Here is a 144,179-nt window from a genome sequence, read left to right on the forward strand (position 1 = left end):
GCTTGCTACCACCCCTTCAAACCTAATTTAAAGTCCTGTCAATGAAACCAGACAGCTCCTTGGCCAGAATTCTTTTCCCCATGACTTTGGTGGGCTCCATCATCAGCCATAAGGTGAGGTCCCCCATGGCTAAAAATGCCAAAATTCCTGTGGTGCCACTGGCCTCTCAGCAACATATTTAGCAGATGGGTTTGTGTGGTCCTCTCAGTATCCCTACTGCCATTGAAGAGATAGACAAAAATACCATCTGTACTCCCACTAAGTTATAACATAAATTACATTATAAATAGATACATAAATATATCAACTAAATTACAGTTACAGTGAAATTCTCTTCTTAAGAAGGATTGATGGACACCCGTGCTATGATTCACACAACACTTTTTCATCTGAGATAGGCATCATGTGTCACTTAGAGAAGCTGCGAATGCCTCGTCCTTGGAAATGTTCAAGGTCATGTTGAATGGGCTCAAGAGCAATTTAGTGTAGAGGAAGGTGATACTGCCCATAGCAGAGGAGTTGATGGGGTCTTTAACGTCTCTTGCAACTCAAGCCATTCTATGATTCTGTGATTCCGTCATTTAAATCAGCTGGCCATATAGTCTTCCTATGTTATTCCGTATACAAAGAAACCGTGTGGAAGAAGTCACAGTGGGTTACCAACCCCAGAAATACCCATGCTGTGGGATGTACATTTTTATCAGCACTGTTGGGAAATTCATCTGCCTGCCCTGCTTGACCATCCATGTAGAAGAGAAGCTGAGGTACTGAATGAGCTCTTTGCCTCGGTCTTCACTGCAGCCAGGATTCCAGTATTTCTCATGTCCCTGAGCCCTGCATCCCTAAACCTCTAGGTGGGGACTGGGGCAGTAAATCCCCCCCACTGTAAGGGCAGAGCAAATCCGAGACCGCCTCATGAGACTGAATGTGTACAGGTCTATGGGGCGGGATGGTGTGCATGGCAGGGCTCTGAAGGAGCTGGTTGAGGGGGTTGCCGAGCTGCTCTCCACCATATTTGAGGTGAGGTCCCGGATGACTGGAGGAAGGGTCCCATCACTCTCGTTTACAAGAAAGGGAGCAAGGAGGACCCAGGGAACTACAGGCCGGTGAGTCTCACCTCTGTGCCTGGGAAGATCATGGAACGGATCCTCCTGGACGTCATGCTTGACTGCATGAGGAATGAGCTGTGATCCGAGACAGCCAGCACGGCTTCACCAGGGGAAGCTCATGCTTGACCTATCTGGGGAGTGACGGCACTGATGGACAAGGCAAAGTGACCAATGTCATTTACCTGGACTTGAGCAAGGCCTTTGACACGGTCTCCCACCACATCATTATCTCCAAATTGGAGGAATGTAGATTTGATGGGTGGACGACTTGATGGATAAGAAATTGGTTGAAAGGCCACAGACAAAGGCTGGTGATTAGTGGTTCTATGTCAGGTGGAGGCTGGTAAATGAGCAGCGTCCTGCAGGGGTCTGTCTTGGGACCAGTGCTCTGTAATATCTTTATCAGTGACAACGATGGTGGAATTGAGTGCACCCTCAGCAAGTTTGCTGATGACATCAAGCTGAGTGGTGTGGTTGACACAGTTGAATGAAGGGATGCCATTCAGAGCGGCCTCAGCAGACTAGAAAAGTTGGTCTGGAAGAATCTAATGAGGTTCAACACAGCAAAGTGTGAGGTTTTGCACTTGGGCTGGAGGATTCCCATACAGACTAGGAGGAGTGGCCCTTGAGAGCAGCACTGCAGAGAAAGATCTGGGGGTCCTGATAGATGAAAAACTTACCATGAGCCAGCAGTGTGCTCTTGAAGCTCAGAAAATAAATGGTATCCTGAGCTCCATCAGCAGAGGGGTGGCCAGCAGGGACAGGGAGGTGATTGTCCCCCTCTACTCTGCTCTTGGGAGGCCTTATTTTGAGTACTGTGTCCAGGTCTGGCACCCCCAGTACAAGAAAGACAGAGAGCTGTTGGAGAGGGACCAGTGGAGAGCCACAAAGATGATCAGGGGACTGGAGCATCTCCCCTACAAAGACAGGCTGAGGGAGCTGGGCTTGTTCAGCCTGGAGAAAAGAAGGCTGTGGGGTGACCTCATTGCAGCCTTTCAGTACCTAAAGGGAGCCTACAAACAGGAGGGGAATCAACTCTTTGAAAGGGTAGATAACTGCAGGACAAGGGGAAATGGTTTTAAGTTGAGAGAGGGAAGATTAAGTTGGATGTCAGGGGGAAGTTCTTTACAGAGGGTGGTGAGGTGCTGGAACAGCTGCCCAGAGAGGCTGTGGATGCCCCGTCCCTGGAGGTGTTCAAGGCCAGGTTGGATGGGGCCCTGGGCAGCCTGGTTTAGCAATAAACGTGGAGGTTGGTGGCTCTGCCTGTGGCAGGGGGTTGGAGCTTCATGATCCTTGAGGTGCCTTCCAACCCTGGCCATTCTGTGATTCTGTGATTCTGTAAAATGGTCAGTCAGCCCCTGAGGAAGAAAATACTTGTTTTTCATCTCTTCTGAAACCTTTAACTGTATGAAAGTTTTCTGTCTACACAGCGCAGTTTCTCTCCATCTCCTTCTGCAAGGTCTAAGGATAGCTCTGTATTTTATTTTATTTTTTACTTTCCCCACCAGTTACACTGCATGGAGGAGCAGAGACTGCTGCTGTAGTTGCTTCCAACTTTGTGTGAAACCCAGAAAATGAACCCTAAGACAGTATGATTGCTACTGAGTGGGAAAAATGAGGGTCAAAATTGAATGGACAGGAAAATAAAAAACAGAGAAAAACATTCTCTTAAACTATGTCAGCCGCCCATTTCTTCCTTACAACAGTCATATGGGAAATGGGGCAGGAGAAATAAAAGGGTTAAGAACAAGGACTGAGCCCGTAAAACCAAGCAGGCTTGCTGAAACAAACAAACCCTTTCATACTTAGTTGAATTTGCCTGGTGCAATATTTATACTTGGGCAATAAATACACAAAAAGCCTTATTATTTTGCCAACGAGCTAAAAATACCCTTCAGGCAAAGTCAAAGCCCTTTCTTTCTAATTTGAGACTCCAGTGCAAAGTGGAGTTCTCTCTCATGCAGACATGGTTTGTTTTTGTGAACCTTAAAAATAAGCTTCCAGAAAGCTGTTGCTGAGTAAGTGCTAAGCCACAGACCTTGCACCATCTTAGTCTACCACTCAGCACTTCAGGAAGTGCTGGTAAATTGTGCATTCATAACGATGTGACTCCTAGAATATTCCTCAGCCCACATCTTTTTTCAAGTTTCCCTATCCACCCTTCTTGTCTTCTCTGTGTCAGTTTTGCTTAGCTTAAAGCAATGAACCAACCTGTCACTTATACCCTAGAAAAACAGGTAGAAGTTGAGGATGACTGTCATGCCAGAAAGCTGGGAAGAGTCAATAGAATGTCAGAATGTGTTTTCAATACTCCTGCTACCTCAGCCTTTCACACACACACACACACACACACACACACAAGCAGTGCCTTTTTTTCCGCAATTCACCATTTTCCATCTATCACAAAAAACATTACTTCAACTGGCACACTTCAGAGATGGGTGGTAATAATGCAAACGACAAAGCTACAGTATTCTCAGCTTTTATTTAGAAAAAAAAGAAAAAAACTGACATCACATTTACATTTCAGAGTATTTTTAAATAAGGCCTTTTTGTTAAAGCTTTAGATACTTAAAAAGGGTCTACATGATTCACACCTGAATGGAGCTTTGCAAATCACACAGTAGTCACCAGACAGCTATATTGCACAGAGATCCACACAATATCACACCATTCTTAGCTTAGTCCACATTGTAAAGTGCTGTTTTGTAGGAAGAAAATTGTTTTGGAAAAGTAAGTGTCAGTGTAGGCATGTACTACTGAACTGTATCTCTGACAGGTGGAAAAAATCATTTGCCTCTGACAGTCAGCTTCTATTTAATAAACTGGAGCAAGCACCATATAGCACTGCGATGAAAACCCTTACATCAAGGCATTCTACACCAAAAGCCATACCAATTTTAAAATGATGAATGAGATACTTACAAACTGACATACCAAAAGGCAGGTAAGTGTTTTCAGTAATATCAGCCTGTGCCCAGTAGAATAAGTAATTGCATAGCAGAGCACATCTTCAATGAATGTCAGGCAAAGATATAGTAGGAAAAAAACTGAATTCTTCTTCCTTTACTTCTGTTTTCTTAAATCACTACCCTTTTTTTGCCCCCTTCTTTTAAAAGATAGTCCTTCAGAATGACTTATCTTCACATTTAAGATGCTGTGGCTATTTTATGACAATTTTCATAAAGTAATGAAAAGCTAAAGCCTGGTCATATTGGTCCAGATGCTTCTAAAGATGTAAGTGTGGAACTGTAGAGTGGTAACTGAGACATAAAACCTGTAATTTATAACAACTTCTAAAACAGAAGAATTAAAAATGAGATACTTACCTGTAGAAAGAGATTTGATCTGGGAATAACAGATTAGGAAATTCGACTCTACAATCTGTAGCTTTAAACCAATATTTGGTAGATATGTGGAAGAAGGAAAATTGCACATTGGGATAAGCCATAGCTAAAGAAAAGGGAATCCTGACTTCTGAGTCTGACTGATAACTTGAGTAACAAAGAGCACTTGTCATCTAGTCAACAGAGCATACAGAAATGTAAGGATTTTCAGTGGCAGAATAACAAAAAAACAGATTGAAGGAATGGTACATTTTGTCAGCGGGAATAAAACTGCTCTGTCTCACTATAACTGAAGCTGCTGCAAGAGTAGGTAAAGATTTGTGTTCACTATGCAGGAAGGCCTCAGTACCAAGTGACTAGGTAAGATGGCAGAACAGACTCAATCTTATTAAATGCAAAATAAGACATCAGATGGGGAAGCCTTGTACATGTGCAGCTTGTTCAGAGCTAACCATCAGGATCATGTGGAAAATTCTACGGAAGATTTGTCCTTTGATCAGTTTAATATCTGGTATGGACCAAAAAGATAAGTTTTAAGATTAAAGAAAGAAGCGAATCCCAGATCTTTCATCATCCTTCACAGCTAGAGAGCCAGTCTCATAAGGTAAGAGGACCAAAGAATCGTAACATTTGGAAAAGACCTCTAAGACCAAGACAAGTGGTCAATCCACCACCACTGGTGCCCACTTGCCATTTTCAGGTCATTCATTGCTCTACAGCTATACACAGGTATTTAGTAAACATACTTCACATTCATCAAGATGCAACATTATATCCCCAAATTCATAAAAAATTGAGTGTATTTTAGAAACGTCCTTCACTTCAGAACCTTGTTTTTCAGTAATTAAAATTAACAGTAGAAGTACTCAAACGTTTGATTTCTGCTTGTGTAAATTTCTTCCAAACAGATGCAAGCACTACAACATGTTACAGTGTTTAACATGAGCGGAACAGAAATCTGAACAGAGATGCCTTGTAAGGCAGAAATTGAGTCTCAAAACTGAATCAGTAAATAAGTACTTATTTACTTTTGCCTAAAACCAGGTACTGCTTGCTACTCATACATGCAAAAACTTCAGATATCAGACTTGGAAGTCTGACATTTAGGGTCAAATTGCACTTTATATATTTTATGTCTACACTAAAAGCCTGGAACAGTACAGGAACTTACAATTATACCATCAACTCTACATCAGGCATTAGAACTAGTTTCAGCTTACAGTTACATTACACTTACATGAAATTAAGTTTCTAGTTTAACCTCCTCCTTCCAAACACAGCCTAAATGTTCACCTGCAGTTTTCATTTCTCACTGCTTTTTATTCTATTAGTGCAATTTTGATCCTGCAGATGCATGAAGACAGGTATCTCAAAGAATAATGGCAATCATATGCTGTCAGTTTGGTCTGTTAAACTCAAAACTGACTACATGAGAATCTATGTTACATAAAAGGCAGATTTCTATCCCTGAAAAGTAATTTTGGTTGTTAGTCAAACTTCCTCCCCACCTTCCCTAGGAGGAAAGTTTGTGGAGATCATCATCACACAGATCACAAGAAAGGCAGGGGAGATCCTGGAAGAACATTTCCTTTTGTTGGAAATGTCTGAACTATTCAAACAAACAAACAAAGAAACAAAGAAACAAACAAACAAACAAACAAACAAAGCAACACAGAAGTGTGACCCAAAGTCTCGTATACAGCCCTTAGGTATACTGTATTTGAATCAGGACTGAAAACAAAGGTGAAATGCTTCTGCTCTTATTTTTAATTTCAGAACAGCAACAGGAGAGCACTAACCTACAGGTCATCTTGGTATTCCACGTACTTTGCTGGGATGGCTTCCTTGAGATGAACTGCTGCACCACCCATTAAGGCAAATGTTGGGTACATTATGCCTGAGCATTCCACCTCGCACTCGTACAGGCATTTCATGCGGCTGGCATCGTAAAAGCCCACCTTGCCATTGTCACAGTCAAGGCAGATCCCCAAGCAGGAGGGCAGGGGAAGGATTCTTCTTGCTGCATCCTTGGGGTCAGCAGCTTCCTTCGGGTCAGCAGCTGCCTTGGGGATGAAAAACTTCTTCATGCCCACAGTGACCAGTGTGAAAGGCTGTGACGAATCCAAACAGGCATCTTCACTCCCACTGTCATGACCACTGTCTTGTTCAGATCTAGAACAGAAAAACAACCATTTGCTCTTGTCAGATTCACAAATACTGTCTGCAATGTGAGCTAGAGAAAACATTTCTGTAAGACGGGTAACACTATACAAACAGCAAAAGCTTGTAGGGTAAAAATGCAACAGTGCTGGAAGGAAAGATATGTTTCATAAGTGAACAGCCACTTGGGCTGCTTGAAACAGCTGACAGGAGCTGAATTAACGAAGGTTTTGTTAAGGAGCTGTTAAGTTCCAAGTTTATCTAAACCTACTTATGCTAGGTAATGATTAATGAACCTACCAGGTACAGTAAATTAGGTAACTGGACAGACAGTTCTGCAAATATGATTTATCATTACAGGCAGGATATGCTTAACTTTATTTACATAATATTAAATAACACCAATAAATACATCTAACATTACTCTTGTTCTAAGAGGTTTCCATGCAACTGCCATATTACACTGACTACACTAAGCAACTTAAGATAGGAGCATTTTTTTCAGTTTTATTACATTGCGTAGGAAGAAGCCAGCACACCTGTTAAGATATGAAGCTACAGTCTTCAGACAATAACTTCCCACCCTTCCATTTCTAGATATATCTGAGTTTACTGTAGCTGTAATTGAGAACTGGAAACCTTTGTGCTGGTTTCTTCACAGTATTCTGACTTCTGCTCAGCAGCAATCCAAAAATGATATGCAAGCAACTTGGAATCCATCATGATACAAGCTACTACACAGACAACTCTGTGAACTTTGTACCTTTGAGCAGATGACAATCTGCCACGCTAATGGTCTACCTAATGACAACCAAGAATTGCTTCAGTCTCACAGCTAATGGACTTCTTTCCACCTTCTTGCTTTAACTGATGTATCTCAATATTTGCACAAACCTGACTTCCTTCCAAAAAAGAAAGATGATGGGCTCTCCACTGAAAGCAGGGAACAAGAAAAGGAATAGGACAACCTGCATCTATCATTTGCTTCAAGCTACTTTCCACTGGTTAGGTTCAAGTTTGTTAATTGAGACTACATTTGCTTTTAAATTATTAGAATAAAATAAAACAAAACAAAACAAAATAAAATAAACCCAACCATCTTCTTGTACAAAACACGTTTCATGCACATGCCTGGAATTTACCTTGGGCTTGTCACATCATGTGTATTGTGGAAAAATTTCTGTATCCTGGTGCTAGAAACAACTCCCACTTTTACCAGGTAAGAATAAGCTTCCACATGAAAAGCCCAGAAGTGCTTCCCTTTGGCAATACCAGTGTCACCAATGATGTAATTCAGGGTTGTGTAGCATCCAAACTGCATGCGTTCAGCTCTTAGCAGTAAAGGAAATCCAGCCCTGCTTTCCACAGACGTTCTTTCTGGGTTCAGCAGGAGACGTTCACTGTTGTACCCGCATTTGTCATCAAAAAGAAAGCTAAGAACTGAAAAATAGTATTCCAAGAGTCTGCTGTTAGTTAAGCATTTTTTGGCTTTCTGTGCTTACAAACTGCATCTTAACATACATCGGCATTAGAAATTCTCACTATGAAAAGCTATTAGGGTTGTCATGCAGGCTAATAACCGCAGTATGATAATTAACCTGTTTATTACGGTGCTTCTATGCATATACATACAACCAATAATGGCACAGAAGTCTGGGAACTGTAGGTGGTTTCCAGTGCAGGTGGACATAAGAAAAGCCAGTACCTGGAGCAGGAGGTGTACGCAAAATAACTTCTTTGCTCCACGAGCTACACATGGACCCTTTGTATCCTCGAACTCTAAAGGCGTAGCTACTGTCTTCATCAAGATCAGGTATGACTTTGCTCTTGCTGCAAACTTCAACCTCCTGCCACATCACACTCTCCTCTTCTCTACTAAGCTTGCGATACTGAAGAACGTACATATCAGCAGAGTCTGTCTTCTTGGAGGACTCCCAGCTGATCACAGCTTTGTTATACATTCTGCATTGCTCCTCATTGATTTCTGGTACTTCCAGACCTGGAAGGCCATAGATTGAGGAGAAAAAATCCAGAAGTTTAGATATTTAGATATACATTGTTTTAGAGTGATCTATACCTTCTCCACTCAGGAGCTTAGCAGCATGGAAAATAATTTGTGCACAGTTAAAGGTGACACTGCCTGTGTTCCTGCACACAAATGAATTCTTTAGTTTCTGCTTTTAATTTGGAAGTTGTGCTATTAATTTGTGCAAGCTGCTGGAAAAAAAAAAATGGCATTAAAAATGCCCACTTTTTTTCTGCGCACACAACAAGCTTCCACTAAGATTTAATTGTCATTAACTACAGTATTTTAGAAGCCATTGTAAACTGGTACTGAAGTTGATGACATCCCAGCTTGCCTGTCAGAGCAAATAGGTAACGCTGATAGGTAATGCTGTGTGGATCATGAAGACAGAAGGATCAGTGCAAGTCAGGGCACCTCACTGAGATGTGCAACTGCAGCCCTGCATAAATTCTCACCCTTTCTAGAGAAGCTCTTAAAGCTGTAACTCAACAAAGACTTGATGTTCTCACAACTTACCACTGGAATAGAAGGATAAGTCATCAAGGATCACTTCTTGCTTGGTTGTGTCCACCACAAAACCTTCAAAAGAGCTTTCAGCTGCTGGCCGGAAGCTCTTCAGAGATTCAGTAGCTTTTTGGATTCTAAAAGCACAGGAGTGGAGGGATGGCAGACAAAAGAAAAGGGAATGTATAAATGTACATTTCTGAAAACAAAAATGCTACTTACTGAAGTCTCATTTTCTTTACCAGGCAGAATTTAAATTCAAAGACTAAAATCGTTATGCACATGAAGGTAAGGACAGTGAACAAATAAAAGTTCAAACAGCAGATTATCTTCAAAGTTTTTTGCATTCTGTTCAAAGAACAAAACAGATGTGAAGTGCTAATGGAGACCAACTATTAAATCAGAAGTGTAAAGTCAGAAGAGACCTGTTAGATTAAGTTGCAAATAGCTGATATAATCACAGTGCAAAGGAATGTGTCAGTGAGCTGAACAGACTGCTGTTCCACTGCAGTGCTACTAAGCAGGGCTAGATGCTTTAGAAGGACAGAATCCGTTTGGTGCACTACTTCTGAACACACACTGTACCACAGTAATCTCTTCTGAACTGCAGCTGGACTGGTTATGAGGTTCTGCAATAAAAGGTACTACACCCAGAACTCTGCTAGCAAGTGTTAAGATAACCTACTTGACCAGACGTCATGCAGAAGCAGAACCTGTACCTAACCCAGACAATAACCAAGATACCTGACGTGAAGTTGTTTTGCTGTTTGAACAAAACAGGACTGATCAGTTTCTTTAAGCACTTCTTGAGCATATCCTACAAGGCCATTATTTTCCAGGAGACCTTGATATTCTTCTGCTTGGGTTCGCAATTTGTCCAGCCTTATATTCTTAGACACTTCAATTGCCCTAAGAGCTGCAGACTTCTTCTCCTCCAGGATATTAATTAATTTCTCAAAACTCTGAGATGCCTCTTCTTTAGCTCTTTCCCCATTGCACTAGGAAAGAACAAAATACATTTTAAACCAATCTCATTGCTCTGTGTCTGTGTAAGGAAACACAAAGGTTTTTTTTATGAACTGTAACAGCAATTCAATCATCTGCTTGAAAGATTTACAGCTTTGTTATACTGTTAAAGAATGAAAAGAGAAGCAACATTGCAAGTCAGTATATATTTACTATCTTAACACTGAGAACGAAGAGCAGGAAATTATTTCTCAGATTATGCCCTGAATTATGCAGGACATTTCTCTGCCTAACCAGCTCACGGAAAAGCACTATAGAAGGTGGGTCTGAAGCCTTCATGCCCAAGAGACTTCTCACTGTAAGAGGCTGAGAAGCAAATGGCTTAATGTCCCAAACACTTGGTAGGAGAAAAGGAGATGCTGGAGGAGGAGACCTTAACAAGGCAAGACACTACTTCTCCAGATGGATTTCCTTATCTTCTGAGACTATGAAGACCTGTTCAGCAACATCAGAAGAACTTACTGGGGGGAGGGAGAGATGCTCAACAAGGAGTCTTTTGGGCAGTGGGAAAGTGAGACACCTGAAGACCCTCCAACCCATGGACCAATTTCCAGTGTATTCTAAGCCCCAAACTGCACTTGAGCAGCTGTAGTGTCATATCTCAGTCTGACAACCACTTGAAACCCCAGCTCATTTCTGGCACATTCTGAAGGACTGTACATGCTCAGCAGAACTGCACATATTGTGACTTGAGCTCCGCTTTAGTGGGGGGGACTGTGAGCACATGAAAGTCAAAAGACTGCAAAAGGCACGTGTGCTCAGCAACACAGAAACAATCCTGACTGCTGTGACACTGCTGGATCCAAGGGCTGTAATGCAAGGCCTATCATCATAGCTCACAGCCAATAAGATACAGACATATAAATCTAAGTATCATAGTGAGATCCAAGCAAATATTTAACTGAGTGCTTGGTGTTGTTTCATCTTAATTTACCACAGGGGATCTCAAACCTTGTGACCTCTGTATGTTTCCCAGGGTAGCCCAGTGTCACGTCACAACACCCAACTCCCTCGGAGCAACAGGACCACTCTTGACTGCTACCTCAGATAGATGCACAGATATGATCTGCATCCAGGAAAGGGCAGGGCCAGGAGCTCCTGCAATTTCTGTCAGTTTTGCATTTTGCATGCAAAGAATATCCCCACCTCTGTCTTCTATGCAGAGTTTTTTATCTTAACTCTGACTTCACTGCAACATCCTCAAAACAATGTAAAAACATAAGCAGTGCATTGCCTTTGATACAGAGAGCTTTAAGTCCAACTCATTTATCTTTGACTGGAGTATCAAATAAGCCTTATTTCAAATTTACACTGGAAACCAAAACTTCCCCTTCCTCTGTACACTGCCTAAATTTCCCACACTGTTCGAATGGCTTTAAAGTGAGAAGACTAACACAACTTTTACAGAAATTGTTTCAAATTAACCCTCCAGCCCTCAATATAGCCAGTGAAACACTGCGCTGGAAACAGCTCCAGCCCTTGCTGTGTCCCTTTGAGGACTACCCCTTCAAAACAGCAAATCATTATTACCTCTGTTTCTTTCAGCAGCAGACCCAGCTGTGAGATGTGAGCTTTTACTTGGCTCTCCTTACTGATGAGATACTCTATATCTTTTGAAAGCTTCTCCTATTAAAATAGAATAGCAAACAATCAGATCAAGGACTTCCAAACCAAACACATCAACAGCAGGAATAAGTCACTCAGTAAATATTCAGTTTACCTTGTAGCAAGGCTGGCAGCCTACTATCAGTGAAAGTCATAGAATCAGGGAATCACCAAGGTTAGAAAGACCTTATCTAGTCCAACCATCCACCTACCACCAAAATTTCCCACTAAAGCACGTCCCTCAGTACAGCATCTAAACATTTCTTCAACGTTTCCAGGGATGGTGACTCCATCACCTCCCTAGGCAGCCTAGGTCAGTGTCTGACCTCACTCTTAGAGAACAAGTATTTCCTAACACTCAACCTGAATCCCCCCTGGCACAACTTGAGGCCATTCTCTCTCATCCTATTGCTAGTTATGTGGCAGAAGAGGCCAACCCCCACCTCACCACAACCTCCTTTTAGGTAGTTACGGAAAGCAATAATTTCACCCATGAGCCTCCTCTCATCCAGACTGAACAATCCCAGCTCCCTCAGACACTCCTCGTAAGACTTTTGCTTCAGACCCCTCACCAGCTTCATTGCCCTTCTCTGAACACACTCCTGGGCCTCACTGTCTTTCTTATATGAGAGCCCCAAACCAAACACCATAAAAGGTGCACCCTCAATGCTGACTACAAAGGGATGATCACTTCCATGCTTCTGTTGTCAGCAGTGTTTCTGATATAAGCCAGGATGCCAGTGGTCTTCTTGGCCACCTGGGCACAATACTGGCTCATGTTTACCCAAGCACTGATCAACACCCCTAGGTCTGTTTCTTCTATGCAGTCTTCCAGCCACTCCGCCCCAAGCCTGTACCATTGCCTGGGGCTGTTGTGGCCAAAGGCAGGACCCAGCACTTGGTCTTGTTGAACTTCATCCACTGGCCTCAGCCCAGCGATCCAGCCTGTCCAGATCCTACCCCCAGGCAGAGCAACACTTTCTTGGAACCTGCTGTCACCTGCAAACTTACCAAGCGAGTACTCAATGCCCTCATCGAGGTCATCAGTAAAGATATTGAAGAGGACAGGCCCCAGTACTGACTCCTGGGGACCACCAACTCTTGACTAGTCACCAGCTGGATTTAACACCACCAGTCTCTGCGCCTGGCCATCCAGCCAGTTCTTTACCCAGCAAAGAGTGTATCAGTCCAAGCCATGGGCTGTCAGCTTCCCCAGGGGAATACTGCAGGACACAGTGTCAAAGCCTTTGTAAGTCAACGCTGTAAAGAACTGTTGAGTTTCCCAAAATGACCACACTGACAGATTCTTTTGAGCAAGCAACACAAAGCAACTGAAGAAGGCTCATTCCTTCCCAGAGATGTCATCTTCTCTTCAGCTGAGGAACCAGAAGCTCAAGAACATTGTTACAACTTACAGAAAAGCCCTGCCTGTTATAAATTCATTTCTAGTAAGATTTATTAAAGAAATGAGTGGCTCAAAGCAGAGCTTATGTGTGTCTCTGCACTTCCCTATCTTCAAAAGCTAACATCAGTACAGCTTTGCAAATAAGCAAGGAGGTCAAAAAGCAGAAAGGAAAAATATTTCTCTCTTTTTTTCCTTTTCTCTTTTTTTTTTTCCCCATTCTTTCCCTCTTTCCCCTTTTTTTTTGTGGATAAGAGCTAGAGAAGAAGACAGGGGAAAAGATAGCAGCAGTCATTCTGTAGTAACAAAACAATGTTTGCAAGTCTTCTTTATTGTACCGTACTTAGTCAATTAACAACCATGCAGCTTCAGCAACACGCAAGGTCACACGAGACACTTCAGTTTCAAATTGTTTTGACGTGCTTCTGAAATGTCAGTTCACCCAAGATACAAGGGAACCAGCCTGAAATTACCCAGTGGTACCAGCCAAACTGCCAACTATTAGTGGTTTAAACTTTCTGGAAGGGTCAGTACTGCTGCACAAATGGCTAAATTAAGGGGAAGCACTTTGAAAGGGTCACAGAAAAATTATTTTCTCAGATATGCTAAGTCACATTAATACGTACACTAACAGAGCTTGCACAACAGCATGCCTCTGACCCATGTCCTCCAAGGACATGTGCAGGCTTCCTGCCAGAGAGAGTTTGCCCTTACTACAGAAGCTCAGTGTACTTTCTCTTCTTAAGTTCAGCTCAAACAACGCTTACTGTTACCTTCAGAGTTTTATAGGCAGTGCTCATGGCTGTTATCCTGTGGTTTGCATGAGATCCACCCAGTTTACAGAGATGGCAGACAGGCCTTCTGCAGATTTCACAGTACATGTTCACTTTCTCCATTTCATGTTCTGGACACATCAGAACCTAAAAAAGAGAGCAAAGAATGAAAGACTATTTCCAAAAAGAAACCATTAAAGCAAACAGCCGTCCCAAGGCAGCATCTGATTCCTCTAATGGATTTTTCATATATTCCACTTACAGGCCATATGTTTATGTTTGTCCACAATTTTATGTCTATGTACACACCAAGTAGCCTCCATATTGCAGTTAATCATCTTGCTAATCTCTCAAGTTCTTTGCATGCTGTAAAATACCTGTAGCCAAGTTCAGAACTGTGAATGCAATATATACAACACACTCACCCTCTCAAGTTCTACTGGCTCCAGGTCAACACCTCAATTCTCTCTCAAAAGAGCTACGATTTGTCTCTTAAAGCAAGAGCTGGCATAATACAGGAGCGATTTAAATCTAAACTAGGCTCAGAACAGCTACATAGCTACAGCTCTTGGAGCGAAATACAGCCTCTAACATCACTCACAGTTTAAAGATAAAAAGCTCTGTTTCATTTACTGTTTCCCATCTGATTCCAATTACAATTGTTCACTCAAACATCAGCCTCAATATTCTGAAAAGTCTGGCACTCGCTAACAATCATCTTTCAAAAACTGAACATGTATGATGGAGCAACTGCTAAATGAGGGAGAACAATGTCCAATTCCAAGCTCAAAGAGCAGACATACACACCGAAAAAGGGGGTGGGGAGAAGAACAAAAGAGCCAAAATAAAGACAAAGTTCCAGTAGCATAAATATGGACACACGAAATGAAAACTGCTGGCCATCCTTGAAACCAGCTCTCAAGACCATATTTTATCTTGGCCTATGGTGAGAGGCAAAAGATACTAGTCTGACTAGCACCCTGGTATACAGTATTATCATTAAGTGGAACACAAGATAAGCTACCCAACTGTCACTCTCTGGTTGATTTAATTAAAAAAAAAAAAAAAAAAAAAACAGGAAGAAGAAACTTTCAGCAAAATCAGCTGTGGCAAAAGGCATCTCCAAAGAACTGCAATCATCTCCTATCCTACGGAAGTAATTTTTTCCACAGCACTGTCTGGCCACACTTAACAGAAACCAAATATTTTTATTTACCTCTTGTGTAAATCGTAAGTGTAGCCTGCAAACTACAGACAGAAAAAGCAGATTATCTTGTCTAGCTCTCTAAAAATTCAAGAACAATCAGTCTACTGTGTGCTTCTCACATCCCCACCACACACATTACAAAGTGCTCTGCAGTCTAGTTTCAAATTGATGATACAACCAGGAACATTATTTAGGAGACTCACAAATACTCTTTCATTCAGTTCTGATCTTAACAACGTACTGTAATTAAAAATGCACTTTTCTTTCCTCATACTCAGTCCTCAAAAATATAATGAGAGACTTACTATTGATAAATACACTTAAAGCCTTCCCCACGCTTCTGTACAAGGCACAGAAGCAACACACTAGGCCAACTTTTAATCAAGTTTTCTCCCACACTCTGGCCCCAAATACATGGAGTGATTCACCATGATACCACCTGCATGGGATCAAAACCTAGCAACATCCAAGCACTTCTGGAGTGCTTCATCAAGTGAGCACTGCTGCTACTAGGAAATTCGCAAAAGTCAGCCCACAGCACAATTCTTGTCACCAAACGCATGTAGCTAATGCTGGGACACTAAGACTTACTGTGGGTTTTTGCTAGAGAGAGGGCAGTTGTGACAATTCCTCCTGTTGTGTAACTTGAATTTAATTAGGTACACCCGTGTCCTGCATCACACTTAGCAAGAGAAACAAAAGTGACAGCAGCTTGCAGGCACTGTGTTTTGTCTGAACATAGCAGTAGTTGGCAAAGTAGAACATTTGCAATTGCACTGTCGTCTTTAGCTACAAAGAAGGACTAGAAGGGTGCACCTAAAAGCAGCAGAGGCCTGAGCTCTCACCTCCAGCTATTATTCAGTGCAAGGAGGAATAAGACAAAAAAGATGCTTTGCATAGGATTAAGCTCAGGCTCAAAACATGCAAAGGGAACTATCCTCATGCGTAGGGTTTTGTTTGGTTGTGTTCCATTGGTTTTTCTGTTTGCCATACACAGGCATGCTCCTTGGCATGACATTTAGAATCACTGCCTATTCTGAGTTGAAAGGAACCCGCAAGGATCACCAAGATCAACTCATGCCTCCACACAGGACCACCTAAAATTCAAACCCTGTATCTGATAGATTTGCTCAAACACCCCTTGAACTCCAGCAGCTCGCAGCCATGCCCATTGCCCTGGGGAGCCTGTTCCATGCCACCACCCTCTGGTGAAGAATCTTTTCCTAACATACAGTCTGACCCTGCCCTGATGCAGCTCCTTGCTGTTCCCTAGGCTTCTGTTGCTGTCACCAGAGAGCACAAATCAGCACCTGCTCACATTCAGCCAGCCATCAGCCACCGGATCCCTTTCTCTGGGGCTTCTCTCCAGCCTCTTATCCCTCACTCTGTACACAAACCAGGCTTATCCTGCTCCACATGCAGAATCCAGCACTTGCTCTTGTTAAACTTCATGCAGTTGGTGATTGCCCAGACCTCCAATTTATCAAGATCCCTCTGCAAGGCTCTCGAGGGAATCAACATCTCCTCCTAATTTAGTGTTGTTTACAAACTCCAGTACCTATGGACCATAATGCCTTCTAAAACAGTTTCCCATGAGACTTTGCCAACTAATTCCATGAGATGCCTGAAGTCTATTCTCCCCACATCCAGGGTTGAAGTTTTGGTGGCAGTTTTCCTCCTTGCACCAAAGATTTTTAACTCAATACTTCATGGTCAGTGTGGACAAGACAGCCCCCAGCTGCCAATTCACTCAGAAAACCCTTTCTGTTTACAAGCACCAAATCAACAAGGTTGTGTTTCCTAGAAAACTCTCTTAAGACAATTGTGGGTGCTCAAAATCATTATGTCTTAAGGTAAATGAATAAGTATATAAAAACAATCCATTAACTGAAGTAAAACAAAATGCTTAGAGTCCCCTTCAAACATGTTCAAGCCACTTTGGCATCAACAAACAAAAGCTTATCATTTACTCAAATGACAGCAGAATAAAACAACAGTGGTCCTAAAAATCAACTGCCAGAGCACAAACATGTCTGCAGCTATATATGAACACAGCAATCAAAATCCCCTAAGATCCGGTGTACTTACTTTAAGTCTGGTGTTAGTGGTTGGTCCAACGTACTCATGCTGAGCTTTTACAGTTCCCCAGGGATGGTGCACCTTGAAACATTCATTGCAATAGCTTGCACTGCAGTCCATGCAGCTCTTTGTGGATTCTTGAGGCGGAGGTTTGCAGAAGTCACACATAATAGCTATGGCTGCCCTGGCTGCCTGTCGGTGTCGCTCCACAATTGTTTCCAAAGTGAAATTTCGAAATAAGCCATTGACACCACGTTCTCCAAGATCAATATCATGCAGGCAGCCAGGACAAGGAAACATAGTTGTTCTAGGAGTCAAAGAGTTGTGTTTTCTGCCTGTGTAGACAGCAAATCTGGATTAGTAGGAGCATAAACAGAAGAGTAAAGAGAGAAGCGCAAGAATTTATGAACCAATCACAAATTATCATGGGATGTCACCAAACTAATACAATGCTAATTCATAAACACTCTGCCAAGCCAAAGATTTGCCATGACAAGGTACTATCATGTTTGAGACTAGAGAACATTACAAACTATTCCAAAACTTAATTGTGTCAATATGAAGTTAACTGTTCCAATTCTATCTTCTGCTTCCTGCAGCTGTGCTTTTTGTGTCAACTTTGTCAACAATACTGTTTTTCCTCAGAGCATGTCCTGCACTGCCAGGCATAAATAAAAACAATTTCTCTACTACTCTACTGCTCAGAACTCCTCAGCATCCCTGCATGAAGCACAGGAGGCTGCCTGCCCCAGCTTGTGGCCACCTGCTTCAATGAGACTGAGGGTTCACTCAGGAACAAATGTATACCTTCCTAAGCCTAATAACCTCCTATGTTAGTTACACATCATGGGGAACTTAAAAATGGCACTCCTTTCAAAGATGATGCAGCAGTTTGTAATCTAGTTTGGGATGCATCCAAACGTTGCCTTTTGAAACACTACACGTGTACCTCTCAGGAACCAGCCAGCATCAGGCTAACTGGCTGTCTAAAGAGAGACTAACAGCTTGTAACGCATTCCAGTGAAAGACACTTATTCTCACTGAGAGCAGCTAATCCCAGTTCAGAGCTCCCTGAAGTTTTCTTCAGCTGACTTATCTGGGTTATCCCAAGAGAAGCCATAAAAAGAGGAAAACAAGAACTAGCTATTTCCAGTATGAACTATCAGCCAGAACTGTTAGTCAAAATGTGCAGAGGATGACAAAGCTTTTCTCTAGCTGAACAGCCTTCATAAAGGAATAATGCTTAGAAACCCCAAATATAAAGGCTTTTACTATGATGATCAAGTTTGAGAGCTTCCTCCACTCTGAATCAGGGAGCCACAGATAGTGTGTAACTATCTCTTATGTCTAGCTCATCTTATTTTGAAAGGGGACTGTGGAGAAGCTCCAAATAGCTGCCCACAATTTTCTCCTCCTCTCTAAAAGAAAAAAGACTGAAGGCTCAAATAAAACTGCAAGCTAGAAGAGCCTCTGGAGCATGTGCCAAACACAGCTCAAAAGCTATGAACAGCACAGTGTTCTTAAGGCTAGCAAGCAGGAGTGCATCCCTATCTCACTTTTCAACAAGGAAGAACAATGATCACAAAGTAGTCGTTTATGTACCTCTGCAGCAGGCAGAGCCAGCATGTCAGCCTAATGCATATTCCCTCTACAAAGAAAAAAATCCAACACCCTCTGCAGCTAGACCATGGTTTTAAAATCCCTTAGAGAGGATTTCATTCTGCTGTAGTTAACAAGTTCATAAAGGATGTATAATTTTAAACCTGAATTCTTAGTCCTGAAATAAATGAATTCTCCAGAAAGAGAAGTTTGTTCTTAGGTGTATTTAGTCATTTTCTTCCTTTCAAAGGTACTGATGTATCATTTATTTTTGAGCACTCCTTTTACACCAGCTAAAAACGTTTGGCTTCCACTGCTCTTCTGTGGCTGCTTCACCCAACACCTCACAACTCACCTTCCTACCATGCCTCTTTCAGCCTCTCACCATCTCTCTCAAAGAAGCAACCCAAACAACACTAGCATAGGAAGGTGGTTGTTTTGCAAACCTTTGAAATGTGCCCCATGATAGTCATGTATGACCGTCAGCTAAGAAGCCCAAACCAAAAGGTAAGTAAGTTTGTGCAAGCTGGCAGCCTCAGTTTCTCAGTCTTGGTTAGTCTGAAGCCCTCCTGTACCTACCAACCACGGTACGGCTGACTCAAGTCACCATACACAGCTTTATGGCTAAAGGAAGCAGAGGTTTGGTGTGGATTTTGTGTGTGTGAGATTTGGGTTTTGCTTTTTTGTTTTGTTTTGTTCTGTTTTTTTTCCTTTTGGTTGGTTGGTTTCTTTGTTTTTAACATTTGAAATTTTCCTAGTACTTACTGGAAGCAAATTAATTACCCAAACTGCATGTGCTGTAGTACCTGTAACTTGGCATACACAGCAACACACACATGCAAGGACAGGAGCAGCAGCGAGACACAAACTTTATCTCAAATGTAAGCTCTAAGCTTACAACATTCCACACGGACACCTTTCACACAGATACCTGCAATGGCCTGAAAGAAAAAGGGAATTCTGCATACAGCACCATGCAGTCAGCAGCTACAGAAAGGGACTTGAACTATTTATTAAAACTAAAAGAGCAACAGCACAGCGTTGCATGAATGCCTACAAGCAATTCACTACAGCAGAGAGCAAGCAATGGCAAAACACGGAAGAAGGAAAAAAAAGACAAGACGGTGCAGTGGTCAAGTTTAAAAATACAATTTAAATTCTCGTCCAGGAGCATGCTTTTGAAGTCTGGGCAAAGCAGCTCACAGGTGGGACTGGTAACACAGAGGTGAGCTCTGCTGCAGTCCAATTGAGGCCTTTCATTCTGCCCATCATGGGACAAAATTACTGCCATCACAGGCCATGCTTGGCAGTGACTGGTGACACTGCTGGCAGGAAGCCATCCAGCATCAGGCAAGCCCTGCTTTTCTTAAGATGTCTCTTCCCTTTTCCCTCACTGTACTCTAAGAGCCTGGCCTGATTTTTCCCTGTTTTAAAACCTACAAGAGTACTTAGCAGCACTGCATGCTATGGCACATCAATATTTAGAGGAACTCTCTTTTTGCCTCTTTTAAAACAATGTTAAGATAGCAATACACAACAGGAACTAGCCCGATTTCCTGATTCCTGCTTATGAGGTTTGTATGCTTGCATTCTAAAAAGAAAGCACTCATCAAGTGATAAATTACTTGGAGCACTGTCATTCCTAGCTGTCTTGAAGTTTGCTAAAACTGAAGTGCAAGCATTCCATGCAGCAAAGCAAAAAACAAACAAAAAAACCTACAATGAAACAAAAACCTGCACATTTTGTAGTCACATTAGATGTGTGGCCAAGAGGAACTTCGATCCATTCCACACTGTCTTCTACAGTTTGCCAATCCAGTTTCCAAAGAACAACTATACACTCTCTATATATTCTGTGAAATACTAGGAATCACTACAAGGAACAAATAGGACCACGTGACCTGTAATGAATAACTCTACCAGTAACTAAAGAATAGGCACAGCACGTGCTCATACTCAGTCTCCAAACTCACAAATATCAGAATAGAGACTGATGTAGAATAGAGACTTCAGGAGACTGTGATGACTCAAGGCAAAGAGCAACCTTGGGTAGGTCTTATACAGACACTGTTATATTCCCAAGAAGAGATGCCAGCATTTCAGAAGTAGAAGAGCCCAACCTACAGCTGCGGGTTTGCAAAGGGATAAGATATCTTAAAGATAAAAACTGTTATCCAAGTAAACTATCACCAGCATTCTGTGATTATGGAGACATGAAAATTAAATGTGTGAGTTTAAAAAAAAAAAAGAAAAAAATGAATATTTTAAAAGTCAACTGGATTCTCCTACAAGTTTTTAAAAATGTAAATGTCTGTTGCCAGCTCTGAACTCAGCTTTTGGACGGATGCTTAGGGAGAAAGAAAAAGCTGAGAGATGTGGCTACAGAACAGCACTTTAATCTCAGCCAAATGAAGACTGTTTTCTGCAAAACAGATGAGGACAGGCTTTCTGAGAACTCAGGTGGAGTCCTGAGCTGTTGCTTTCTTTTCTGACACCTTCGGTCTCCACCTGCTGCAGATGAATGCCCACATTCTCCTAACTGCTGTGTTCCTCACGCTGAGTGTGAAATGCAGGTTAATGTTTGCTTCGGCTCATTCCTTCCTTGAAAGGAACATTATCTTTAATGGCTGCTCACGTGCCTATCAATACTACAGCAGTGTTTCACATAATTTTATTCTGACAAAGCATTGCACAAAAATAAAAACAACACATTAAATTGCCAGATCCAGAAACACCTATTCAGTTAAAGGTGTAAATTTCAGTCTGCTTCTTTATCAGGCGTAACTAAGAGGGCTCAGAGAAAATGAAGAACTCTGTTTCTGTTCACAAGTTCTGTGAAAAGGTGACCTATAATTGTTAAAAAGATCAGTGTAATAACTACTCTTCACTTCTAGTAAAAAAGCAGCTTTACTAAAAATGGGGCGTGTAAGCTCCTGAAAATTAAAAAGCCTGAACATAGACTCTTGGGGCTTTTTCTGTTTGTTTTAAGCAGAAGAGTGAATTTACATTATTTGAACCTATCAAGTATGTCCAGCAGTGCACAGACACAAAAAAATAGCTCTCACCTTAAACCCAATCCCAGTCCAGTCGACCTTTAAGTCAGAATGAAAAGCTTTCTTAAGATCTTTGCTGTACCTTTGCTTGCTGCAAAAGCCACTTTGTGGACTTGACCACTGACAAATCTATATGCTAGCCAGCAATACTTGAGATCTGAAGACCTCACTATCTAGAGCCAAAACAAGATGTGAAGCATTTCTACCTCTCCAACCAAAAGACCTCCTCTGTGAGGCTGCAAACAATGAACAGAAAGTTGTTTAGAAATCAAAAAGTGAGATATACCATTGGTTTACAATGGTTCAAATGAAGAGTGTCGGCTGTTGTCTCTCCTGGATCTGCTAAAATACTGCAGGACTGAAACAAAAGAATATTTAATTCCCAGCACATGGTGACACAACCGTAATATTCAAGCAGAAACACAAAGGGAGAAAAAAATATTTTAAATACTCAAGTTCTGCATCATCCAGCAATGCTACACAAATGGTAACACAGCCACACTACATGCTTCCTCCTAATTACACCGACATAATAATTACTCTAATATTACAGAAGATGCATTGGAATAACAAATTGATTTTATTCCCATTCAATATGCAACAATTTATGCAAGCAATGCTTTATAAAATGCAGTTAAGTTTTCTTTGAAAACATTGTGTTGGATTTTAACAAGAACATGCACTCCCACTTCAACTGAAAAGCAAAGAGTTCTACTGGTTCTGGCCTTTTCACATTAAAGCAAATTGTTTTTATAAATGCAAGCTGTGTATGCACAACAAATAGTTCAGACCCATTCTTTCCAGCATCTGAAACATCTAAATACCCAAAAATTTTCTAGCACCCAGCACTCCTTGTGGAGACAGCAAGGATTCAATAAGGACAGTAAGTGAAAAAATAAAGAAAACCTAAAGCACAGCAGAAGGAAGAGGTCATCTATCTAAGTTGCTCCATAAGTAATGCCTCCCATTTACTTCCACAGAAGCAGCAGAGACACAAAGAACACAGTAACACTACTTGATGGAGCACATTCTCTGCTACAAAACACAATTTTCCAACACAGTCATCACCATTAGCTACGCGTTTTCATCAGCACTGAACAGGAGCCTGCACGCTGCACTCACTGAAATCTGCAGCAGCAGAAGCGATTCTCTGCTTCACAGCTGCCATGATGGAGTTGCTGCTAGAAAAACGTTGCCCATGCAGTCAAACTTTCACTGTGCTAGCATCCACTGTTTGGTCTCCATTAACATTCAGCAAGCATCAATGAATGCCAACAGGAGCATTTTCCACGTGGAGGAATTCAATTAGAGAGCTCTGCTTCATATGCATTTCCATGTCAGACTGCCCTGTCCCGCCACCTGTCACAGAGCAACAAAGTGTGACACGTACTGGTGGGAAGGGTCAGCCTCTCCTGCCATACCACCAACCTCTGATGTTGTGGGCCAACAGACAGAATAGGAGGCACTGCTTCTGGAGCAGCCCTCATACATTTTCACACACAGCGGTCTGACAGCTGACGTGCCCTGCACTCAATGACATGAAATACCCGTGTTTCTTTCTTTGATAAGTGAAGCTTTACTTAGGTTGCTGTCTTGTGTCTTTTCGCTCTCACTAAGTTGTTTTATTACAAACCCCACTGAAGGTCACAGAATAAATTAAGTCAGGGGATGTCCTGTACAGTTCATTCAGCTGCAGAACAGTGATGCACACTGAATACTAGCAGCACCAAACTTCTGACAGCCAAAAGCTCACACCTCAGAGAGCAACGTGACCACGGTATCTGTGACATCAGAAGCAAAGAAAGCAAAGACAGCATAACCTGAACATTCAAATGTGTTCTTTAAAGCTCCCATTTCCATATGATTTTCATTTTGCAATTCCAAAATGTCTGGGAAGACAATTTGCCTATGATGTGCCCCTGCCCAAGAGTCATTAGGGAGAATGGAGGGAAAACAACTCTTTCCCAGCCTCAGCACTCTCCAGTTCATGGAAAGGGTACGAAGACATTAGCAAAGCATTTATCTCTTCCGGCTAACAAGTCAGATCAGGAGATAACACATATGATACTCTATCTGCTGGAAGGGTGGCAGACTACTGTGAAGATGACAGCATCTGCAATAAGCTTATGGCATAGATCTCAACAGAGCAGGAACATCACAAATGGGTCTTTCCTGTCCTGCTGTCAGGGGTGTCAACAAAACAGTACATCTAAACCCTGTGAAAAAAAACCAGCCAGCTACTACTGCAGAACTGGGAACTGAACCCTAGAAACGCTGGCTACTGAGTCTCTGAGATCCTCCTTCCCCCCAAAACATTCACGTAAGGGGATGTGAGAGCATTTGGTTTCTTACAGTCATCCAGCGCTAGCTCCTCAGAGGAGCCTCTGCCTCCTTCAGCATGCAGGGTGGATTGTGCCACACATTAAGATGGGCTGCATCACATCAGGTCCTTGTTTCTACTAGTGATGGAGAGCAAGATGAAGGTGGGTTAACAGGACAGAGAGGAAGCGCAGCACAAGAAGGCTGCTCCCCATGCACAGCCTCTTCACACTTCCTATGCTGTCTCTCACAACGAGGTCACCCACGATGCGTTCACTACTTTCCAGGCACCCAGCCTGGGGCTACGATACCCACCTTGTCAAAGATGACAGCTGCAAAGCCATGGAGGCTCTCAGTCCATGCATGCAAAGCAATGCCAGAACACCAGGTTTACTGTGGGGGGGGAAAGTGAGCAGACCTCCACTTGGAATAACACAGTTACCAGTGGGCTCCTGTGAAACTGCAGCTGAGGAAGGCAATTGACTGTGCATAGAGATCAGTCACCTCAAGGCTGTCCACACCACATCCTGGAACAGGGCTGGAATGAAGATAACTAGCAGTTTGATTCCTTCAAGCAACAGTCAGCCAAGCTATGGCAAGCACAGCATTTACTTATCAGACTCATTTCAGGGAACAGCTGAATAAATCAAAGCGTCACATAAGTGAAGGCAGTGGCATCTGGACTTTGAAAACTGGCAAGGGGACAACTGTGAACATGAAATGCAAATAGACTCAGGGTGTGTCTTGCAAATGACCCTTCTGGAGCACTGTGGAATGTGGTTTTATAGTGGGCAATTTTTCCAGCATGAAGTCTAAAAGCAGAGATGAGGTTTCTTTTAAGATGCATGGCATGCATAAAATACTTCCAGTGTATCTGCGTAACATCTGATCACCTCATCCCTGAATTACAGAGGCAGCTGAGTATAGTCAGAGTAAGAATCTGTATAGCATGACACCACAAAGAGTTAGGAGTCCGCAAGCTAAGTGCACCTTAAAGCCTTGAGCAAAACACTGAAAGAGACTGCTAGCACAATCTCCTAATAGCCACATCCTCCAGTTCTTCAATCACCCAATAGTCGCCATCTACGGAAAACAATTTACTGCAAACATCATGGAATGGGCAGGACAACACTGTCGTTTGAGAAGTCCTCAAAGACTTAGAAGGAATTCCAAACTACAGAATTCTGCTGGTTGAAATCTGGGAGGACAACAAAACTGCTGGCATCTATACCTTGGTGCCCAACAGTATTTGAAATAAAGAGGCATTGGCTACAAATACTGACAGGATGCCACAAAGACAAATGTGTTCTGTGTGAAATGCCTTGTCTTTAAAATTAAAACCTTCCCACTGTTCTTATCACAGAATGAATGAGATCTGCTATCCTAAGTCACCTAATTAACCACATCAGAAGAACTGAGATGACATTTTAGCCATGCAGATACCATTCAGCTCAAGTCAACCTAATACATAACATTAGAAAAACATGCAAAGCTGTGACACGTACCTGATCTACTAATTCTGTCAATCTTGTCCATGCTAGGAGAAGAGATTCGGAACCGCGGGCTGCTCTGATTTGAGGATTCAGAACCTGCATCAGCAAATGAGTCTTCAACTGTGAATAGTATATCTTTCACACATTTGTGACACAAGTTGTGTTGACAAGGAAGGATCAGCGGGTGGGTGAACAACTCCTTGCATGCTGGGCAGATGAGTTCTCTTTCAATACTTTTGGTAGCAACCTTTGACAGAAAGAGGAGAAAACCAAGCAGAAAGCACAAGCTGTAAGACACTGCATGTTCACAGTGATAGAATCAGAATGGCCTGAAAGGGACCACAGCGATCACCTAGATTCAACATTCTATGTTGCCAACCATCAGACCAGGCTGCCCAGAGCCACATCCAGCCTGGCCTTGCATGCCTCCAGGGATGGGGCATCCACAACCTCCTTGGGCAACCCGTTCCGGTGCATCACCACCCTCTGTGTGATGTTGTCCCTGCTCATGTCAGCAAACCCCAGCTCTGCAGAATGATGGTTGGTTTTAGCTGTCTTGAGGCAGTGCTCCGCTTAGCACTGCAAACAGATCTTTACTAACATTTATCAGAGCGCTCCTTGCAGCTGAAAAGCATGCGGCTTCTATGCGAACTTGGTTCATCTTTAGGTTATGTCTGCATTGCAGGGAAGGAAAGAAGACATGTAGGATTAATTGCACCTAGGGACGTAGTGGAAAGGAAGCAACCATGCTTCTTAACAATAGCAAGCCACACATTTAAATCGGCTTGCTTGCTTTTCACGAAGGGAAAAATGAACAAACAAGTGTCCAATTGGCCAGACAGCCGGTTTCCTCGCCGTGCAGCTCGCTGGCGGGCAGCGGCGCTGCCGTGGTTTGCCCAGCGCAGCAGCTGGAGCGGAACACGTCCGGGACGTGCGGGCGGCAGCGCAGCCCCGACGCGCGACAGGCGAGCCGATCCCCGCCGCCCATCACCGGCAGCACTGCGCTGCCCGCCGCCGCCCCGCTCTCAGATCTATTCGCAAATAACCTCCGAGCCGTCAAACAGGTAAAGGAAAAAAAAAAAAAAGAAGAAGAAAAAAGACAGCAAAATACAAATATCCCAAGCGCGGCTCAGCCGACGGCCCCCGGACAAAGCCGCTCCCCCGAGCCCCGCGCTCACCTCCGGCTCTGTCCCGTCACCCTCCATGCCGGCCCCTCCTCCTGCCCCGGACTCAGGGACGGGACGGACCGCTGCTCTCCGCGCCGCCGCCCCGGCCGCAGCCGCGGCAGCCCACAATGGCGGGCGGTGGGACGCGGTACCTGGCAACCGCTGCGCGCCGCGGGGGGCGGCCACGCCCAGAGACTGCGGGGCAACGGCCGGCCGGCAGGGGGCGCCGCGGAGTCGGGCTGCTGCGGGGCCGGCAGCGGCGCGCGCCGGCTTTAGAGCGGGACGTTAATTACCGTCTGCTCCGCGTCAAGATGCGACAGGGATGAGAGGCTTTTGGAGCCCTGCAAGGGTCTAAGCTGCCCTCCTGCTTTCATACCTTTTTACCTCGGTCCGCCCTAGCCTCGAACTACTGCAGCCACCGTGCCAAAATCCGTATTAGCTCCAGGTTACCGGGGAAATAGAACAGTTAGGGTTCTCTGCCACGTTAGGGAAGTAACAGCAGGAGCCATGGCCAGAAAGGACTCCTGCTGCCCCTCCTGTTGGCACCTGGAGGGGTTGGTATGAGCAGGGTGGCTGCAGCAAGCTGTTGTCAGCTGTTTCCAGGTGCACAAATGTCCCACCTCTTCTGCTAATCTTTGACATCAGCAAATCCCTGGGAGGAGTCGAGGTGGTTCAGCCATCCTGTGCAGCCCATTCCTGCTTGCATCAGGTCTGGCTGGGAGCAAAGTCACACCAAGTAGCTGTGAAACTAGCAAACCGGCACACCTCTGAGCCTGGAGAGAGCAGGGCCTGTCACCGTTTGCTCTCCTCCCTAGGGTTAGATGGTACTCATTAATTCCAACAGTAATACGGAGCAGTCCCCTAAGTGCTCATCTGTATTAATTACCAGTGCAATCCAAACAAGGATGAGATACTGGGTTTCAATTAGCTGCAAGAATCCTACACTTGTACTTGGTCACTGACGAGGATTCTGCTGTATGAAGCAGCACAGTGCTGCCCTAAATAGCTCAGGACATCCTGGCAGCACCTCCATTGCCTTCTGCATCCACTTTCAAGGCTGCTATCAAGCCCTTGTATCCGAATTTTCCAAGACTGTTTTTCTTTCATGCTTTTCCAACCAGGGTTCCTCTCCTGAGCTGCATGCCGGCTGGCAGCAGAACCAGTGTGTACACAGCAGGAATAGAATAGGGGATGCCTGTGAGGTTTGTTCCTGACCTGTTGGACACAGTAGGCACTGTCCTGGGAACTGAGCCACCAGAGAGACCCTTTTCCTTCTGAGTGATGGAAGTAGGCTATGTTGGGATGGATGCAATGGGGTTGTAGCACACATTCATCTAACTGTAAGTTGTCTGCAGTGGGATCTTCTCAGCCCTGAGGAGCCCAGCCTTGAAGATCACTGTTTTCCCTAGGGTTTTCTCAGTCATGTAAGCTGAATGACACACAGCTCAGCAGTAGGACTGGGTTTGATGCTGCCTTAGAGAAATGTGCCTGCTTTGCTTTGCAAAGGCAAGCTCACCTTTGCCTTCTTGATGATTGTCCTTCAGCTGTATCTCACTGACATGGGTGTATGAAAATGAGAGTAAGGATAGCGTGAGGATTTCTGGCCTTAAATATAAAACTATCAAGCCATGGTACTCTGGCTTGAGTTGTTTATCTGCCCTGCAGAGATATGATACAAGCCCATGATCTTCATGGTTCACTGAATGTTCTATTGAATCCCATAACCTGATCAGCTGGACAGAGCAATTTTGGAAGGTCACATTGCTGCTGCACACAGAGTGCTCAACCAATAAAGACTGTGCTCATCAAACTGCCACAATAGTAAGATAATGCTCAGCCTTGGAAAGTATTCGCCTTTGGTTTGTGTATCTTTGCCTTGTCACCGTGTGCTGTGTGCACTGCATTCTGCTTCATGTCTAGGACACCTGGCAGGCAAAAGCATCAGGCATACAAGGAGCAGCTACAGGCAATAGCCTACAGAGCAGACGCTGCTGTGCCCCTTCATCCTTTGTAATCACTTGCTGAGCAAATGAAAGAAATGCCATGAAAAGGCCTCCCAGAATTGTATGAAATTCAGACCAAATGTCCTACAGTTCTGCGCAGAAGAATATTGTATCTCCTAACAAATATTACTGTTTAGCAGAAATGAAATGTAATAGTTATTTTTAAAGGGTTTGAAATTGAAAAGGTGGATGTGTTTCAGAAGTTCAAATTACAGGAAGTTCATGCATGGACTCATTTTCTGACCCCAGAGGAGACGTGGTGTTAAGATTATGAGCAGTACTGACAAGAAAGATGGCAGGGCTCTCAGAGCTGCTTACAAGGAAGGGGACAGGCAAAGTTGGGCTCCCCGTGGTGACAGTGATGGGACCAGAAAGAAAGGAGGGAAGGCAGCAGGGCAGACCAGCAGCCTTCAGCAGGTTAAGAGTGGAGAACAGGCAGAATTTCAAATGTTCCTAACATTATTTTCAGGAGGTTCTTGTGTCCATGTCATGTGGAGTTTCGGGCTTGTTTCTGGTAGCATCCATTTTTCTAGATGTATTTTTTTTCTGGAGAAATATCATTTAAACTGTTTGTTATAAATCACAAACCACAATGAGAGTAGGAAGAGACAGCAGAGCGGTGTGAATGAATGAGAAAATAGCAAAAGACAGAAAGACAACAAGTTTGTGAAGCAGCGTTCCCCTGGGGAATAGCACTATGCAATGATTTGCCCTGGTTGGGTGCTGACAAGTCAAGTGGAAAAACAGTATGACTGCCAGAAGAGATCATGTTCCCAGCCTCCGGGATCTGACATATGGGGAACCGTAGCCCTGGGACATCACTGCAGAGAGCAGAGTGTGGCTGCAAGGTGCTGCCAGCACATCCTCTTTCTTCAGCAGGAGTACCTTGCATGAAAACCAGCCGTTCAGCAGTTAATGCACAGTGCATTAATCCTGTAAAGTTGTGTTTCAACAGCTTGATTGATGTGAGAGGATGGGAAGGGGAAAACTGGAGCAGCGCGGTCTCTAAGCAATAATACCCTGCCCCCATGCACATATGGTTTACTGTGCAAAAGTGTCCTTTTGCTGGCATGATTTATGTCACCTGAGAAAGAAGCTTCACTGTCCCAGCAGAGTATCTCTGAGCTCTTGGTAACATCAATAAACTACAAAGGATCTGTAATCTAAAACCCCAGTCTGAAGATAGTGACATGCAAAAGGAAATGCAGCAGGTGAGAGGCCTCTGCACAGGGCCTCGCAGAGCCTCACACACAGCACCCGTTGCTATGGAAAGTCTGCTAAGGCCAAGCAGCTGCTGCGACTCCTCTTTCCTTCATGAATGTCAAGAATCTCGGGGGATGAGGCTTGGCAGGGTGATGCTCTGTGTGCAAAGCACCGAGCTGTTTTCAATAAACACACACATTTCACTCTGATGTGCTAACTCGGCTGTCTATCGCAGCATATGTTCTTATGGAGGGAAGCCTGACTCAAGCTGCCAGCACAGGCTGCACAGCTGCAAGAGACAGGGAAGCATGCTACTTCCTCACAGGGAAATCAGGGGAAAAAGGAGTTTCTTGCCTGAAACCCTTTATAATTTTGTGTGCTGTTGCCCTGATATCAGGACAACACTGATAACCGTCACAGTGCCTGGTATGATGCTATGTCTTGGTTTTAGGAAAAAGCTAATGCTGATGGCACACGGAGGTTTTAGTTGCTGCTGAGTAGTGCTGCACAGAGCCAAGGATGTTTCAGCTGCCCACACTGGCCTTCCTCTGAGGGCAATGTGGGGCACAAGGAGTTGGAGGAAACAGAACCAACACAGCTGCCTTTAACTGGCCAAAGCGATATTGCGTACCATATGACACTGAGCAAAGACATTGCTGCCCAGGCAGAGAATACAGTGGTAGAAATACATCACATAGATGCCCATTTATCCCAGAACTGGGCCAGCAAAGAACATCAGAACAACAAGCATGTGAATCAGGCTGCTTGGATTGAAGTGGCTCAGATAGATCTGGACTGGCAACGTAAAGGCTGTCACCCTAAAAAATCCATCCATAAAGTAGATGAGATGGGAGCAAGACCTGGCTGTCCAAACTGGCCCTGGAGCCTCAGGCAGAACTGCTCCCAGCTAAGGAGAAGCAGAGAATTGTGGAGGAAACTCCTCTCTCTGTCACCTAGCTCCAGGGGTGCACACACAATTCTTGGGAGAGGGGCAGGGTGGGCATAAACAATTGCATGCAAAGACATCTTTGGAGGTGATGCAGTCTGCCTCTGGAATGCATCCAGAACAAACAGAATCTTCCCAACACCTTTGTTTATTGCACAAGCTAAAAAATGCAGTGCCCACTTCATATTTTTTAAACCCATCACAGTAGAACCTCTGAATGAGCAGAGAAGTATTTCCTCTTGTTTTTGTTTTTTTTCTTTCTTTTCTCTTTTATTTTTTTACATGCAACAGCAGATACAAGAAGCTGTTTTTTTCTCCCGCCTTTCTGTAAGAAATGCACATGTCAGTTTCCCTCAAAATGTTTTCAAACTCCAAATCATTTCCTGCTGGTGACATTCTCCTCTCCAGCACTGCCTACACCCCAGTTGTGACTGACAGAAAAAGCACCCAGTACCATGCTGACATGGTGTGGTCAGTGGCACTCACTGGTTAGCATGGGGACAAACTGCCAGTGCAGAGGGCTGCTGAAACGCCTGGTGCCAACTCAGCACCATTAGCTCTGCTGGGGTTTAGCTGACAGCCTCACAAGAGTGCTGCGAGGGTTAAGTGAGCCAACAAAATGCAAGTACTCAAAAATAGAATGGAATGGAACAACAGAGGGAACAGGGAAAAGGCTGCAGTGAGAAGGAAACCCCCATGCACCAACCGACCCTCTGCCAGGGAGCCCTGGTCCCTACCTTGCCCCACTCCAACATTTCCACGAGGTACTCGAAGTGGCCGTGTCCAGCCATCCCCAGCATGGCACAGCTCTCACCCGAGAGCAGCGGGGGCCCGGCAGGCATCTCTGGCACCCACAGCCTGGTCTGGGCTGAGGGTGGGCTCGGTGGCTGGCTGGGTGCTGCCATGGCAGCCAAGTGCTGTTGTGCAGGTGGGCTCGGTGCTGCCTGCAGCCCACAGCGTGTGACCAGTGGTGGGCATGCTGCTGGGCAAAGGGACGGCTCAGATGTGCATCCCAGAGCACGGCGCATGGCGAGGTGCACAGCGGTGCGCTTGTCCTGAGGCACCACCTGGTCTGATGAAATTCCAGGTTTTGTTTTGAAAATGCATGTGGGCATACATTTGCACATGAGAACCTCTGCTAATGAAAGGCACGCAGCTGTGTGTGCAGTCTCCCTGGCTGGTGGCGTGTCTGTGGGGCAGTTAGGCAGGAAGAAAACTTCCACTATCTGTTTCTGTGTCTCAGGCTTGGTGCTGCCACTAGAGATGGGATGCACACAGCATGCCTGCATGCTGCTGAGGCAGCTCAGTACCTGCTGCTGGAGGAGAGCAGCCCTCAGGAAGCTGCTGGGAAATACTGGGATGCTCCATCCAGACAGGGTGGGCAAAGACCATGTGGGATGGCTGGTGAACGATGCTGGAGACATGGCAGATGTCACACCCCTGCTCCACACCTCCCTCCACTGCAGCTGCCTGCACGATGCCATTTCAGCGTGCCATGACTTGTTTCTTCCTCTTGCAGTCTTAGGTTGCCGCAGCAGCAGCTGCCTGAGGTCTGGTGGTGAAGGACAGAGCACCCAACCCACTGGTCTCCAAGAGTGAGCGGGTAAGGGGCACGCCGTGCTTCAGTTCTGATATCAGGTGGCCTGTGGAGCACATCACCCCTGCACAGTGAAAACATGTCAAAGGGTGTTTTGTAACAGTATAGCATATCCCTTTGAGGCTGAATTTCCTGAGCTTATGGATATGGTAGTAATGCTACACCAGATTCTCTCTGCAGGTTGCTCACTGAAACAATACACCCTTTCTTTCTCAAGAATTGGACTCATGAATAGCTAGCAGACCTTTCTGCTACTAGATACTGTAGAATTACATATATCAGATGGCTCATTAATCACATAGCTTGTTATTGGCACAGAGGCAGGCTTTCAGCATTTCCCACACTGCTTTTCTGCAAATGGACTAGGAGTAAAGAGTCAGACACACAGGGGACCATCACTTCCTAGCCCATCATTCATAGTTTAACTCCATGCAAGGTATTTTCTTGCTCTAATTCCATCTCAGTAAATGGCACTTGTGCAAGACACTGTAATTTTGGGGGTTATAAGTGTAGCCAGAGGCAGGGAGGCTTGCAGGGCCCACATCAGCTGTGGCCCAGGCAGCTGCTGTACAATGGCAGTACGGCAGTATTGATGTGAACTTCCTGATAATAACCAGAACTTGGCAGCAAATAAACCTGGATTATTCTGATCAATAATGAGAGGCCGTGCAAAAATCTGAGAAATTCACAGACCTTCCTGCTCACCATTGCAGCCTTTCATTCAGTGGCCCTGTGCAATAGAGCCTGTTCGGCCAGAGACAGGGCTGCGGCTTGAGATAAGCAGTGCCAGTACTCCATCAGGCTGCCATGTGCTTCTGTCAGGTCACGAATCGCACCAGCATGGTGAGATTCCTGCTGTGGGTGTCTGCTGCTCACTCAAGGTTTTCTGCCATACCACAGTGGTTTCTGTTTTTCTGCTACACAATGCGGTTGATGGCTAGCCTGGGCTGAACTGCAGGAGCTTTAGAGAGAAGGGGAGATTCCTGTTTTCCCTCCTTCCACCTGCCCATGCCTTGTTCTGACAGACTGGCCAATGCCACAGCCACCACCAAACTGTTCTTAGAGCAGGAGCGTGCTGGAGTCCTGTCCAAGGTCGTTGCAGGGAGATGTAAATGCAACCCTGGTCATGAAGTCAACCAAGGGCAATGAGACCACAGAGAGAGTCAGAGGTAATGGTCTGCCCGCCCGGGATGAAGGAAAGCCTGTGCTCACCTTCCCTCACCCAACAGCATGCTGAGAGGGGAAGGTGCATCTGGAGGTCCAGAGAGAGATGGGCACCTTTGTGTCACAGTTGGCAGCCTGTGGGCCGTGATCCCTTCTGGCTACTGCTGCTGCCTTTCATGCTTTAAACAAACTTTGCAAACTTTGTGAGGTGATGCTGAGGGACAGAAACAGCTGGGAACCTCTCCCCACTTCCACATAAATCACAGATAGGAATGTGCTTTTTATTCTTCTGTCCCTTGGTTTCATCTCTCAGGTTGGTTCTCTTCCATGGAACCTAGATATGTGAAAATTAATTCAAAACTTTGGTAATCAGGAAATTATCAAACATGTTTTGCTGAACTGAAACAGCAGAGAGATTTAATTTCCTTCATTTCTTAGACAGGGAGCATCTCCAAAAAAGCAAGGATCCTGGGCCCTATTATCCACGTAAGTAAATGAATGTGTATAGTTTTATACAACATCACACAGCACAACACTTACCTTGACACACTGATATGGAAAGCAAATTATAAAGGAAATGAATATTTCTTGGCTTGTGAGTTGCATTGGTTCTCCCACGGCAGCAGTGACAGCTCTAGGTTTTCTGGTTGATCTCTTCCATCTAAGTTTGTTCTTCTGAGTTCGTCTGTGCAGCAAAGCCTGATATGTTTTTGTTGTTTTTTCCCCTCCCCTGGGATTATGCAGTATTTTCCGATTTCCATAATACAGATGATCCACTCAAACATGCATCTTCAGTAGCAGTCCTCAGAAGGGCCTTTTTCCACCATACACCTGCGCACTACACCACTTCATTCGTCACCATGCCCTGAGGAAATCTGCCCAACATGGGCACTACCATAGATTGCCATGCAGAAAGAGCTGATAGCAGCAATTCAGTGTTGAGGAGAGAAGGGGCGTTTCTTTTATGGTAGAGCCATAGAACCACCAGGATTGGAAAAAATTGCCAAGATCATCTAGTCCAACCATCCACCTACCACTAGTATTTCCCACTGAACCATGCCACTTAGTACCACATCTAAAAGTGTCTTCTACACCTCCCTGGGCAGACCGTTCCAGTACTTGATGACATTTCTGGAGAGGAAATTTTTCCTAATATCCAACCTGAAGCTCCCCAGGTGCAACTTGAAGCCATTCTCTCTCATTCTATCAGTAGTTACACGGGAGAAGAGCCCGGCCCCACCTGACCACAACTTCCCTTCAGGTAGTTATAGAGAGCCATAAGCTCACCCCTGAGCCTCCTCTTCTCCAGACTGAACAGTCCCAGTTCCCCCAGCTGCTGCCCGTAAGACTTGTGCCCCAAACCCCTCACAGCTTCATAGCCTGTTTCTGGACATGCTCCAGGGCCTCGATGTCTTTCTCATACTGAGTGTCCCAAAATTGAACACAATACACGAGGCGCAGCTTTACCAAAGCTGAGTACAGAGGGATGATCATCTCTATTAGGCCTTGTGTTAACACCTTCCCCCTTCATACCTAGTCTAAAGCCCTTTCAGTGAGCCCTACCAGCTCCTGGGCTAGGATCTATTTCCCTCTTTAAGATAAGTGAAACCCATCCACAGACATCAGGCCGGACACTGAGTTAAGCTGCTCCATCAGCTAACTGTCCCAGTGCCCTGATGTCCCTTTTGATAGTTCTCAGGCTTCTCTTAGCAATTTCATCCTAGGGAGTCTCCTGATAACGTCCCTAAGTAATGAACTCATGGGTGAAATGCAGATGCACTGCCATCTCACAGGGCAGTTTGTGAATTGTATGAAAATAGCTTTCTTTCGTGCAGTGGTAATGATGGGAACTGTCACTAGCAGAAGAAAAACTGCCATGCACGACACCTTCTGATGGTTGGAATGATTTTTGACTGATTTTTGCATTCGTCATTCTGATGGATACTGGCAAAACCAAATAGATAATTAAACACATAACACTGAATACAGCTTACCAACAGCAACAAGCCACACCGCATACTGAGGCATCTCCAAGGCTATGTCTCACGGAAGAGTCAGTCTCACCCTGCAGTGCAAAAGCATCTGGGTTTCTGCGTAAGGTTTATTGATCCCAAGGAAAGGCAAGTTAATGTTCATCAGTTTAACAGAGAGGTGCTCACATTACTGGAGATGGCATGCTGGTAGAGTCTCTGCCAAGCGCTCACTGCCAGTGGCAGCTGGCCAGCAGAGTGCCTCCTTGGTGCTGTGGCCATATACATAACAGAAGGAAGCAATAAAGCATCACCTATCAAGATAAGCAAGATCACTCACGGAGGATAAGGGTACCTGGTTAGAGCTGCAGAGCACTTTCTCACAGATGAGTTTCTTCCAGCTACATGCAGATGTTAGAGGCAGTTTGCTTGTTTTCTCAGGTTAACATGAACCCCTCCTCATGGGTTAGCTGCCTGTGCAGGCTGTGGTCTGTATTTTTGCGTGTGCATCCTTGGCCTTTGCTTCACATTTCCTTTTACTTTTGGCTGCAGGTGCTCTGGTTAAGGCAAATGCAGTAATATTAAAAGGAGAATTTCAAGTTCACAGTATTTTGGAGGAAGACTTTTTGTTCTGTATTCAGCAAAGGGCAGCTCTGACTTGTCTTCAGCCCTTTTGTCATTTTCAAGTATCCGCAGGTATCTATCTATATCTGTATCTAAATAATCTGTAAATATCCCTGTATTTACCTGTATAGATACGTTGATATAGTTATAGAGCTAGAACTGCATCTGTGTTACATGAAAAATTGTCTGGTGCTTTCTTCTCCACTGTCCCACATGACACTGGTACAGCCCCACACGCTCCTAAGCTCTTTAAGGAATATGGGTTAAGTATCCAGGCTACTATAAATATTTAATGTATTGAGTATGCTATTACATATTTATACAGAATCAGCTAAAGTATGTAATGATGCATACTATGAATAAATAATATAATTGGCATTTCTGCTACTACATTTAATCATGTTTGACAACATAATTTCAGGTATCTACGATTTTAACAAAAATTAAAACACTTGAGTACTAATTACTGGTCTTATTGGTTTAGATAATTCATCTAATTAAATCAGAGACAAGGAAATTGGGTGAAGACAAGGGAAAGATGAGCCCTACTGACATCTGTCTCTGTGGTGCAGCAGCCTGGCAGGGGCACGTTTCCCCTCTGATGCAGCTACAGTGCACTGCTCCCACCAAGTCACAGCTGCTTTCCTTTGCTGGGAAGGAAAGTCCAACAAGGCACGTGCATGTTGCTCTGCAGGGGGAGGATGCTTCCAGAGGCTTCCTTGAGACAAACGCTTCTCCCACCTGTTAGAAACGTTGCATTATTTTCTGCCTACTATTTTAATCTAGAGCTGGGATGGATGAAAAAAAACTGTGAAAAAAAAGAGGACATTAATCAGCTCGTGACTAAGGCCTTCTCTTGCCGGCATTTGCAGCACACAGATCTTCAGCAGAGCAGCTGACATCACAGCACATTTTGCAGACAGAAAATAAAAGGCTTCCTTTACTACATCCCTGCTTGCTCCAGATAAGGCTAGTGTCAGGAAGCTCCTCCAGCCAACCACAAGCAGAAGCATGGGAAAGCCCAGTGCCTGTACTGGAAAGCCTTGCAGCTGAACAGCCCCACCAGCAAAACCGTCCTTCACGTGAGCTTACAGACAGAAGGGGAGAAACAAAGAGCGATTAGGTAGAATGAAAGAACTTTCACTGGTAAAAACACTGGCTACAAGGGCTCTGTAGAATCTGCCAAACTGCCCCACGGCAGCATAACCTGCGTGTCTGCACGTTATTCTTGGCTGCTAGTCCAATCCAACATGAAACAACAGCCCTGCTCAAAACCACGTACTTTCCCTGGGCAGGTTTATACAGATGCCTATCAGTGTGATGCTCCTCCATGACGAGGCTGAAGATAAAGGAGGCTTTATGATAATGGTATGGTAAGCAGTACAAAGGCTGGGTTCAAAATTAAAATGTAACTTTGTTGAAGGAGCCTTATTTTGTAACGTATGGTCATAATTCAAAAAAAGTTGCTAAATGAAGACTCATGGAAGTTTAACACCAAATAAATACAGCTCTTTGCTTAGGAAGATCTCCAAATTACCCTAAAGTAGGAAATTTCAACAGCATTTCAGTATATTTAGCTTCCCAGGCAGTATAACTACCATTCCCACTAAGCACTGAGGTAACAAACATAAAAGATGTGCCTTGCCTTCAAGGCATTTTCCTTTCAAGTTGTGCTTTTGTGGATTCCTTGTAAAATGATAAGGATACTCTCTCACAGGGGCAGAGCCTGTGTAACACATGGTGCTGGATGGAAACTCAGCAATGGCTCTTACAGAAATATCTGCACGAAGGCCTCCAGGCTGTCTTATAAGGGTATTTTAACCCTGGCACTGCTAGCTCACTGCTGATCTAACCTGAGAGTAGCCTCCTGGTCCCAACACCCAGACTCTGGTTATCACTGCTGTAAGAGTTCACAAGGAAGCCACCTTCACACACACATGTACACAACCACAACTGACAAAACACAGGACTCTGCATACTGCTCCTTTCTCCTGCATGCGCATTTGAACAGCCAGGTTTAGCAAATGCTCTTTCTTTGCCACAAACCTTTCCCCTCCCATGCTTTTGGAATTCTCAAAAATTGGAGGCTGAAGACTGCTCTTACACAGATTTTCTCTTCCTTGAAAAAATTCCTGCTTATTAAGACACGCCTTTTAATTCCTTGGGATCACACTCATTCTTCAGTTACACACAGTTACCACTTTTTGTCCTCTGATGAACTTTTAAAGGCTGGTCTAGCACTGCAGTTACCAAAGAAGGCATTTCACCACTGCTTCAGAAACCAAGCAGTAGTGTGGGATTTTTGTTGCCTTTGGGGGGTGCAACGGGAGGATTTCATGCTCTGTGCTCTTTGATGCTGTTGCTGTGTTGACAGTTCTTCAGCCAGGACATGTGACAGGCTTGCAAAAAAACCCCAAAACCAAAACACTAATGTTGAGATCTACAGCTCAGTAGAAAAAATAGTTTTCTTGCTTCACAAGGCAGCAGGTCCTTGACATTTAATAAATTCAGAAATGAATTAGACAAATAGAGACCAAGAAGACAAAAACTCAGCAACTATAGCTCATGCCCTGTATCAATACAGCACGCTCTCACTAATATCCCATGAAGACAGAATTTCAAATGAAGACATCTGAGCTAACAATCCATTGCATCCATGCAGCAGGCACTCAGGAGACTTGTAAAACTCATTTAGTAAGGCCACACAACTTTAGAAGTCCAGAATATTGAATAAAATAATTTTATTTGTACTTATTTGATTTTTTTTTAACAAAGTTTATGGAATCTGAAAGTAGACAGTAAAAGGTAACTTTTAACTGAGATTTAATATGGGAGATTCTCTACCCAAAAATATGTAAGACATTAAAATCAAAAAGATCCCCAAGGTTTTGTGCTATACTGTATGATATGTAAACAGATTTTGAAAATACTTTGCTATTATATACTTTGACACAGTATGCACAAGTTTTAAAAAATAAAATAAAAATGAATTTCAATTGCCTCAAGGAATTTCTTAGACATAAAGCCATTTGAAGAGCCATTTACAGTCTGCAGTGACAAACTCCTATGTAATCAGAGTATCTCCTTTTTTCCCACAATGCAGAGTAACCTGCTGAAGGTAATCCCCTATCAAAGCAATGCCAGCAACACAGATCTGATTGCATGACTCCAGCACTTAAAAGAGCACATTGGTTATACATGGCTTTTAACCTTGGGCTACAATTATGCTACCAGAACTAAATTTGAGTCTAAATCAGTCGCGTAGCGATGTGCATGTTGTCTGAACACTGCTTAGAGTCCTTGTTTTCCACACCTGGTGAAGGTGGTGAAGGCGCTCAGAGGTTCTTGTGCTTACATTCAGGGCAGGATGAACTTTACAGATACCAGCTTCTCCAATCAGCGACAAGCCACAGATCCCAAAGTAGGCATGCAAAGCATCTGAAAGCAGGACAGAAAGTGAAATATGAAGTCAGGCGCCTTTTTGGTTGTAGCAGACAAGTGCTCCTGGAATCCAGCACCCTGAATAATCCAACCAGGAAAACGTCTACGTGCTGTGTTCAACGTGTGAGATTTGACATAAACAATTTCTGCTCAAAACCTCCAGCATGAACTCATGCTATACAATCTAGAAGACAGAGATGTTTTATGTTAGAGCAATTTTTGCCCACTACTTAATTTCTTCCTATTGCTCAAACCAAAAAAACAAAAGAATTTGAAGAGCTAGAAATTATTTCCTTCGACAGAGCAAATGTTTTTTCCCCAAACACAGCAGAGCTTTTTGACTGACTATGGAGTGGACTGTTGATTAAAAAAAAATAAATATCAAAGGCAGCAAAAGCTGTCAAACAGCAAGACTCAGAAATATAAAATACAGAATATTTAAATATATGTACCTATAAATATCTTGAATATATATACCATCATTTTACCTGTCTTCTCTTCATGAGCAAATACCCTTAAAACAGAAATTAATGAAGTGGCTTGATAACTGACCATGCAGTTGAATATGTTAGACAGGGAGAACTTGGCTTCAGGAGGTGCAGTATATTAACACCTGCAGACAGCTGCACTTGATGTGCACTAAAAACCATATACAAAGCTAACAGTTGTATATGGCTGTTTGGTGGGTTTAATCAAAAGTTCAATGGATGTGCAAATCCATTACAACTTAATACTTGATAGTCCTACCAAAAACACCTTTAGAAGTCTGCGTACTCATCTGTTTCACAGTATCACAGAATGGCCTGGGTTGGAAGGGAGCTCAAAGATCACGAAGCTCCAACCTCCCTGCCACAGGCAGGGCCACCAACCTCCTCATTCAAACTAGACCAGGCTGTAACTTCTTATCATTTACAGAAAACAAATGACATGCACAAGAGTTGCTGCACAACTGCCCAGGGTCATGCAGCAGTATATGTATTAACAGAAAAGTTTATTAAATCTAGTCATGATTTACACCTAAGTCTGAAATAGTAAAAATAAAATCAAATGTTTTAGGTATGTGTTCTAGCACTTTGATCTGGGTAAGCAGCTAAACACCACACAGCTGCTTTCTCTCTTTTTCTCCTCCACCACCAGTGTGATAGTGGATGAAGTGAGAAAACTACTCAACTGAGATAAAGGTATCAACAGGCAAAGCAAAAGCAGCATGTGCCAGCAGAGCAAAACATGGCCTTCATTTGCTATTTCCCATTGGTAGGCAGATGCCCAGCCAGTCTCCTGAGAGCAGGGGTCATTACACATAAAGGTTACATGGAAGACAAATGGTGCAACTCACAGTTTCCCCTTCCTCTTTTATGTCTGAACATGACACTGTACTGCATGGCACACTATTCCAACACAGGCATGATCAGCCAAGTTCATCAGTAAATAAAGAACTTAATAAAACACTGTTAAGTGCTCAGTTCTGTTTTGAAGAATGAATGACAAAGCCAACACCCATGCCACCTCTACAAAACAGCAATAATACTATGCTACCACTGTGATATTCCAAAGGTTTATCAGACAGAAACCATTCCTACGTTTGACAAATGTAGAGATCATTATAAAGAAAACAGTGGTGTTTTGATTCACATTGCTTTTTTCTGACAACAGAGCTTTGGACAACAGCGATGCTGCACAACACAAATGCTTGTGTTAGTGAAGTCTGAAATCTTGGTTGTGGAAAACATACCAACATTGAAACAGACAGCTTGCTTTTCAGTTACTGGGCTGTAGGAAAATCAGTTGTGTACATGACATTGAAATTACGGATACATAGAAAGAAAGAAATTTTGTAAAGTTGCATTTATACTCATTCTTCAGATTAGAGATGCACTAACATTTCTTTCCTTCTCCCAAAACATGCACACAGACTTCTGATACCATCTGCCTGATGAAGGAATCTCGCAATAAACATGCTTCTTTTCTTCCCTTGGAAAAAATCCTAGAGCTTTTAAATTCAGTAGTACCAAACTGATTTTTATACCACTGATAAATAAGTAACAATTTTTTATAAGGCACACATTGTATAGGTTGTCATGCTACAAAAAAACTGGACCGCCAGCAAAACTTGCGTACATTCAAAGAACAACCTGGTAACTTCCTCGTACCCTAGTTCAGCCCTCCTGTTCCCTTTCTGCTGGGCAGTCAGGACACAAGTTCGAAAGCAGATTACTCTTGTGAGTAAAGGTAAGAGAAGCAAAAGCTTGTTGTATGGGAAACAGCAGGTGTTCAGGCAGGAATGTTACATTAATGAATGACAGAATTATTTTCTCCAAGTGATTCTACTGGTCTACTACAGAGCTTTAAAATTAGCTAGACCTCAGAAACCCAAGGTGGCATTCAAGGAAACAGAGGGCATCTATCCATCCATTTACCCCCTGTAAAGCAGGTTCCCTATGACAGGTCATACTTTGAGTAGATTATTTTATAGATTATTTTAAAATATAGCTGCAGCTTCTGAATGAACTTCAAAAGGATTACCTTATCAAGGAAATAAGCAGTCTGAAATAGTTTGCTTAAACCATTCATGAATTTATCCACTGAATGTTATTTAATTGAACAGTTAAATACACACAGAAAAGCTTGTCCAGCTCTAAGCAGATAGTGACACTCCTTCAGAAACTAGAAAACCACCACCTGCTTTCCCTTTAAACCATGAAAATCTCATTATAATTCTTATTTTCTTTTTTTTTTTTTTTTTCAATATAGTTTTTGAAGTAGAATGGAGAAAAATCTTTCCTTACATCCCTCAGATGTCTGACTGCTGGAATGTACTTTCAGCTTTAAGTATGCTCATAATGATTTTGAAAAGGAATTTTACCTGGATGGCTATCTGGCCACTTGGCAAATCCACCAACGAGGCGATCTTGAGTTGAGAGGATGTAGTTTCTGTTTTTCTCAAAATTTGTGTATTGGAATAAGTTCAAGAGCTGAAAAGAAGTTAGACAGTAAGATACAAATTTTAGTGTATTATTAACATTAAAATACAGTACCTATGTAAGGAGATATGTAGGGCAATTTAGCATTAACTTGGTAAGACTGTTTGCAAGATGAAAGACCTTTACAGATCTATGCACATTTCTGTACTCACGCCAAAGATAAAACTCCTCCTTGCAAAGAAAAAATATCATGTTTAAGGACAAGGAACTGGAGATGCTTGTCAACAGCTAGTGGAACATGAGCCAGCAGTGTGCCTAAGTGGCCAAGAAGCCAACAGCAGCACAGAGCCATCACAGAATTGTTTGAGTTGGAAGGGACCTTTAAAGACCATCTACTCCAACTCCCCTCCAATGAACAAGGACATCTACAGGAAGACCAGGTTGCTCCATACAACCTGACTGTCTTCAAGGATGGGGCATCCAGCACATCTTTGTGCAACCTGTTCCAATCCTTCATTACCATTACTGTAAAATTCGTTTTTTCTTATATCCAATCTTTTATCTCCTTCATTTAGCTTGAAATCATTTCTCCTTGTCTTATGACAACAGATTCTGCTAAAGAGTTTGTCCCCTTATTTCTTACAGCCTCCCCTTTAGATACTGAAAGGCCACTCTCATGTCACCTCAGGGCCTTCTCTTCCCTCTGCACAGTCCCAGCTCTCTCAGCCTGTCTTCAGAGGGGAGGTATTCCATCCCTTGGATCATTTTTATGACCCTTCTTCTGGACATGCTCTAATAGGTTCATGTCTCTACTACACTGAGGATTCCATATCTGGATGCAGAGTACATAGCCAGGATCACCTCATTTGTCCTGCTGGCTATACAGCCCAGGATACAGCTGGCTTTCTGGGCTGCGAGTGCACATCGCTGACTCATGTCCAGCTTCCCATCCACAGTATCCCCAGGTCCTTTTTGGCAGGTCTGTACTCTATCCTTTAGTCTCCCACCTTGTATTGATAGTAGGAATTGCATAAAACCAGGTGCAAGATGTTGAATTTGGCTATATTAAGCCCCATATGTTCTCCTGGGCTCACTGCTTAACCCTATCTAGCTGTCTCTCTGGATGGCTTCCTTTCCTTCATGGGGATGAACAGGCACTAGCACCTTTCTTCCAGTTACCATGTACTTCTCCTGACTACTGTGACTTTTCAAATATCATTAAGAGTGGCTTGATGACTGTATCAGCCAATTCTCTCAGGATTCTGAGATGCATCTTGCTGGGATACCCAAACTCTTCAATGTTCAGGTTCCTCAGGTGGTCATGAACCTGACTTTTGCTTTCAATGGGAGGGACGTTGCTCCCCAGTGCTCCCCTTCCAACCCATGTGCTCAAGGGGTATATGAAGAGTAGCTGCCAAAAAAGCTGTTGAAATCATTAGCCTTCTCCTTGTCTATTGTTGCCAGCCTGCCTATCGCTCCCTGCTGGTGAAATGCCTTCTTGGACTTTTCTTTTCTGCTTGCCTACAGAAACTTCTCATTTCCATTCTGTTCTTCATTGCACTCCTTGTTAAGTCCAGTTCTAGCTGGGCCTTGGCCTTCCTGACCACATCCCTACACAGTCTAGCAGAAAGAAGGAGTATTGGAACAAGCTGCTCAGGGAAAGAGTGGCATTACCATTCCTTGAGGTGCCATGTAGATGTGGCATTTATGGACATATTTTAGTGGGCATGGAGGTTTTGGGTTGATATTTGGACTTCATGATCTCAGAATCATTAAGGTTGGAAAAGACTTCTATGAAATGAAAACAATTTCATAATGGTCCTTTATTTGTTTTGTACACTACCTTCAATGTTGCTCCCACCCAAAAGGAATAGCAAGTGTCTACAGGTTTGTTGGGTCGTCCATGGTAGCCATTTTGTTGTCTCATTACACACCACCTTCCTATTCTGCTTAGTTCTTTTTCTGAAAAAACTTCCTCCAGTTTACCCATCAAGCACAGCGATGCAATACCACAAAATGTAGACCCACCTGTGAAGAAACAGATGTTGCAATGTTTAGATGTACAGATTTTCACAGAAGCCTGTATAATCTCAAGCAGAATGAAGCAGTGTTTAGTAGAACTTGTAGAACTACAATCAGTAGTAAAAATTAAATCAATGGATTCTAGAAGTATGAATGTCTAAAAGAGCATGAAAGTCTAAAACCTAACAAATAAATGCACTTTCCTTCATCATACTTACCGAAGGAAAAAGAAACACCAGAGGAAAAAAATACTGCTCACATAAGCCTGAATCAATTTTCTTAAAGCCGGAGGGACTCTCAGTGCTGTGCAATTTGGATTACACAGCAGTTCAAGAACAAATAAATGGTAATGCAATAGAAAACATTTTTTTAATATTAAACTTACAGAAGAAAAGCTATTGGGAAGTTAGCAATCAGACTGAAGCAGAGACGTCAAAAGCAGTGTCAGAATACAATCCCTAAGAGAAGAAAAACAGAACTGCCTGATGAAGAGCAGAAAGCCCCATGTATATATTGAAAAAAGAAAAAAGAAATTGGAAAAAAGAAAGCACTGTTAGTACACTATTAGTACAGTTGGTAGCAACCAATGCAAGTTATGTTTCTAAGTAAGAAATTAGAAAAGAAACTCATGTTGTTTGTGTATCACTGTCCTCTGAGTCTGTTATCTGTAATGACAAAATTACAGCCTGGGAAGTAACACACAAACTGCTGATGTAAGATTTGGGGGCCAATGTTGCTCACACTGCTTTGGTGTCAGAAAATTCCATTCACTCTACAGTTCCTTTCATTCTGATGCTGAAACACCGTAACTGAAGCAATGCTATCACTAAATTCTACTGAAATTCAGTTCAACAACTAGGGGAATAACTTCAGTTTTTCAACTTTATCCTCTCTGAATGAAGAATACAGTTTGAATACTACAAAAGTTCAGTTCCAAGGATAAATCTAGAAAACACTGGATAGACTTAATGTCACATAAAAATAAAAAGCTTCTTTATCAGGAAGAGATAACTATTTCACCACACACACAGCTACTTTACTTAGAAACATCTTGGAAATTCCTATCTTCACAGCTACCATCTGTGTACAAAACTTAAATGTCACTTCAAGATTTGGGGCCACAGTCTGTCAAAGGAAATGTTTCTGGGTCTTACTAATAGCTGCTGAAATTGGAGATTATCAGATGCAATGCATAAAATCTCTTGCTGATAAATCCACAGGAGTCACAACAGTACACGCAGAAAAGGTTTGTTCTGTCAGCAAGACAGAGAACACAGGCAACATCTTTCAAGGTTCTTCAAGTGAAAAATAATGGAGCTGATATAGGAAGAGTCCATCTGCTCTGATACTAAGCAGAAACTAAGGGAAGAAGGACAGTATTCTGAGGCATGTTTTTTATTTGCTCCTCTTCATCCCACTTCTTCAAAAGCAGAAAAGAAATAAAGGCATAACCTGAATTTCTTACAGCATTTCTCAATTATAGTTTTAAAAAGAGGTGCAGAACATTCTGACATTCTTACCATGAGATTCGAGTCCTGCTCCTTGTGCCAGGCCATTATCATAAGACTGAAGAAAAAATTGTAATGAACCAGTTACTTCAGAGACAAATTACTTTTAAGGACATTGCAATTTCTCAGTTTAACAGCAAAATCATCATCAGACTACAACTACCATTTAAAATTAGCTAAATTCTGAGCCTACGCCTCAAAACGCTCCCAGCACAAGACAGTTAACAAATGTTTCAGTTCAGTGAAGACAGATTTAAGACTGTAATTGAGTTCATTTTAGTTACAATATATGGTAAAGGTCTGAAATGAACAAACATTTCTTTGTCAAAAGAGGTAGAGCATGTCATTAAATAAAAAACAAACAAGCAAATATCTTTTTGTCTTTATATAAAGGGAGAATTGGGAGGTATTTCCAATCAAAATGGAATGCATAAATGAAATCTTGTCTTTAACTGAAAAGCTTTTAAAGCCTTTTTATTTAAGAAGTGTTCATACAATATTTAATAACCAATAAACTGTCACTGGACAAATACCAAACTTTTTAGAGGAAACACAAATTATTGAACGTTTTATGTTTAACTTTCAAAGTTAAATTAGAGTGCTCCTACTGGCCAACTAATGATTGGTTCATGTTCTCATTAAACAGATAGTCTTTTTTTCTTTTTTTTTGCCAAGTTCCAACTATAAATTTCTCATGCTTTCTTCACAATGTTTAGCAGAGGCTACGAGATACAGAGCATCTCGACAGAGCACTGCTGACTCCTATAGTCATAGCTGAAGAACATTTAGCACTCTTTAGGTTTAACCTAAAATTATTTTACAGATCTGTTGTCAAAGATCCCTTTGGGGAGGAAAGAAGAAACAGAAGTAGATGCAGAAGCTGCACACATTTAAACACATTTCTTAGTTTTTGAGTAGCTGTTGTCAGTTTAATGAGCTAGAAAGACTAAAACATAACAGACAACCTCTAACTGCAACCTCACCTTGCAGAGTATGAACTAGTCAATTTTAAATAATAACCACCAACATCTGAATGTTAAAATACAGCATAAAGTTACTTCAAACTCTTTGCAGTGCCTGTTGCAATGGCAATCCAAATATGCTTTCTTACCCCAGTGGCTCACTACTTGCTGAACAAAGGCAACCTCAACAGCAAAACTGTACTGCTAAAGCTAACTAATACTACAAACAGTGACTGTAAGAGGAGGCCATTTGCTTAATGCATACCAAAGTAAATAGCTCTGGAGAAAAAAAACAAGACAGTGGCTGTAGGTTACTGTAGCATGAAACCTGCATAATAAAACATATATATATATAATATATATTATATATATATATGTTTTAATAATATAATATATATATACACATATAATATATATATATATATAATATATATATATATATAAAATATATATATAATTATGTATATATATATATAATAATAAAAATACTGCCCTCAGAAAGTGCATAAGCCCAGTTAAGAACAGTTCTTACTCCACACTCTAAACTTTCACTCTAACAGCTACACAAATAGCTATTAAATCATAATTAAATTATATCTACAGATTTATACACATGCATTTTCAGATGACACTATTATGTAAGAAAAGAAAGACCAAATGTTACACATAAAAATTCTTTCAATATCTCTACCAAATTTGTTAAAATGGTAAAACAAGAAACTTTAAGAACTGGAGCATTTTAAGAGTCCATTTTTGCTGAAGTCATTCAAAATTTCAGCATCTGAATATCCATTCTTTTTGAACTGGTGATAAATCTGACTTTTGAATATTAAAGCCAAAACTGAAGCAAACTAATAGAGATTATGTGAATAAAGCCTGACAATTCCAATGACAATAAAAATGGATTTTTCTTTTTCTCTCCTCCGTTATCAGAACTGCATTAACATGGAAGATCTTAAACAAGACTGGGCCCAGTACTGACCCCTGGAGAACTCCACTAGCTACAGGTCTCCAACCAGACTGCGCTGTTGATCACAATCCTCTGAAATTGCTGTGACCTTCAGCTGTACTGAACTGCATCTCAGAGTTTTGACACTGTACCACTAAAGAGAATAAGTTAGCGAAAAAAATAATCTAAGGAATTAAAAAACTTTGTATGAAGATTACCTTGTCTGAACAGCCATGTTATTCTTCATCCAAATAAGCATATGTGTGAATTGGAAAAAGTCTGTGAACTATGCTTGCTCCATCTATTTGCCAGTGATGACATATGGCAGTAAAACAAAACCACACATCTAGCAGCTTATTGAAACAGAGCTAGTAACTTCCAAATTGTGTACGAAAGAACACTTCTGAGAATACTCACCATGCTTCTTCTAATATAGTCTATAGCTTTTTTCATATCCATGCCTGACCAGTTATCAAGCATGTAGCAGATGCAGGAAGCACAGTACACAAACCTCATATCATTCTCACTTCCTTCTAGCACTGCACAGAAACTGTAAAGAAAGATTTTTCTTATTAGTGCTGTGTAGGTTTTTATATCAGAGATTACAGAAAGCATTTTGGAATTGAATAGTTTTTCCTTTCAAACATTATTACCTACACCTGCTTACAGCATACAAACAACTATAATACAAAAATACACCTGATTTTCTTTCCAGAAGATGAATTTTTAGCTAAGCTGAACAAAAGGAAGAGAACATTTAGAACATTAACATTCAGAGGCTTGCACAACTCTACTTCTAGCAGTGACACTGCTCTTTATTTAATCAGAGACGTCAACACTTAACATTCTTCCACTTATTACACACATACTGATGCGTAAGTTTCTATCCTAACACTTACTGTCCTTGGCAGAATTCTTTGCGTTCCTTGAAATCTTCATAGCCTACATGACTGTTCTGACCTTAATTTCAGCATCAGATATCCTTGCATGTGTAAAAGTAACTCCATCACCATTTCTAGCAGAAGTACTTAGAGCTACATGCAATACCCCTTTCAATTTCTTGTGGCTACGTTCCATCTCTGAGAAAAGTTTTGTTTCATATAACACTGCCCTGCGCAATTTACTGCATAATCTCTGCTTCCTGAGATTCTTATAAAGAAGACAGGTGCTGTGATTTGCTACCTGCCAACACTCTGTTTTGCTCAAAGAACCAGTTATTTTAACCAGTATTTCAGATATTTTAAAAGTTAAACCGCAGCAAGAAGCCAGCACAACAAATCTATATTTTAATAAGTCCACTGTCTGATCTATTAAAATATTAATAAAGGTACTTCCGACCCTGGAGACAGTCTTTCAAGGACCACTAGGACACTCTTCCTTTGGCCCCAGGATTCAATTCTGTAGTCTATCATCCTGTTGCATACAGAAACTTCCAATATATTAGGATATACATTTTCCTCTACTAACAGCTCAAATCGGGATGAATGCTGTTGCTTTTTGGATATGGCAAAGATTTGGGGAACTAGGACACTTCTGAAGATGTGCAAGTGTTGTGGCATAACTTCATCCTGTACTTTGGTAACAAAGGCACTGAAGGTTATCCAAATACTTCAAATCACTTTCAGCAAAAGCCCATTCTTTTCTTAGTAAGATAAACTAAACCTGGCCCTAGAATACTTACAATGGACTAACGTCCAGAAATTTTTTTTCCTTCATTCAGCTTATTTGATATTTCTATCTGGGCAACATAACCAGTGCCTTTGCACATCCTTTCTCTTTGGTACTTTAAAAGTGTTTTTCATAGATATCAAAGTGTGCATGATGCTAGAAGTTGACGCCTACCCAACACTTCTACGCCAGAAATAGCAAAGAACTCTTGATTCTTCTGGGGTCAAGTTGGCCTTCTTTAGCAAGGAGAATGAAAAATGGCATCAAATGTAAGAGTTATCAGTCTGCACATTAAAACTATATGTGTTACAAATACGTAGGAGTTAATTGCATGCAGCTTATTACTGTAGTCAGGCAAGATTACAAGCAATTGCTTCAGGACACCAGTGTGCTAGGAGCACCTCATCCATTACTCTGTCTTTTGGACATACTTCAACAGCAACAGTGATCCAATATCTGTAACAGGAATGTTCAGAGCAATGGAACAGGCACCTCCAGGTGTTTGAAGAAACTGCTGGCCAAGACAGACCAAAATAAATGTGTATACATATAAAGCTGTATAGCTATATCTGTAAATAAACGAGAGCTGCTCTGGAAGTAGTGGTTTCATTGTGAAGTAAAACAGTTCCATGGCAAACAACATTTCCACAATTCCACACTTCTAAATATTCTTTCAAAAATGATATTGAGTAAAATTTCTCAACAGGAACAGACGTCTCCAAGAAGTTTTCATCTACTTTAGTCTGCATTTACACCTGCTACTGTTTAAAATAAAAAAGGAACCAGATGTAGATTAAGCAGTATATCTGGTCTATTAAAAAAATGCATGTAAAAAGGATGTATCTCAAATTAAAATTTAGTAATATTATACTCACATTTATAATTAAAGTTTAGGCTAATTCATCCTATATATTGTTATACTGAATCTCTCAAAACTGAATCAAGTTTACTGCTTCAGAAAGCAGAGCAAACATCATCTTAACACTGCTCCATGTTATTGCAAAAAAAAAACTCAACCAGAGAATATGAATACTGAAAACCTCACCTACATGAAAGATACAGCACAAAATACCCTATTCCTAAGATCAATTAACTTTTCAGTAATAAATATGCATGGTTGTAAGCAAGCCTCACAACGTTAAGAATGAAAAGCAAAGACACAAAATATTGTTTGGTCTTGTACCCTATAGGTGTTCTTACTGACCTCCACCAAAATGCCTACTAACGGAGAGAAAATACTGTAATTTTCCAAGAATCATGTTTTTCATGCCTCACTCTACACCAAGGTTTTATATTCACCTTACAAAGAATTATAAGATATGTCTTTTACCTTCCATCCTCTAGCTGGAGAGCTCTCAGTCCTGCCAGTAAGGCATCTTTATTTACTCGGCTTAAATCATCTCCAAGAATAAGCAGACACGACAGACCTGTGTAAGTCATTGCTATGTGCCCACTATCATAAGGATGAGATACATCTGAGCCCTAGAAGAAAAAAAAAAAAAGCAAGAAATAAAAGACTGAAACATTGCCACATCTTTTGTCAGGCATCCAACTGGAAAAGGAAAAAAAAGGAAAAAAGAGGTAAACAGTTAACTTCTCTTCACTGATTAGGCTTAAACTGAAGACATTCCATTCAACTCTTCTGAGTTAAATCAAGTACTTCACAGTTCTACCACCTTTATCAGTAGGTCAGTATGAAAGTTCAGAAAAGATCTTTTGTGAAGCCTGATATCTATGCAACAGTTAAGCATATAAACTAGATGAAAGTTTATCTTGGGACATCACTGGACATTGGCTTCCTTGCAGTAGGATAAGCTGACTATTAAAGAGCATGGAGATCCTCCCCACAGGTTTTAGAATCTAATCTACAAGAAGAAAGCAGTGCAGGGCACTATTATCAGTCTCTGTCATTTGAAGCAATAAAAGATTACCATGTCACTTATTTTCATTTCTACTTTAAAACAATAATCAGAGCTTAAGCAAAGTATTTAAAGAGCAAATAAAATCAACTGAGAAGCTTAAATGAAAGTTAAATAATGACAGCATAAATCACAAAATGAGGGACAGAAGACAATAACACACCTGGGTTTTTATTTTTGCCTGCGATGTACGCAATCCAGGATTGCACCACTGGATGACAACACAAACCACAAATAACAAGATGGTTTGGGGTACTTAGGCTTGTTCATTCTGCAATATTTGTTTTTAAACATGATAAAAGCTATTGCTATACTGAGCAGCCACAACAAGCAAATTTTCAAATTACAATTTGTCTCAACAGAGCCCATTTCTGCCCCTGAGGTACCAGTGCTCCCATCACTCTCTAATGACGCTCACATCCACAGTCACAAAAACACAGCACGACTGATGTTTGCAGGGACTTCAGTACGTATCTGATCCAAGCACTGCTCAAGCAAGGACACCTAAAACAGGGTGTCCAGGAACATGTCTAGCTGGCTTTTGGAGATCTCCAAGGAAGAGGCTGCACAGCCTCTCTGAGCAAACTGTGCCAGGGCTCTGTCACTGCACAGCAATGAAGTGCTTCCTGCTGGTCAGAAAGAACCTCCTCTTTCAGTTTGTCACCACTGCCTTTTATCGTGGCACTGGACACCACTGAAAAGAATCTGGCTCTGCCCTCTTTTGTACCCAGGAGGAACAAGTTGGCCAACCATACCAATACAGGCATTCTAACAGTACCCAAAATCTTCTTTTCAAAAAATCTCCCCCGTAAGTTGTGCACTGTTAGGGTCCCAATACTTGTGACGCATTAGCTTATTCCAACTACAATAAGTCCTGCTGCAAAAATCCAGATGTACAGGATAATACAAACTTGCTTTGACACAAAACAAGTTTTCAGTTTAAAGCAGCTGATAAATTTACTTCTAAGCAAAGGAGGTGTCTAATCCAAAAACCCACACCTGGACCAGTTCTGAAACAGAAAGAATTCTCAATATTCCAGTTCTGTAATTAAAACTGCTCAAATTTTGACAAATAAAATATGAGATACGCAGCAGCAGCAGAGAGATATTCTGAAAGGTTCTCTGCCATTAGGACTGACTGCAGGTCCAGTTAGTAACTACGAAGAAAACTAAGCTTTCAAATGTGCCTATAATTGAAGTCAAATTGTAATGAGAAGAACAATTAATTTTGCCTTACTCAGAATAACATGGAGTAGGGGATGTGCAGAAGATCCATCTGTTCATTTCACACAATGTAGGGTACAGAGCCTGCAAATCAATGTTAACTGTGCAGCACTGCTCTGCTGACACGTTTGTAAAGCCGTTTGTAAAGCTAGTCCATCTCGACAGCAGTGCTGACATCAGGAGCAATTGAACAGATATTGTGAAACACTTCAACTTTACTTTAAAAAATATCATTTTCACAGGAAGACTGTATTTACTAAGCAAGCTAGCTTTACTCTGAAGATATTCTAACTTGACTTTTTACAACAACACTTGTGAAAATTCTATCAAAAACTTCTAATACAAATGTCCTGGGATATGTGGGAAATTTTTTAAGGCATCTGTAGTTTCCAATATTCTCCTAGTAACAATTTTTCACATAACATCTACATAAAATAACTTAAAATTCTTTGTTCACCAAATTTTTTTTTATTGTACATTTCTATATCCGCATCAGTTCCACAGAAGCTGTAGAGCTTTGGTGGCCTACAGACACTTAAATAATTGGGTCCTTTGTTTCACTCACTGCAGTAAAAACGGGCTGCTGAAAAAATGTTATAAGCATATACATAAGATACACAGTACGATCTTGAAACTGAACTGTACCATTCTCTCCTCCGAACTGGATCAATCACTTTAGCACCTGCACAAAGTGCAAATTCCACATCCACATACTTTTCCATACAAACATTTCAACATGTAGTAGTAGCACAATGTTTTTCCAAGCAGAGTATTAGCAAAAATCTGCAAGTGAGGTAGTTTTAATAAGGAGCACAATACGTACTTGTGTGATGCACATAAAGCAAACAGTAGTATCATTTGGCTATACTTCATGAAATTTATACCTAAATTAGTACTGCCACCTTTCTCTATCCTCAAGCATCCACATAAACACTCAGGTATGGGTAAGGCAGAAAAGATTGTTGAAGTGCATAATTTCCAAGTGTCATAATATATGGAATCAGGGAGGTGCTCTCAAGAACAGATGCTTTTAGGTTACACAGCTACCTATACAACTCATAGTCCTCCTTCAGAACAGGATTATTTTCTGGCAAGTAATTCAATTCTTTACACAATAAATTGCAATACTGGTAGACATTTTGATACATAATTAATAAACGTCAATGGAAATGACAGAGTCTGAAAGAATACATTTGCCTTTCAGCCAAAAATCCCAATAATTGCATTTAATATTACAATAAATTTGAATTAAAAAACAGATGACTCAGAATCATGAACAGAATTACTAAAAGGCATACTGGCAAAAGCCAAGAAAGAGTTTCATATGTATAATTATGGTAGGATCTTAGGAGCTCTTGATAGTCTAACAGGTGACTGTTCTCAATATATGATTATTGCAAAATATACAACAAATATAGATATTCACCAGAAAATGAATGCAACCTGTTCCTTAATCACAATTACTCAATTTTTAAATGTATTGAAATTCACTTTACCTTCTAGAATCCATGTAATTATTTCAAGTTCACTGTGATACTACTTATCACATTTGGTTTTGTACCTATACATACCAATGCATGCTTTACACACTAATGAGACAGACACAACTGAGTAAGAATAAAAGATGCCTTTGATAGGACATCAATCAGAAGAACTGGAAATTATAGGAGGAGAAAGAAGTAAAACCAACCAACCAAACAACTCCCTTCTTTCCAATAAAACTGTATTTTTTTTTTCCAGTTAAAGAGGAAGTTGAGAATTCATAGGAGTTGAAGGAACCAGACCTGAGACAACTTGCTATCACAAAGTAGGACTGCAGTGGCTCCTCTAAAGAAAGGCTACAGCGTGTCTCAAAGGTTTTATGAGATGACTGCTAGTAACTCTAAAATTTCCATGGATGGGAGGAAGTGCTAGTCTACTGTCTTTGCTATGAAGAATAAAGTCAGCCAGACCTTTTGTAAAAGCCTGGCCTATGTTTAAGAAAGATGCTGTAGTCAAAGCAATTGATATTTAATGGGTTCCTTGAGATCTGATGAGAAGTTCTTCTTAAGATCTACAAATGAAACTAGAAATGGAACTATTTTGGCTTTGTAGACATTATATGTCAATGCAATAGGAGCAGCAGCAGCTAAGCAAGCTACCATTCTCAGCACAAAAGGAACACTGCTGTCATCACTGGAAACTGTGAGCTTCATAGGCCAAGGACAAAGACAAACAAAATGAAATTGTTTTAAGAATGATAACCGTTACTGCTCAAAAAACAGCACCAGCAAAAACACAAGTAGCCCACTAAGGCTATAGCTACATTACAGAACAATGCAGGTCAGTACAGCCAATGTTGCTATCCCAGCGCCCACATCACATGTGCTGCAGAATTGAGGCCAGCTGTAGTATGGCTCCTTGGAGTACAAAGTGCATTTGGGATGTGTTTGCAAGTCAACTTTCATTCTAAGGAGCTCAGTTAGTGTGTATTACTCCTGTGGAGCAAGCACACTGAAACGTAGTTATGAAGTTCTCTGCTGATCTGAATTAAAATGTCGTGTACACTGTGAGAAGACCACCACAGGAATACAACCTAGTTATCTATGCAACTCAGGTTTTGTGATAACTGCAGTTTTCAGGTCACACTGGAAACATTAACTCGGTTCTTATGCAGAGAAAAACAGTCCTACTCTATGTGATTTACCATCATGGTCTCCACAATATGAGGTCTCCCTTAAAATTAACACTTAAAGATGCAAAGTGATGCAAAGCTTTCAAAGATTCAGGTCTTGTTCACTGCCATGATAAAATTCCACAGCACATTAGCCAGAACAGCTGTAAGCTTAACTCATGGTAACCAGCAGTTTTTAAGACTCACTTTCTGCTTTGAAAACACAGGCAAGATCTTTCTGAAAATCTAAGAAGTGCTACACAACATTCCTACAGAGGCAGTCTGACTTTTCGAGATTTTTTCTCTCTTGGCATTGGTGTTACAAATATGGATCATTTCGGCCTAGGGAAAACGCAAGCTTGTGTCAAGAAGGCAAAACAGATCTTGTTTGTTTTTCTCCAAGTGAAAGCATATGCTATTTACCTCAATGTTATAAATAGTTCCAGGTACTGGCTTTCAATCTGGCTCCTAAAACACATTTTAACAGTTTGAAAATATCTAGACCCATCTGAAACTGTAAGGAGATTGTTAGCCCCGATTTTCAAAAGAATGTCTTTCTTAAAAAGTGGCTTTCTGAATTAAGATTTTCAAGGATTTTTAAGGCTGTGCTGTGACTTGGTCAAGTTTTTATTTTATTTTTTCTTACTAATGCAAAGAGTTGCAGAGAGACCACCATCAAACACTAAAAGAATAACAGCTGAAAACAGAAAGTAAAAAACAAACAAACAACAACAACCAAAAGAGCTACCCTGAAAACATCAAGCAAAGTTGAGGGAATCCAATGTATGTCTTGATTCTTCTGTATTATCTTGTAAGGTTCATAGTTTCAAGAGAGATTTGGCTACCTCCAGTATGGCAGCTTCCCAGAGCTCAAAAATGAAACCACTATAGGGGTATGCAATAAATAAACAACTGCCAATGCAAGTCCAAAATGCTTACCAGCATTTAAAATAATGAATAAAGAAAAATGACAAGGCCTTAAACATTACTGAAAGTCACTCAACTTGTTTAATCTCTAAGTCATTTCAGAACATTTTCAGCCAATAGTACTGAAAATCCTTCAAACCTTTGTATGCCTACACGTCAACCAAATGTGCTTCCTTTAATGTAGAAGCAATAACAAGGTATTATGAATAGAAATCCCAATGCTTTAATAAAAAAGCACAATTATCTGGAAATGCTTTTCTGGAGATAATGAATGGACAAACTTGTAAATGATTTCCACAGGTTACATGATTCCATTCCTTTGTTCCTTCTGTGGACTGGTTGACACATTATGAGGTAAGGATGGCCTGCAATACATTTCCTGAAAGGATAATATTTAAGTCTGAGACATGCACGTTCTATCACGTTCTATTACTGAGCATTAAATTAAAATACTAAAAAAATACCAGCCACATAATGGGCTAATGATAATGTCATTTGCCATTTCTGTGTTTTTGTCTTAAGAAAGCTATACAAGATGTCAGAATTATATGCAGAACTCACCCATTCAGCTTTATTCAGCAAGCAATAGGGAGGACTTGAAAAAGGTTACAAAATACATGTTCAAGAACTACACTGCATGACGCTGACTCAAACCTTTGGCAAAATGTGACTGAGCATTTTTATGACCTCGGTCTGGTCTGAATAAAGCTATGTCTTTATTCAGTTTGCTATGCCACTATACCACAGTAAAAGCACAACATAAAACAATATGATGGACAAAATGTCTATCATACAGATAGACAAATTCATAAAGTGATAGGCTTACAACTGGCTGGCAGATCAGGCACAGAGGGGCTATGTTGGGGGTAAATGTGCTATCAGGCTGGCAGCTAGTCACCAGTGTAGTTCCACAGGGCTCCATTCTAGTGCCAATTCTTTTAAGTATTTTCACCAATGACTTGGGATACAGGACTTGAACATCTACTAAATCAGTTTATGGATGACACTAAACTGGGAGGAGCTGTTGATTCTCTGAGGGCCTTGCAGAGGACTTGCAGAGATTTGCAAGAGAGATTTGCCTTGCAGACAAACTAGAGAGCTGGGCAATCACCAGCCATGAGCAGTTTAACAAGAGCTAGTGTGGACTCTGCACCTGGGACAGGACAACTTGGCTATATGTAGACTGGAAAGCAGCCTTGCAGAAAGGAATCTGGGTGTTCTGGTTGACAGCAAGCTGAGTCTGAGACAGAAGTGTGTCCTGGGAGCCAAAATATCCAACTACACCCTGGGGTGCATCAGGCCTTGCACTGCCAGTGGGCAAGAGAAAAGACTGTTCCATTCCGCTCTCTGCTGATGCAGTGGCCTCATGTTGAGCACTACATGCAGATTTGGGCACCACAGTATAAAAAGATAAAACTATTTATCTATTTAACTATATATAAGAGTGTTTGTAGAAGGCTATCAGGATGGAGAAGAGTCTAAAGGGGAAGATGTATGAGGAGGGACTGAAGTTCTTTGATTTGTTCAGCACAGAGCAGAGAAGCTGAGGGGAGGTTTCGTGGTGGCTGCGGCTTTCACAGGGAGTGAAGGGGCAGTGCTGAGCTCTGCTCTCCAGTGGCAGCAACAAGGCCCAAGGAAATGGCATGGAGCTGCCTCAGGGGAGGTTCATGATGGGTGTGAGAAAAAGGTTCTTCACTGGAGATTGGTCTGGCACTGAAACAGCGTCCTCAAGGTAATGGCCATGGCCCCAAGCTGATGGAGTTCAAGAAGCATCCAGACAATACTCTAAGATATAGGGTTTGAGCTGTGGGTGAAGGCAGCAGCTGTAGCAGTAGTAGCAGCAGCAGTAGTAGCAGCAGTGATCCTTCTGAGGATCAATACCCTGACTTGGGATATTCTGTGACTGTGTGGATTTATTTAGGTGAATGATTAACTGGTTCTGTTCTGACTAAATCAGTCATTTTTAAATATACAAATATACTGACATGACTGTCTACTATTTTCTCTTTAAACTTCAATTATCAGTAGAAATCCTACAATATCTAGGCTGTAAGCAGTTTTGCTTTCTTCCCTTCAACTGATCGCTACTGAGATTAATTCCAATTAAAACAGAGGATTAATTGATTTTACTATAGAGCTCACTGCAGACACCATCTGTAGTGTAAAAACAAATAAATATCAAAGCAAATCAAGGGACAGAAGACCTTGCCTAACGCATGCTGCTGTATTAGCTGGTGTTGAGATGTAAAAACTCTCTTCATAATTTTTTTTCCTTGTTAGAAAGCATAACTTACAAAAATTGCTGCTGTATGTATCTGATGGACTTACAATGCAAAATAAGAGTTATAAGCAACTGGTGGACCAGAATAGATGAATGACTGATTCAGTCCTACAGGCTACTCAGAAACATAAAGTTATGCTGCTAACAGTGAGTAAAAATGAGGTCAGAACACACCTCACACTTAAGTCAATTCAAGCATTTTTTACACAACAATAGTCATATGAATGCATCTGCCTTTGCTCTCAATTTCATGCTGCAGGATAAATTCAGCGGGATTTTAAATGTGGCAATCTTAAATAGCAGTACAACAAAATATTTATAATTTAGTGTCTTTCAGGCTTTTCTTTAGAGAAGTTTGATTCTTCATCTTCAAGCACACTAAAAAAACAGCCCATTTCTTTCAAGCCTTTCCTGCACAATGGCACATACATCCTCTTCCAGCCAGATCAGATCTTTTTGTATTACTGTTAGCAGCCTCTGCTTACCTCTTTTCTTCCTCACAGCAAAGGCACTTTCATTTCATATACAAATTTCAGTGCACTTCAAGCATTTAAACAGTTGAATTTCACTTCCATGGGCAGCAAAGGATCCTTCCCTTAGAGTCACTGACAAGCTGTCATGAGCAGAGGCTTCCTTAAGTTTGTGTGGATCCCAGGGGCATTTAAGTATCCATGCATAATGACAGGAAAAAAACTGAAGAACAGCACATCCTGCACCATTTAATGTTGACTTTTTCTGCCCTTCTCTTCCTGATAGCTAATATTTAGAGAAGTTTTCCTATGCATTACAGGTCAGAAAAGCAGAAAATGCAAAAAAGCATTCTCTGCTCTTCTGACCAAACCACAACTTCTACTTTAGTTTCTCCACTGCCTCTGAAATAAAAGCACCACCATTTCAGAAGTGCTGCATGATTCTTAAAAGCGCTGCAAACGTTTCAATGTGTTAACAGCAGTTAAACCCCTACTTTCAAGATAATGCACAATTCTTCAGATATTGTTATAAAAAAGACACCAGATAACTTACAGCCTAATTGATAAAGCACCTCTCCAAACACAAATAACTGACCTTGGAGGGATTGAACGGCATCCCTAAATATGAAGAGCCTCTGAATCCACAGCGATTCAAGTTTGATTCTGGAAAAGACAAAAAATAAAGATTCAACCAGTTTGCTTTGCTGAAACATTCACTGTTAACCATAATTCTCTATTCAAAATCAAGATCTGTTAGTGCAACATCATTCACAGTACTATCAGAATTTACACGTGTGCTACGGTATGTTCCCAACTTCAGTCTATTATCATTCTGATTAGTACAAACAATAACAAACACAAAACAACATACCAACCAAACATAAAAAAACCCAAAAGTTAAATCAATTCTTCTGGCATAACAAAACAACAGATTTTTCTTTTTCTTTCCCCACTTGGTGGAGACAGCTGTTCACATTAGCAGAGAAGTTTCCACCAGCCTCCCACAAGTCAAAGAAAAACAAAAAGATTACTTCCCTGTATGAGAGCCCCAAGTTAATAGAATATTTTCTTCTCTGATTTCCTGACTGTCAATACCCTCTGTTCCCACACAGAATTGTTTTATGATACTTAGCAACACATACAAAAAAACAAATACACTATCTGCTGCTTCAAGCTAGCACTGACTTTACTGTTTGAGAGATAAAGTTAAATCAAGGTGAACAGCAATTTTTAAATTTGAGCCATTCCTCCCCCTCATTCAAAACACAGGTGAAGAATATTCTCACTACCAAACACCCCTACTAGTGATTCTGTTAAGATGTTTTAAACATGTCAGAATACCTAGGCATGTATTACAGAAGTGCATTAGGCATGCAGAAGTGCATTAGGCATGCAGAAGTGCATGAGAAATACTTTTTAGAGCCAATCATTGTACAGCTTCTGCAGCAAATACTCTTATTTCTTTACTCCTCAGAATCTGAAAGTAAAGTCTAGTAACTACTGTAGTTCCACAGTGCTCAGGTGTTCTTAAGTTATCTCTCCATGGTTGCTTTTTTTTCCTTCAGTCTTAGATCCAAAAACCTTCATTGAGATTAGGGAAATTTGCACTCTGCTACAATGGCTGCTCCAAAAGTAATACCTTCTATTTCTGTTGGCTCACAGCTTCAGAAGTGGATATTGGTGGTTGAACTTTCCCACCAATACTGTTACGGTCTGTTGCTGTGACAGGCAGCAGTGCAGGAATGGCGTTACCAAATGCCATCTGACATGGAAGCACATATAAAGGTATCTAAACAAGCTCCTTCTTGGGAAAAAGCGTCATGCACTGACTCTCACAGGCACTTGCTGAATGTTTGTGGAGACCAAACAGTGTTTGTCAGATGGTAAAGTAGTAAGTGGTGCACTTCAGCAGCGCGGATGGCAACAGTGGGTCAACTCTGCTGGCGCACATTTTTGCAAGTGTGGCATGCAGGCTCTTGTCCATCAGTGGTGAAAATGCATAGCTAATGGTGGTGACTATGTTGAAAAGTAGTGTTTAGTAGTTGAGATTTTGCTCTATCACTCAGTGTTCTTTTCACCTGTTGTATTTTCCATGGAAATAAACAGGAAGCATTACTTTCAGAGTGACCTACATAACTGGACAACAACAGACATAATGCGGTCTACCAATTACGTGCAGTTTATCACACACAGAGGAACAATCAGTTCCCCCGTCCTCTGCCACCCCAATGTCAATGCAGCCCAAGATACTGTTGGCCTTCTGGGCTACAAGCACACACTGCTGGCTCACGCCCAGCTTTCCGCCCACCAGAAACCAAAGCCCTGCTCTGCAGGGCTGTTCTCAATGAGTTCTTTTCCCAGTCTGTACACAGATATGGAATTGACTCAGCCCTAGTACAACAACTTGCACTTGGCCTTACTGAATTTCCTTAGGTTCCCATGGACTCACTTTTCAAGCCTACCCAGCTCCTTCTGTATGCTTTTCCCTCCTTCTATTGTATCAGGTTGGTGTCATCAGCAAACTTGCTGAGGGTGCCCTCAATCTGTTCCATGTTGCAAAAGATTCTGAAGCACACAATAAATAGTAATCTGAAGGAGTAATTTAAGGTCCCAAAGCCTGGTTCTCAAAAATCATCGCAGTTCGGAAAATAATACAACATGAAAAACTCTGGAAGGGGACAACTAGAATTCCTATTTCTTAACTAAGAGACTTCCTAGGCAAGAGTGGAAGAAATTGTTATTCACATGTCCCCTTTTCAGTAAAATATAACCCAGGTCAAATATGCTTAAGTAAACTATAAAATATACTTTCAATTAGCACAAATACAGAAAACCTTAATCCAGAAGGCAGTTTTTACCCTGCTGACATGTAACTAGTCTGGGCTGCTGCAAAGAAAGTGGTACTACAATTCGGACAGCTTTGCAGTCAAATAGAACTCAGATTTTAATTCTAGTTGAAAGAACTCAGCCTGGAAAAGCTGATCCTTATAATGAATGATATTACATTATGAACATAGAATGGCAATATGAAATCCAGGCACAGTTGCTGTTGGTGAGTTACCTTGACTGGCTTTTTACATGACAGTCAGAGACAGTTACAAGGCATAATCAAAAATGAACTACTTGAAGGAAATCAGAAGCCATTATTCCCTTTGGCTGTTCAGCTTCTCTGCAGTGTTTTAAAACTTATATTGCACCACCAAACTGCTAACAACTGGAAACCACTAGGGGTAATACTCAAATGCTGTCAGTGATCTAAAATTTTGTTTGAACAGTTGCTTTTGGTTTCCAATGCCAGGCTTTACACATTGGCTCCTAGAAACACAGTGGTTTGACTTTTCAGCACCCTCTCTACTATGTAATCTCAAAAGTGAAATTTTATCTCCTCTTCAAAAAAAAAAAATTAATTAAAAAAAAAAATTGTCATGAATGTGGTCACAACAGATTATTCTCAGAGCTTCAAGACTACAAATGAATGCTTAATTTACAGTTGCAACTCTTGAACTAAAAAAAATACAGTGCTGAGCTAATAAAAGGAACTGTTAAACAGAAAGTGAAAACAGATAATTTTTAACAAGATAACTGCCACACTGACCTCATGTGTCAAGTTTTTTAGCTTCCTGTTGCACACACAAGTTCTGAACCAAGTGGGAATCAAAGGAAAATTATGGAAAAAAAACACTGTCTTTCAGTTTAAGCACATCTCACTTTCTGCAAAGCTGGTTTTACAACTTTAGTAAAAGCTATCTGCATTTCTGATCTTATGAAATAGATTAGAGTTTGACTAGCATTACTTTCTTGAGCTGCAAATAGCCAGTCAGTAACAGAATTATAAAAAAAACCATACTCTAATTAATAAAAATGAATCATAATTTATGTGCCTTGTAAAAAATTGCTGGATCCATCAGTTCAAGCCCCCAGCCATCAGGTGAAGTACTGAGTCTAACTTCCATTAAGAATTGGTACCACCTGATGTTCACTTTCAGAGTTAAGCATACTTCAATACTTCCTGAAATAGCCAAAGATAAACAGCTTAATAAACTTTACATCAGTCAATGCACATGTTACAAGCTAAGCAAAAAAAAAAAAACCACACGGAAGAAGGCTTCATATGTGACAACACAAATAAATTTAATCATTTCTCAAACCAAAAGACTCCACATTTACATAAGGAGCTGAGATTTTACCTTGAGGAAAACCACATCATTTAAGTATTTTCAGGCCAGAAAGTCCTTATGACATCAGAACTCCAAGTGATAACCAGGGGTGACTTATTCTAAGAGCTAGGAGTTTTCTTTTTACAGAAAGGACACTTTTGTTATTTATCTTCTATGATCAGCCTTAGATGGAAAGAATGGCACATTTTACTATTAGTTCTTCCCATTCACATCACCCATCTTAGAAACCTTTAAAATCTTAAAATGCAAACCAAGAAATTACAGCTTTAGATAGTCAAAGACAGTCAGCATACCCAGCTAAAGCAGTTTACAACTTCTCATGTTGAGAAGTTCAAAATTTGAAATTCTGCTCAGATCCTGCTTTAAGAGAAAAAAAATAAGCTCTGACAGAACAAAAATCTGATGAATCCTTTGGAAATTTCACTAGAACTTCCAAGAAGTATGTCTTAGTCCAAATACATAATTTCTGATAAGGCTTGTAAGAGACCTTTCCCCATCCACCTTGAAAAGGAAAACAAGAAAGAGAAAAAAGCATTTTCAAGATTTCAACTTCTCTCTAAAAGAAAACAGTGAAGTCTTAAAGAGAATGCATTGAACACACAAACGAAACAAACACCATGGATTAGCCATGCACCTAAGCAGAACATTTGCTACATGTGCAGGAAAAGTAAAATCACCAGAATCTACAGAGACAACATCTCTACATATATATTGATAGTTACAGAAGACAGCAATAAGTTCAAGCAATCATCTAGTAACAGTAGATTTCTGTGTGAGGATCAGTTACGATGTGTGACACACCACTCTCTTCTCCTAACTGGTACTGGGACAGTTTCTAAAACACGAGCTGAAATCAGTTACAGTACTTGAAGGTCACCACTTGGATGCATCTCTTGTTTCACAAGAGCCTCAGGAACCGTTTCTCAAGTAAAGCCACGGAAGAACATAGCTTACCCAGACAGATCTTTAGCTTTGTGTAGTACATTTCAGTTAGGTTCACAAGGAATACATTTGCTTTCTTAGTCAGCAAGATCCAGATCTTACCATTTTGCATTAATGAGCTTTACTCTCATGTAAAGATTTTAAAAGCTAAGAACTGAAGCTTTCCTTAGCCATCAGGCAAATCACATACCAGTAAATAAAAACACACTAAAAAATATCACAGTACGTGGTGAGATTTTAACTAAGTCTTCTTATAAACCAAATTCTGAATTTTCTAGCAAGTTCTGCAATATTCCTAAATATGCACTCAGCCACTCACTTACGTACTCATTTTGCACAAGAGGACAGGCAGACTGAGGCAGAGACAATTAATAAGGTGAAGAAAAAGCTGTGTGTATTAAGGAAAGCACAGAAGGAATTTATTCACTATTTCCCACTAGCAGGCAGATATTTTGCCAATAATCTTAAGATTACTGGAGTTTGTAACTCCATAAATGACATGATTAAACAATGTTATAATTAAAACGTTTAAAAATCAAACTTTCTCAGAAAAAGGGATATAACAGCATGCATGTCAAAGAAACTGCAAGAGTATCTCTTTAAAAGCAGATATATATATATTTTTTTGATACTTGGAAAGATTCTGATGCAGCAAGCTAGCTGTCATTAAGTGGAGATGGACAAAAACTTTTAAAAGAAGCTCTGGTGCTGCAGCCTACTGAAATTTAGCTTCCCCCCCCCCCCCCCAGAGAGGCCAAAAGAAGGAATCGGGGTTCTATTGCTGGAAGGATGCCCAATAACAAATACTAAAACCAATACATGTTATTGAAGGCACATGTTACAAGAATGTTCCCATTCTGAACATTTGGTCATCCAGTATCCATTTTGTTGTTGTTAATGTTACTTACGTTTTACATAATGTATTTATCCATCAGGTAACACAGAAATGGAATAATGTGGAAACTTTAGTGATGAACTGACCACACAGAGCACTGTAATCAGCAAAAGCAAGATAGCCTGATATTAGATTTCTCATAAACTGATGGATGGAGGACTGGAGGGAAGTTTGGTCTTTTGCAGAAAAAAAGAGACTTATTTAAAAGCACAGAATGCTGCACCAGTGGCATCTTCCCCAAAGCTACTGCCCTGTAATATTGTATTTTGTTAAATGCTAAGCAAAAGAAAAAAAAGACATCTTTCCTGGATTGTTAGACTCTGTGTTTGTCTCTGGGAGTTATACTGACCTACTGACCTTCCTAGAAGATTTCTGACTATGGGAGTACCCCAGATACTGGCTAGGTAGAAAAAAAACAAAACACCTCAAACTCTATCAAAGACGAATTAAAAATAATTAATCTCTTTTCCTGAAGCTTCACTGTTCTGTTAGAATAGAGTCCTGAAGACTGGGACACAACAGAAAGTGTTCAACTCCTACAAATAAGGTATGTTCACCTTGGAAAAAAAATTACAGCACTACGGGACAGGAGCCTTCTCTTGTGGGAACAATTTTCTGTAATTTGTCTCAGTATAACAGAAGAAAAGAATCTATTAATGTCCAAAGTGGATCTCGTAGTTTCTAAGTTGCCACAACAAGAAAGAGAATCTATGACTGTAAATATCTGTAAGCAACCTTGACTTTCACATGCTCACTTCATAAAAGTCCTTTTCTTTCATAGAAGAGCACCTGAAATTATTTCTGCTCTAAGACCAGCCTGGAGCGTTCCCCAGTTTAGTGCTGAACATGCAGTACCTGTCATCATAAAATAGCAGTGTCTCACTCGCAGCTCCCTCCATTCCATCTCCTCCACTGCTATTAGCCACTCACCTGCACCACCACTGAAAAATGCCAGAAATATCCTCTCTCTCAAATTCTTTCAAGTCACCTGTAGAGGACCACTTCCCGTGAGCTCCCTCCCCAGCTTGGAGCTGTTGTGCACCTTCCAGTTTGGGAACATCTGGGACACACCAGCAGCATTACTACCCAAAACGTGAGCTAAATTAAAATCACAATGCTAGAGAACAGATTTTTCATTTCAAAACTGGAACTGTATTTATCCTTTCTGCTTCTTAATCTCCCTTTTTCCAACAGTTGTTCCAAATAACCATACCTGTGCTCACTGCTTCTGGCATGGCTACAACTGGGGCAAGTCAATATAACCACTTCAAGATCCATACAGCTTATTCAGAATTCATTTCTTTAAGGAAAAGGTGAAACATTTCTCTGAGATGCTTAACGGTGCAGCTTCATTATTATTATTTTATACTGTCTTACCTTGAAATTCATTTCATAGCTTCACTTTAAATACATAAAGAAGTTAAAACTAAACACTTCTACTTTTACTTCATAAGAGGATGTTACTTGTTTCTAAGAATTGCTAGATATTGCTATTTGAAATTATGAAGGTCAAGTTGAGGTTTTTTGTTGCTTTTTTTTCTTTTAAAGTCATGCCACTATTTATGCAGGTGAAAAGCAAAAGTAAAATTATTATCAATAAATAAAAACTAAAAACTCACTCACTGTCTTCTGTGGGAAGGACCTGAAGGGAATAAATCCATTCTATTATATCATCTTTGTTCACCACATCTAAGGAATCCAACATATCCAGACCAGAGAGCGCGAAAAATGCAATTGTCAACCTAAAAGAAAAAGATAAGGCTTACACTTCCCACCATAAATATAATGGGGAGATTAACAAATGGTAGCAGAAATAGAATTATCTACAATTCTCAGCCTCTGAGAGTGGTGCAACACATACAGCCTAACTCAGCATGAAATTTATCTGCTGAACAAAATAATGCTCTTTGTATTGTAACAGTTCCATTGTCTCAGCAAGACTTTTCATGTAAGCTACCCCTCTTGCTATAAGGATACAACATAACGATGACGATTCAGACGTTAACCGAAAAAGGTCGTTAACAATCGACAGACAGTTCTCTTCAACGAACTATCCTACAAGTATGCAGTAAATAGAAGATAAGCTGGAAAGGATATAAGTTGCCTCTTAACATCTTCCAAACCCAACTTCAGATGCTCAGAAGCTAGCTATTAAACAGCAACAGTTGTTTTGTAACCAATCACTACATAAATAGGTGCACAGAATAATTACCTTCTGTAGGTATTTAGTTCTTGCCTTTTGGTACAAAAGAGCTTAGATGACTGATTAAATTCAGCATCTAAAATTGAGAAAGTTAAATGCAAATATCCAATACAGCAGTGAACTCCACAGTAGCTAGCATGCTGCAGTTCCTTCTTGCCCAAAACTCATTTCCATAGATGTGTGCTGCCATAGATCTTAATAATGCTACATTTTCAAGCATCACCTTACTGGGGGTTTCAGTTTCAGTGACTTTGCACCATCCCTCAAAATGGCTGCATGAGTGGCACTGACTGAGCACCATGGGAGCAGCACTGGGGAATGGAACTGAGATAGCTTATATCTTAAGACAGAGAAAATATTAATGTAATAGTACCGTGAACATTCTATCTCGGATTAAAATTAGCTGGATACCTATTTTGTCATTCACAGTATCATCTGCATCTTCTAGAAATTCTTGCTCTTCTTTTAACAGATACAATGATGGACTGTGAAGCAGCTGCTAAACAGGCAAAAAATATTGCTCAGCATGATCACGAAAACAGACAAGTTAACGCCAGCTTTCTTTAGGAGACCGAGTGATAATTTGCAGTTACTTCCCAGGCTGCTGATCCACCTTGGCCACTAGAAGTTGGCATCTCTGAGGACAGATGTGGACAGAAGTCTCTAAAGCTATTCAACCTGTGCCTGTGGTTCTGCATCAGAACCACAGAGCAAGGCAAAAAAAATAATACATGGTGAAGTGAGTCAGCCCAAGACACAGCTCAAAAAGAACCCTTATAATTAAAACAGTATATAATTAAAGCAGCCAACAATGATGCTGTAGACATTCCTTTCAACACCGTGGCACAACCTCAATGACTGATTTTCCTGCTTGTGGACTCACCTGCTGCTACAGTCACACTGTCATTCAGAAGTATTTTTTTAAGCAAATTAGTTCTCCTTTAGAACTGGCATCACTTAGAAATACATTTCACAAGCCTTAGAACAGAAATTATCTGAAAAACAGTGACTGGTTAGCTAATGCTACATCATTCTACACTATATTTTAGTTTGACTCTGAGCTTACCTATTGCCTTTCATACCAGCCTTACACAAAAAGGCTTTATTTAACCTGTCATTTGCTTGCTACTAAGCACTAACATCTCCCATTCAAAAAAATTCCCTCATGCACCTCCAAGTCTTAGTAAAAAATATCAAACACAGAACAGCATACAGATCCATTACTGAACAATACTACTGCAAGTATCCTTTTCAGAAAGAAAGTATAAGCCTGCTTTGCAATCTCTGGGTTCTAAAACATGTCTCTTTCCTAGTGTAACTACTAATAATGTTTTTGATTACACAAAGCATAAAAACTGTAGTCTTTGCACACCAAGATACTTCAGTCTGGAACAGAATTATTACTCCAGTCATCTGATTGCTACCAAATCTTTCAAAGTGCAAGATTAAAACTTTAAGAATTATATAAACTTTTGCCATTAATCAGATCTGTGTAAGCCAAATTCTGATTCTGGACAACAACCTGTTACTTCAATCAAAGCCACTATTTAAACACCAACTCTAAAGATAAATGTTTGGGCATAGTACTGTTTTTTTCTTTTCTTTTCTTTTTTTTTTTTTTTTAGAGAACCCTATATATGATATTTTCTGATTTTCATAGATGTTAAGTTCAATAATTTTTTACTACAAACATTTAATGGCCTTTTCACTCTCTGTTGCCTAACTGAGGTAAGCTAAGCTACTTCTAGAGAAGCGCAAACATGTCAGCTCCAAGGCTAAGCAACTGCTTTAAATACAGGCTCAAGTACAGAAGGGCTCTAGATGCAGAAGATATGACATTAAGCCCAATTTGGACTAAAAAAAGGAATACATTGGATAAATGAATGTAAAAAGTTAAGTCTGACATTATCGAGGTGGACTGTGTTAACAGTACCAGTATTGCTAAGGAGTGGTCTATACAGTGCGCCAGAATCCACACAACATGGGCAAGAACATCCTGCACCACTGAGCACAGAGTGCTCCCAATACAACCATCTGGATACCATACCTTACTCTGTGTGCTGTCCCACCTCACAGAGAATTAACAGACACATGCTCCAGAGCTAAGAGACAACTGCTAGCACACCTCACCTGACATGCAGTGTGAAGTCTAAAAGCTTTATATACGCCAGTTTATGCAGTGCAGTGAACCAAAGCCAATCTCACAATGCTTTTCACAATCTTTACTTTAGCTGTATTTCACAAACTCACTTGCCATGGAACCACACAAATGCAGAAATGAAAGAGATAAAAACAGAAAAGTAACACTCTTCTTCCAGCTGCAGCACTAGTTCAGCAAGTCTACTGAACTCAGTGACACTGCGCCTGTCAAAAAGGTGTATCTGTGACCCTCAAGGTCAAATCTGGGATGACACATTCATGGTTCAAACACTCACCTAAAGTTCCGTCACAGATGCACACATTTCTCCAGAATATTAATATAAGTTAGCATCTAAAAACTGAAAAATTTCTGGCTGAGATTATGAGTTAAAAAAAAAAACAAAAAAAAAACAAGATGAGATTATTCTGATTTCTGTTCTCATTAAAGGATTGAACTTGACTGTGCTCATCAGTCGAAAATGATGGTGCTCTGAAAGAGTTTCAAACTGACAACCCCAATTTTCAGAAAACAGGGTTTTTTCAGAACTGTATGCTTTCTATATACAATACACTGACACCAGGTATTTAGTGGCTACACGCTGAAATTCAGTCAAATTGTTAATTCCTACAGAGTTCTCACAATCATTATTTGTTACAACTGGGGAAGATGTAACGTAATCTAGAGCCTGTTTCAACTATGTGGCAAACAGCATCATCTTGGCAGAGTAAATTGTGGAACAGAAATGCTTAGGCTGGCAAGGACGTCTGGAGATCACTTGTCTCACCTTCTGCTGAAAGCAGGGGCTTACATTAGATTACCCAGGGCCTCAATGGGCCAAGTCCTTAAGAGAGATCCCACCACTTTCCCCAAGCAACCTATTCATAATTAACTACTCTAAGTGGGCAGAATGTTTTTCTTACATCCACGGCTTGGGGTAGAAGGGACTGTAAAGATTCAGTTTCAACATGCCTGTCTGATTCAGGCAACTTACCATTCAGCTTGGCCCTAAATGACACCAGGGATGGGACATCCACAATTTCCCTGGACAACTTGTGTGTCACCACACTCTCAGTGAAGTACTTCCTCCTAACATCTAAGATAATGTACCCACTTTTAATTTAAAACCATTCCCCTTTCTCCTGTCGCTACCAGACTGTGTAAAAAGTCAGCTTCCATCTTTTATCTAAGCTCCATTTAAATACTGAAAGGCTATGTGAAGTCTCCCAAGTGTGTTCTCCTCTGCAGGCAGGATTGTCCCTGAAGCAGCTTAGTCTCATAGCCCCTTGTCAAGTCACCGTGCTCCCTTTTGAAGGCTGCACCTCCACCTTTCTCTGAAACTATTTTCTAGATAATGGAAGGCAGTGATCCTTCTTGAGCTCCCTCTTTTCTAGCCTGAAATTTCATATCTTCAGCATTTCTATGCATGCTAATGTGGTTAATGGTAGCCCTTCATGCTATGATTCCAACAAACATTACACAATGGCTTTCACGCCTAGATAGAGCTTTAGAAAAAAATCACTCAGGCTTCTTGCTGCTATTTAAATTAAATGACAAAGTACACAGAAACATAAGCTGACACTCAACATATTAGAGCACTGCTTCTCTGAGATCAAAATTCATAATGCTTTTCTTGAATATAAAGTTCCATGTTATTATGCACAACAGCCCACAGTAGTTCTCTCACAGTTGAAAAAGTATGTTTGTGTGAAGTGCACTCTGAATTGAAGGAAGGCTTGATTTAACAGGAAGGCTTGGCCAAAGTCCTTTGACTCCTCACAGAACGACTTCTAGAGATTATGAAGTGTGAAGCGTTTGATTTCGTTGGTCAAATAAGATGCCAGATCCTTTACATGTAAAGTTTTTGTTTTTTTTTTTTCACAAGTTCTGACTGTGAAATTATTTATCTCCCTCTGCCTCAGAAATAACATACTACTTTATGCAAAGAGCTCAATTTGAAACGAACGCATTCAGAGGCCGTGAACGGGTGAATGCTTGGCACTGACATATTTCATTTCTGTTTGAATGCTTTACTCTAGCGAGTGAACACTTAAACGACTTTTGTCACGCTAACGAGCCTCCGCGCTGACAAAAGCCTGGAGTGATTTATCCTTAAATCCGCTTTCAGGGCGGATGAGAAGAACGAGGCACATGCCTGGAAACAGATTACAAAGGATCAACAAGTCTTCCCTCACGGACGCCGGGGCGCTCAGCCCAGCACCGGCCGAACCTGTCCGCTTCGCGGGCTCAGCGTGCCGCGCAAGCCTTCCTCACCTCACCCCACCCCACCGCGCCCGCCCCGCCGTCCCGCGCAGGGTGCGGAGCCGCAGCCGGCTCCTCCAGCCCCGCACCTCGCGGGGACCGCCGCCCGGCCGCGGAGGCGGGCAGCCCCGTCCGTGCCCCCGCGCGCAAGCAGGACTACCTGCTGGTCTCCAGAGACGAGTACCGCTCGGGCAGCACCTGCAGGCAGCGCTGGAAGAAGCGCACGTGCCGCTCCTTCAGGAACTCCAGCCTCTCCGCCTCCGCCCAGCTCGGCGCCGCCATCTTGCCGACACGCACTGCCGGCGCGCTGCGGCTGCGTCACGCGCGGCCCCGGAGTGACGTCACGGCGGGGGTGGGAGAGGAGCTGACAGGAGCCGGCTGCGATTCCGGCTGGCGGCTTACAGCAAGCGGTGCTGGAGGGTAAAGCCTGCTGCTTCTTGTTTTTGAACACGGAACGGGTGTGTCTGCAGGGTTAATGTTTTCTGCTAAGAGTCGTGGCTTAACATTTCAGATTTTTTTCCTTCGTCAACCCGTTAGAAAGGCTAAAAATTGCTTTTTAGAGCAAAAAAGAGTAAGTTGTTCAAGTGACCAAGTTGACATGTGTCTCAGGTTAAAACACAGAAAGATGGTGTGTCACCTTCTCTCTTAATTTGGCCAATCTCCTTTTTTTCCTTGCTTCTCTACTCCTTTACCTTGCTTTTACACAGTTTGTAGCTTAAGTTTTCGTAGATACTGAAACAGACAGAAGAGGATAAGCTAATTCCCTTACACGTATTTGGAGTGAAAATAAATGGTACCAAAACATGTACGTATGCAGCAATTTGTCAGCTTTTGCCTTGACCTTCTTTTGCCCTGGTGCAGAATAAATTGACATTAAACAGTACTGAAAAATCACAAAGACTGTCTGTGAATGAAATTTAGTGTGAATATGGACAGCAATACCAGTTCTCAAGTAACAAATTCACACTGAGACGGGACATAACTAGATATTACAGCTACTGAAAGCAGCAGGATCGACAAACATTTATTTTTATTACTATATATAACAATTGGGTCTCTCACTCTCCATGAAAAAAAAAAAAAGTCGACATCAACTCAGCCATTTTTTCCCAAACAGACTGAATTAAACAAAATCATCTCTATATTTAGAAACACAGACTTCAATAATCCTACAGCCAGAACTCAAATATTGAGGAAAAGAATATCTTTGTCCAGAAGAAATTTTTTACACTGGATGTTGACAGACATTGTTACTCCTACCAAATTAAAAACAGATTTAAGTGAGTAGAACTAGAGTGTCAGGGATTTAAAAAGAATCAAAAGTATGAAAATATTTAGCAGATTGAATCATACAAGGAAATTGGCAAATTTAACATAATTGTACGCGTGAATGGAGAGCTAATTACGAATTCACTCTTGAAATTCAGTAATTTCTTCTGCAGCAGTTCTCCTCCTTTTCAGCTTTCTCTCTTTTTTCCTTCTCAAGCTTCTCTTTGTTCTGCAAAGTATTCCTTTCCACCAGTAACTTCATGTGGCATTGGTGCTGGCATTCTTTTAGTTTCTTTTTCTCTTTCTCTTGCTCTAGTTTTACTTGTGATGCTTATTCCATCGCAGATGTTATTGCTTTCTGTTTTTTCCATGCTGAAATTGCTCCCTGTTGTTGTCTTCTTTCTTCTGCTTTTTGCATCTGATCTTCATACTGAAGCCTTTGAATAATTTCTGATTTCTCTTTCTTCTTCAGTTTTTCTTCTTTTTCTCTCTGCTGCTTTTCTTTCCATTTCTTAATTAACTGCAGTAGAACAGCAGGAAATAAAAAAGATCTTCATTAAAAAAAAAATCTTACACATTCCTGTTGATTGGGTCTGATAAAAATATGTCCTACAAGAATACAAACTGAAGATAGCATAACAAATCTATTTAAGGTAAAAAGACAAAAGAACAGAACCTATTTCTGCCTTCTTACATTCATTTTTTTTTTTTTATTTTATGCACCACACAGGGAGGCTCAAGACTGGCCAGCTGAAATAAGTTATGGAATTCATATTATCTTGGGATAATTATGACTACTGTTGTCTTTTTCCTCAATGCAAATTTATGTTTTTGTTTTGTTTTTTTCTTTCTTCAGAATAGCAATTCTACTTTTTTCTTTTTAATGTATGTCTGTATATTTTTTGTTTTCCAAATAAATATAGTTCTTGAAGGAATTGTAGTTTTCTGCATCAGAATTTGACTGGTGTACTGCTTACATAATGGGACAGACATTCTAAAGGACATGTAACAAGAACTGCAGCTTCAAATGGCATAGCTTACTGCTCTGAGACTGGCATCTAACATGCTGGACAATTTCCATTTAAGTATTTATAATACACTCTTGCAATACTCAGTCCATATCAGTATGCTGTCAGGTCTACATTTGTTTGTAATTCTTTAAGACAAAGATTTTGTTAAGTTGAGGATACTAAAGAAGATTTCAGTTGCTTATCACCAACTGCAACAGAAATCCACTGAGCACTACCCCTAAACAAGCAAATACAAAAATAACAAGTGCATGTATTTTAAAAATATGTATATTTTCCTTAAAGCTACAAAGCCCCCAGAATAGTCATTTTACCTCTTTTTTTTTGTCTTGTAAAATGAGAAATTCTTGATACCACATGCCATGTTGTTCAACATCTTCTTTTGTTCTTCCACAGAGATACTCGAGGGCTTCATCCACGTAGGACAGCTTCCCTTTGTGTTTAGTCCATACTTTAAGAAAATTCTGATGATCACCATCATCCCAACCTCCTTGCCTCCCCCCTGTTTGCTGCAGAAACCTTTCAAACTCTACAACTTCTGCAGGTAGATTTCCCAGTGTTTTATTAACCGAGATCCTAGCTGACGGCAACTTCAAAACTTCTTCTGTTGTTGAGCTGCTCGTTGCCCACAGTTCCACTTTTTTCTCAAAGATGCTGAGCTCATTAACTGCAGTTTTTTCATCCTTCAAAAGCTGTTCATATCTAAGAAGAGAAAGAACACTGGAGTGTAAGAATCCAACAGTCAATGCTCACCGAAAATGAACTTTGGAACTGCTCAATGCCACAGAAAAATTATTCTTGAAAGATTAAGAACTGACATGGTAACACAGATGAGAACTAGTTGTAACGATTCCAAATGAAGCGCAATACAATTTGAATTAAGTTACCCTTTTAGTGGAAGTGTACACATATGGGAGGCAAACAATTCACTCAATCCTCTCCTGACACCACAGGAAAGAAAGGAGAAAAAAAAGTTCACTTAAAAAAAACCAAACAATCTAAAACAATCTAATCTGTTCTGCAGCTTTTCTCTGAATAGCCTTTTTATAAGCAAATGGTTGTTATGTTAAACCATGCAACAACTATATTAACAGCCTGTTTGGAATGTTAATGTGTTAATTGTTTGAGTTTTGATTGACATACTACAGCAAAAGAGAAAAATAAAAAGAATAGGTTGTTTGATTGATGCAAAGCTTTCATTGTGTGTCAGGAAAGCATTTTTGTAACTGAAGCAGACATAAACGTACATTTGTCTCTGTTCATCTTTAAAAGTATTGATTGCAATTTCAATTTCTTCCAACATTTCCTTGAGCTCGTCAACAACTAAAAAGGAAAATAAGAACATATCACCTGAAGTTTAAAACATTTTAATAATAATTCTCCATTATCCATAATTGTAGAGAATATAAAGGATTCTGAAATGCCATTATTTCAGAGTACAAAAAAAGCCACAATTCCACTTGTTTTACAAGACCCTCATTTATTCAAAAGGCATGATTTCACAGTGACTTAGTCAACTAAATACAAATCCTGATATAAATGTTTACTTCAGTTGAACAAAAATCTTATTCTAGGTAATCTTCGATTCAGAAAATGAGACAGCCTTATCCTAAAGAGTTTCCACTTTTGTCTTTTGTAACAATGCAGTTAGTGACTTTGAAAGCACATTCTAATCTTTTTTCCCACACTAGACTGTACCAAGTATATTTAACCTACAGCTCACTGCTTTATTCAAAGCTGGGCTTACAAAGTGACTTCAGAAAGTAAGACTTGTATTCTGTACTGTCAGCATGCTGTAAACCTCATCTGCAGAGGGTGGGTAAGCCTGCTGTTTAGAGAAGACCTCTTGTGCAATGGTAGACAAATGTTTTGGAATGTGTGCGTTTTAAACCTGCAGAACAACCCTACAGATGCAATGAATACAGTTTAACTTGGACCTAACTGACACCATTATATCATCTGTAACTTTTAGTTCCACGTACATCTTGATCTGGCATCTTTGCTAATGATTTAAGGAAGAAGATGCTTTTTTTTTTATAGTATAGACACTCAATAAATGAAATGACATGCATTTCATCTAGCATCCTCAGCTGCTACAAGAGCTTCAGCTTGAGTTCAATTACACTGCAGTAGATTTAGAAAAGAATTTTTCTTTTAGTGCTTGTTTCCCAAGAGGTTCGAATCAAACTGAACAAGTTGCCTCAGCATTTCATGCAGAATATTTCTATTTGCGCTTCAAGCTAGATGGTCTGTGGATGGCTTGAAATTAGTTCCATGAAGATACTCTGTGACCTTCTATCAGATGATAAACTGCACTACAAAACTACTGTACATAAAAAAAGCATATAGAAAATACTTGACTTCCAGCATTCTGAAAAAACAAACCCATGTAACTTCTGGGACAACATGTATTTCTCAGTTTCTGCTGAGAACTGCAAGAGGTTTTACCATTTCTGACATTTCTCCTTCCTTATCTCTCCCTTCCCAGATTCCTGGAAGAGCAAACAAACCACAGAAGCATCCGAAGACTGTAAGAGAATCATAAGCAATATTCAAAGGAACCTGTCTATGAAGGAAAATGTTTTAAAATCTGTTTGCATAACTTACATTCTGATGTATGTTTCACATCTTCCAGTTGTTGCTGAAGTCTCTTCACGTTATTACGTATTTTTGTTAGCTGCTGCAGGATTTTAGTTTCTGTTAAACAAAATAAAGTGCTGGTAGTCCTAATGGTTTCTTTGTCTAATAAATTCCATGCAAGATTAAAAGCAACAAAGCATCCAAAATAAACCAGTAATTTCATTCAAGCAGTAAGTTCTGTTTAATCACATGAAACTGCTGTTCATACCACCCATTTTAACATAACTGCAACTACATGTAGCTGAGTGCGTGTACTATACATCTCCTCATCAGGTTTTAAAATTAGTAGCTTCTTTCTAACGGTGTCAACAGTGTAGTCACATACAGATTAATGCAGTTTTCTCTAATGTTTTTATCATGTAACTGGATTAGGAGAACAATACTGCCTGTAAAGAAAGCAACTCCACCTCCGTTATGAGTCAGACTCTCTCCTATACCTCAGAACAAACTTGGAATCATAATGAAGAAAACAACTTACATAAATCTAGTTAGAAATCATATGGTATTTGCTGTGTTAACTGAAGTAGAATTAGTGTTTGCAGGAACTTCAAGCATGCATGTGCTTATTTACTTTGTTACCATTTAGGAGTTTATGAGTTTGTAGGCACTATTAATTAGCATGAAGCTCTGGGCCATTTTAAGGTACTACAGAGTCCTCTATCCTAAAAGGATTGGTTTATAGGAAGAAATAAGTAATAGAGTCCAAAATCTAATGAAACATAGCTAATACGTGATCCTACTAATTCACAGTAAAACTACAGAACAAGTAGAAACACATAGGTTGTGTTAATGAAGTCGCACAGTAAATGAGAAGCCTGGGAGATATATATATGCACCCAGAAGATCCTACCCTAACGCTTTCACATCTCACATCTAGTACCTTAAAACTCTTTTTTATATTTTTATCTTGCAACACTATATATACCCATACTTTCATACTTCTCCTTACACCTGAAACATTTTCTGATCTTTTTAGCTTAGTCATTCCTTGGAAACATTCACATTTCTTAAGGATTGTAAGATATAAAAAATAGGACAAGATCTGTCAGTTAAGATATCCATATTGAAATACATACAGATTTGTGAGGAAAGTGTATTTCCAATTGTTTCCTTGAAATCTTCCCCTTATTCAACTTACATAGTTTTGATATTCTGTATCAAAAGACATAGCTTGATTTGATTACTTTCAAAAAATTTAGGTACTTCATCCAGGTTGTCACTTTCTGTCTTTCACCATTTAATTAGTATGGCAAGTGGAAAAGATGATACAGGACACACTGTGTTTATCATCTCACAGAACTATTTGCACTACGAATATTTATTATCCAAGAAAGAGAAAAATGCAGCCACAGAACTGAAGAGTTCAAAAGCCTGTTTGTAGGCAGGGTAAGAAAACCTTCTTTTATGTATCTTAGCAAGATTATAATAGATTTTGCAGAAATCTGTTATAATCCTACAGAGTGATTGAGATAAGACTGAGGAATGATTGACATAGGAAATCTAAATTAAGCATACAAAACTGCTTCTAAGTTTCTAAAACAGTAAGATTTCACCTAAATTTTTGATAGTGGTATCTGCTGCATTTAAGTCTAAAAGAAAACAATAATAGAGAAGGCTCAAGATGTTTATGCTACTGAATTTTGAAAGTGAATCAAGAAATTGTTCTTTACAACCATCAGTAAAATAGTTCAATCATCAGTAAGACACTTCAATCAGAATCTACCTCTCAACCACACTAATCTTTCTAACACTGCTAATTAAAAAATTAAGCAAAGAGCTGTAAAAGTCAGCAAGCAAACAGAAGAAAAAAACATATGAAAACAACACCCCCAAAAAGGTATCTTACTTTCAGTTTTCCTATCGACAGACATTTTACACTCCAGTTCTTCCAGAATGCTGTATTCTGCTCTGGAATCACTCTTCCTATTGTAAAGACATCCATTTTTGTCCTTCTGTATATTTGCAAGCCTGAAAAAATAATATTGCCACATTAAGCAAGCAACACTTTGTAAAGCAGCAAGATTTTCCAACATTAGTATACAGGTGATACTGGTCAGCGGAAGCATCTTATATTTTGTACAATTTACTGGTTTACTCCTACTACCATTCTCAAGGGAAACTCTTCCAGTTATAAGCCTATGCAACGAAGTAACCCAAGAATGTGGACAAGCAAGTTAAAGAGAAATTATCTAATGGACAAGCAGTGCTTCACACAGTAAAACAGTGAGAAGCTTTATCTGCATGATGAATGCTTACTAGGGAGCCTTATGAGAAGAAAGCACTGATGGGACACAGGCTGTATTACTGCAGTTGCACACATAGATGGAGCCCCAGCAAAGACAAAACAAGTGTATTCCCTCAGGGTTATTTACACTGGCAGTGGTACTACTGCAACTGAATATTCAAATTCAAGTTCATTAAAATCGGAATAACTCAAAATATTAAAGCTGCTACCGTTTGTCACATACAGATTCAGTCCTGTATATTTGTTTCCTTACCAGGGTAAGAAACTTTCAAATACAACTCAAACTATGTTCTGCTTTTTTCTACTACAACTAGGCACTTTGCTAAAATTTGACCCAGAGAAGCACAGATGCAAAACCACCACAGAAACTGAAGTCCATAGCATATCTGTGTAATTTGGTGCTACCATTAAGAGATCAGAGCAGTACCCACTGATGCCATGCTGAACAGAGATGCAGCAGTTAGCAATGTCAAGCAGAACTACTGACAACCCAAAAAACCCTGTCTCTCAGAATGAGGTTGTTTCTACAGTAGGCTATAGATGCTGTGTAGTTGAATCCTCTACACAGCACAGAGATGCCTTCATACTTTAAATGCTTTGCTGCCCACTGGAGTTCACGGACCAGACGAGAGTGATAAAATCTACCGCAGTGTACAGGAAGCCTTAAGAGCACAACTACAGAAGGACTGAAGTGTGCCATAGTTAATGGCATCCAAAGCTGCTTGAGAATCCCTACATAACTCAGCAGTCAACTTCTGAGCCATTATCCAGACTCCAGGATAATTAGAGGAGCTGATCTAATCAGATGGCAATGTGTCTCCATGAGACTACATAGCTCATTCAAGATTTCTAACTAGAAACTTCTGCCACCTGGAATTGGCTGGCTAAGCCAGATACAGCCCTTATTCAAGACATAGGGAAGCACATTTAAATTACTACTGTGCTTGAGCTGTCCTGAATTCCCATTTTCAAAAGCACCAATATTCTAGAAGTGCTCTCAATTTCGTATGAGGAAGCTCCTTTAATGCTGCCACTATTTCTGCTTTGTTGAGATGTTTTAAAGGCTTTAATTCCCTAGGAAGGCTAGCACAGCTAAGTAGGAAAACTAAGATCTCAATAATGCTGCATGCACACCCAAGTTGAAAAACAGGGAACCAAGTAATGCCACAGGCACTTCCATTTTTGTGAATCAACTGAGCATTAGCAAACTGAAGGAGACAACTGATCAAAGTCCAGGTGGTAATTAAAACAAGGGGCAACTTCAGAGCTCAGAAGCTTATCCTAAATTACTATAACCATCATAATAATCTACCTGGGATTCTGCAAATGAAATTGTAGCCTCAATACTTAATTACCATGAATTATTACCTTGAAGCATAATTTATATTATAGAGTCACAGAATTACAGAGATTGGAAGGAACTTCTGGATATTATAGAGTTCAACACCCCCACAAAAGCAGGTTCCCTACACTAGGTTGCACAGGAAAGTGTACAGGTCTCAAATCCAGAGGAGATTGCACCACCTCTTTGGGCAGCCTATTCCAGTGCTCTGTTACTCTCAGGATAAATAAGCTCCTCGTGTTTGTATGGAACTTCCTATGTTCCCAGCCCATCACCCCTTTTTCACAGAGTCCACTCCCAACAACCTGGCTCTCATATTTAAGATATTTGTAAAGAGTGGTGAGATTCCCTCTCAACCTTCTCTTCTCCACACCCAAGAGCCCCAGGTCTCAGGCTTTCCTCATTCTGGAGATAATACCTTCAGAACAGCATGAAATTACACTCAAGTTTGGTTTTTTGTTTGCTTGTTTTGGTTTTTTTTTTTTTTTTTTTTTTTTTTTTTGCTTACTGAGTTCTTAAATTTTCTGCTATTCTTACAAATTCTGTTTCCTTAGCTTGTTCAGCTTTCATCTTGCAGTTCTGAATTTGTCGAGCAGCACCTGCAGCACTGAAAAAACTGTCATTCTGTAAAATAAGACAAAACATTCAAAAACAGTATTTTGTTTTTAAATACTGGTTGTTTTCAAGCAGACGATGCTGAGATCATGAACAACACGACTTCAGTTTTACACTGCTGTACTTCAAAGAACTTTAAGTCACGCCGGTACAAAAGCGATGGGATCGCAAACCTAGGTGTGAATATAAAAAGGCATCCTTCAGCTGAGAAATGGAACGAACAGCAGCTCACTTTAGCAGAGACAGCTGATCTCACTGACCCTGCAGCCTTGCCTTCATGGCTGCTTTTACCCGAAGATTCAGAGGTAACTCAGCACTTGGTGGTAAGCACACAACCAGCGCTAGGCAGACCGTGCCGTCTCGTCCAAGGAAAGCACGCCGGCCTGACTTCTGAAAGCCTCTTAATATTCCTCGCATACTGTTAACTCTTAATTCACAGCAACTTCGCAGCTCTCCCGCCACGCCCCGGCCCTTCCCGCCTCTCTGGACGAGCCGCCCGCGCCCTCGCTGCGCGCTCTGCTCTCCGTGGGCAGCCGGCGAGGCGGGCTTTGCGGTCGGGCCTTTACCTGCTGCTCCTGCCCCAAGGCCGCCGCACAAACCGTTGCCAACGCAGCCATGTTGGCCGCCGGCAGCCGCCGCCGTCCCGCCCCGCGCCGGGCGTGGCCGTGGGTCCGTCCGACGGGTGCTGCTGAGCGAGGGCTGCTCGCCGCCCTGTGGGACTGCGGTGTAACGCTGCGGAGCGTTTAGTGCTTCAGACGGGGCGCTGACATTGTAGGGAGTGGCATTCGCTCTGGTGCTCTGAAGGGAAAACCTGATCTGGGGAAAGAGGTCCTGAATTCCTGGGCTGGGGATAGTGTGCAGGACCTTCAGCAGCGTGGCACGGGCGGGAGGTGACTGCCCTGGGCCTGGTTCTGGCAAGAAATAGAGATTTGTGTTATTCAGTACAGTCAAGCTATCATCACGGAATTACAGAATGGCCTGGGTTGGAAAGGACCGCAGTGGTCGTCGAGTTTCACCCCCCTGCTATGTGCAGGATCACCATCCACCAGACCAGGCTGCCCAGAGCCACATCCAGCCTGGCCTTGAATGTGTATCAAAATCTCATTTTTCACTCACACGTATTCACAAAACTTCCAAGGAGTTGCCATTCAGGTTTTCTATTTTTATGCTGTTGCATATGGAAACAACTACACTATACATTTCACCTGTGAGAGAGAAGCAGAAATATATTTACTCATTTAGTACAGATGTAATGCAGTGATCTAACGTGTCAACAGGATTCGAGATGGCTAGAGACACTGGATTATTAACCGCATGGAGGGCAGGGTTAAACACAACACACATAGGGATCCTGGGTTCAGCTGAGGCAGTGTAAAAAGCACATAGATGTTTTCATTATTAGTGAGTGATAGATGCCACAGTGGAGAAGAGCTGCTGCCAGGATGGCACAGCAGCAGGGGATGGGACGGAGCCAGGACAGCCAGCCTGAATCAGGCATGAGGTTATTCAATACCATGTGACATTGTGTGGAAGGCTGGAAAGCTGTGGGGAGTTGGCTAAGGGCATGCTGCTCTTGAGGTATGCCGGGTGTCAGTCAGCAAGTGGTGAATAATTGTGGATATAGTACACGTGTGCATAGTTCCCATTTCATTTCTGTTTTCCTTTTCTGTCTTATTAAACAGCTCTTATCTCAACAAATGAGTTCTGTTTTATTTTCAGTTCTCTCCCTGGTACATCTGAGAGTGAGTGAGGAAATGGTTGTTATGTGCACAGTTGCCTGCTGGATTAAACCACTCCTTTCAGCACCCAACATGAGGCTCGAAGGGTTGACATAACAGCACATCTGACCAGTTGGTGTGTGGCTGCTCCCATCTCACCCAGGGCTGTGAGTGCAAAGGAAGGGCATTGCACAGCCAGAGCGCTGGGACTGCAGCATAGTCAGAGGAGATGCAGCTAGGATGGTCTCTGCAGCTTTCTCACACCCAAAAAACCAAGGGCCAGCTTCTCATCACCTTCAAGTTAAAGCAGGATAGAAGGAGAAACAAGCCAGAAACAGGCTGGAAAGTTGGACAGCGGAAACTAGTGAGGCTGGATAAGGGCAAGAGCAGAGAGCTACATCTGCGGAGGAATAATTGCACACATCAGTAAAGGTTAGGGGCTGACTTGCTGACTTGCTGGGCAGGAACTCTGCAGAGAAGGACTTAGGTATCCTGATGGATAACAGATTGGCCATGAGCCAGCAGTGTGCCCTTGTGGCCAGGAAGACCAAGGGTACCCTGGGATTGCATTCAAAGAGTGTGGCTAGCAGGGCAAGGAAGTTTATCTTCCACCACTATTCTGCCCTGGGGAGGCACATCTTGAATACCGTGTCCAGCTGTGAGCTCCTCAGTACAAGAAAGACAGAGAACTGTTGGAGAGAATCTAGTGAAAGGCTACAAGGATGATCAATGCCACAGGCATCTCCCTCATGAGATTTGAGACTGCAGCCAAGAGAAGAGGAGCAGGAGGTGATCGTAACAATGCTTATAAATATCAGGTTTGAAGTCAAGTGGATGGGGCTAGGTTCTTTTTAGTGGTGCCCAGCAACAGGACAAGGGATAACAGACACAAACTGGAACACAGTACAAAAAAGTTCCATAGAAACATGAGAAAGAACTCAACTACCAATTGAGCTGGCCTTGCTTAGTCAAAGCTCTTACATATTGTAGAAGGAGACAGAGCCCCTGCTGTACTGAAAAACATGCTGGATAAGACACCAGTGTTATGAGTGCCTTGGGCAAAGGCAAGACTATCAGAGGAATAGCTTTTGAACCTTGGTGAGTGATGCAGGAGAATGGTGAAGTCTGATGTGTACCTTAAGGAGTTTTGATGTTGGTGAGAAGAGCCAATAATTTGAGTTATATAATACTGCATGTAATCACTGCTATGGTTGCTATATGCCTTATAAACAGTAGTACTGTAAGAGTCACCCATATTAATGAATTTTGACCTTTTTTTTTTCAAACCAGAACTGGCTCCAGCATGCAACAATCCAGCATCATGCATTATCTCTCCTGCCCTGAAGGGCTGTTGTGATAGTTGGAGCACAAGTCAGACTAAATGAATTCCATGGACATTTTACAGGGTTAGCCCAAAGACTATGGAAATGATATCTGTGTAATAAATCAGGATGTCTGGGAAAGCGTGGGACCTGAGCATGATATAAATTATATGGAAAAAGGGTTGGATATTGTCCTGGTTTCAGCTGAGTCATTGTTAACAGCACACCAGTGTTTGGTTACTGCTGAATGATGGGGTCTGCGCTGGGCTCAGCTCCTCAGTAGGGAAGAGTTGCTGTTTTTGTGGCACTGTGGGAGGGTGTGAGGCAGAGTCAGGGCAGATGGCCTTGATTTGGCAGGGGACAATTCTGTACCACATGGCATCATACTGAAGGCCATAACTCTGTGGGAAGTTAGATGCTGCTCATGGTCTGGCTGGACATTGGTTGGTGGTGGTAAGACATTGTGTTGCTAGTGAGGTATGAGCTGGCAAACAGTTGCCGTGTTAGCTGAGTGTTGGTCAATGGGTTGTGAGTAATTGCACTGAGAATATATATATTTATATAGTTATAATCACATATTTCTTTCCATTTTCTTTTTTTTTTTTTACTTAGAATTTTTTTTAACTTATGAATTCTATTTTGTCTCCAGTTCTCCTCCTTGTCCCTCTGAACAAATGGCTATATGGTGTTCTGCTGTCTGCCAGGTTAAACCACAATAACAGGAGCTCCTCCCATTGAGTCAAGAGGTTCAGAGAGGACCTTAAACTCCTTGAACCACAGAGGTAAGGAATCTAGATGTGGCTAGATCCACTGTTAGTTCCAAGTCTGTGGTCAGTGGTTTATGTCTAAGGGATCCTATGTGCACAAGCAATTAAATTGTAATCTTAGTGAAGGTAAGAAAGCTTACCATCAATCTGAGGTATAATCTCAGTGAAACTATTGAAGCTTAGTACAGTTAGTCACTTACTAAAGATCTGCATCGGCAGCATGTCTTGACGCCAAAGCATAAGGGATCTCTGTGCAGTCAAAACCACAGGATGCATCCCTTCTCAAGGGAAGATCCTGCTGTGCAGCCTGCTGCCCTGCAGAAGAGCTTAAGGGGCTTTTGTGCTGCTCATTATTTACAGAGTAAGATGATTGACTCATGATCATATGTTTTTTCTTTAAGCACGTACTCAACTGGCATTCAGTGTCTGAACCAGATGTCTGTTACCAGTTCTTTCAGTCCCCCAGTTAGTCATTAACTGCTGTATTGAGAGTGTTTCCTGCACTCTTGCTGAAGCTGTACATGCTCAATGCTTTCAAAGAACTTTTGGCTGGCCAACTTGCATCAGAGAAGTCAGCTCTGGGCATGGCAGTGGTTGGGTTTGGGGAATCCAAAGCAAACTGTGCACTGTCTCTATTTCTTCCAAACTGTGGCTGTGCCCAGGTCAACCAGATGGTGAATTCTTGTGGAGAGGTCATAAGAAGGGTGAGGAACTACTTAGAATAGGGAGCTGGTTAATGCACAAATCTAGTAAAAATGAATAGAAAATAAAGCTAGCTAATCCTCATCATAAATACATAGGAGCTAAGCAATACTGAAAACTGTATTTTCTATCAAATGATGCATTATGTCCAACCTACAAAAATTCTCAGGAAATTACAATCTGCTGTGGTTAATCTGTACAGTGTAGAGTTTCTGACACTGCTGACACTGTTGTAAGATTGAACTGGGAGTATGGAGAGGGATACCAGTGTTGTATTGTGGTTTCTCTCGGTGTACTCAGAGTTGTAGCACTTTGCGTCTCAGAATAGGCCACATGCTGAAATTTCTTCACGGTCTCTCTTTGAAAAGAGAGATTGAAAATCTGATTGGAAACCACATAAGTATTTCAGAATTTATACGTATATAGTGACATGTTTACTGAAAATGTTTGCAGTGCTATGACAGTTGAGGATAGCAGTGACAGTCCTCAGTCTTGTGTAAAGAAAAGCCTGCAGGAAGAACCTGTGTTGTGACACTATTGTAAGCACAAGGCATCTGAACTGAGATTAGGATTTCAGATAATTGGGTTCATTACCACTTATTTCCTCTGTGAGCTTGTCAGGCATGCTTGTTCTGAGAAGAGAAGGTGCTAACAGCATTTGCCTTCTTGACAGGAGAAGGTTGAAAAAATAACCACTTAAAAAGATAGAGGTATTCTGGCTTGGATTTGATCTGAGAAAGGCTGCAATCTGCTCTACCGGTCCCCACTTCACCTGCAGTTCACCTGCAGTTATGGTGACAGCTGTGATATCTCTGGCTACAAAAGCTCTTTGATGTCATGAGATCTGAGAGCATCTGAGGGGACTTTTGACTTTGCTATCTCAAGCTCCAAGAGCAGCCATTAGGTGTGGTGAGGCAGGACATGGATATACACAGAAGAAGTAAAACCAGTAAGATCTGTGGAAACTGTCTACATGTAGAACCAACCCCCCATTCTTCTTCCCCTCCCCCCCCCCCCCCCCCCCCCCCAAAAAAAAACCACCAAAAAAACAGCAAGCAAACAAACAAAAAAACCTTACAAATAATTGCAAAAAAAAAAGCACCCTGTCATCTTGGAAGATGCAATGCCAGCAATCGGAGTATTTGTCACAGCCACATTGCTTTATGGAAGAGGCTTCATCTCTCACAGTATTCATTTGATTTCTTCCACTTTACTGGAATCCTTCAAGTCAAATGAAGAAAAATGAAGCATTATATTCTCATCCATGAGATCCTGAAAGGAATGGCCTGCCCTACCAGGAGGCATCCACATCCTCCCAGTGGAGATGAACTCCGGGAATAAAAGACTTTCCAGAATAAGTGTTTCTTTCCAGGTAAACTCAAGAACACTAAGAACAATTGTAAAATATCAAGTAAAAAGGACAGACTTTTCTAGAGAAACAAACTGTAAGTAATTGAAAAAAGGAGTATATTAGTGATCAGAAGAGACTGAAGTCTGTTAGTACAAATATCTACACATAAAAGAATTCCTAAAATTGTCTGGGTATCCTGAGGTATGAAAGCACACACTTCCTGGTTACAGTATGAGCTTTCCTTGTATTTTGATTTCTGAGAACAGTGTTTCCATTCAAGCCTAATCTGATAGTGTAGCTTCCAACTCATGTCAGAAATAACCCAAGAATAAACTAATGATAGAATATGAAAGAGGATGTAAATGTTTTTTAAAAAAAGAGAGAGAAAATGTTCTGTTGCAGATACATTGAACATACATACCTGTGTGCTTATTCTGAGATACTGGGATAGTGAAGACGTCATTCTTTTGTAATTCTTTCATTGTTTGTCTCCCTCACCTGTTATAAAAGGCAGAAAAAAATATTTCCCACAACTCAGTGTGAAAGAAAATAAACAAAAATTGATAGCAGGTATGCTAGTAAGATACAAACTTTTCTTAATCTGTTTCTTATGCCTCAAAGTTTTCTTAAAATCATTCAGAATATGAAGGTGATACATAGCTGAAAGTTCAACTACATCTTCCATCTTAGATCTGGGAAGGAGAGGATAGAAACATGCCAAATTACAAACACCTTTAGGCTTTACCAGACCTCAATACAGTAGTAGATAGGGTGCTCTCCTGGTAAGCATTTTTGTATTCGGTCAACAACCTTAGCAGCTGCTTGCATTTGAAACTGGCACACTGCATAGGTCGCAGTACTGATAGCATCAGTCACTGGGGCTTCAAGACCTTACTCAGCAGCTGTCTATGACAATTCTTTCGCATAGTAGGCTTTTAATTTATCAGCTTCTGTGTTACTTTTCTGTAACTGCTTACTATTGCAGCCAAGTGTCATGCATTTTCTTATGTACTCCCTTTCACTGGCCTTTTCTCTATCTGCTTCCCACTTTGGGCTGTCTGGAACTTTTATTCCATCTGTCCCATTTCAGGCCATTCATCCACTAACTCAAGTCATTTTCAGCTGCATTCCAAAAACTTCAAATAACATAAAAGCAGATAACTGAGAATGTGATAACATCATAATCAAGGTTCTCTGGGGAAGTTTCCTGAATGCATAAGGAAAATGGCTGGCTAGCAGAGCTGAGCTGTGCAAGGAGCGAACAAAATGAACAAAAGCAGAAAGGTTTTTCATCAATAGAGAGAATAACTCAGTCAGTCATGACGTAGCAACAACAAAGTTACTTCATCTTGCTTAGGTTTTGGGCAGGTTTTCGGGCCTTTAACACTGCCTCCATGTTTTAAGACTACTTGTGATTAGGTATGAATCACAAATGCTGCAGAAGCAACATTTGCAAGTAGTGTGAGAAGAGAGATTTCATTTACAGTATTGTCTTCAGTTTTACTTTTCCTGAATTTTAAAACAATACCTAGACCCAGAAGAGCTTCAGTGGGAAAACTTTACAAGCAGAAGCAGGTAAGACATAGGAGAAGGAAATAACTGTTGGAAATACCCAGATAATTTATCAGGACGGTATCTCTGGTAAAGCAGATTTTATTGCAGTGGCAGGCCTCCTGCAAGCAGGAGAGCATCCAGAAAACAGTGTTATGTCTTCTATGCCCTATTACTGGACACTTAGCTCTTTCTCCCCTGTTTCCTCATTGGCTGAGTACTTTAGGTTCACAATCTTCTCGACACTTTACTAAACATACGGATACTGGCTAAACATCAGTTGTCGCTAGCTAAGCATATATCGCTAATTAGTTAACTTCTCACACTTGCTCATTCAACACTTGTTTCTGGACATCTGCTCGTCCTTGCATAGAGATAAGCTTGGAAGGAGGATAGAGGGGAGTATCTTGATGTCTGCCTGTTGCATCCCAACCTACCCACAGGGCGAGGCAATTCAGCCTTGTGTAGAGGCCCTGGCTTCTTTGATGTTTGTTAAGTCTGTTTTTCTTTTGCTGAGGGTCCCTTATCCAAGCAGAATAGCGCTACAATATGCTTTCTAGTCCATAATACTATACCTGTACTGTTTGGAACATTCAAAAACTATTGCAGTTTTGCAAGCAAGAATTAATCACATAATTCAGCAACTATATTTCTAAAATATGTTACTAACATATATGGTATTTCTACTTTATCACATCAGTTATTTCTGGGGGCAAGTTACAAAATACAAATACATTATGCTCTACTTCAGATAAATTCCTCCTTTTCCATATCTAATGCAGAAATAACATTCAATTCCTACGCTACCTTTTATGTACTGAGGGCCTGATCTCATAGCCTGCTTCATTAGCATTCCCACAAAGCTTTTCCTGAAGCTGGACCTTTTGGCCTCCATGACATCAGACTTGCTGATTCCCAGCACCTCAGGGGAAGCTGAGGCTGTGATGGGAACCTTAAAAACACTTTGTTTGTGTAGATGGTCTGCAGACTTTGGTTTGAAGAAACTGAATACTACTTGTGTAGCTGGTCAGTACAGAGCATAGAGTGCCATGGGTGGTTGGTTTTTTCTCTTGATTACTACTATTAAATAACGGCCTTAGAAGGACGAACCTAGATAGTATCAATTTTCTATATGCAGTAGGTAGAAAGTAGAAAAGATTTGAAATAAGCCATAAAGTGAAACTGAATCCAAGGAACATTAGTAGTACTCCTCTGTTGGAAACCTTTGTTCTGAGGCAAATGTGCTAATATGATCAGAAAATACTGTATCAGCAAGTATCCCAGGTTCAAACTGGATTTAGTAATTAGATGGCATTCTAATATATTTTTCTGTGTGTTTATTTGTCTTTTGTTTATTTGTTTGCTTTTCTTAGATATCAGAGTCTTGTCCCTTTCAAAGTAGGAAATGCAGAGCACTTTTGAAAAGTCCCTGCATGTTGGAGAGCAGCAAAATTTTCAGTGAAAAGAATGGGCTATCAAGATGTATGAAATGTAGTCTTTTACATGTAAGTGCTGAATGTTTGACATGCATAATGTGATATCAAATATGCAAGGCATTGGAGGAAGTTATAGTGGAAAAGCTTATGGTGGAGGCATAGCAAGGGAGCAGATGTGAGGCTGCAACAGGGATTCAGAAGGTGCCTACCACCAGCACAGCCACTGATTTGCTAGGAACCATGAGGCAAGGCTCAAAGGCATCAACTTTCCCTGCCCTGCAGACAGACATTCCTATGCACAGTGCTGTGAGGGCTTGGTTGGTAGCACTGTGTCATTGCTGAGCACTATGGGAGAAACAGCATTGAGAATTTCTTACCAGCATTCTGTTAACAATTCACTTTGCTATATGTGAAATTAAATAAGTAGACACATCTGAGTTTGTACTTGAGCTGCTGTTAACCACACCTGCAGAGAATGTGATTTAGAAAAAAAAACAGATGTAGAATCTCAAAATAATATCCTATCCTTACTAGTTAACAAAGACTACAGGCCTGAAGGTCACAGCAGTCCTTAGATAGATAATTAGCAGGAACATGCTTGGCTGAGAAACAAACAAACATTGTGGAGCAAAACAGAGAAAGTGAGGTATTCTTTGCTTCACGACCTCTTGTCCCAGGCTGAGCCATAGTTCAGGCAGCTAATAAGGAAATGAAGAAAGCCATAAAATATGCTTTTTTTCCCATAGTGAAATATGCACATAAAGGTAGCTCTGTTGATACCTGTGACAGGAAATCCCTGCCATATGTACTTTTGGAAAATGAGAGGCATGAGGAAGGAGAGGAACCTGTTAGAGAACTCTCTGGCATGTTGGGGGAAAAATATGCAGAGCAGTAAGCTGTATAGTTTCAGAATAGTAAAACCAGGTATATTTGTTATGAGGGGAGTTTACAGGGACATTTCTTTAGGAAGCAGCCCAGGATTATTAGATGTTTTTAGCGATGTTTGAGTAAGCACCAAAATCTAAAGGCCAAGGCCAGATTACAAGTGGTTTAAATGTGGCGAGAGTAATATGCTTACAAAGCCAGACAGCTGCCAAACAGATATATGACAGTGAAGAGTGGATGTTTTTGTTTGTTTGTTTGTTGCAGCATCCACTTCTCACATATTAACAGGGCATTTCCAAACACCATTCGTATCAGTAATCCTCAGAGCTGAGGGCATATCAAAGATTGCTTAAAGCCACTTTTTCCCCTGCTACTCTCCTTGCTTCTCAGCCTTTCGGTTCAGTATTCACTGGTAGAGAACCCACAACAAGCCGTAGGATGTTAGGGCTTTGCTCGTGGCAAAAGGCATGTGTCTGTAAGGCAATGGACATAACTGTATGTGTTCTACAAACAAATAAACAAATGGTAGAAATAAACACATAACAGATTGGCACCCTTTACAGATGTTTAGATGACTGTGATAGAGGGGTGTTGAACCACAGAGTGTATAGAAGTCTGTTTGGTAACTTGTTCTCAGTTGGCAAAGAGTAAGTCTGGAAAACATCCCTGAAGCTCACCATTTTTCTTGGAAACAATTTTATTGCGCAACCACACCATTAAATATGCCATCAAATGCCCTGAAGAGCTTCCTGGGCAATCTTCTCCATTCCCAAGCTAAGTTGTTCCCCTTACCCTTTACTCCACCCCCAGTGTCATTGTATTGTTTTATCGGAGAATTCCAGCAGGACTGATATGCTCTCCCTTCTCCATCATTTCCCTTCTGATGTCTGTGAAGAGCTCTTTCTGTTAATTCTATATTTTTTTAGGAAGAGAAGATATGGATTCTGACCATTCTGCAAATCAGAGCAATGATAAGATTTATTAGGGTGTGCTGCCCTTCTGAGACTCTTTAGTAACCTGACTGTAATCTGAAGCGTTGATGATAATTAAGGTTTATGATAGAGCATAGAACTAGAATTTTCTAATACTTCTGGGGTTTGTTTTTTTTTAGGTTAGATCTTCTCTATAAACTTTCTTTTTTTTTTTTTTTTTAATATTTACTTTTTTGCTTGGAGTTTTTTTTCTGTGACAGTGATACAATGAGAGCTGAAATGAGTGACCGCTTCTTAGGATCCAGAGGTAGCTCATATGACCAATGAGCATGTGATTAGATATATGGCCTCCCTGGCAATGCTATTGTAAGATAATTCTTTTCATATTCTTTTCAATTATTTTCCCCCTCATGAAGAACTCTACTGCAGAGGGATGCATGTCTTCTCCATGATGCTTATATTGCTTGGGTATATACAGAGTGGGAGAGGAACTCCCATTGTTTTATGCTTGTGACTGATTGGCTGAATTTATGTTGGAGGCAACAGATCTTGCTATGCAAAAAGGTCACCTTGTTTCCTCTCAAAGCCTGCTAAAATGACTCCAAAGCAGTTTCCCAGCTGCCAGAGAGCTGTGAGCTCACAAAACATGTCTATTCATAAAATGTGTATGGGAATCCCTGCACCTGGGAAAAGCTGAGATTGATAGGAATGATGCGTTCAATGAGTTACCCCCTTGGGGGGCTTGGTTTACCTACAGCTCAGCATCTTTTGTTTTCCATTTTGCCCTCAGTCTCTGTTTGGCTGCAGTGAATGCGATGTGTCAAAACAGTTGATTACTTCTTATGTTACAAATGCTTTTATCGTATTTGCTCTAGTGCAGGTCCCTGCAAAAGTAAAGGGGCAGGCACAGTGGTGGGAATTTGAAAGGAAATGCTCAGGCTTTCAAATCTGTTTCTACGCATCATCCCAGAAATTAGTCTCAGGAAGATCCAAATGAGAAAAGAGCAAAATGTATTTTAATCCTTTAATTTTATACAGCTTTTACAAAGCTTTGCTTTTACTGGATGAGATTCTACTTAGGTAAACGAGAAGCAGGTGCTAATGATGCCCCACCACTGCTGCTGGGCCATTGGTGTGAAAGCAGAGATGCTTCATGGTAATGGAGATGGCTGTTCAGACTGAGCCTGTTCCTGTCGTCATGTATCAGCTGTGTCGTGTCACATGTAGTTTCTCTCAAAGGTAAATTCAAGTCCAAGTGCCAAAACCCATAACCAAGTGCATGCATAAATAATAAATGGTTCAGTAGGTTCCCCCATAAAACAAATATTTGTAGGCTCGGATTCCAATATATTAAGTAGCATCTTATAGAGTCCCCATCCCAGGGATGACAACTAGTCTTAAGATATATCCTTGCGAGAGCCTACTGATGCTTATAGCTGGGTCGCTTTGAAAGTTATGCCTCCTCAAAGGCATTAGAAAGTACAAAGAACGCAATAATACTATTTGATGGAGCAAATTCTCAGCTACAAAACATTATTTTTCAACATAGTTGCTATAATTGGCCGTTTTCACAAGTGATGAACAGGAGCCACAAGGGCACAAGTTGGTTGATGAACACCACACTCATAAGATCTGCCTCGCTGTTCAGAAGGCAGCATGTATTTCATGTTGCTGTCACCATTGCTGAAACACACCACCCGCTGTGCTCACATCCGCTGTTTGGTCTCCATGTCCAACAAACATCAATAGATGTCACTTGGTATCATTTTTTCCATACGGAGGTATTCAGTTACACACCTCTGCGTTAATACACACTTCCATTTCAGATGGTATCTTGTCAGACTTCCCTCCTGCTGCTGTCTGTCGCACTGCAACAGAATGTAATGGAATATTGGTGAGAATGTTCCACCTCTACCGTCTTACCATCACCATACACCACTGACACTGTGGGCCTACATAATAAAACAGGAAGTATTACTTTCAGAGCAGCCCTTGTATATGTTCTCATGGCAATCCCTCCTGAAAATAAGCTTAGCTATTATACCTTATCTAACAGCTTTGTCTTATCTCCCTATATTGTGCAATATCAAGTTGTTTTCTTGTATTGCTACATCTAGCATGCAAGAGTAACTGCAGGAATGTCATGGCCTCTTTCCTTTCTTTTCATGCATTTAATCTGCCACTAGATTTTGCGAGTCCAGTCAGAACGAACAGTTTCACTTGAAAATCTATTTCTAAACAGGAACTATTTCAGTTGTGTTTTTGTATTTCAGGAATATGAATTAGAAGTTCAGATATGCATTTTGTCATCTTACAAACATAGATACACCTTTCCTGAGGAAGGCAGGCTTTCTATAAGCAATGCTCTCTGTAAAGATTCCAAAGGAACAAGGTAAAAAAAAAAGAGGCCATCTGCTTGGGTCACAGTCAATTAGAATCTGCACACATGTATCCCATATGTTGAGAACTATCTGGCAGTATGTGAGATGAGGCACTTGCTGGCAGGGCAAATGTAAGACCATAGCTCTCCCATATCCAGGATGCAGACCTGCCCAGAGCTACCTACATGCTGGTTGAAACCCACACTTCCTGGGCCAGTTAGCTCCCAAAGAGTCTGGGTCTTGGAAAATGACAGTCTCCATTTCACAGCAGTTCTTGAACCTCCCCTGCAGCCAGTGTGGTTCAGGCTGCGGCTGTCCTGTCTGTGCTCTGCAACCAGTCCTGCCACGCTGCTGGTCTTGTAGGAGGCACAAGCACTCTGCATGCAGATCTCCAACACTGTTCTGGCTTGAGTAGATCTCACACACAACTTAGAAGGTGACATGGCACCAGGGTGCCAAGCCATGAATGTTCTGAGTACTCAACTGTACTTCCCACACTGGATTGAAAAAGTAGACATGAAGCACCAAAAATGTACGGAATTTTAAATTGGCCTTTTGTGGCTTGTGTTTGCACCAAACTCTCAGTATTTACTTGCAGGTTTAAAAATGCCCTTCCTCAGAATACCTATGCTTGCAGCTACGCAATGGAAGTAGCATCTTTAACTACAAATCCACTATAAAATGCATTTTATAGCCAGTGCATTTCAGCACACAAATCTGTGCTGTGGAGGGTACAGCCAACACGGTCTTTTTTGCCCCAAATGCAGTCATTTTCTGCTTATATACACAATAATTTTTATTTCCTTACATCTGCGTCTGTTGAAAAGTTGATTTAAAGCAGTTAGTGTGGTATTTTCATTTGAAATGACTGAGTAAAAGCCAGTTGTCTACAATCCAGGGACATATCAATATTACAGATTTTATGCATTGCTTGCAGAACTGCTCTAGAACACTGTGTACTCCAAAAATATTAATGACATAGCCATATTCCAGGTACTCTAAATAAACCAGACCACAGATACTCCTAGTGCACACTGAATGAAGCAGCTTAACAGTTTAATTGCTGTTGTATTCATAACTGCCTATATTATCAGCAGACTAGAGCATAACGTTACTTATAAAATTAAAGATGCAGTGCACTAAATGTCTTTCAGAAATTTTTGCTGCAGATAAGTATTAACATACTGAATTTTTTTCCATTATATCTAAACAAAACCAAGGCTGAGCAACAATGTTGAAATAAGTAGAATAACCTTTGCTTTCTGGCTTTTATTTGTTTTTACTTTTGCAGCTTAAAAATACGCTACAATAAATCTAAAAAAGCACTAATACATTTTATGGCTTAAATTAGTCAAAGACAGAAGTTATTGTCCCAGCAAGACAATAATATTTATGTCATGTCGGGCATTGTATGGGAGATGAGTTTTGCCCTCTCCCTGTGTGGCAGATCCCTTAGTAGTAATGAGTGACCTTCTGAGGGGGAAAACAAAGAGGGAAATAGGGAAGGGAAAGACTGGAGTGACAGAACAATCAGAGCTCACACGAAAATGCCCACCATACACCAGAGAACCTGCCAGAGAACTCCTGAAAACTCACAAACCCAGAAATCTGTCCCTGCAATGTTGAAACTTGTGCCTGGCACAATGAACGCCTAGAGATGTGGCTGCTCCAACACAGGGTCCAAAATAGCTGCTGAAGCTGAGAAATGGACTGCAAACATGCTGGTTTGTGCCAGAAATGTGCACTTGCCAGGTATCTCCTGACATGCCTATGCAGCTGATCAGATGTTAGCAGAAAAAGGCTCCACTGTTGTCTTCTCCATCCTGTACCTTCAGCCGTGAATGGTGTTTGTTAATTTAGCTCATTGATTTCTTTAACATGTAAAGCATTTAGCTTTGGTCTTGTAGAATAGCAAACATTTATACTATGCAGTTTCCCAAGAGGGACAAAGTGCAGGTACTGGTCGAGTGAAGGCACGTTTCAGTCTTCAGAACTTAGATCAAACATGAAATAACCTAAATATTGATATAGGCTGGTTTAGCAATAGGGATAAATGTGTATTAGTTTAAGGACCAATATATTAGTTCAGCAAAAGGAACTGATGTATGCTAGTTCAGTGAAACCTTCCAGTTAACTTTGCTTGGAATGCAAAGGCTTAGCAGTCTTGTTTTCTCCAAGCAAATCACTGACGCCACAACAGAGCACTGCTTATGTACATAGTATACATTGGGAGTTTTGTATCCACCAGCAGCAAGGGCTCTTTTCAGGTTTCATATAAATTGTTTGAGTCATAGTGTACCAAGACAAAAAGTTGCTCATTATGGCATAACAAGCAATGGAAATTTGCCAGAGAGGGAAAAATAGCTGGAAGTCATCTGATTATCTCTGTGAAGTAACTCAAGACAAAATGGGGATGAAGTAAGGGGCTGTACAACCACCAAAGGGCTGCATCATGCATGCTTAAAGCACATTAGCATACATAAATGAGTTCTTGGAAAAAGAATGACTATTTAAGCTGTTTTGGGGAAATGTATTGCTTACCTATGTCTTAACTGTCAATATGTAGAACCTGAGATCTGCGAGTGAATGCTTGGCTAGCCAAGTCACCTGGTGCATATTGTAAATTAAAAGAATGCTTGCTTTCTAACACGACATTGGAGTTAGAGTTTTCTTCCTGGACTTTCTGATGACTATTAGGACTGAAATCAGAACAAGCATCTGGCCAAGGCCTCTGAAGAAACACTAGGGAAAGCCTGGTAGATATTCAGGCAGCTATCATTGACTTCAGGGAAGGCACCTATGTCCTGCAGCACTGTCTGGAGTCCTGTATGTGATGAAAGGCAGCCTTACAGACTCCATTCCATATATTCTAATATCTGTAGTAAATCCATTTAGTCTGAAGAGGGTTGAATTGAGCTTGTAGATAAAGTATGCTGGTCCTTTACCAATGGGTTGGTTAATCTGCAAAAGTTCTCCGTGCTCTGAGACTTCAAAAAGAGCAGAGTTTCCCAGAATGAGCCCTCAGAAGAATCTTTCTCTTGCCAGTGCTTCTGTGGAAAATAATTGAAAAATAAAAAAAAAGATATCATGTTGACTCCAGTCCAAATGGCAAATAATTTTTTGTTCTTACTTTCCAGAGGGCTTAAGGAACTGCCTAAAAAGTGACTTGTTGCACCACCACAGCAGTAAAAATGTCTGCTGCCTTTCAAATTATTGTAATGCAGACAACAAGAATTCATACTCCTCTTGTTCCTGTGCAACTTCAGTAATTTCCAAAAGAGCACTGAAAGCCTGAATTTGTCTCTAAGATTTTCAAGTAGTTAGAACAAAAAGAAAAGAGAGGGCAATTATCCTGCCTTGTTTCTCTGACTAGGAAAAGAATTTAAATGAAGAAACAAATCAATTTCTAAAGAGCAAAGGCAAGGAAAATGGATTTCTGTATCAAGGGAAATTTCTACATAGAGGTTCTGTTTACTGTCACAGGGAATAACTCTAGCCATATATAAGCTCAGAGCCTGAATGTCAGCAGAGAAAAATTTGGAGGCCAAACCTAGATTTACTTAGTAAAAAAAAAATTTACTCAGGACAAATACCTTAGCATGGATTATTTTATTTCCTCAGAATTGAGTGCAATTCATGGCACACGTATAATGATTTACACTTGCTTCAGAAGGTACAGATTTGCTGAGTGTCTTTCTCTAGCTTGACCAAAGAGTGAACATCAGAGTTTTAACTTTTGATTATGTAGGACACTTCTCAATCCTCACAGCATGAGTTTCCTGGGCACATAGCATACTTAGTCCAATTTAGTCAACACCTTCTTTTAGCTAGTGTGATCTTTCTGAAATCCACAGCTAGTCTGGTGATCTCTAGCAAACGCTAGCACTAAGCCATTGGGTACCAACAGCAGTGCAGATCCAGTAGGATGTATCTGACAAGTACAGATCTGCCAGAAATCCTACTTACTAAAGCCTGAGGTGTCACATTAACTAATTTCCCTCTGGTCATTTACAGCTAAGTCTATTCCAGTGCTGCCTTAAATGTTAAGGAAATGTGTGAATGTATCAGGAGATCCTGGTCCAACTCTCTGGATTCAGCAATGCTCTTGTCATGGCTTTACTGCAACAGCTTCAGTCACAAGTCGTGTCTGAAAAGTCTTTGAGAAACATTCCTTCGACAAATAATAATAAGCTCTGCATATTCACTGCAGACTTCTCCTTAAGCAGTTTTGAAATCAGTACCAAGTAAAAATACGTGTGATTTTGAATCTCCTATGAAAATAAATTCAAGAGAGCTTGCTCGAATTATGTGTACGAGATCTAGACTTGCTTATTTAAAGACTAATCCTGAGCAAAAGCCAGTAGTTATAAAGCAGTTCAAAGATAGTTGCAAATGCCAAAGCATATTGTTATGGCAATGACCTTCCTGAGTTTTCATTTGACTTCTCATTAGAGAATTCCATTGCTTCTCAGATACCCTATTGTTTAGATAAAGGAAGACAATATGAAAATAAATGAAGTATTCCTCCCTATACCTAGACCTAAATGCAAACCAACGTACTTGGTTCCATCCTTCTATTCCTTGTGGGAAGACACTTAAAAATGAATATGAGTACACTTGTCAGTAAATCTGCAAGTGCTAAGAGTATCACTGCACTGGGACTTAAGTCTTACAACATTTCTAAGGGCTGAATGTTGGCATCTCTAGCAAGGTATTTTCATGGTATGCCTTTCAAATTACATACAGCCAAGCCTATAATGCTACAGACACAATTTCACCTGTTACAGCTGCCTATGCAGCTGCAGACTGGGGGGAAAAGTCTCTTTGATAAAGCAGACTTACGGCCTTTAAAAGATCTACAAATTATGATTCCTTCATACCTTCGATCAGTATTCCAATGTAAACTCTCTAATACTCTGTAAAAACTCATAAAAGTCTGTAATAGTTTTATGTCCTTCCGGTACCATGATTCCCAAACCTGCACACAGTGCTCAAGGTGAGGCCACGCCAGCACAGAGCAGAGCAGGACAGTCCTTGCCCTCGCTCACTGGCAGTGCCAGCCATGGTGCACCCCAAGGCACAGTTGGCTGTTTTGGCTGCCAGGGTGCACTGCTGACTCACATTCAGTTTGTTTTAACCAGAACTCCCAGATCCCTGTCTGTGGGGCTGCTCTCCAGCCTCTTGTCCTCCAGTCTGTACGTGCAGCCAGAATTTAACGTCATCTTTGTACGAGTGGGAATTGATGACTTGTGAAGATTGTTCTGGAACTTATTCATGAGAGTCTGGAGAATACATCACAGTAGCAGTTCCAGAAAGGGCAAAAGGAGGTATCCTGAATAAATATACTAACTGGTAAACAGCCTGTCATGGGGGCTTAACTTGTCTCTGCATGCATGTATCTCACTGCCTGCCTCTGAAACAACCTTATTTATGTAAAAAACTGCTTGTGAAAATGAAAATGTCATTGTTCCAAAGGACACATGCCAAGTCATCAAAAATGTATTGAGCTTGTGTCTGGCATAAAACCAAGGCCTCAGTGCTTTGCCCGAAGTGTCTCTGTCTCATAGGTACCACCAGTATGACAGAAGGCAGTAGCAGAATATGATGTCAAAAAGCTTTTGCATGGTTTATATATAAGAAATACCATATATGCCAAGAAATATATATGCTAAAGTAAGAACTCTCTCTAACCACAGGCCTTTGTTCTTCTAAAGAGATGGGGGCCATCATCCTTGCAAAGACTTCTGTGAAAGAAATGGCAAAAATCAGCTATGCAAGTCTAGATATGAAGTTATTTCTAGAGCATTTTCCAGGACATTACTACTCCATGAACCATTCCCAGGCATGATGCCTTTTGGTAAAAACAGTCCTGTCCTAGCACCTGTGGCGGTCCTGCTACAATCTGGAGGCTGACCACCAAGGTCTCTCCTTCTCCATGAGCAAGAACACCATTGATAATCCAGCAAGGAAGATTGGTTAGAGTCTTTCTCTACAGCGTCTTGTTTCATGTTGGCTTTTGCTTCATTTAGGCAGGTTTTGACATTGTAAAGCTGCTGCAAATCTGGGTTGTGTTCCAGTGAGGATCTTCCAGCCTGAGGGAAATCCTTGTGTGTTTTAAGGGACATGGGCAAACTGCTGGTGAAGAGAAGCTGAGGCAGAATATCAATGAAAGCATTTAACACTAAGCACCAGCAATCACTGATGTGAAAAAGATGGTAAAATATAACTTACCAACTTTTAAATGAAACCTTGTGTCACCTGTAATGATATTTCATCTTTAGTATTCAGTAACCAGGGCAGAGCTTCAGCATCCTTGGCTCCAGCATCTTCCCTTCTCTCTGAAGGAAACTGGAAATGCAAAGAGATGAAGAGAGATCTTTGTGAGCTTGAACTTGCAATTGGAAAAGGGAATACATTGCATGTATCTGTAAGAGAGAATACATGCATATATATATATATCTTTGCCAAGATTTGATCATAAATAATGACAGTTTGCAAGATTCTGCTTAAAACTCTCTTTGCAGTATCTGGCAAAGTTCAAAGATCTAATCAATAATGTTACTTCAGAGACTGAGTGGAGTGGTTAAATGAGAATCATAGAATGATAGAATCACATAATCACCAAGGTTGGAGAAGACCCACAGGATCAGCCAGTGCAACCATCCACCTATCACCAATAGCTCTCACCATGTCCCTCAACACAACATCCAAATGTTCCTTGAACATGTCCAGGGTTGGTGACTCCACCACCTCCCTGGGCAGCCCATTCCAGTGCCTAAGGAACCTGAGGAGCTATCCCTCAGGAACTATGTCTCCTCTTTTCGGAGACAGGAAAAGGAAAGGCCTCGTAGAGAGTGAGGCACATCCTGAAGAAATATCAGCTTGGCTCTCAGCAACGGTCAGAAAAGCAAAGGTAGAACTTAACTATTCATACAAAAATAGAGAACTAAACAGAGGATGTCATTATGCTACTGTATGTGTATCTGTGATACATCTGCATGTTTAACAGTACATCTGGTTGGAACATCTCAAAAATATGTTAAAGAATTGAAAAGTTAGGAGAAGTCTGATAAGGCTTTTGAAGCTAGAGTGCAACTTTTCAACAATAGAAATTCAAACAACTTGCCTGGCAAGGAACAGATACAAGGGACTGTAAAATCTTGAGTGACTTGAGAGAAGTAACCATCATCATGGTCTCTTCTGACAAAAGCTTAGAGACATCAACCAAAATAAACCAAAAACAGAAGAAAATTGTGCTGGTGTGATCTTTAGTCCAAACTATCCATGTGCTATTATTCATTATATTTTGATCTGTCACTCAAATGGATGCCAAGAAGAAAGAAATCTGCAGTGACTGAACAGTGAAGGAAAGAGGATATTCCTATGCAATACATCTCTGCTTAGAAAATAAAGAGAAAGCACAAGTGAGAAATGTATGCAGCTTTGAACTTCCTGCTTTTCCTGTTCACCCATACCCGATCCCCTGTAGGAGTCTTCTGATTGATGTTTCACCTGGAGTGTTGTTCATGTGTAAGAATTTCAGAGGAATTCTTACAAAGGAACGCTGATTTGTAATGGAAGAGAAAATGTAAGTGTGGTTGAGCTGTGATTTGAAATCTCTGGTATCCAGGGAAACAGAGAGCACACACAGGCAACTCATCTTCTAAAAAGCTAAGCCCAATTTGCTCCTCCAAGGGACTTATTATCTCAGATAAGCCAAAGTAAGAATATGAAAAATGTCACAATGGAACCCATGCTTCAAAATGTAGATCCTGGTGTCAAGTACCTTATTTCTGAACGGGATTTTCATCTGCAGCTGTAATTTTGGCCAATTAAAATCTCAACAATGAATCACAGACTGATTCTTTGTCTCCAAAAAGCTGTATTATTTCTTAAGATGAGATATTGATTGCAAACAGCTTGAGACTGGGCATATTTTTGTGAAAGTTTCTAGTTCAAGGCTGCCAGTAATAAGAAGCAAATTGTAATTGGGTTGGTAATTAGGTTGGTTGAGAAGTACAGAGCTGAAAATACTTAAACGTCATCCAGCAAATTTAAAAGAACCACAGAAGGACAATTTTTCCTCACATTTTCGCTGAAGTTTACCTGCTGTTAGAAATGAGAACTGCCAAAATGGTAGAAAGAATGTTTAAGTCAAGAGCTTTCCTTTGCAGCGGGATGCTTGTGTTATGTGTAAAAATGGGGAGAAACTTTTAGTCAAAAGATGCAGGCAACTTACCAATCTGTTTTCTTTTGTGTAGGCAAACAAGGCCTGGCAATGTTTTTGTTTGTTTGTTTGTTTCCTTGCTGGTTTTATAGATAAAGATAACATCATTATCTGGAGTTAACATTTCAGTAGATATCTAAGAACAGGGAGATTCTTAGGAAAGGAGACACAACGTGGCCCCGAAGCTGCTACTCACCATGGCTTATTTTTGTAGGAAAATAATAATAAATTTAACATCTTAATGCTAATCAATTTAAGAAATAGGTGTCCACTTTGCTTTAAATTACTATGCTTTAGTGTTTTCCCGTAGCATGCATTTGCACATGAAGTACTGCAGGTACACAAATTCAACATCTGTGGGATGCTTGAAAGCACAGAGTCATATAATCACAGAATAACTTGGGTTGGAAGAGACTTTAAAGGCGACTGAGTTCCATCCCCTCCTGTGGGAGGTTCTGAGCAGTTGCCCAGGGCCGCTTGCAAGGATGGGGCTTCCACAGCTTCTCTGTGCAACCAGTTTCAGTGCCTCATCACTCTCTGAGTAAAGAATTTACTCCAAACATCTGATCCCAGAATTACACAGTTGTAAGGGCTGGATGGGACCTCTGGAAATGATCCAGTCAAACCGTCCTTCTAAATCAGGTTCCCAAGAGTAAAACTACACAGGAAAGCATCCAGGTGGGTCTTGAGTGTCTTCAGAAGAGGACTCTCCCCAGCCTTTTGGGGTTGCTTGTTATGATGCTCAATCACTCTCAAAGCAATGAAGCTTTTTCTAATGTCACATGGAACTTCCTGGGTCCCTTTGTCCCCTGGTTTGTACCCATTGCCTCTTATCTTGTTGCTTGGCACAACTGAAAAGAGCCTGGTCCCATCCACTTGACTTGTAGATATTTGTAAGCACTGATAAGATCACCTTTCATTCTTCTCTTCTCAAGGCTGAACAGTTCCAGGTCTGTGAAGCTGATAGAATAGGATTTTGTGCAAATGTAGAATAGGATTTTGTGCAAATGTTCTGAGCTGTGCAGTTACTCAATGATCTTCTCCACCAGAGCTTCACTACCATTAAGGGATGCTCAGTTAGAAAGTGTAGTGAGGCAGATGTATTCTCACACTAGGAGGACTGTATTTGCTTATGAGTGCATCATCCTTCATCTGTGCAATACATTTAAAGCAGCATTGGTTAGAGCTGCCAAAAATAAACCTGCCATATATTCCCCAGTATGATGTTATCTATCACCAAGCTCGAGGGCCAGACAGATACAAATTCAAGTGCAAGACAAATAGTACGATTAGGGAAATCCTATAAGATTTTACTAAAATCTATTTTCTTATAAACTTTTGAATCAGTCTGTGGAATTTGGACCATTCTCAGCAGCACAGGGCAGCAGAGGCAGTTCTGACATGACATACTGCTCCTTGGGACACAACTGTTGGCTTTACTGACATTGAAAATTTGCATTACTGAATCTGCCAGAGATGTTTCTGGACACAAGAAAAATGTGTGTGGCCTTTGTCTGCCTGACAGCACACTGTGCTGAAAGCTCTAGTGTAGTGCAGCAAATGGGAAATGGTTTGTATAGGTTAGCCCCAGGTGGCTCATTTTTTCCTTATGCCAAGTGAAAATACATCCTATTACTTTGCATGGGAATGTGGGAAAATTAAGGGTAACAATTGAACAGATACGCATTGATCCTCCAATACATACTTCAGATGTTCAAAAATGTCATCCTCTTTGGAAAAACAAGTAGCCAAAGATGCAGTGGCATCAAAGATGCAGTGCTGATCACCTTGCTGAACAGGGTGCATTTTGCTCAGGCAAATAAACTGTATTGGGGCCAGCATGACTTCTCATGGGAACAAACTTTCACCTCATACAAGAGAAGGCTGATGGATAAGGTTGAATGCAAGGTAACATTTGCTACCTTCTACTCTATGAAATATTTTTCATACATTAAAAAGAGTGGAAGATTAGAAGTAGTACTGAGCAGTCATGAAATATACAAAACAGATTCCTGCTCATTATACTAAATTGCAGTAATTCACTATCCTGAATGCCTTTGACAAAAAACTGAAAAAAAATCCACAAATCTTATGGCTTAAAACCAACTCAAACCTTCTTACAGCTTCTGATACCATTAAGGGGTGATTCAGCCAGCAGCAATGTTTGGTTGTTTTTTTGCAGGAGGAAGAGGGGGGTAACTTTAACCTGCAGTTACTAATGAATATCAAGAAGGAAGAAGAAAAAAAAAGCCCTTATTCATTTATCACTCTGCCACAGCATGTGAATAACTCTGCTGCATAAAACCAGCAGACTCCATGGGGAAGTGTTCATGTCCACTGTAGAAAGGAGCATAAATTGTTACTGAGTGATAAGTGGGTTTAAGTCATTAATAACGAGCACTGCACACCAAGGAAATAACTGCCTGTGTTTGCATGGGTTACGTTTTTCGTTTTTATACCATGAAGGATATGAAAATTACATTTTAGGCAGAGCTTTAATGAGCATGAGGCAATCCTGAAGCACCCCCAGAATAAGAGGAGAACTAAAAGAAAGCGGGAGAAAAGGGAGGGAGTTGGTTATTTTCAGATCTGCTGCAGTTTTCTGGTAATGTTCTCTTCTTCAGTCCACAATTATGCACAGTAGTACAATTTTGTCACCCACTGCTTTCTTATTCCCCAGTATGTACAGCATACCAATCACCTGCTATGGTGACAGCCATAATAAATTCACTGTCACTTACAAAAATAAGTTGAGAGAAGAAGACTGTCAGTAACAATCAGTGAAAAAGTCAAGGGAAATTGAAGTCTGGCATTTTTTTTGTGAAGTTTCCTTTGATTTTTTTTTTCCTTGACATCACTTTCTAGACAATGAGGAATGCGCTTATTTAAAATTATGCACATCTTTTAATCACACTTTTTTTTCTACTTGTTATCAGACATCTCAGCAACTCTGTTAATGATGTTGGCACTACCAAGCAGAGTAGGTTAAGGCAGAGAGAGAGATAGTCTGCTGTGTAAACTGTGTAAGTAGTCCTTCTGAAATCAAGGGAGCCATCTCAGTTTGCATCTGCAGTACCTTTGCTCCTTCTAGAATTGTCTCTCTACATCAACCATCTCAAAGCCCCTTCTGAATTCAGTTGATGAAAGCAGACCAGGTGTTTTCTGGCCTGTCCTGGCAGGTTTGAAAGCAGAGAAATGTGGGAGAGGCTGCTCCTGTGTTAATCACTCACTGCCATGGGCATCATGTTTGGAGTGCTGATGCTGGTGTCCATGCCAGCTAGTGATGTATCCTCACGCTGGAAGGCCCTGGAGCTGTGGGTCCCCAGGGGCTGTTGCAGCTTAATGATTTCACGTTTGTGTTTTGGCAGCAGGACCAAACCTTAAGCCAGGAGAGTTCAGCCCCTGCGGCACTGCACGAACACAGACAGAGAGATAAGCTGCAGAATACCTTCTCTTTCATACCCACTGCTCTGCAAAGATTACCCAGTCTTCTCTGACAAGTGATCCTCTTAGTTGCCAAACTCTGCCTCATGTGTTCGGTACTCGAAAATTAAAATCTTAAATAAAAGGGCTATTTTAGGAAGATAAAAGCTTTCTAGAGATGAGGAAAGCTATTTTTATGTATCTAATTATTGGTATGTATTGTATATATTATGTATACATTGTATTGTAATATGTAATTAGTCACACTTGATAGTGGCAGTAGCATTACTTGGGTTATGCTGTTATTAACATTATTAAAAAAAAATCAAACAGATATCAGTTGTGAGAGTCTTTTTTTTACCACTAGACCAGAATTCCACTAGACAACAGTGTAACACTTAATTATTTTTTTACAGGTTAATTTTACCTTTGTTATGTAAAGGCATAAGAGTCCCTTTATTAGAGGAGAGTGAATCCTGGGAAGTATTGAGGTGTGAGGTGAGGACCTTCGCTACCACCAGAACAGTGACCATAGTGGATGGAGTTTTCTCAAATGTGTTTAATTTGCACAGCCAAGAATCATTGTTCAGCACTGACTGTCAAATAAAAGCAGCACATGCAACAAGCAGTTGTTTCAAGATATTTCCCCTGATCCTCCAACCTTGACAACCCACCTTCAAAATGCCAGATCGTATTGGTCATACCACGTGTGCCAGGCAATCTGAGAAGCTTTCTACAAACCTACTAAAAGTGTGTTTCAGTCTTCGTCATGTTTAGTTTAACAATTAGCCCTTTGTTCAGAAAAAAAAAAAAAAAATTCTCTTTTCTTGGAAACAGTATTCGTACAATATTTATTAAACAGATATTCATGCATTTGACCAAATATTTGATTTGTATTTTTATCTTCCTGTTGTTTTTATTTTAAAGGAACCTGAGAATCTTCCGAAAGTTTAGAGATTTCTAAATGTTGGAGAAAGTCACAGGAGAAGTAACATATTCAGCAGCAATACCAGCTGCTCGAAAGGCAAATGGGATCCTGGGCTCCATCAGGAGAGGGGTGGCCAGCAGGGACAGGGAGGTGATTGTCCCTCTCTACTCGGCTCTTGTGAGGCCCCATCTGGAGTACTGTGTCCAGGTGTGGAGCCCTCAGTACAAGAAAGACATTGAGATTTTGGAAAGGGTCCAGAGGAGGGCGACTAAGATGATCAGGGGGCTGGAGCACCTCCCCTATGAGGACAGGCTGAGGGAGTTGGGCTTGTTCAGCCTGGAGAAGAGAAGGCTGCGGGGTGACCTCATTGCAGCCTATCAATACCTGAAGGGAACCTACACCCAGGAGGGGAGTAAACTCTTCAAAAGGGCTGACAACAGCAGGACTAGGGGAAATGGTTTTAAGTTGAAGGAGGGAAGATTTAGGTTGGATGTTAGGGGGAAGTTCTTTACTAGGAGAGTGGTTAGGCCCTGGAACGGGCTGCCCAGGGAGGTTGTGGATGCCCCGTCCTTGGACGTGTTCAAGGCCAGGTTGGACGGGGTCCTGGGCAACCTGATCTGAATGTGTATGTTTGGTGGCCCTGCTAGGCAGGGGGGTTGGAACTACATGATCCTTGGGGTCCCTTCCAACCCGGGTGATTCTGTGATTCTGTGATTCTGTAATACCGTGGAATTGGGAGCAAACTTAAATGGAAGAATATTTACAGAGAAATTGTGTAATACTCACCAAAGACATACTAGGTAAAAAATAACCTGTCTCTTCATGTGCATACATTTTATCACAGCTGGAACTTTCCATTAACTCCAGCTGTGCTGTCTTAATGTCCTCATCCGCCTACATTAGATGAGTGTGGTTAGCATCACTCTACAGATCTTGTAGAGTGGGAGATGACAGCTCCCTCCTTTTTGTTTTATTCTTGACTATTTGGAACCTTTTAAAATGTTTTATTCCATGTGTGATCTGAAGACATATTTGAGAAAATATCTACTGGGTATTGGATGGGAACTGTTAGATCACGGCCCGAATCAGTGATGGTGCACCTGGTAAAGTGGCATAACCAGCCCTGTGTGCACACGTTCAAGCAATTCACCTACCTTACCTGGGTCCATTTCTCCATAACCTCTTTTAAGAACTGGCTGCCAAGAGGGAAACTTCTCTACTTGGAGACTGCTTCCCTCTCGGAGTTTTACAGCAAGCCCTTATCTTCAAAACAGGGTAAGCTTACTCCTTTGTTATCACTGGCTTGAGACTAATGCCTTTATTAGGTCATCTGGAAACTGGTCAGAGGCAACTAGCATAGCCTCTATGCTGTTCCAATACCATATATGGAAGAAAGATAACATAATAGCCTATTTACCTTGACTTTATTTGCAGCATCAGTGAAAGATTGAGAGTAGCAGAGATTTCTGAAGGTTATTGGGTTCTTTTTGTGCTTGACTTTGGTCCACGTCCTGTTCATCTATGTGGTATGTTTGGTATGTTTGGTATGTGATATGCCCTGATATGTTTGCCTAAAGTTCAGTTCATTGGGGTAGACTGTTCTTGAGAGTGAAAGCGTTGGACCCCTCTTTTCCTCAGGGCCTTATCCCATGGGACACTTCCATGGAAATCCCTGAAGAACACAAAATATGCTTTCCTTTAAGTCCTGATTTTCCATCCCAGAATCCTGAGTGCATCTTATGGTCTCCCCACAGCCAAAGCTGCTTTTGATCTTCACATGCCCAGGGATCCCACTTTGCTACTGAATCCAGAAGAGCACTACACTTGCTGCTCAGTCACTTGAGTCAGGGTGTTATCATTGATGCTCCTCAGGAACCACTTGGATGGCTGGAGCAGACATCGGGTTGGCTGAAATCTCCTGTGAGGATCAGGATTTTTGAATATGAGGCTGTTCCTGGATTCTTCTATAGGCCTCCAGTTGTCCTTCCTGGTCAGGTGGCCTATGGCATCCCCCATTACAATGTCATCTATAATCGTCTGCTCTTTAGTCCTTGCTCCTAAATTCTCTCTTGGCTCTGCACTTCCAGGCAGAGCTCCAAGCACTCCAACTGCTTGCTTCCATAACACTAAACATCCCCTCCTCATTTTCCCCTTCTGTCCTTCCTAAGCAGCCAGATCCTTTCATTGCACTCTCCAGTCACAGTACGTGTCCCACAGTGTTTCCATGATCCCACTGAGGTCACAACCTTGAAGCTGCACACTTATCCCTTAATTCATGATGTTTATTCTTCATACTGTATTATTTAGTACATGCACTTCATAGGGGCATCATACTATGCTGGTTTTTCAGAAATGGTCATGGATTTTTTTGTTTGTTTGTTTTATCATTAAAATAATGACGCCTTGTAAACACTTCTTTGCAAATACAACTCCGGTTAAGCCTTGTTTTGATGATTTTGTGATCCCTTCTTGTCACTTTTCTCCAGGTCTTCTGCTTGTTGACTTTCACTGCCTCACCAGAATGCTGGTGACTCCCTCCCCCATCATTCTTTGTTAAAAGCCCTCCTTACCAGTTGGCCATCCCCCTGGCAAAGATGTCTTTGCCTAATTTCATGAGGAGGATTCCATCTTCCCCAAGCAGATGTTGAAATCAGACAAGTTCTCTTGTTCACAGAAACCAAATCATAGAATTATAGAATAGCCTGGGTTGAAAAGGACCACAATGATCATCTAGCTTCAACCCCCTGCTATGTGCAGGGTCACCAACCACCAGACCAAGCTGCTACATCCAGCCTGGCCCTGAATGCCTCCAAGGATGTGGCATCCACAACTGCCTTGGGCAACCTGTTCCAGTGTGCACCATTCTCTGAGTGAAAAACTTCCTCCTAGTATCTAACCTAAACCTCCCCATTCTCCCTTGTCCTATCAATATCCACCCTTGTAAACAGTCATTCCCACTCCTGTTTATATGCTCCCTTCAAGAATTGAGAGGCCACAATGAGGTCTCCCAGAGCCTTCTCTTCTCCAAGCTGAACAATCCCAGTTCCCTCAACCTTTCCTCACAGGAGAGGTGCTCCAGCCCTCTGATCATCTCACTGCCCTCCTCTGGGCCCACTCCAAGAGCTCCACATCCTTCCTGTGCTGGGGGCCCCAGGCCTGGATGCAGCACTGCAGATGGGGCCTTACAAGAGCCGAGTAGAGGGGGACAATCACCTCCCTCTCCCTGCTGGCCACCTCTATTTTAATGCAGCCCAGAACATAGTTGGCCTTCCAGGCTGCAGGCTGACACTAGCTCTGCAAGCAGTTGTTAGCAGGTGGTAATAGACCCCTGCTCTTTACTAGCTCCTTCAGGGCTTGGTAGCCACTTTCGATACTATTCATGTTGCCCTTGGCAGAATCACTTCCAACCCAAGCCATTCTATTTAGAGGGTTGGACAAGCCTCAGCACTCTTTCTACTACAACCCAAACCTGTTTGGGACCCAGCAAGGAGCAGACTTCTGCAGACAGTAGGTCAGGATGGCAGGTGTCTGTCCCTGGAAGGAGGGAGTAGCACACTGCTATCACTTGCTTCTTTCTGCTGCACTCCTAATGGTCTGCTGGCTGTGATGCTTGGCTTGAGAGCAAACCTGGCTCCTCTTCAACACATTTGATAGCTGTCAGCCTCTGGCTGGAACACGAACCTTCTTTCCAAAAGTCATCAGTGTCCATTCTTCACATTTCCCAGGTGCTACATTTACCATTTGGGAGATGCTCTCTGCATCTCTGCTGAAGCTGCAATGTAAGGTTTTTGAAGCTGTTGCATGTCTGAGAAGATCCTACTCTCTTTCAGTAAGTGAGATAGATTTGCATTTTTATTTTCTTAATATGCATGAGATGTTCTTGTCTTCTGCTATGATTTCTTTATTATGAAGAGAGTTACAAGGCAATTACCTTGGATTCCTACATGGAAGGAGAGCTTGAAGAAGCAGAAGTTCCTTATTCAATATCATCTGCCATGAACCTGACCAAAACACATTGGAAGTATGTTAGAATAAAGTTGTCTTTCTCTAGGTAGCATACAATTTAAGAGGAAAATTTATTTATATAAAGGGAAAAGGTCACATCACCATGAGGGCCACAGAGATGGTCAAAAGGTTGAAGTGCCACTTCTATGAAGAGCTGATCTCCTGTGAAGAAAGGTTGAGGGAATTGGGCTTGTTTAGTCTGGAGGAGGCTCTGGGGAGACCTCATTGTGGCCTTGCAGTACTTGAAAGGAGCTTATACACAAGAAGGGGAGCAACTTTTTCCGCAGTCTGATAAGTAATGTGTCAAGGGGGGATGGCTTCAAACTAAGAGAGGTGAAATTTAGGTTAGATGTTAAGAAATTCTTTCCTCTGGGTGTGGTGAGGCCCTAGAACAGGTTGCTCAGAGAAGCTGCCTCCACCCCTGGAGGCCAGGTTGGATGGTGCCCTGGGCAGCCTCATCTGATGGCTGGCAACCCTACCCGTGGCAGGGAGGTTGGGACTTGATGATCTTTAATTTAGCCTTCCAACCTGAGTCATTCAGTGCCTCGTTCAGGCACTGTCTGTTCAGAAATACTTTATGATCCTATGTTCAGTGAGCAATGTAGCTGGGCAGCTTCAGATAGCCCTGCAGAACATCCCAGCCCACAGTGGAAAAGAACTCAACCCCTCTTAAAGCACACAGAGTCTTTATTCTCTCAGGCTGTGCCCAGATGTATACTGAGATTCTGTATGTTATGTGGCTGCAGCTGCAAAAGGTTCCAGCATGGCCTCACTCCTGTGTAGTACAGGGGAGAATGACACCTGTGCATGCGGTATCTCCAGCTTTATTCCGAGTTAATTGTGAGTGATGTCTGAATGACCTGATGTATTACGTTCCAATACTAGCCCACAAAAAGTGGACATGGAAAATTTGAACAATTCTGATCCACTAGAAGGAAAAAGAGACCTTGTGTTACTTCACCACAGCCTACACAGCACCTTTACTTTTCCTCTTGGTTCTAGTCACAAAACTCACAGGAATATAATTTGCCATAGAATCATGATACCTCAGCGACAGCTTTACCTGGAATTCAAGCAGGGATAGATTACAAAATAAACGTTTATTAATATGAGGTGCCAAAGGAGTCTAACAGAATTGGCCAGGACAACTCAACTTCTCTCTCTACCTCAGAAAGGCTTATAGCAGTTCCTTAGCATGAATTTTGTGTATCTGAAGTTGCCAAACCATTGAGAACTCATATATACTTATGAGGACACAATGCTATTCCAAAAAAAAAAAAGAGCAGATCCATTCATTTAAAAAAAAAAGACAACAACAAACCTCCTGAGCTCTGCAGTGTCTCAGAACTCATTCACAGTGCATGAGCAGACAAGCTTTCCTTCAAAGATGGGAAGTGCCAAGCCCCATAAGCGTACATGGACAACATTGTTCTGTCTCTTTCAAGCTCGCCACAGGTTGTAGGAAAAGAACAGTTTTATTTTTATTAACTAGAGAATAAAAAAATAATTACAATATTAAGCTTGTAATCCTCTCACCCTTGGAACTACTGTATTACATTTCCTCATGTTGATCTTCCACTACCAACCTTCAAACATATTGCCACTTATCACCTGATTACTACATCAGTTCAGTGCAGAACTGTCATAAAGTGTTCAGTGCTGCTATTCAGACACCCTGAAGGCTTAATTTACTGTCCGTCTGATTGGCACAGCAAGCACCCACTGCCATCCCTCTGATAGGCACAGCCACCTGAGATTTTATCACACTAGGGACAAAGAACTGCTCATCTCAAGCAGTCAGCTTACAGCAAGCTGCTTTGCCTACTGCTGCAAGAGCAACTTGCCTTGCAAGGCAAGAGCATGTCAGGCTGGTGCAAACACACACCTGTTGCAGTGTTATCTCTTGCTCCTTTTCATCTATCAGTCACTGCCACTTCTGGCTTGGTGATAGCTGGAAATTCGATCTGTTACTTTTAATACAGGTTCTGTTGCTCTTCTACTAGAGGATCAAACAAGGTATGTCTCAAATAAAGGGCATGGGATCAACTTGTCTTCTAAGAAACAGGTGTCAACACTGGCTAACAGCTTAGAAATGAAACATTTCCTTTCACCTACAGTAATGTGCATGACCACATTTTTGTCCCCAGCAGTTACGTCACTGTCCCAGACTGACCTGGGCTGTCTGCCAGGTACCTACCCAGTTGCTTTCTCCTCACAGGCCCCAGAAAATAAGATGAAATGACCATGAGTTGAGCTCAGAACAGGCAGATTGCTTGCTCATTGCCATCGCAGGCAAAACAGACTCAGCTTAGGGTAGATTAATTTATTGTAAAGTAAAAGCAAAGCAGAGAAACAAAACTAAAAGCTCCTTCCTCCTGTTCCTTTCTCAGCTTTGCTCCCAGCTCCTCCCCCTGTCTGGTACATGGGGAAAGGTAATGTTGTCTGTGCTCAGTCCACTCAGCTCCTCTCTGCTATTCCTTCCTCCTCATGCACTTTCCCTGCTTGAGCAGGGAATATCTCCCATGTGGTACCATTGTTCAGGATTGCTCTGAGGCAGGTCCTTTCTGTGGGATACTGTTGTGGTTTAACGTGGCAGGTAGCTCAATATTGCACAGTCATTCTCTCACTGTCCCCCTTGCAAGTGAGATGAAAGAGAATAAAAGAACAAGTAGAGCTTGTGGGTTGAAATAAAATTATTTGCTAGGATTTGCTAGGATAGAAAAAAAAACGAAAAGCAAAATAGTTTTGACTACCTCTCTCTGCATATAAATGTATTTAACAAGTGATGTACAATAACTGCTCGCCACCCTCCCGACCAATGACCAGCTAGCCCCTGACCAGTAGAAGAGAGTGAGATGCACTCCCACCCCCTTCAAAACTCCTTCTGCAAGATGTCATATGGCATAAAATATCCCTTTGACCAGTGTAAGTCAGTTGTCCCAATTCTGTTCCCTCCCAGCCCTTCACAGAGAATAGCCTTGGCTCTGTACAATGCTGCTTAGGAGCAACTATAAACATTTGTGTGCTATCAATGTTGTTTTTCTCCTAGAACCAAAACACAGCATCAGACCAGGTGCTCTGAAGAAAACAATTCCATCCCAGCTGGAATTAAGACGGTTATAGATCTTGCCTCACAGATTCCATTCCTGCAGTCCCTGCCACTAACAAAGCCTTGCCACATAGACCCAATATACTTACCTAATATACAATGTGAAGCATAATTGAATTAATTTTATTTTGCTTGATAGTAGCTGTCTTTTGTTAAAATTACAGGACATATGCTCTGCTCCTCCTCATTTGAAGTAAAATGATGTATAAATTTATTTTATTTTTCTACTGACTAAATATTTAGTAATCCTTACCACTTCATCGAGATTATGCCTGCATTAGAAACGGGTAAGTGGTGTTGGCAGTTCTTTTACAGTGTGTGCTTGCATCTTCAAAGCACAGTAATACACTGATGCCAAGGACAAACTGCTGGTAAAATCAAGATTTTGTTACCTAATTGCTGGAGGTTTTGATTTTCAGTAGGATACTGAGGTTTTTCATAACTTGTTCACAGATTGATTTAAGTACCTGCATTTGGAAAAAAAGCACACAATACTGTATTAATAATGGCTAGAATCACTGTGGCAATTTTCTAGAGGGCTTTCAGGTTTGTGAAACTTTAAATAGATTCACAGTGTAGTATCAGCACACAATTCATACTTGGCACCTTGTACATCATGCTGCATGGCTTTAAGGTGATGTGGCTTCTTGTGAGATTGCCTGGCTCTTAGCATGGTTCTGAATTAACCACAATCACAGTGATTGCTTTCCCCATTATGCAACCAAGAGTGTGCTTTTTGAAACCTGGAGAAAAGCAAAGTCTTCTAGAGGGGATCTGTGAGAGTATTTTTTAATTAGATTTTTGTTAATGGAGCTTTCTGTTGGTGTGATGCAAGTAGATGGCTACAGATCACTTCTTGGCCTTTTGGCTAAGATCAGGTGCTCGCATCAGTTTAATATCTCATACATCCTCAATAAGAGGACTATATATTAAATTAATTTTTGGGGTTAACAGTTGGACCCAGAGCTTGTTCCCACCTCTCTCATGCATCGTTCCAGTAAGCAAATACTTCCAGGCATGGTGCACACTTGTTATTTTGCCTGCCCCAAAATGTGGTGGTTCAGGTCTTTGGCTTCAGGGAGTTCCTAGGCTGTTGCTGCCAGTGAAGGGCAGCAAGAATATGATTTGTGTGAGGTGTGACCAGGTGGATGATCTGCCCAAGGAGGAGGTGGAGAGGTTAAGGATACCAGAAAATGTAAGCAGGCAATAGACTGGTGAAATAACTCCCTTCAATACTGATGTGAAACCCCATAAATAGTAGTGAACCTTCTGCACTGCCACTATTGGGCAGAGGGTGGGAATTTAGGAGAGGAGGAGGAATAGAAGCAGTTCTCAGTTCAGTGTCAGAGGCACACCTATCTCGATTCTCCAGGTGTCCCTAGGTGATATGTTTGAGGCTCTGAAACTCAAGGGAGAGATGAGTGAGAATGCGGTGGAAGGCCCACCCATGTGGTTGTCTAGGGCAAAGCAATTGACTCCATGCCTCAAAACCTCCTCAGCCAAGAAGGAAAGAAGAGTAAAGGCATCTGAGAAGGATGGAGGGCTTCACACATTGGTCAGACCTTACACGTAGGGAAGCATTCTGCCTCCCTGGAGTCTGGGTCAGGGACATTAGTAGGAGACTCTCTAGTCTGGCTCACCTTTATGGTTATTATCCGTTACTGGTAGCTCAGACTGAGTCAGTCACTGAGGGAAGACTGAGGACTATCACAAGGGACATCAAGGCAATGAATCAAATATTCAGCTCTGATAAAAATCTGATCATGTCTCTTTACCAGGCTTTTGTAATCCCTGTCTTAACAGGGAGAAGTATATCCTTCACTTCACAATGGTGCCTCATTTGCATCACTGTGTTTTGGCAGCACACACATTTGTGACCAGCTGTCAAGGATGAAGCACACAGAGAATAAAATTTTGTCAAAAACCTCAGATGAACACCTCGAGACCTCACGAAGAGCTGCAGCCACTGCCATTGAGATATCCCACTACTTTTATCTTTTTGTTCCCCTCTTTTTTTAATGTTTTGTGAAAAATATTAAAAATTAAAATGGTTTGTTATTTATTAATGATAATTTGAGAATTTGCTCTATCAAATAGTGTTGTTGCGCCCTTTGTCTCTGTTGTAGTTTCCACGGAAATAAATAGAAGGCATTACTTTTGGAGTATCTTATGTAGAGCAAGACAATTCCTCTTCACTCAGTGTGGCCCAGAAAAGCCAAAAGGTTGGCCGTCCCTGATCTAAAACATCAGAAGAACAATGACTAGCTTTTTGTGTCCTAAATAATTTTATTCTCACACATTTATTTTTTGGTATTGTTCAGTGGAAGCTTACAGTGGCACTTTTGTGCAGAAGGAGAGGAGGTAGAGCCTGTTTATTGTTTTAAGAGCACAGACCTCCTGTAATTCAAAGGAAAAGTACTCCCCAATCACCAACGTCTGTTCATTGTATGACAATACTCAGTGGCACTGGTAGGACACCAGACTCTTCCAAGACGACTACCAGTTAGCTCCTTTGTGTGCAGAACTGACACCTTGCCATGTGACTAGTTATTTTCCTAATTAATAGCTGTCAAACTATTATTATCATTATTATTTATTACCATTACTATTATTTATTTAAATATTATTTTCAATTAAATGATCAAACCAGACTTCTTCTAAAACAAGCAGCCATTCATCATCAACAAAGAAGTTAGATGCCAATATATGGAGATGAACCCTGGCTAACTTAAAAGGTGCAAGTGCCTCCACACTGGCATGACCGTGGTGTAAACATACGTACCCAGTACATATGTTATATACACATACCCACTTCTGACATGCTGGAGCACTGAGTTGAAGAAGCATGCTTCCAGCAAGCTCACCATCCCCGTGTGTGGGAGGAGCATTTCTTCCTCTTCAAGTTGGTGTTCACCCTACCCAATGCATTTCATGAGATAGGAGCAGCTCATTAATTGTAATGGCTCTGATGTTAGTACCAGGCAGAAACTCACTGGAGGGAGAATGGACAGTTGTTTGCTGCTGCCTTTAGCACGGATCCCAGTGCTGAAGTGCGTACAGCCAGCCACATAACAGGCAGTTGTTTTGTTTCTGTGTTCACCTCAGGGCTATGGTCCACATTTTTTAAACAATGCACCGTTTTAGAACTTTCTTCTTTCTCATACCAGAAAATATTCAGATTTTCAGTGGGCCAGAGAAGCAAGAATATTTTTTAAATTTCTTTTTAAGCTGATGTCCCAAATCTTCCAGCCTACCGCAATTTTCAACCTGTGTTAAGTTTTGCATCAATGAAACAATATCGTTCTGAGCCTATTTACTGTAATCAAAATCAGAATGCACATTGGCATTCGGGTGGTATATTAATCTGTTTTTCTCCTTATATAATGACACACATCCCTAGCCAGTTAGGTGACTCATCATATTCTTCATCAGCAGCTTGCTCTGAAAAACAGCAAAATGCATTCCTAGCAATTAACTACTTCTTTAAAAACTCATAATCAATTGAGACTGATAGAAAGAAACAAGGTTAAGCCCCATTTGTGTCATTTAAAATGATAGCGTGGTCTATTTCTGTGCAGCATTAATTTTAAAATGGCAGCATGGTGTGTGATTCATACCCATACCCACCTGTCACATAATCACACGTTTAATTCCATTTAACCACCTACGTTCATCAACTTGCTTTTCACCTTTATTCCTTGCTCTTTCATGTTTCACCCAGGCTAATGTGCTCCCAGAGCTCTTCTAAAGCAGCAACAAGACATGTTTGATATATTTTTCTGTTTTCTAAATTGCACTTTAAAGCTTTCAATTGTTATTCAGCCCCAGTCAGTGGGCTAACCTGCTGCTAGAAAAATCCAACTCTGCTAAAAGCACAGCAGACATGACTAAGAGGAGGAGCATGTTTCACAGATGGTACGCAGCAGGCACTGCAGAGGATCTCTGGATCTCTCACTGACCAGTCTTTGCCTGGTGCATGAGGCCCTGCAGCCAGGCAGGGGACATCCCAAGCCTCACAGCCTTGTGGATTAATGCCAGACAGTGCAATTAGTTTGACTTTCCCATGCAATTGGGATTCAGAAAGTGTTTTAAGCGAACGATCTGAATGAAGCTGTTTCTTGAGAGCAGTTTGGTGTCTGTGGAGGTATGAACCAAGCAACATCTGCAAAGAGTCCAGACGTGAGGATTTTGTCCACAGAATGAAAAATATTGCAGAGCCAAGATTAGTTCAATAGGTGGTACTCAAATATTAAGATTCTTACTTCAATATCATACTTATTTTTAGGAGTCAGTGAAGAAAAAATACTAAAAAAATTCAGGGGATAAATAATGTTAGTGCAGAAAAGGATGCCAAAATGTCAGTAAGTATCAAAACTGCAGGTCTCGGAGCAGCTGAGAACTGATTCCAGCAAGACAATCTGTGGCAAGCTCTATCACAAAAATAACGCTGGAGATTTCTCTGCCTGTGCCCACTCAAAAGCTGTATCCTATTTGAGTGCCTTCCTTGTTTATGCCTAATGAATTGAGATGTTATTTAGACTGAAGGTTAAGGAATTAATTATAATTTTATCTGGGATCTTTCATTAAGGCTGATTTAACCCATGAGTTTAATGTAGGCTAGTTTAGTGTTGATTTAGCGTTGATTTAATGTAGGCTGATTTAGCAGTAGGAATCAGGATATTAATTTAAGGACCAGTATATGAGCTTAGCAAAAGGATCAATTAGTGCTGGTACTAAAACTTTCCAGTTTAGATTTGTGTGGAGCAAAACTTCACAGAAGCACTGAGGTCACAATAAACCACTTTTCTCTTTGCACCCACCAGGCACAAGGATTTTTCCCTTGGATTTCACATACATTGGTTTGGGCTATAGTGCACCAACTTAGAAAGCTGCTCTTTATGGCATGACAAGAAATAGGAACTTCCCAAATTGAGGAAATACAGCTAAAGGTAGGCTGAATGTCATTATGATGAAGATGATGTTAGAAAAATGAGGAGGAAGTAAGTGGTCAAAGACCACCAGAGGTCTTTGCTAATGTCCCAGATGGACATTAGCATATATTAAGGAGTTACAAGAAACTCCTTATATATGTTAAGGAAAAAAATGAATATGTAAGCCAATGTATTGCATATGTGTGCCTTGGACATGCTTGATTTGTTAAGTCACCTGGTACATATAACAAAGAATAAAATAACACTGCTTTCCAACACCATGTTGGAGTTGGAGAGTTTTCTTCCTGAGTTTGAGAGGACCAGCTGCTCCTGAGTAGTGCCTTTGGTGCAGCGTGGTCCATTTTTCACAGTGCTGTTCCTCCAAGGCTAGCTGCATCTTGTGCTCCTGGACTGGCTGCTTGAAACCCACGTGGTGGGGTGGAACAGAAAGTCATTGGGGCAGCTATGCCAGTTGAGCCTATAATGTGAACTTTAGAGATGTTTTTTACTTTGTAGCTTGAGCACAGACTGTGTGGCAGTGGAACGCTGTGGAGGGAAGGGCGCAATGCAGTGCTAGCTCCACCTCTCAGAATCGCCTGGGTTGGAAGGGACCGCAAGGATCATGAAGCTCCAACCCCCTGCCACAGTCAGGGCCACCAACTTCACATTTAATACCGGACCAGGCTGCCCAGGGCCCCATCCAGTGTGGCCTTGAACACCTCCAGGGATCTGGGCAGCCTGTTCCAGCACCTCACCACTCCCTTAATAAAGAACTTCCCCCTGACATCCAGCCTAAATCTTCCCTCTCTCAACTTCAGACCATTTCCCCTTGTCCTGCTATTATCTACCCTTCCAAAGAGTCCTTCCTGTTTATAGGCTCCTTCTCATGCTGCCACACACTCAGCTTAATCAAAACCCATCTGTGTTACACCTGGCATGCCTTCCCCTTGATGAGTAACACAGTGATTACTGACAATAATATTTTAACCTACTACACTTTATAGAGGCGTGTGCTTGTCATTAAGCAGACATAAGTTTCCTTGTTTAATTATTAAACTTGGGCTGGTGTTATTTCATAAAATAGTTTAGTAAGTTAACACGCTCACTGTGGAAGAAATATGCAGAATGCTTATGTGGTGCTGACAGATTATGAAATATTCAGCATCTCAAAAGGCTCACAACATGACTTTGATTGGTTTTGTGACAGTTCACAGATCTGGCATTTTTGATGGATTTGGATTACATCAGTAAAACATGCATGTTCAAGGTGGAAAACAACCTCTCTGTGTTATGTTTCAAGACACACCAGTATTCAAAATTAAACTTAAATTACAGCCAGTTCAAGTTATGGCAAATACTTTTATACATTTCTATATGTTGGCTAAACGCAGTCCTGTGAACAGTGACAAACATGCAGCTGTGCTTTCCATTTGATAAAGGAATCCAATCAGTGGGAATTTTAGCGGTTTATCTGCCTTTCAGGTATGCCTGGGCCTCCTTTTCTCTGTGACTAAAAGGAAATCTTGGAGTGGATCAAAGAAGACCTGTGGAAATCTTCAGGGGGAATCTGTTCTGATCCTACCTCATGTGTGGTAAATGCCCAACTGATCTGGTTTCAAGGTGCCAAGCTGTCATTCTGAACATGCCTATGAGCCATGCACCAGGTGACAGAATAAGACAGAGCACACGCAGGTTTTTTTTCTCTCCTTTGAGTCCAGTTTCACACTGCAATTGCTGCAGCTATTTTTCAGCTCCTGCTGTAGAGGGAAGACTGTAAAAAACAATTACAGACCTTCTCTGAGCTGTGCTTCGGGAGCACGGATGTCACAATACAGCAACCCCTTTTCTATTCCATTATCTAAAGAAACACTGTATTTTTGCATAATTTCTGTCATGTCCATCCTGTATTTTTCTGCTGTTTGTGTTATCATTGCTGAGTGTGTGGTGACCCAGTATTTACCTCTGCAAGTAGCTCTGAGTCAGTGATTCCTACCGCTTCCCTGCAGAAATGCAGTAGATGACAACAGGCTGTTTGAACTCCAGTGGATTCCTGTTGCATCAGAGACCCATTGAGTTCCTGCCTTGCCCTCACAACCACTAATTTGGCTAACAACAAATGCTCAGTCACAGGATAGCCTGAGAATGGCATTGTGCATTTGCAAAACTAGGGGCTTGATGTGTTGTTTTGTGTGAGATAACTTAGCAGTTTTCATACTGACTTTAATAAGCTCTGTCTGTGCCCCTTTGAAAAGAAAATGTGCACTCCTGAAAATCAGCACACCTTTTGTGACAACGTGTCCCTGTGTGGCTGTCAGCTAAGCAGCATGTGGCAGCCTTGTCCTCAGCTCTGCCCCAGGTTCACCACAGCTATTGGTGTTAGGTGTGTGCTCTGCAGACCAGAAATGCTGAAATGGCACAAGGGCAGAAGGTTGGAGCTCCTGGTTACCTAGGGATTGTGGGACCACTGCAAAGGTGTTCTGGTTTATAGCTGCAAGGTGCCTGTGAGCAGGGCAAAAAAACATGACCAGTGTTTCCAGACTGGATTGTACAACCATGTCAGTGGTGTACTGCAAATCAGAACCTTGTCAGCCCTTGTCCTTGTCAGCCGAGCTAAGCTTATGTGCCTTGTCTGGTCTACAGAGAGAAAAAATCAGTTAGTATGTTAGCGTGTTGGAATGATGAGTTAGTCCTTTTAGCAAATTTGGAACCACAGTATTTTGGAAGAATATGGTAGCAGGCTTGCTGGCTGTCCAGGGCACAGGTTTCCTGGTTGCTTTGCCTGGGCTCATGAGGCAGACACAGGTCAACATGCTGGCACACAGCACACCTCCAGGCAGGCATGGGACCTGGCACCCGTACGCTTCCATCCCTGCAAGGACCAGGCCTCTTTCCCAGAGGAAAACGTAGGTAAAGGAAGTAGCTGCTTGGCAGTTAGGATATAATATGCAATTACATGGCAGCTTTAGAGCTCTGTTGGATGACTTTTCAATATCAAAACAATGTTCACAATGTACTTTTGCTGCTCTTTTGCTCGTCTCAAAGAGCAGCGGTGGTGCCTGATTTCAGAGCTTCTGTGGGTGAGAGCACTGCTGGGGCAAAGCTATCAGCAGGTTTCTGCCAGCACCCACATCCACAAATGTGGGCTGCAGCAGACTATGGGAACACAAACATGTTAGCCTCACTGATATGACTGTGTGCAAAGGGAATTGCAAGCAATGACCTTTTGATATAGAAGTTTTTATGTGACATTAATGACTTTTATTCTGCCTCCATTTTAACCAGAACTCAAATTACAAGTGATAATTGCTTCTGAAGTGCATTTAAGCTGTGTAATTGTTATGCTTAAAATCAATGCAGTAATAAAATGCTTCTTCTGGTACTCTGTTAATTGCCTTCTGAATTAAGGGAGAGTTCTGTGCCCAGTACAGATGTATTTAGTAACTGGTTCCCATGGAGCTGTGGTCATTTTCTGTTTTGATCTTCCTGTTTTTCTACCAGTTAAATTTTCTCTGAAAAGTATGGGTACTTCACATCCAAGCTGCACCAAAGGATAAAGATAACCCTGCTTGGGTTAATAAGAGTGAAAATGCATGGGATTTTCTGTTGACCTGGGAGATTTTCTTTGTCATGTTTCTATAGCCAAAAAGAATCTCCCTTTGATCGTGATTCATACTGCAGGCACCAAGAAGTGGTTTCTGGTCAGTAGTGTCCAGGAAGAGATAAGACTGCACCATTCATGCTGTTGTGGAACAGCTCAGAAAAAGTGTTCCTCATTTCTCAAAACACTGCAAAAAATTCATTAGAACCTAGCTGGGCCCTCATTTGTACTTGTGCCTTGGATCTAGCAGTGCATAGAAATAAATGGCACTTGGACTGGGAAAGGAAAACAGCAACTTGTGCAACCTCTGATGAAAGCTACCATGGCACAACTGGTCAGCATTTATGGACATCACTAAGAGGTGCATTTTAAAAAGAACTCAGAAATGCTATAGAAGATATGGGGAGTAGGAAACATGCTGCACAGCTGGTAAGAACAAGAACACGCTCATACCAAAACTGCACCGACTCTTTCATATTTACTGAGCCAGAAGTAAAGCAGCTGTTATTTTAATGGCTTTTTGGCACTTTTCAGTACTGAATAAATATGTGTTTCTAAAGGCTGTCCTGTAACTATAAAACCAGGATGTCCAATGAGGAATGACTTCAGTGTGCAGGCACAGCCCCTTCCACCTTTTCTTTGCCCACGCCTACTCAGCACCATCCCCAGTCCTGTGACCCACCCACTCCTTATGCCAAATCACAGCATCTCAATCAGGCACCATAACGAACCTGGCCAGATCATGGGTTTTTTGGGACAGGCTGAAGATCAGCCCCAGCGTTTGTATGGTCCCTAACATCGATTTGGCTCTTGCAGTCCTGCACAGTTAATTGAATGTTTTTACCTCTGGACATACCCATAAGTGATCCACATTCCCCAGTGCCTGCCCCACTGCAGCATCCTTGCCAGTCTTCCAATGTCAGCTATGTTGGAGTTCATAGGTGGCTTACCGTGCTGCTGTTCGTTGGCCAGAGCTGTAATGATTTCAATCCCAGCTGACCCAAAAGCTTCACTGGAAATGACTCTACTCCTTTCCACAACTCAGTGGAAAGGATGCACAGCAGTCTTCTCTAAGGTTGGAATTACATTTGAGCAACGAAAGTGAAGTTCCAACAGAAACCACAGGTACTTGTGACAGACTGCAAAGCATACTTGGTGAGGAAACCACTGCTAAATATAAGAGATTGCTGATTAATGAGTAAGATTTCATGCAGCAGAAAGGATTTCTCCACCAGCTTCACTAGCATAAAGAATCAAGGTGTAGGAAACCTGGTAATGCAGGGGTGGGGCTGGGGGTAGTTTACTATTGAGTAGATTCTGCAGTATTTTCAGAAACGGAACAAAATCATGTTTTCATAAAAGAACAGGAAAATACCCAAGCCTGAGATAATCCTTTCAATGTGACAAACAGAGTGGAATAAAATATGTTAATTACAAATAATCACTAAAGGAAATAAATGCATTTCCATCTTAATACAGTGCTATCGCAAATCATCCGTATGGGAATGGATATGTACAGAAACTGCTTATGAATGACACAATTTACTGTAGGAAACTTGTATTTGGCAAGTAAATTCTGAAGGTGTTGAAGATGTAGTTGAAGTACTAGTGCTGCTACTTGTGATGTAGTTGGCTAACTGGCCGGGAAATCTCAGTTCCTACAGCTTTGCTTCTGTTCCTTTGTGTGCCGATTTTAAGTACGTCTACAATCAAACTGCTAATGAGATGTAGAGGTTGTATGAAAATATAAATGTTTTATCAGTTGTTCAAAGACCTGGAAGGGACAGGGTTTATTGTATCCTTTGGTGGAGATGTCTGTGCAGGAGGGGTGATGTTATGTGCTTTTGCATCTGTGCAACACCCAGTGTACTTGCAGCTTGCCTTCAGTAAGCATGCAGTGCAAATTGGCAACACTTGTTCCTCATGTGTGCTTGCAGGCAAAAATAATAGCCTGAGCAGGCTGAAAGACAAGCCTGAAAAACAGGAAATCTAATTGCCGGGACACTGTAATAACTATAATATTGTGATTGAGAATATAACTGGTAAGCAAGTGGATAATGAACTGATGAGAAGGATGCCTGGATTCCATTGAACTGAGGCAGCCACAAGGCAACTGTGATAGTGTCCAGAGGCAGCACACAAATTGGTATGGGCTGAATACATGGTGCTTGAATATGTGCTCAGCATAAGGAAAAACTGCCCCATTAGAGATGTGTGCTGGGTGCATGCTGGGTGCTAGCAGTCAACAAGCCTAATGTAAAACAGAGGAGGCTGCCTGAGCTCAGGTCCTGGCAGGCAGTGGTACAGATGTTCTCAGAGGAAGATCAGGAGGATGCAAGGCAGTGTGGCTGGATGAGCTCCATCCTGCATGAGGAGCACAGGCAGAGCAGAGGGGATCACTGCCCAGCAGTGTTTTGCTGGCATTGTAAGCCTCACATTGGCAGGCTACAGTTTATCTGTGGGGCTGTCAAAAACTCCTTGCAGCATTTGCAGCAACAGGTCATCTGCTGATAGAAAAATGGCTATGTATAAAACTAAGTAGATGAATAACATAAATAGCTCGGTTGAGCCCAAAGCCATCCAGGTGAAGAGGCCTGCCATGGTGCTTAGCAGACAGACCAGCACTCTGGCTTTCTCTCCTGGAGACGTAAGGTAACTCGGTAACCACTGGACAGGCAGAGGAACTCTTAGGCTGGGCCTGATGGCTAAGGGCATTCACTTGAGGCACAGGAGACAAAGCCAGGCCTGGGTGCTGCTGACACAATGCAATGTAATGCTCCAGTGCTCCAGGGCCAAGCACAGAGCTTGGGTCCATTGCCTGGCAGCTGGGCAGAGGAGGACCAGTCACATGGGCCCTCTCCCACTTTCCTGCCTTCTTTCTGCAGAGTGCAGTGGTTTGCATGCTGTGGAAAGATGGAAGAAGGACACAGAATGGGAGTAGCGAGTATTTCAAGCATGGAAAAACCCACGTGAGGAACAAAAGTTTGTGTTTCGTGATAGGGAGCTGGTCACTAAAAGTTCCTCAGAATCATTAAAACGAAATAAGAAAGAACGAGGTTAATTTTAAAACACTGTCCATTATAGTCTGTGAGCATTTTTCACACTGAAGTATTAAAAAACCTTTTATGAGAGGAAGGAGTTTAACATAATTTATACCAGAAATTTTGATCATTGCAGTAAAGAAATCAGGCTTACATTGTGGCACTGACATTTTATGGCTCTTAAGCCTTTGGGACCCTGCTGAAGATCTGTAAAGGATGTTATAATCCATGCTTCAGCAAATCAGCATAATTGGCATGTTGGCAGGGCAGGGGTAGAAAGGGAACTGAGCAGGAAAGTAGGAACAACCACTTTATATCACACACCTCTTTCCAGCTCTAGGGCACTTATCACTGAGCTCCAGCCACTGGGGTTACACCAGAGATGAGTTTAGCCTGTTATCTGCAGAACTTTTCAGTTGCATTGTTGTTGCTATCCCCATGTTGCTACTTGAAGCATTCGTGGCATATGGGATGTAGTGAAACACAAAAATCCTTCAATTACTGACCAAATGCTGTGAAGCTTGTAGGTGGCTCAGTATTCAAGCATTTTCAGTACCAGATTATTAGCAGGATGCTGTGTACAAGCCCACAGCACGCTTGAAAATTTTGTTTTTTGTTTAAACTTCTTTTTTGTTGTTTAAAATTTGAAGATTATTAATGTGGGCAGGGAGAGCTGAAACATTTCAGATTGTTTTATAGGTCTATTACCTAAAGTGCATCAGGATCTGAGTGATCAGCTAGTTTGGAGTGTGTCTATAATGCCTGATTTGCAGCTCTTTGAGGCAGAGCCCAACTCTCAGCATGTGCTTTCCTAGCTCCCAACCAAAGCAAGCTCTAGATGTGCATCAGCTCACAAAATTCCAGCTATTTTAATGGAGATAAACCAGTGCATAGAACACAAGCCTGCCTTGTCATAGGAGGCTTTGAACAGCTGTATTAAACTCCAAGTAAATAGTTTATTAATTATTACCACAAATGTTTTAAGAAGAACATTTCAAGATGATGAATTGTCTTTGGTAGGATTTACAAAGAGGAATACAGCGTAGGATAGAGCCTATGTCAAAGAATTATACAGCAAGAGATCATATGAGCAACTGAGGAAGTGTTACAGGAAAGCAAGAGAGCATCCTGCAATATAGGTTATGACAGCTGGGACTGAGTATATTATTTCAGATATACGTATCAAGATAACTTTGCCTCAAAATGAACTAGAAAAATAAATTGGGAAGGAGCTGATTCCCTGACACTGAGGAGGATGGGAAAAGCCAGGTGGCTTGGGATGTGCAGAAGGTATTTTGGGAGTTATGGATTAAAAGAAGATAGAATTCTTGCTAATGTGCCATATTGCAGGGACAGTTGCCATAGCACCATTTGCTGCTAAGAATAGATTTCTATAGCCCAGCAGGAGGTCACAATATTATAAGAGGATGTTTTTCATGGGATTCAAATGAATTCAGACAAAACACAGGGCCCTCTACACTGAGAAGTAGGAAATGTAGGCAAGGCTGAGGTGGGGTGATTTGACTTGGGATTTGGTATCTGATGTGAGATTCCATGACAGCAAAGCAGCCTGTGATACACAGTCTGTCACACCTGCACCTTGTTTTGGGAGGCAATGTGTCAGAGCTTGGATTACGAGTCATATTTTAGATTAGAAGATTTTCTGAAATTATGGAAGGATTGAGGCAAAACAATAATCAAAGACAGTACTTCCCCTCACCCACCAGTTTTTCCTGTGTAGGAAATCTGGCAGCAAGTCTGATATAAAAGAGTTCAGTGTCCTAAACAACAAAGTTTCCTTTCCGCAGCTGCCTTCATAACTTGGCTGGCATTGCAGCTGCCAGTGTGAAAGCAGCATGGCAACCACCAGAAGCATACCAGAGGCACTGTGACAACACTGCCTATGCCAGCTGCAGAAATACCTTGCCCCAGAGCAGCTAGAAGTGGTCTGACTGGCTGAACTTGTGCTGTGCACTGCGGTTCCATGGAACTGCTATTGCTTCCTCCGCAGTTAGCAGGCAGAGTCACGGAGAGGTTGATCAGCACAAAACTGCTCCCAGTACTGCAGGGAGAAGCTGCTAATGTTCCACTCTCTGACGTACCTTTGCTGCCTCGCCTAGGCTAGGCTGCACACTCAGTGTGTGATGGATAATTTTGCACAAGTGTTTGTTTTGAATTGGTGCAGGGCTGAAAAGGAGAATTCAGAGTAGCCTTTGGGAAGAAAAGCAAAAGATAATGGCAGACTCCATGAAAACGAGCTCTTTTTGTCACTTAGGACATTTCTGACAAAGACAGTGCTCATTTATGGGACATGCAGTGCTATCCCTCATTGCAGATCTGGTGAAATCCAAGAGGCTTGCTGCAGACTGGCAAGCTATGGCAGAGGTTGCTGACTCCTTTTTAGGAATTGTGGGGGATTGTTGTGTTCCAATGAAATGTCAAAGAATGGGAGAATAGGGTAAGGAAGAACAGAAGGGTAACAACAAGAGTCTGTCATCTTCAGAGGATGTCAATTAGGTATGCTGACTCCATGAAAAAACACTGATTCATGTTCTGCATCTTCACACTCCTACAGAAAAATAGCTTGTTCTGTGCTGTATCTGCAAATTCCCAGTCTATGCTCTCAGCACAAGGAAACTTAGGTACATAGACAAGAGATTTACACTGACATTACAAAAGTCAGTTCTTAAGAGTCAGCAGAATACTAATATCTTCCCTGCATTCTTTTTCTTACTTGCCTGAACTACACACAGACCATAATGAAATCTTCCTTACTTTTTCACTGTGACATTCACAAGGAGATGTCCACTGGCTGTATACATTTATTCCATGAACATCTGCATGATGCTGTCTCTTTCCCTTTCTGTTTCACCTATATCTCTGTGAACCAGTTCATCTTTGATAGGATTAAGCCTTGACATTTTAGAGATGCCTATGTGCTGGGCTGCAGTACAAGCCTTTGATGCACACAAAGCACTCCCCATGAAGATGTATAAGAAGTGAGAGATGAAAAGGCCCTTAAGCATTTGTGAGTCAGTGCAGGGCATAGTGGAGAGAATAGTTACTGATTTATTTAACGAGGCTTTCTGGAGGAAGCTAGAGTGTGCCAGTGGAAAAAGAGCTGTATGCCTCTCCTTGCCACAGCCTAACTTAACAGTTCAGAACAAAGCATGAGTGCCTATGCTGACCTATAAACGGGATGATTCTGATGGTACGGCTCAGAAATAGGAGTCAGTTGACAGTCAACATAGGGACTATCAACACGTGGACTTCTCATTAATTGTAATGTCCCATAACAGGCTCATCTTTGTAGTTACGTAGGAGAAACGTGAAGAAACGTGGATGCTCTAAGCAAAGAAAGCTCTTTGCAACTGTGCTCTGGGCATGAAAGTTTGATTAAGCTAGGAACAAGCACACAGGAAATGGCTGTGCATGGGAAAAAAAAGAAAAAAGTGAGTAGAAGTGGGATGAACAGAACCAGGTCATTTCTCTCACTGTGTTTTATTTAGGCCAAAATCACTGCATTATGTAGAGGACACGCTTACAGGAGTGAAGTCCACAGGCAGCAAGGAGACACCTGCTCACTGGAATCCAGCACACAGTTTGTAAGAGGAAAATCTGCCTCAGCTCTGTGTGAGACAGGGTCAGGCACCTGCAGAGCACACTAAGCTGTTTGTGGTAGTGCCCACATACAGCTGTGCTGGGTGTTACAGCATGTGACATACAACTGTGAGGCTGTAATGAGAAGCAGGAGGCATATCAGTACAGAGCTGGCAAAGTTTAGCCCTCTGCAAATTGGGGTTACTGACTGATCCCCAACCTGCAGCCATCCTGCCCACGCAGATCTCTTGGGTGGTGGTTCTGCCGTTCTAAGGGACGGTGGCTTGCTTCATCTCATGCCTTGCCAGGAGATGGAGGGAGACGTCTGCCCCAGGGCTGCAGTGGGGGGAAGCCCAGCCCAGTCTTTCTGTTGAGGATACCCCAGCAAGGGTGAAGGGCTTCTACAGCAGCCTCTTGGGTTTTTTGCTTACCAGCTGGTAGCTCTGCTACAGTGAAAAGGCACCGAAATGACTAAGGTACTATTAAATGTAATAGTTGTGTTGTGGAACATGTAGTAATAAGGCTATGAATTGTCAATATACACATATTCTGAGTCACTGCCTTTAGAGAAAGGAAAGAATTTGGGTCATAGTAAGGCAGAAAAATATATATATATTTTTTTTCCTGTGATGTCTGAAACTAGTTGAATGCACACACATGCAAAAAGAACTCTTCTCAATTAACAACCAACTCAACTCACTTTTCCACATCACTAAGAAATGAAGACCTTCACCCTTACTGGGTGTCATACTCCCTGTGTCTTCCCTCTTAGCTCTTGATTCCTTGCTCTTGCTGTCTCTTGTTTTCTTTCCTAGCTTTCCTCCCCCCTCAAGCTTTCTCCATTGCTCAGAGATGCAGGCAGCAAACACTTCCATCCTTACCAGGTATGGCTGCTGCTTTTCCCATTCACCTGTCCCAGTTTCATCTCATGCTGAGCTACTGGCAAGAAGAGACATCAATCTTGGAGACAGAAACAGTGCAAGGAATTGAATTGGCAGCCCTTCCCTGAAGCAACCAGACCTGTGTGATGTATCTTCTCAATACATGTTGCTGATGGCTATAGAGGAGAGAAAAACACCTATTGTTTCCCTTTCTTGCTCTCTACTTTCCCAGTGATATTTACTTACTGTGGCTTTTATCCACCTTCAGAAACAGTTCACAGGGAGGGCTCTTCATATAGGAGTCTGGGAAGAACTGTTTAAACATATCAGCTGCAGGCTTGAATGTGTTACATACCAGAAAAAGTCAGCTAGGCATTATTTTTCCACACTGAAGCAATCAGTAATTCCTGGCAGATACTTCTCTTGCATGGTGCATATAAAACAATCTCAGACGTTATTACTATGAAACAGCAACATGTGCCTTTCCTTTTCAAAAAGCTCTTCACACTCCTTGTCTGTCTTCTCAAAATCTGAAACTGACAACCAAATCTTGGAAGTGTGAAAACAAAGGTCCAGGATAATAAAAGTTGAATGGGCATAAGCAATACCCCCGACCCTGGGGGTGTTCAAGGAGAGACTGGATGTTGTGTTGAGGGACATGGTTTAGTGGGAGCTATTGGGAATGGTGAATGGTTGGACTGGATGATCTTTTAGGTCTTTTCCAACCTTGGTGATTCTATGATTCTATGAATACCAAAGGTGTCACTCATCAGCTTTGGATAGGAGTACATTTGGACCCAATTGACTACAGTTTACTAAAACTCTGTAGTAGATTCTCAGCAAAAAGAGATTGAGAAATACAAGCAACACACACATCATAGAATCATAGAATGTTTTGGGTTGGAGGAGACTGTTAAGATCACCTAGTTCCAATCCCCTGCTGTAGGCAGGGATACCTCCCTCTAGACCAGGTTGCTCACAGCCCCTTACAGCCTGGTCTTGAGTGCTTCCTTGAAGGGGGCATCCACAACCCCTCTGGACGATCTGTTCCAGTGTCTCACCACCCTCACAGTAACGATTTTCTTCCTAATATCTAGTCTAAATCTACCCTCTTCCAGTTTAAAACCATTTCTCCTTATTCTGTCACTAAATACCCTTACAAAAAGTCCCTCCCCAGCTTTCCTGCAGGGTCCCTTCATGTACTGGAAGGCTGCTATGACGTCCCCTGGAGCCTTCTCTTCTGCAGGCTGAGATATCTGTGATACTACTTAATAAAAATGTCAGAACAGGCACTTTTTAAGTGGAGAACATTCATTTTTCAATGCTGTCATTCTATGTTTTTTATTCGGACGGAGTTTTGGCATCTTTCCTGGGTTCTACTGATGCAGCAAATGTCTGCTGTAGAGAAGAACTGTTTTTTTTTGGCCACCAGGGTCCTAGCTGTGGGCTGCTTTGGTGCAGATGGCAGCAATGATAGCAAGGCCTATCTGTGAGATAGGACGCAGCAGTTGCAGAGGTGCAGACACTGAAGCTGCAGATGACCTCACTTAAGGGTTCGCAGAAAGGCAGGCAGCCCTAATCCCCCCTGGGAACACCGGGCTGAGAATAGCAGCATGGGCACTGAACCCAAGCACTGCCTGGGGTGCTCAGCTCCTCCCAGCTGCCTGTTTTTCAGAATCTTGTAAGGTATATTTGATTCCAAAGCATTAATCAGCTACAAGAGGTGCCATTTTGTGGCTAACATGCGCTGGTTGGGATACACCAGGCTACTTGCAGGGCAAACTGCACTGCGTTGGGTGCAGGGTCTACTGCTGGCATTGTCCTTCGATTTGGTTAGCTAGATTTTTAACACTGCATCAGCCAGTCAATGAGTAAAGAGAAGAAATGCACTTGATGTTAGGTTAACAACATCAGTCCATTTTCTCCTTCCTCCAATTAACCCATTATTTTTATCTCCCTGACGCATGCATAGTTCTCTTGTTTGGGACGAATTAGTTGGTGAACATAAGTGCTACATTTCTTCAGTTATGCTGGGCTTGTTTTGTGAAGTCCTTTGCTATTGCTTGACATAAAATGCCTATTGCCATGCTATTATGGAAAACTGCAGAACAAAACAGGTATCTCTCTAATGCTATTACCCTTTGTGTCATTGCCTGTAGACCCCATGGTAGGAAATAAATCTCTGACTTGAGGTGAAGTGCTTTGTATAGTGGTTTCAAAACTGGATAAACAAGTTTTATGAGCATTCTCTTCTTAACTCATTTGGCATTACGCACAAAATTAAGTTCACCTTTTGCTAATTCAGTGACTTTAATAATGCCAAAGGTACTTTTCTTTCAGATAAAGCGTTGCATGTACAAATATGTGCATGTGTATCTATCATCTGTACGCAGTACAAATGTACTACAGCTCAGGTTTCCCATTCCATACGTCTGAGATGATCGCTTTCTTCAGATGAAAAACATCTCCTATCACTGTGTATCCAATTAGACACAGGCACAAAAATCTTCTGAGCTTTTGGTCACATCAGCTGTTCTCTGAGCATTAATTTCTCTCCCAGGAAAAACTACTAGAATGCATACAACTCTCTGTTCACTTTAGATTACATGAAACCAGATGGTTCAACTCTCCTATCCTGTCCAGAAATGTACCTGTATCCTTGTGAAGAGTAGGGGCATCTCCTTGATGTTGAAGTTGAGTTTGAGAGAGGTAGAGGATTTTTAAAAGGGCACAGGCTTTTTCTGGTCACAGGATGCCACGACAACATCACCAACAGGGACTGGGGAAGGTTTTGTTTGGCAGGGATCATAGAATAATAAAATGGCCTGGGTTAAAAATGACCACAATGATCAAATAGTTCCAACCCCCTGCTATGTGCAGGGTCACCAACCAGAAGACCAGGCTGCCCAGAGCCACATCCAGCCTGGCCTTGAATGCCTTCAGGGATGGGGCATCCACAGCCTCCTCGGGCAACCTGTTCCAGTGCCTCACCACCCTCTGTGTGAAAAAAATTCCTCCTAACTGGATCTAGTGGATGGCTGGGGCCATGCACAGGGGCTTAAAAGCCACCATCACAATTGATCTCAGGTTAAAGCATCACCACCACCTCTCCAACTGTAGCTGGGGTGATATTCCATGGAAAGACACAGCAATTGCCAGTGTATTGCAGCAAATGAACTGCAGAGCATATCTGTGAAGAAATGGCACTTCTTCAGCTGGTCTTGCTGTTTTTCTGTCTCTGCTTTGCTAAAGATGGTGGTTTTTTTAGGTTTCTTCATGCTCCTGGGAGGGGGAGAAGCAGATAGACAGTGAAATGAAATGCTAGGCTAGTCAGTAGTGAGTAACGAGTCATTGCATCACCCACAGGAAGAGCACTTTCAGGCAGGTATATTAGATATACTTGACACCCATCTGCAAGTGTACCCACAGTTATGAAATGATACGTTATGTTTAACAACGGCTGCACATCCATGCTCAGGAGTGCTCTGCATGCTAGATGGGCTATTACACCAGAGAGCTTCATCGAGCATGAAGGTGAGGAATCTTTTTCCTTTTTCAAACTGAGTTGTAATCAAATTCTAGGTAGAAGGGGGACTGATTTTTTCCCTTTCTGTAACGAAAGAGATAGGAGATAGATCTGAGAAACAAGTGGGACTACCTTATTTTGAGAAAGCTTCACTTTGGTAGGACTAAGTCTGCTTTAGTTGCTCTATTAAATTCCATCCCAAATTTGAGCAAACAGGGATGTACAGTTAACAGAGCAATGGAAGAATCGTTTTGCTTGAAGCATGGCAGTGCACTTATGGAAAATGATGAAATAAAGATGCAGGAGAAAGCTTGTCATGAAAAGCAGCAACAAGAGAGCATGGTGGGCAGTGTGGTACAGGCAACATTTCGTGGAAGTGCCGGAATGACTTTTGCTTGGATTATTGCAGTTTGTCATGTAGGTGGCTTATGGTGGCCATGTTAGAGGAGGTTTTGCAGACCACAGCTCTCTGGAAACTGTTGAAATAAAGTGTTTGTGACTCCCATGGAGGGAGACAGAAAAAATGTACAATTTCAGTATGCAGAACTGTCAACATGCTTTTATTTATTCTGTTGTTTACTCAAAGGCAACTTCATTCGTGATGCCAAGTTGAGCACTTTGGAGGCCCATCCTGGCAGCTGGCAACCTGTTTACTTCAGCTATAATGGTGAGATATTTTTAAACATAGCAGAAGGAACAGTGCAGTGACCTTGCCTTGGATCAGCACTGCATTTTCAGAAGATCAGGAAAGTATTTTTGCCCTTGGAAGGGGAATATTAGAAATCATCTTTTCCAGTACAAGTATCTTGAAGTAACAGAGATACAATATCTTGCTTGGTTTCCATAAAGAAGCTGCAGCTGAGAGCACACTGTTCAGAAAGCCCAAGAGACCTTGGCTTCCTTCCTCCCACTCCTTAAAGTTTCCTGTGTCTTCTGGCCAACTGACTATTTCTGTGATCCTGGATTCTTTGTCTATCAGTAAAATGACAGTATTTCTCCTGAGGATGTTTTGTGACTTAAATGATTTGCTTTAAGACTCTTGGATGAAAGGCTCCAAAAAGTCTGGTGGTAAATACATACAGCCAAGACTGCAATTCAATTAAAGCATTCCAATTATTCATGGAAAGAGGAAATGTAAACCAGAAGCTGCCAGATGTCCTCTGCACTCCTTCCAAAATCTTCCTATCAATAATACAGCATGATTTTGTGCTGCAGAGATTCTTCATGCATTCATCATTGGAAAGAAATCTCAATCAGAGCACTACCAGCTCTGTGATAGTTGTCTGCAGATCTATAATCCTCTATAGTAGATAGTATATGGCATAGTGGATAGTGGATAGTGGATAGTAGATGGCATCAAGAAAAGATCTACTGATGTTTACTCTGGGAAAAACATCACCATTTGTTACTCAGCCCAGATCAGGTGCGAGGGTGTATTTACACACTTTCCTTAAAAATTCAACCTAGTCGTGGAGATAAGTGTGTGCCACAGGAATGGAAGTGAGAACATGTGTCCACATTGGAAGAAGTTAAATAAACATTTGTGAATAGCAGTGTGCTTGATGATCTGTTCTTCCATGTACTGCTGCAGCATTGCAGCCCTGAAAGTTGTGATGCTGGGCTGTGGAGATCTCAGCACAGGGTGAATGCAAAGCATGCATCCCCTGTGCCGCCTGGAGTTTGAGGTGGTCTGCTTCTGGCCCTTGGGGTCACCACCAAAAGTCAATCAAAGCAATGTCAAGGCCAGAATTTGCTCCCCCAGTCCTGGTGCAGATGTTATGCAGCTAGCAGCTCTCACAGCAACTGTCCTGGGCTGCCTGTACACTGCTCTTGCAGTGTATTTCCTTTGCAGGTGACAAGTCATATAGTTAGGAAGGTATGGCCAAAATCTCCAGTAGTGACCATGCATCAAAGAGAGCCCTAAGAAATGCTGCCTTACATAAAAAGAACAGGTGGTTATTTTCCCAGCAAAGATTGGCTTGGAAGAGAAGCAAAGGCAAATAGCCAGGAAACGATCGTGTTTCACTGTGGGAGATCTTTCTAGCTGGCTTACGTGTTATGGATAACAACCAGGAGGCTGGAATTAGACTGCTAGGATACATGCAAACCTTTCATTATAAATTCCAGCCTATTAATGATAGTTTAATTTATTTTGGTGAGGCTCTTGGCTACCTTTGGAAATTCCTACGTAGTTTCCACAGGGCAAAGACTCTGAAGTGTCCATGTGTCCTGCTAGTCTGAGAATGCAATGGTGTGTGCAAGATGAGGAGCCTCCTTTCGGAGAGACAGGGTCTATCCACTTCATAATCTATTGATTTCAAACTTAGAAAATAAGTAATAAGTAGCAATCTCTCTTTTTTCCCACCCACTCTTAAGAAAAATAATTTGGAGCAACAATGGGTTCAACAGACCTGCTGCTTAGGAAGCCCAGAAGCCCTGACAGCTCACGTCACCCTGAGTCTGCTCAGCTTTATACTTCCACAGTGCAGTAAGGACATTTTATCTCTAGGACCATGCACGTTCCAGGTTTCACCTGTGGAGATCAGTACAAAACACTTCTGCTGTGCGGCGTCCCACCCCTACACGTTCAGTTCACCCACCGAGCCAAGGTCTTCAATAGCAAAGATCTCAGTGACTTAACACAGAGTTTACTCGAAGCCCAGCTCACCTTGTCACTGCAGCCCTTGCCATCTGCAGTTCAGGTACTAAACAAGATCCAAGGTTCAGGCCTCAAACATCCGGATAAAAACCCTCCCAAGAACAGAATCCAACCTTTGGACTTTTTTCCAAGGAAGTTCTGCTTGTGCTACAGTGCGGTTATCACTGCCTCAAAGTGCATCACATGTCCCATAAGGGCAGATGATACGCAATAAAATCCACGTACAGATCCACGTACATATTGTTACATATTACATAACATTACATAAGAGGGGAACGCCACTTAACAAATCCCTCCCTTTTCTCACAGATTGCTCCATCACAGCTCTGTGTGTTACACTGGCAGAGGTGTTCACCACGAAGTGGGATGGGGGAAGGCTCTTCTAACAAACCAAGTCTGGATGATTCTCCCTTGACCTTTATTCAGCATTTTTACTGACAGATTTTTAAAGGCAGTCTAAGACCTTCGTGTGCTGTTTTGAAATTCTGTGCAGGAGGCTTACTTACTGCTTCAGTTACTTCTATTTCCAAGCCCTTTTCCTTATTTGCATGCGTACTCTAGATGGGAAAGTCTGAAAGTGACCTTCAACAGGTCACTGCAGCTCCCTCTGCTCACTGCCTTGCAACTCTTTACGTGGGATTTCATTAGTACCTAGTAACTCAATTTGCATGGCCAAAGTAGGTCATTCCAAATTTAGTCACTGCCCTCTTTTTGTACAGACCCAACCTCTTTACGTTCCTGCAGCTGCACCATGCTCTGCTCACTGTGAGGCACAGCTGTGGGACCCTGACCTTCCACCCCATATCAATGTGGGCTCTGTACAAACAGAATAACAGAATCACAGAATCACAAACCTTGTGGGAAGCTGAGGCCACTGCCAACAAGGCCTTAAGATCTAAATAAACAGCACAAGAATGAGAGGTGGTCTTCATTTTACCATTGGAAAAATGAGGCAGTGAGGGATACCCAAGCCCGTGGCAGAGCTCGGAGCGTTCACCAGACCTGTCCCAGTACTGTAGCACTTTCTATCATGATTTTCTAATACAGGTTTTGATTTTCCAGCCAGCTCTCCAGTCACTTAAAATATACTTGTTCTTTCTGTGCACTCACTTTGCACTGGAGAACCCTGTCTTGGGCTGCCTGACCATTGCAGGGGAAGGATCCAGGCAGGGAGCTGTTGAAATCTGTTGGGAAGATGAAAGGGTCAGAAACAGCATCCTACACTGGATATCATGCTCAGGTGCTACATGACTGATTATTGTAGGGATGAGATGAAATGAACTCAATTGCTGGAATAAGAACTTCATTAATTGCTCATCTTGGGGCTTCTGTCCACCTTTCATAGCTTTCAGACATTGGTTGTAGCAGGAGGGAATGGTCTAGATTTGGGGAGTATGTGCAGGGCAATCCAGGCTCTGATTTGACATAAAGAACATAGAAGAGAAAGCCCTTTCTCAGGCACAGAGCCATTGCTGAACAGTACTGGCACAGATGAGGCCCTGAATTATCAGTTTAATTCATCTAATCCCATTCTGGACCCAGTTGTACTTTTAGTCCCTCAGCACTGCGGCAAAGTAGCACAGGTAGCATTGATGTCCAGCACTGCTGCTGCTGATGTTTACTTCTGACTGCTTCATCTCCAGCAATGATGCAGCTTCACTAACAGCTTCAGAGTCCTCTTTCCCTGCCTGGAGCTTCAGTCGCCTTCATCTGAGTGCCAGCAAGGAAATACTGCTTTTAAATTATTCAAGAGAAGCATACCTCTCCCTGGAAAGCTTCCAACTCCCAAGTCCACTGGAATAGAGAGTAGGTTTCTCACACTGAACTGGGGAATTTATACTCATAAAAGTGTCTTTCAACAATATAACCTTCAGATTAGTTTGTTTGTTCTGAAGCTCATGAATTGCTTGACTTAGTAAATAATGCTTTCATCTGACTGCTAGTTGGTGTCAAATAGGGCAAAACATTAATTCCAGCTGGTATATTGAATGTATTTATTTATTATTGCTTCACCTAATCAAGTTGTTAACCAATTAATTTCCAGAAGGTAGCAATGAAGTGCTATACTTCCCAGTATAATCATGGAATGACAGAATGGCCTGAGTTAAAAAGGACCACAGTGCTCATCCAGTTCCAACCCCCTGCTATGTGCAGGTCGCCAACCAGCAGACCAGGCTGCCCAGAGCCACATCCAGCCTGGCCTTGAATGCCTTCAGGGATGGGGCATCCACAGCCTCCTTGTGCAACCTGTTCCAGTGCCTCACCACCCTCTGAGTGAAAAACTTCCTCCTAATATCTAACCTAACCCTCCCTTTCCCCCTTGTCCTATCACTATCCACCCTCTTAAACAGCCATTCCCAATCCTGTTCGTATGCTGCCTTCAAGTACTGGAAGCCCACAGTGAGGTCTCCCAAGAGGCTATGTGCTGGGCTGTTCTTGTCATTTTACATTACAGCAGGAATCACATTCAGCAGCTTTGTTCATGGAAATCTAGGAACATGCTCTAGAGGTATTTCAACTATTTTTCTAGATCAATTGATTTTTGTGCCTGATCTAACACCAACACTGCTGTTAATAAGGCTATCTTCCTCTACATTCATACCACCCATTTTTAGCTGAGGACAGAGTGGAAAATTTCAACCTAAAAAGCAAATCTTGTGCTTTCTATCAGGTCATATATTGTCAAAAGTTTAAGAAATGCTTGGGAAAAGGTGCCACAATGCAATTGAAGCATAAACTAATCAATTTCCTAGCATCCTGAGAAGTGAATGTGCATAGCTATCGCTCTGTGTCATAGTTATTGAGAAAATAGAACCGGCAATGGAGGACTAACCCCAAAGATGTGTGAGATACTTTCTATTTTGCTTTTATGTTCCATTTCTGAAGGATCCTTGTGCACACATGGCACGAGATTAGCAACAAGATTCACTCCCCAGCAACATTCCATGTACAAACAACCAGCAGTCAGAATTGTTAATAATTTACATAATAATATATATTACATGATATATGTGGTGATACATATGATAATATTCTGTATATCCATAACAGCTTGCACATGTCTGTCCAGGTGCCCAAGCCTGCCTGAGTTCTGTGCCCTTACAGAGTGGGGAGCAGACAGATGGAACAAGCAGGCAATGGAAGCTATGAAAGCTGTAAGAACAGCAACGTGCTCCTGAGCCTCTGTAGCACAAATACCAGAGCCTGCTCCTTTGCCACACTTTGCAGAACATCATACGTGTGCTGACTGCAGGATTTTCCCATTCAAGGAAAGCTTTTGAAAGATAAACAAATCACGTTTTCTCCACTGCATTATTCCCTTCAGGACCATCTAAGAAGCACTGGTACTGTGGAAATAAAAGCAGACATGCAGGAATAGTAAAGAAAGGATTGCACTAAAATTGAAAATACAAGTCTAGTGCTGTTGTAATTTCTGCTGCAACTCACACTGAACTATTTTCATTTTAAAAGTCTGCTTTCTATGGGGAACGCTGATCCCAAGCCCTCAGCACTACCAGTAAGGAAACACATCAAGAGGTAGCAAAATGGTTTTTTTTAATCACTAATATCTTCAAGTCTTTTCAGGGCACCCACTCTGTTCATCACTCCCATGGATGTCTTTCATCCCCTCTGCCCAGCCTGCAGTATCCCAGAGCTCTGCTTGCCCAGCCTTGCTTCCCACTGATGTTTTTGGAGTGTTTCACTTTTCCAAACTAGGGGTGCATGAACTGAGGCAAACAAAATAGGGAGATACATTTGATATTAATGGACTTGTCTAACTGACCAGAAGTCAGCAGGTTCAGGTGCGAGATGACCAGCTCTGGACAGCAGAGTCCCTGGCCTCACCCACTGCCCTGCTGCAGTGAGGGAGGCATGTGAGCAGCCCACCACAGCCTGTGTGGATGCACCTGTAAACCAGAATGCTGCTGGAAGCATCATCCTGGTAGGTGGGAGAGTCAGGAGGCACAACCAAGCAGCTGTTCCATCAGAAGTTCAGATTTATCTTTGCTCCTTTATAATCTCCCACTATGGCACCAAGCACTGACTGTGCTGGTGCTTACAAAAGGCATTCTAAGAAGTGATCTTAACAGTGAAAGTGTAAATGCAAGATGTACCATCATCTATCTCACAAATTCATCTTTCTGCAGCAGTCTTGTAAAACTGCCATGTCCATTCCAGTTAATACCTAATAGTAATCTTTTGAATTCACAGTTTCTTCCTTCCTTGTGTTGCACTGCTTTCACATCACACATGCAGTGTACTGGGGCGCATGTCCTGCTCTTATTGAGGAGGAGTGGGGAGCAACAAAGAAATCTTTCACTTTCAAACATCTCTACACTCAAGTAACTTCTGTTTTATAAAATGCAAATATGCTAAAACACACTATGGCAACACTGAGGTGTGACATCACTGAAGACACACTCCTTGCTTCTTTTGTTACAAAAATCACAGTGCCATGACCATGCAAGCCAGCATCCAGCTTTCCTACTAGTGCCAATGCATTTTAGTGTGTAAGTGCTCTTAAGTGACTCCACAGTGCTTTTTCACTAATGTTCCTAGGATAAATTTCAGCATTACTGTTTACTCCTTCCAGCTATTCATACCACTTGTGGCCACTCATTCTCCACAGTAGCTCACTCCTATCAGCAAAGGCGAGGTGAAAAGCTGTTTTTGCTCAGTTGCTTCGCTCTAGTATTTGTCTAGCCTTGTAGCAACAAAAGCACACTCTAGGTCACTTTAAAGCACCTTAAGACCACTGAGTTCTCAAGGTTGCAGCTCCTGTGCAAAGGGCAGAATTGAGCACCCCACAGCAGTCTGGAACCAAGCTCCCCTGCTGGTTCACGAGCAACACATCCTGCTGATCTCAAAGGTGTTTGTAGGACACAGGCAAAGTCGTAACTACATCCTAAGCCCCCACCTGCAGCAGGCTCCACTGGCATCCTGAGCAGAGATGTTGCTGTCAGAGTCTCAGAGATTTTAGGAGTGAGTTTATGTCCCTCGTGACGAACGACCCTAGTTTGCTTCACTAAGCTAAATTTTGTGTGACCGACTGCTAAGGTTAAGTCTTACAGATGCTGGAGCATTGCTCCCAGAGGGAAAAGTGGCCAAGGATGTAACTTTATTCTGTTTTCAGTCACACAGTTTTGCACCTTATATATTTTACATGCACTCAAAATTCTGGAAGATATTGTTTGTTTTTTTTCCTTCCAACAGTTTTTTGGGCAGCTTGTTTGCCCAGGAAGCACTGTGGGGACCACGCATGCAGTGCTGACTGTACTGCAAAGCACTGCAGAGGCTACACCACATTGCAGCCCAGGGGCAACAGCACGGGTTGCTGGGTGACCTGTCACCAAACAGATGCAGTCACTTGGGTATTTAAAGCACAGCCCCTCGTCAGAGACCCGTGGTTTTGCTGAGACACCTGTTACTTGCATGTTTGAAATTTCTGCCCTGAGCTGACAGGCTCAATATCATGCTCTAGCTAGTTAGTGCTTTTTATAAGGAGATATATCGTGCAAGATGTGTGCAGTCCTCCCTGACCTGTGATACACTACTGTTACTTAAATCAGACTCAATGTGCACACTACCAAATGGACTGCAGGAGCAGTCTGTCCCTTCCCAAATGAATGGCAGTTTATGCATCTGTTTGTGTTTCCCAGTGCTTGGTGGGAACTGAAGGTGAGCTGTATGCTTCCTACCAAAATACAACATTCAGTAGCAGGAGAGCAAATGCTTGTTTGTCCTTGTTTGCAGTATCTGAAGGAGAACATTTTCTACCAAGATGGGCAGAAATTGTACTGCAGCATCAAATCACTCTAACTACTAGCGATAGAGCTGACAGCTGAATTCCCCCACCTGCTCTGTGTGCTCTCTGCCCCATAAAGGCCTCATCTAATGTGTTGTGGATGGAAACTAAGTGACAGATCAAAGGGATGAACTGAAGGTACGGGGCAGCCAATGCAAGCTCCAGAAGCAGAAGATTCCAATTCTGAAATCAAAAGCCTCACAGGAAACCTTACTTCAGTTCTTCTGATTATGCACTTGATGGGAACAGAGGTGGTGACCACTTCTGCTGGAAGACTGGGGCCACGAGAATGATTCCTCTGGTTTGGACATGGAAAGTGAGAAGCAGGAGGGCAGAAAGGAGGACTGACCCTGGAGGCAAGCATCGGGGGCTCTACAGCACCAACAGCTCCCACACAGAACAGCAGTCACATTTTTCAGTATGCTACCCTGACTCACCTTCAAAATCACATCTGCTCAATGCACAGATCCAAGGGGACAAATTCAGCTCAGATAATGCTCCCAGTTTGTGCATTCTTGGAGCTTACTCTGCAGAGGCTACTGCACTGAGCCAGCCAAGACAAAGCAGAATTCCACATACCACATCCTGACTTGGGTAAAGCACATACATGACTACACTAAGATCAGAACTGAGGAGTTTTTGTTTTTCACCAGACACTCAGCACAGAATCACAGAATCACAGAATCACCCAGGTTGGAAGGGACCTCAAGGATCATGTAGTTCCAACCCCCCTGCCTAGCAGGGCCACCAAACATACACATTCAGATCAGGTTGCCCAGGACCCCGTCCAACCTGGCCTTGAACACGTCCAAGGACGGGGAGAGGGTTAAGATGTAAGAATCACATACCACCCAAATTTGCAGGACCCAACTGGGTGCAGCCTGAGGCAACCTGCCCTGACTTAATAGCTGACCATGCTTTCAGTTAGAGGTTGAACAAGAAAGATCTCAAGCTCCCTTCCAAGCTGGGCTATCGCAGAAAAGACACCGAATGGAACCAGCAGCTGGAAAACATGCAGTGTCTGATGAACACTTAGCATCTGGCTGAGAGTCAAACATAAAGTACATCTCCAGTCTCCTTGGCAGCAGCAGGGCTATTCACAGGAAAAAGCTGAGCAGAATCACACTCAGCTATCAGCCTGGTACAAACAGAACCGGATGGGCTGTGGTAATGTAAAACACACTGTTCCAAGGCTACTCCAATCTTTAAGCTTCCAACAGTATTACAAGGATGAAAGTTATCCATGAGGCCATCAAAGACAGTAGTCTGCCAAGAAAAGAGAAGAATGTTTATGCTGCAAATACATTTTGAAAGGTTTTTGTGTGCTTGAAAACACAACTAGGGCTTTATTAGACATTCCACGTCCTCTTTGACAACATAGATTTTATGTTATTAAAAGGCTGATGATGCCGATGCCTGGAAAAATACAGCTTTGCACAGTGCTTTACTTATTCCTATCTCTGTATGAACAATTTAATCCTGCTTTGAAGGATTGATGAGTGCCCTGATAAGGATTGAGCACACCAGCAGCTAAGCATCTTGCCTCATCCCTTGCAGCTGCAGTGGTCACCCAGGAGTGAGAGGGGAGGAAGGAAATCCCACAGCCTCTTCCCTGCCTATCTTACAGGTGCCCTGGAGGGACCACAAGAACCATTATAGGAAGCATCCTCCTCAGAAACGTCTCCCCCATGTCTGCTGGCATGCTGTTCCTGACTCCCCCTTCTGCTGGGCATCTGCTCTCTACCACATTGGGTGCAGGAATGTAATCAGAAAAAAGCAATCCAGCCACTTCCAGCCCTTCTGACTTATTAACCTTGCAGGGGAGCTGTGTCACACTGCTAAGCACAAGGGTTCCCCCATGGTTTGTGAAGCCTTAAGCCCACCAGTGGAAGAGAGACATACTGCTGCAGAGCTGCCACATCCCCTTCCCTCCCCAACTTCACTGCATTGTTATTGTCTTGTGTGTTTACTCTCCTTGGCAAAATCTCGTGGCCAGCAAGGATAGAGTGGTGATTGTCCCCCTCTACTCAGCTCTTATAAGGCCCCATCTGGAGTACAGGAAAGACATGGAGATCTTAGAGGAGGTTCAGAGGAAGGCCACTAAGATGATAAGGGGCTGGAGTACCTGTCCTATGAAGAAAGGTTGAGGGAATTGGGATTGTTTAGCTTGGGAAAGTGAAGGCTTCAGGGAGACCTTACTGTGGCCTTCCAATTCTTGAAGGGAGTGTATAAACAGGAGGGAGAAAAACTGCTTACAAGGGTGGTTACAAGGTAGTGATAGGACAAGGGGGAATTGTTTTAAATTGAGACAGGAGAGGTTTAGG

General features: G+C 41.8%; 3 protein-coding genes, 1 long non-coding RNA gene and 1 other non-coding gene across 7 annotated transcripts; 2 read left to right on the top strand and 3 right to left on the bottom strand.

The window, feature by feature from the left end:
- Positions 1–3,590: 3,590 nt before the first annotated feature.
- On the bottom strand, positions 3,591–27,334 carry TRIM36 (tripartite motif containing 36). Of its 3 annotated transcripts, none has more exons than XM_048932049.1 (10): positions 27,245–27,334; positions 25,715–25,949; positions 17,248–17,573; positions 13,953–14,099; positions 11,703–11,798; positions 9,891–10,144; positions 9,159–9,283; positions 8,322–8,615; positions 7,759–8,056; positions 3,591–6,628 (listed from the first exon to the last, which is right to left on the bottom strand). In XM_048932049.1, the coding sequence occupies exons 2-10, from the start codon at positions 25,743–25,745 to the stop codon at positions 6,256–6,258; spliced, it is 1,944 nt and encodes a 647-aa protein (XP_048788006.1). In that variant the 5' UTR covers positions 25,746–25,949; positions 27,245–27,334; the 3' UTR covers positions 3,591–6,255. The 3 variants fall into 3 exon arrangements, with proteins under 3 accessions (XP_048788006.1, XP_048788005.1, XP_048788007.1); XM_048932048.1 differs by lacking the exon at positions 27,245–27,334 and adding an exon at positions 26,881–27,011; XM_048932050.1 differs by lacking the exons at positions 25,715–25,949; positions 27,245–27,334 and adding an exon at positions 22,177–22,225.
- Positions 27,335–39,099: 11,765 nt separating this feature from the next.
- On the bottom strand, positions 39,100–72,327 carry PGGT1B (protein geranylgeranyltransferase type I subunit beta). The gene is given in 10 exon segments (XM_048932057.1): positions 39,100–39,679; positions 39,682–39,813; positions 42,680–42,788; positions 44,581–44,765; positions 46,280–46,325; positions 48,596–48,728; positions 51,177–51,328; positions 59,916–59,983; positions 66,959–67,077; positions 72,098–72,327. Coding segments are annotated over 10 exon segments (1,122 nt in total). The 5' UTR covers positions 72,220–72,327; the 3' UTR covers positions 39,100–39,623.
- LOC125687185 (uncharacterized) lies at positions 72,268–76,835 on the top strand. The gene is made up of 3 exons (XR_007374002.1): positions 72,268–72,357; positions 74,631–74,778; positions 76,723–76,835. It is a non-coding gene; the product is annotated as an uncharacterized LOC125687185 (long non-coding RNA).
- On the bottom strand, positions 72,926–82,259 carry CCDC112 (coiled-coil domain containing 112). Its single transcript, XM_048932058.1, is given in 8 exon segments — positions 72,926–73,554; positions 73,556–73,726; positions 74,549–74,936; positions 75,482–75,557; positions 76,842–76,931; positions 78,721–78,842; positions 80,970–81,085; positions 81,643–82,259. Coding segments are annotated over 8 exon segments (1,044 nt in total). The 5' UTR covers positions 81,694–82,259; the 3' UTR covers positions 72,926–73,524.
- A 32,402-nt stretch (positions 82,260–114,661) lies between these two features.
- Positions 114,662–114,844, top strand: LOC125687442 (U2 spliceosomal RNA). Its single transcript, XR_007374072.1, has one exon. It is a non-coding gene; the product is annotated as a U2 spliceosomal RNA (small nuclear RNA).
- Positions 114,845–144,179: the final 29,335 nt, after the last annotated feature.

Source organism: Lagopus muta, chromosome Z, assembly GCF_023343835.1.
Source record: "Lagopus muta isolate bLagMut1 chromosome Z, bLagMut1 primary, whole genome shotgun sequence".
Taxonomy (NCBI): Eukaryota; Metazoa; Chordata; class Aves; order Galliformes; family Phasianidae; genus Lagopus; species Lagopus muta.

Bases quoted from the DNA above. Each gene is read 5' to 3' on its own strand.
- TRIM36 (XM_048932048.1), bottom strand. From the start codon at position 26,907: ATGGAGGGTGACGGGACAGAGCCGGAG. The intron at 25,950-26,880 runs GTGAGCGCGGGG...TTTCTGTCAAAG, and splicing joins GTGACGGGACAGAGCCGGAG to GTTGCTACCAAAAGTATTGA. The intron at 11,799-13,952 runs GTAACAGTAAGC...CTATTTTAATAG, and splicing joins CTGCCTATAAAACTCTGAAG to GAGAAGCTTTCAAAAGATAT.